The sequence below is a fragment of the Zeugodacus cucurbitae genome, chromosome 4 (genome assembly GCF_028554725.1).
Source record: "Zeugodacus cucurbitae isolate PBARC_wt_2022May chromosome 4, idZeuCucr1.2, whole genome shotgun sequence".
Classification (NCBI taxonomy): Eukaryota; Metazoa; Arthropoda; class Insecta; order Diptera; family Tephritidae; genus Zeugodacus; species Zeugodacus cucurbitae.
The window spans coordinates 65,156,961-65,301,139 of NC_071669.1; the positions used below are offsets into that span (position 1 = coordinate 65,156,961).

General features: G+C 35.9%; 1 protein-coding gene across 1 annotated transcript; it reads right to left on the bottom strand.

The window, feature by feature from the left end:
• Nucleotides 1-53,207: 53,207 nt before the first annotated feature.
• Nucleotides 53,208-92,769, bottom strand: LOC128921555 (dendritic arbor reduction protein 1-like). Its single transcript, XM_054229524.1, has 3 exons — nt 92,109-92,769; nt 54,337-54,811; nt 53,208-53,916 (listed from the first exon to the last, which is right to left on the bottom strand). Exons 2-3 carry the CDS (start codon nt 54,372-54,374, stop codon nt 53,652-53,654), a joined length of 303 nt encoding a protein of 100 aa, XP_054085499.1. The 5' UTR covers nt 54,375-54,811; nt 92,109-92,769; the 3' UTR covers nt 53,208-53,651.
• Nucleotides 92,770-144,179: the final 51,410 nt, after the last annotated feature.

A 144,179-nucleotide genomic window follows, 5' to 3' on the forward strand; every position in this document is an offset into this window, starting at 1 on the left:
AGTTTAATTAAAGTAAAGAATTCGATATTAATCAATGTAATGCATTGTGACAGAAATTATTTCACAGGAAATCACATACGAAATGAAGCCACGCTGTATTCCTGCTTCCTGCCACACAGAACTTAAACTCAAACGCCTTCGCAGAATCCAGAACTACAAAGGAATATCAGTCAATGCTGCCCACACCAGTGGCATGCAGCAGGCAAGTTATCTACCAGCCACAACCACACAGGCAGGGCAGTATGGGTGATGATGGAGCACGCGCACCACGACCAACAGCCTGGCAGGTATTTCGAAGTAAAAAAGCCACAACACTCATATCTTGTATGTACATATGAGTATTGTTACTTGCAACCATGCAGGTGGTAAGTGCCAACAAATCTATGAATCTCAATTAAATCGCTTTCCTAGCAAACATCTTCGATTATTTTGGGTGACAAAAAGTGCTGCAGTACCACCAATCAGCTAAGCTACTCCATGTAACTGTGGCGGCAAGCTGTTTCTGTGCGTACAAGAAGTATCTCACGCACGCATTCTGCTTACTCTATTTGATTTTTTGCGTCTTTCTTCCGTTTTTGTAACGGTTACTGCAGTGCAACACCCGTGCTACTTACTGCTTGCAGAACGCAGTTAATGCACGCTGTCGATATGTATGAAGGCAAATGTTTAAGACTAGAGCTTTTTTAAACCACATAGCAGGCAATTATAGCAAAGTACAGCATTCAGTTATCGCTTTAATAAGACTTGTTAATCCGGATGGTGGGCAGTTCAAGTTGGCATCCGGCTGTAAAGTGTTGGAATTATGTATACGAAGCATGTATTTAACACAAACGAAGTCTTTTAAATATAAGATAATGCTTTAATTTATATAAAAAATTGATTAAAATTGTCAACCGAGCCAAGCGAGCCAAAAAAAAATAAAAATAATAATTTCTAATATGCGAAGTTTAAATACCACAGCTAGGCTTTAACTCCAATAACTCACCCGCATATTTGTAAATAAATACATTATCCACATAACTCTTACTTTATTTTCACCTTAAACTATTAGCAGTAGCTGCAGTTAAACAACAACATAAACAATACACATTCAAAGATAATACTAACAAACGCTTGCTGACCCACATCAGCACACACTCGCTCATATTCCGTCTAACATCTGCCGAGTTCGTCGCTTAGGTCTTTTGTTTGCTTCACATTTAACACTACATCCAAGCGACGGAGCACGTTTTCAACCGCATTTATGTAACATTTACTACTTCATTGCTACGGCAGACGTATGTTTATGACGAACTAAGTAGATTTCCCACGATTTAATAATTTAAAGAACAAAAACTATAATAATCGCTTATTATTATATGCATTACATGCAAACCGAGCGCTTTGTTGTTATTGGTTTTGTTTTCATATTACAATTCGTTTTGGTCTTGCCAAGGTTTTGTTTAGCAACATGTAACTATAAATATGGAGTTATTTTTGTTAGTGGCTTTGCGTGCGGCAATAGAAATAATTCTGCTTATTATATATATTATAGCATGCAAAAAAGTTTGCATTTGCTAGCGGCAGTCAATGTGTTCGCATGTAGCGCAAAGACAATAAGTATGAACGACTGGTCGAAATAGCGACGCACAAGCAATAATAGTAACAATAATAACAATAATCATAATAACTGATTGAAATATGAGCAATAGAAAATCTTGGTTGGTTGGCAACTTTTGAAAACTAATTTGAAATGCAACATTAAAAATCTGTTTTTATTTGCTTTAACTTGCCGGATTTCTGTAATATTTTCAACAATATTAGTGCTTATCCTATAAAAGTTAGGATTCATAACTATTTGATAGTAGAAATTCGGAACAGGAAGGACCTTATGTCAAGACACTGGCGCTATAAAGTGAATTCTGACTCTGAAATAGACTTACAGAAACAACATTGGTTGCTGACATGCGGCCCCAAATCTTCTTATGCATTCCTAAAATATCACATGGTCGGCATAAAATACATTAATTTGGGAATATTTTGTAAAAAAAACTTTAATTTAGAATTTGATATATATATTTTGTTTGTGATCACCATGTTGAAATCAACACTCACACAACATTCTACAAATAACACCTTCATTCATAGCAAGTTCTAAAATCAAAATGATGAAATGCCCTGTGGCTCATTTTAGGTAGCTCAATATTAATATAAAGGGAGACAAACAAAAACAAGAATTGCAACAAATTCACGCTCGTTATAAGCGCCAAAGGCAGCAAGCGCAATTGGCTGACAGTCGTTGCACAGCCATCTCGAGTTATGGTATATTATTGGCTTTCGTTAGTGACCACCAACGAACTCATTGTATGGCGCTTGGTTATTCTAACTCATGTGTTGTTGTTTTTGTTGTTGTTTTTTGCCATGCAGCTGCACAGCACAGCCATGAAAAAGCAGAAATGTTGCAATCGGTTGTTTGTAATTTATATTTGTAGGTGTTGTATTAAAAATGCAACATGCCGTGAATCTAAAAGCACAAGCACAACAAAAAAAAACAAAGCAAGAATTAAATAAATTTTGGAAAAAATAAAATTTGTGCAATTTTGAAAAATCCAACTTGCCTTTTCTGTGTGGAGGCTGAGCAAAACTCGGTTTAGCTGACCATTATAAAGAATAAATTGTTTTTGGTGTTGTTACTGTGTTGCTAGTAGCAGTTTTTTTTTGAAAAATAATGTTAAATTGTACATGCAAACCGGCGGCGCTGAGTTCAAAGTCAAAGCTCGCTTGTTGCTACCAACCAACAGTTGTTGCGGTGGAACTTGCTACGCGTTGAGCGCCCCAAAATCTACACAATTAAAAGCCGAGCTCTGTCCAATTGTACTTTATTGTTGTTGCACACAGCTGATTGCTACTGATAAAAATTTATTAATTCATTGCTGAGTGCGATTGCGCCCACATTGCGGTGGGGTTAGGTGTGCATTTTTGACACCTTAAAAAGTGTGGCGCTGTCATAGTGTTGTTGTCTTAGAATTTTTCGTTGTTGCTTGTGTTGTATGTGGACAACAGTTTGTGCAAGAAAACATGAGTTATTAGTGCGCGCTTTCAACTCATATATATGAAAATTTGCCGCCGTTTTTAAAGTTGCAGGCATATAGATAATAGTGTATGTGTTTGTGTATGTTGGTATAAATATACCGTTACAACGGTGTTGTTAATTAAATTTCTCAGTTATAATGCCACTGGACATATTATTATATACATAAAGTCACAAAAAACTCAAAAATATTAACAACAACAACTCACACTTTGTCTGTTTCTTGTCTCTTTTTTATTATTTCTGTCATGTATGTTAGTTTACAGCCTTTATCTTAGACTTGTTGTTATTTTTTTCTTTTGAGTGCAACTGCAACTGCCACAAGCAAGCAGAAATAATGGCGTGCAAGTGCATGCCGCCGCTTTGATATGATTTATCAATTACTCGCCACTGACATGTAATTTGTTTAAGTTCTGTATTTTATTATTTGCATTAATTTGTGCTCGCTTAGCGGAGTTCGTGAATTTTGCTTGTTTATGTTGTTGTTGTTGAACACGCGCTAAAAAATAGGTTAATTAAAAATGCAAACCTCTTGACCTGCAAATTGTGTTGCTCTCAAATGTGTTTGCTGGTTGCAAGTGAGTGAAGTCAACTAGCTTCGGTGGAAATTTCGGTTTGCATATAAAAAAGAAAAAAAAATAGGTGGTTTCGTCAGCAACGGTTGAAATATTTCTTATCATCTTATTATATATGATAAAAACTCAACTGAAGGGACGAACAATACTTTGGATATATGGGGAAAAATTAAACATAGGAGTATGGGGTCTACAGATAAGTCGGGAGCGATTTCAATAATATCCAGCAAATTTATATAATTAAAAAAAATTAACCTTGTTCATATCAATTTCAAAATCTGAGCTCGATATCATTTCTTCAACAATTTTCGTAACAATTCTGCATACAACGATTATCTTTTCTGCCAATTTTTCGCATCAGTGCGAATCAATTTTCCGCTTTGACCTTCAATTTATTTATTCATATTTATGCGCAAATATTTCTAAATAACTGCCTTGTTTACAACAACAACAAACATAGTGAGTTACCAGTGTTTTCTGAATTAACTACAGCTCTGGTGTACCGATTTTATGGCCTACAAACTCATTAATCATTGCACAATTATAAACTCATGGCATTTTTGCAACAGGAAAAGTTAACTGCAACACGCAACACTCGTGAACCATTTATTTTTATGTTTGCTTGTGGTGGGTCGCGAAACTCACAATTTATATTTGATTTTTGCGACGATGGCGACGATGACGATGACGCTGACATTGACGCCAACACTCCAATGGAAATGAATCAACACTTGCATATTTCGCGATATGAAACCAAATAACAATAACAAAAGCAAAAGCAACAAAAATCAGTTGAACAAATGACGTGAACTTCACTGAACTGAATCGCTTTTAGTACCTTTGCGAATTTGTAACTTTTTTTCATATATATTTATTTTTTTATATTCATTTTGTTGTAATGTTTATGCTCGTATTCTCGAGATATCTTGGTGTGCATGCTGCAATGCCGCAATTGGTTCAAGGCAAGGCCGAAGTGTCATAGCGGCACCAAAACACATTGCACACAAAGCTAAACTGGAGTGCGCTGGGAGCAACAACAACGAATACAAGAACAATAGTAACAACAAACCAATGAAATATGTACTATTACCGCGGCAATGTCGCCGATGCAAAACTTAAGCCAAATCAAATAAATACTTGCCACAAAGCACCGCACACACTAATATATATTCATAGATATAACTACGATCAAACAAAATGATTAAAAAGTGTGAAACGCACCAAAGTGCCGGCGTGTGCCTTAAATTTAATGCTTAGATTTACGTCAATTGTTCAACTTCAACTAGCTAACAGCTGGCAAACACGTCACTAACAAGATTAATCTAGCCAAACAAATGTCAATTAAAACCCTCATAAAAATCTAGCCGTCAGTATGGCTCAGCGCCAATTCCAAGCGGTAGAAACAACGAAAACAAGGTGGAAAATACTGTAATTGGCGATTTCGTATATACACACGAACGTATCTATGTTTTACATTGAAAACTAAATATTCGACTCACTCGTTGTGTTTGGTAGTTAGAATATGAGAAAATGGGCTTCATGAATATATTACTTATCCGAATTTATTTAAAAAGACCGTCAAGATCAAACGACATTTCCGGCGAACTCTCTGGAGAAAAGGTAGAGATTTTACGAAAAACTGTTTACAAAATTTTCTTTGATCTTCAATAAGCTCTAAAATCGAAATTTTGTAATTAACTATTAAAAATGAAAAGGGTGTATCATCATATGAATCACATCAATTGTCTTTGATTTCTTCATGCCTGTTATATGCCACAAAGCCAAACCTTTCCGTTCAACAACTATTTTGGTAGTTTAATTTTTTTCAACTAACCCATTACAACATCAAATAAATAAATAAATTTGAACATCAGAGATAAATTTCATATTTATCAGACTAGCACTTATTTGCAAATGCAATAAAGACTTCCATTACTATTGAAATATACTAACAAGTGCAGATAGCACTAACCTGAGCCCGACAACAGTCGACCGACGACATTTCCATCTAACTAATGGTGTTTAGATTTTTATCTGTCATATGAAAATGTGAATATTTGCATAAGAATTTCGAGATTTTATGCAAAACTTAAAATCCTCGTAGCTCGCAAAGTAGATAAAACAGTAATAACAAACGGTTACCGAGACAATAACAACAACAACAGCATTACGTGTAAGTCTCTCTGCTTCACTCTGAGATTTAGATGCAGTTGCGAGTTGCAACTGATAACTGAACAGTTGACTGTCTATGTTGATAAATCACACCTAATGCAGCTGATATGTAAATTGTATTTAAAATTGTTGTACTAGAGGTGCTATGCGTAGCAGTCTTATATGAAAAAATATTACAGAAATTGTTTGTTGTTCCCGCAGGAAAATATTAATATGTAAGTGAGATATTTATTAAATTATTATTTAAGTAAATGTTAATTTTAATATATAAGATATATAAGAAGAAGAAATGCTGAATATAGGGGAATGAAATAGGGGATATGCAATATAAAATCTTAAAAATTAAATATGGAAAGTGAAATGTGTGAAAAGGCGGAAAAATTAATGTACAAGATGAAATATGAAATTAAATGAAAAATTTAAATTTAAATAATGAAATATAAATTTTTAAATTTTCAAAACAGTGCATATCATACCGGGACAGTTTTTAAATCTAAAATCCTTAAACTCAAAAATTTTCACATTCTGAAATTTTCATACTCTGCTAGTTTAAATCTCTAATATTTATAATTCACAATTGCATTACAAGTTCTGACATTTCAAAAGTTTACTTTATTAGCATAAACAAATAAAATATAAATTAATACACTATAAATGAGGCAATATCTGATTAGATATAATTTAATATCGAATGAAAAATTATTGCGCCATTAAGTAAGTGAATTATGCAATTGCAACACTTAGTAAGTGAAAAAGAAGGAGTAACAACTATAAATCTCAATGGAATATAGAAATGGAACTACATACTCATTTACATTTATGTCTGTTGTACATTACGATTTCATTTAGAATTAAACAGTAGAATTAGACAGTAGAGTATCGATTACTTGCACGTCTAGTTAAATTTTTCATTTAATGTTCATAAGTTTCACATTCAAATCGGCAATAATAATTTAGATAATTTATACAATACCTTACTACCTTAATAACTCCTTCTAATATATGCACAAAAACTTATACGTATATGCATTCTCTACGGCAAAGTGTGTGGGAAACAAAAGACTTAAGCGACGAACTCGTTTCGATTGCACATGCAATTCTGAATATATAGTAAATATTAAAATGTTTGTGTGAAATTAAAGCAAATTTATAAATTCCTGCTTTGGCTATCAATTTGAATTGTCTGTGGTGCTGATTGCTAGAACAATTTGAAGCAAAATAGCAGCAAAAACACTGAAGAGAATGAATGCTATGTGAGTGTTATGCATTGACAGCCACACAACTACATATGTATATTCATGAGTGTTTTACAATTTTTGCAATTCCATAGTCAACACTATCTGCCTGCTGACTGTGGGTCGAAATGAAAAGCGGTTTTGCCTTAGATTACCGCTAAGTGATTGCCTGTCGCGACCACAACGAAACATCGCTACAAACAATGCTTGGCAGCAGCAGCAGAGTAACAGCCGATCAGCGGCATAAAGTACCAGTTTATATACAACGAACTGTAATGGTGACAATGTGTCACATGCTGTCATGTCAAAAGTATACGTTTTTCCACGTTCGCGTCGCCTAACTACTGTCAGCGGGCCGTGGTGCGGGCACAGGTTTTTTCATTATTGCAACTTTAACTGTGGAACGCTAACTGTAATGTGTAACTGTAACACTTTAAGTGCTTTGTCACTGTGTTATCGCATCGGCGCGCGCTTTTGCGGACGATAAAAACCGTTGCCGATTGACGGCTGCTGTAGTCGTTGGTGCCACTGCAATTGTATCCTTGCTCGTTGGTTGTTTTTTGAGATTTTTTTTTATTTCTCAGCGCAGAAATTCTCGCATTGACACTTTAACAGCTTTGTAGGCAGCAGCGCCAATATCTGGCGGACCGTTTTGCTGGTGCTTTGCCACTGCCGCTGCCATTGTTGTACAGCGCGCTGACTAATGCTCGAAAATGATTTGATACCGCAATTGACAAATTGCTGCAATGAGTGCAAATGTGTGTTGGACATTCGTCAATGTTGAACGGAGAAAAATTTGCACAATCTTGTAAGAACAATAAAGAGAACTATGTAAATTTTTCGGATGTCATAGCGTGTGGCATGCAGAAATCGTGCTTGATTAACTTGTAACTAGCAACACCCACATCAATTTGTGTTTGGCAAACATTTTAACCGCCTGCCTGGAAGTTGGAGCAGGAACAGCAATTAACTCGGCCGCACACGCAAGTGTTCTACTTTTCATTTGAGTTCGCAGTTAATATATTTCTTTTATTTCTTATCGTTGAAAAGAAATAGAGACTCAGTAACATTTTTAAATTTCCTCAAATTGTCCACATACATTTATGCATATGTAAATTTATATATATGTAATAGTGCGTGCCTTTTTAAACAAATTTATTTATTTACTTTAACGCACTTCCACCATTTTTGTCTCTCTGAACGTTCACTTTTCTGTTGTATAGTTTATACAATTATGGTCATCTTAATGTTGTTGTTGTTGGTGTTGATGTTTTTAGTGTTGTCGACATTCTCGTTGTTGTGGGTAAAAACGCGCGTGCGTGCTGTCGATAGTGATCAGTTGGTAAAATGATTTATATCCCGGAGCAATTAAGTCGGCTGGATGTAAGCAGAAATGAAATTATAAACATGAGAACAAATACCTGCGAAAGAAATAAAGGGTGATTTGATAGGAGCATATTCAAGAATGTTATTTGAACTAGTTTTGATTCTAAATTTACTATTTATATATTTATTTAATTATTAAATAATGTACAGCTTCAACAGGGCTCTAAATGTGTCATATCACAATTAAGACTAAAATCAACCTAATCAAAATAATTTGCAATTTTAATTAATCTAGCGTTCATTTTTACATCTTCTTGTCCCACTTGCTTCACCCTGTATTTGGGGTAATGTTAATTTCAAAAGCATGCTGCTCTACTATCGCTGTCATCGATACACCTAAATCATCCAATTAAGATGTTAAGAGCTGTCACAAGTACAAACCGTTAGATAAACACGCACAACATGGCATGTGGATATACAAAAACAAGTCATACATAAAAATTCCATACGCACAGTTTGCTTTTATAAAATGTTTGTAAACTGATTTGGTCACAAAAATATTAAAGTGGTAAACGTGAATAAGTTTTGCTGCTGTATAAAAATGGGTTGTAAGCATAATATTGACTCGACGGCTTGTGAAAATTAACTTGGAAAAAAATTCCAAATTTTAGACAAAGATTTTTATTAAAAGCCAACTGCTACTAAAGATAGTCTTAATCAGGAGGAACGTGAGTTATTAATATCATAAGACACAATAAATAAATTTTCCAGAATTCGCTAGCCGAATACCAACATCCTTTGATTGATTTAATGTTGGCTTGTGAATATACAAATGATTTCTGCGCAACCCACGCAGATTCATCAAGATACATTTTTTATCTCATTGAAGACCTTCAATTAACCCACGCAAGCAGCCAGAAAACTGGATGGATTTTAAGCCAACAAAAAATAAACGGATTAAAGAGTGCGATTGTTTACATATACATAGTAAAAAATAAATACAAGAAAAGTAATACTTACAAAAAAACAATAAATAATAGGGTTTAGAAATTCACGGATTTCTGCTTCCAATAAGTTAACTAATTCATATTGAGCTCCTGGATGGTATATACAAGAAGTGAAAAAATAAGAAATTTTCTCACAAAAAGTTAGTTTCTCTCATATGCTCAAACTCTGAGCTCTTGGGAAAATAGTCAACTTCATCGCAGTTCAAACAACTAACAAATATTTTAAAAATCTTAATCAACAATATGTGCAAGACTAAAATCATAACACTCCAGACTCCACATTGTTCGTGCATAAATGATATTTTTTACAAACACTCACACCACCATCACATGCGCCTAGACAATTATAGCGCCTGAGAATGATTCATTCATAAATTTTACGCGGCAATTCACACGTACCTCAATGCTCCAGCACGTTTCTATTCGCCAACTTAGCAAGTCAGCAAGTTTAACTGACACGCTGACTGACTGACTGACTACCTGACTAGTGTGAAGCTTGTTTGTCTAGCGCTCTACGCTCCTCGCTGAGCAGAGCATCGGTAAGCAATTCTCACTTGCAATGTCAAGGAGACAGAAGAATACACCAGCTTTCGTGGAACCAACCAACTTCATAATGAGCAATCAACTAACTCGTTAAAATGCTGTGCAAAAGTAAACGGCATCATTCATTTTTGCATTCTCTGCATCGCTGAATCTTCTGCACCTTTGTCCATCTCACGTGCGGCAATCTGCTGCTTGACAACGTCAAGACACACTAGCCTAGCTGCTCTTGAAATCACAACCCCGTCCACAACTCAGTTGCCACCTCCTTTCACGTTCCAACACAAAAACAACAAAGCAGCAGTCAGCCTGTGTGTGGAAAAGTATTATCAGAGCGCAAGATTCTAACAAATTCTTCCGCTTTCACCTGGCCACTCAGTCGCTCACTCACTCTACTGAGCTTGCCAGTCGGCTGGCCAAGTTGGCAGTCTGTCAGTCTACTTTAAGTGCTGTCAGCAGTCAACTGTAATCGGTTGCGTTTTTTGCTCTCCATGCTCATCGCGCAGATGGCAACACGCTGATGCCGTCTCTATTTATGAGTGTTAGAGATATCGTGGCATGTACAGCTTGTGAGTAAGCTTGTTATAAATTTCCTTTTCTGGTTCAGTTTGGTTTAGCAAGAAATGGGTTTTCATTGAGATTATGAACACGTACGAAACTTACGCAAAATAGCAATTAATATAATGAGAGTTTTTCTCTTCAACAATTCAGTTCAGTCGCATATATTTATGAGCATTTGGTGAGCTTCAAAGACATCTTGACATTAGTGGCACAGGTAAAGTTGAAGTTGGCTTGGTGCGAGTTACTTCTATGGGAATATATTTATATCAATACTGTAATATTTTTTAATTATAAATATTTGGCAGATTTTCTTCAATAACACAAAATGCAGTTCTTTTTTAGATGAAAGAAATTTAAAAATTGCTCAATAATTGGGCCTCTTGGCTGGCGGTCGCTCACCCAAAATCATTATCAACATGAAATTATATGCGCATTATTTCTTCTCGAAAACCAAATGAAAGCCAATAAAAAAAAAATGTATCGATAATATCAATAAAAAAGCGTCTATATGATATCTGTGCTTTGTAAAGTTAGGGTCCGGTTTCAACAATTTTCATGCGTTTGCTTAAGCTTGAAAAATGTAAATCTACAAATTGATCGCTATATTTTCACCAATCTCCACGTTGACGTAAAAATGTGCAACCATTAGGTAATTTTATGCCACAACACCATCTTGATTGAATTATTTCGTTTTTTCCTCCGTCACATACGAACACCCACCGAACATTTTATAGCAATCGAACATATTGTTGCTCTGCATTCGTGTTTTGCTAGTTTTGTTCAGAAAATCTTCTGGAATACAACGAAATTTTCGGGTGTAAACAACGCGACGCCACCAAAAACTTTGGTCAGTTTATGCAGATTGTTTTACAAACCACAGCTCAGGTGCTGCCAGCTTTGCAATAGCAACAACAAACGAGATGTGGCAAGCACTTGCAACACAATCGCCAACGGCTGACGGTGGCGGTGGTCCGCTGCTATCAGCGTAAATCAATACAACCGCAAGTGTGGCGCGTTCGGCCACAACAGCAACTAAAGATAACAATTTCGTTACTATTTCTCAGCGCATGCTCACCAACACATACATACTCACACACATGTGTCCCTTATTTATATTATTTTTGTGGCTTTTGTTATTTGCAACAACTTTCACGAGTCTCCAAGAAAACGTTGTTGTGCATTGTAACTCTTTCGACGGCGGATAAGAAAATGTGTATTTGCTGTCGCCACAATACACCACCAACAACCATATGAACAAAATCAAAATAAGGAGCAACGATGCAGCTGAAATTCACCGAGAGCGCTTTATTTTTGTGTAACGGTATATGCTACAATGTATAGAAAAAGTGGCCAGGAAATGTAAATATGTATCTGCAGTCATGTTGCACAATGGGCTGCAATTGATGCCACAGAAATAAAATTGAAAAAATTGCTTGTGCAACATAATGCATTGGTGGTCTCACCGCACTGCATACACACACACATATATGAACGTCTTTAGTATGGCACTTGCAACAAAACAATGATCAATAGTAGCTCCTGGCTGTCTTTGGCTCAATTGTTTTACTAGATGTCTTTGTTTCTTATTTCAACGAATAATCTTCTATTGCTGTTATTCGTTGCACAAACTTACTTGCATGAGTGTGTTTGGAAGCAAATAGGTGTAGCGCTGACTACTTTTAGTGTGATAGTAATCAGTGAAAATAAAATCCATTCAGTGATTTGCGCAATTTTTGTTATTAATTTGTAACAATTTTTCTAATTTTCATTACTTGAGATTGTAATGTTTGGAACTACTACTCCGACAAGTTTTATAAGACTGTTTCTGCTCTTTTAGTGCTACATAAATTAAGTAATTAGTAAAATTACTGGGTTCTTTAAAATCGGACGCATACAATATCGATAAAAAAGGGTCCTTCTTCAAAAACTCTCCGATTTCAATTCAGATATCCAATTCTAATATGAACACACTTGAATTAAGAAAACCCTTACTCTTCTCATCGATTTCTTATCAGTGACTAACGTTGATGTCATTTGAAAAAATCTAAGGATTAGTCTTACTTTCCTTTCCTAGCCTTACATTACATATTTCTGTTGATTTCTTTTCTTTAATTTGTCCACTTTTTGTTTGGATTTGCTTATCTTATCCTTAAAAACTAAAATTGATCTTTACACGACAATTGCTGTTGACAAACTGACAAGCAAAGAAATCACAGCAAACTCATATGAAACCAGAGAAAAAATTCACAATATATGCAACAACAATGAGGATGTTTTCATTGCACTATTGCCAGCCATTGATTGTCTTCAGGTAGTCTCCATATAGCGCAATACTTTCATCCACATAGCTAAAAATAACTATTTATGTACAGAAACACTTCTACACTTGCACATACATACTTACAAGTAGTGTTAGTTGCAACGACTCAGAATCCATCTACACCAAATCACTTGATGAAGGAAATTAAGTTAAAGTCACGGCTGGCAGCGTGTAAATTGTTGGGCTGCTGCTGTGGTACTTTCGTATTTCGATTTCGGCTCAGCGCCGTCTTTGCACTTGTTTTAACTGGCAACAGGCAACAACAGTAACAATAAACCAATCCGCCAACTATGTTGTGTTGCTAATGAAGCGACGGAGTGCACATTTCGTGGCGATAACGACCGAGTGCCGACGAATAGTCATGATTTCGTGCTTTCATTGCACAATAATATTAACGATGTGTCATTGGCGTTCGGCTGACTGACTTTTCACCTTACCGAGGGAATTAGTTTCGTCTCATTACTTAATAGGAGTTTTCTCATTCATGGGTTATTTTGATGTGGTAATACTGATTGGATATGTGTTTTCGCAGACCTTTATATCATTTCATTGAGTACAAAAATAATTGAACTGATAGAAAAATAAATGAAATATTTGCTTAAATAAAAAAATATTTAGATATCAAAATACTTGTATACTTATGAAATCAGACGAAACCAAATATTTTCATTATTTGGCTCATTTTTATAAACCTAACATCTTTACCGTCTCCCCTTCTCTTACTACCTCAATAAAGTCTTCAACACCTGTTGCTGTGGCCTTTCACTAAATAGCCAAACACTAACGGTATACAAAAAATAGAATGTGCACTATTTCAATTTGATTAAAACACAAATGGAAATTGCTAATTTATCGGCCACCAAAAACCGCAACAAGTATCGGCCCAACAACACAATATATCAATTCACAAAAAGGAGCAACATCAACAGGCAGCTTACAGCTACTTGCCTTACGATAAATTCCAATAATCCACTAAGACGTGAGTCCATCAGTCAGTGAGTGGCCTGTAAACCCTGCCAGCCAAAGGTGGTGAAAAAGCTGGTTAAACCGAAGTTTTTTAAACCCACAAAAGTGGTAAAAAAAGTGGTGAGTTTGCCATAGGCCAGCATAGCTGCTTGTGACTTTTTTAACCACTATTCCCCTCACACGTACGAATACAAAAACAAAACAACCCAAACGTGTGCGTTGGTGTTAGTAATTGAAGAAACATGAGGGGAAAGTGGTTAGGCCTGGCTGGCAGGGAATGAACTTATATATATATACAAATATAGAAATAGTTTTTTTGTACGAAGAAAAATATATAAAGAGCCAACGTCAGCCGTAATTGACTTGACGAAAAACACCCATTTGCAGACTGTCAGAGCGTATTGCTTTCATGCATGTGTTTGTGTGACTTTCTGTGTGGCAAGTAGCATAGTAAACTGAAATTGGCGAAAATTGTTACAGTTTTTCTTTATGGATTATTACAGTTGTTTTTTGGTACAAACAACAACAACAATTCGATTTTTGGTTGACCAAAAGCCACTGCTTGTAAGTAGAGACATAAAAAATGTCACCCGGCTCAGTTGCCGCTTGTTTTTTTGCTGCTTTACTGCCATTTAGCTGCAGCTGTGTGGAGTGTGTTTATGTTTTCTTGCCGGTAATTGTCACTTAACATTAATACACACTACTTAACAGTTCATTACGGGTTAATGCAATGGTAAATTTAAGTCTACTTTAAGTTGCAAATACAATGCGGCGCGATTAACTGCCACCCATAACAAAAAACACTGTCACTTATATGTATGTATATATAGCTATATAGAAATAAAATAATACTTTTTTCTTCACTTTATTCACACTTGGCAGCGTTTTTGCCACAAATTGTTAAGTAAGCCGCTTTTGTTGTACGACAGCCTATCAATTTATTGCTGCTTTTATTGTGTGTGGTATTATGTTGCTTTTACGCTCGTTATGGCAACACAATTAGGCGCTTGTGGCTTGTTTTTCGCGCGACACCACCAACAATGGCTAAAAACACCGCTCAACTCAACCGCAAATACAAATATGTGTGTGGAGGTGTTCGCTTGTGATCTCTGCGTCCGTTCTAAAAATGTGCTTGTAACCATTGTTGTTGTACAACGTGTTAGTGCTGTGATATGGTTGCATGTGTTAATGTGACAAGTTGCCTTTTATGCAATTGCCTGCTATTTGGCATGTGGCATGCGGCAAATGGTGCGCTCCAACAGACCAACATATATTAATGTTTACATTCGTTCGTATGTGTATGTTTGCAGTGTCAATATTCGCCTGATAAGCATGCGACATTTGGTGTTTAAGGAAATGCATGTTAGTATTTAATTGATCAAATGAGGTTCGTTACTGAAGTCTTTTGTTTCGCAAACTTATTAAATACTAAAAGGTATTTCTGGGTGGAATTAGAAAATACGTGGCAAGACAATGAATGCGTGGTTGAGATGGAAGGTGTGGATTTGTTGAGAAAATATTATTTTGAATTAAAAAGAGTTCGGTGTTAAAATTTAGAATAAATAAATGAGAAATAAAATAATTATAGTTAAAATTTTTTTGATTGCGAATAAAAACAAAAAATATATAAAGCAAAGAAGTTTTACATCATTTAAATATTTTACTCACTCAATTTGTTTTAAGAACGAAAGAGAGAGAAAGCAATTATAAAATTTTTGGACCCACTTTACTTCAAAATATTTTTCTTTATGCCCACCCTCAACGTTCGCTGCATCAAGCCCGTGTTTTATGCACCTGTCTCACAATAATTTTCCGTGCATTTTATGAGCACTTGTCGCGCCAATAGCAAACTAAAATCTAGATTGGTTTTAATTTTCAGTAGGCACCACTCGCCGAATGCTACAGCACTCCTCTTTGCCTCCTTAGTATCACATTAAGTCAGAGGCACAACAATACTAGCACTTACTTGTATATAACACCGCCAAACTTCTGCCTATTTGTTGTTATTTTTATTGTTGTTGTATTTATTATGTCAGCACACAAATCGATTACTGTGCGAAGCCAAAAAAATTAATATTTTCTATAAATTCGCCGGCGCGTTGTATGCAGACAATCTGCAACAGCAATAAAAAACAGCAAATAAATGGCGTCCTACATATAATTGCAGGCGTTTATTTTTGCGTTTAAAATTTTCTATTATTTTGATAATTTATGGCATTTCGGCGCTTTTTATAGTATTACTACCACCAAGCACTTGTTGAACCAGCCTACCGGCCAATTGCCAGTACGCCATGTTGTATTAGTAATTATTTGTATGCATACAGTTATTTACCTACGTAGTTATGAACTAAAATGCCTGCTACATGCATGTTGCTGTTGTTGTTATTGTTGTGATTTATTACTAATGAAAGTAATTAGCTTAAATTTGGAAAAAAATATCAGTTGCAGTTGCCATACAACAAAACATACGAACAACAACAACAAGCTACAACAATTATACAAAGCTTATGACGCTGTGGAATTAGCCAGACAGTCAAGCCGATCAGACAACAGCCTATACGCTCCCAAAAAAATGACACGAAAGATGGCATTTCATGGCTTACACATACACACATTCTCACACAAAAGTTTTCGCACATTTGAAGAATGATTGTTATTTCTGTATGTGTAAGCCATTATTATTAGTTCATGATTTAAGTGACAGGAAATATATTAACTCGCTAATGTTTTTTACGTTTCTCACTACCGTCTAGCATGCTAAAGTATGTATTGCCGTGCAGAGTCTACCTGCAAGACAGGTGTCATTCGACCTTTGCTGTGGCTCTTTGTCTGTAAATATTTTTCGTTTCCATTTCAGTAGGATAGATTTTGCTTTTTTGCCTGGTGGGCGTCAAAAATGGCGCACGACGTGTCACGTACTTTGTAATATGATGAATTTAATACTTAGGTGCATGTTACTGTAAATAGCTAGTTTGGTACTTGAAGCTAGCGTCTTAATGTATTTAGTAGTATTGTTTTTCTTTATTCAAATATGGCTGTGGGTCTCAGTGGGAGGAGATGAATATCCATTGCATGCCAGTTTTAAACACATTATCTGTATGTTTAACACCGAAAGGTGGTATTCTGTCAACTAATGATGGCTTACCCACAATAAGTGTTTGCTAAAGGTATGTTGGAGTTCCATGGTATTAACTGCCGAAATATTTTTCTAAGCGGTTCTATAGCTATTTGGTCTTAACCTTGACCTGATGTACTTATCTAATAAATTCTCCGTTTAGACATAAAAATTATGTAATATTTTCTTACTAGATCATATCCCCACCTTTGTACTTAAAATTACTAAAACGACACACAAAACACAATTGTTATGCCCGTCAGCCTATATAATAAGTTTGAAAGAAATTTTGATATAAACATTTTCAAATGAGTTTTCGTTATTCTTTAAACATAAAATTTCATTAAATACTCTTCTACCTAACTTTACCAAATAATAACCAAATAAAGTTTCCTCTACGATCAAAATATATGCCAATATACACCTAAAATATGTAAAAAAATGTTTCTTTTTTACTGATCCATAATATCATTCTTCGAATTTCATAAATATTTAGGACCATAATTTCATTACCCAAATATTCTGGTTTTCACAGACCAATTATAACGCATTAGTTGCAGTATTACCCAGAACCCAAACGTCAATCAACTATATTAATCAAGTCAACCAGTTTGTAAGAGATAATCAGGAGCTTATTATGTATCTCTGCATCAGCACACCTGACTGCCTGCCACATTCGATCTGTCTAGTTTGGCAATTTGAATGCCAATATTTTTACGTATCGATCAATCTAAACCGCGGCAGCACTCAACACGCCATTTTGCCGTATAATTTAATATATTATTATGCAACCATAAAACCGCTAATCATTGCATACATTTGCCACAATACATGCCACATGCCACACATACGCCTGTAGTTACATACAAATGTACTGATATACTTCTGAAGTGCAAATATGGCAGCGATGTGGCGTACATATGCAAATGAGCGATAGAAACGCTTATGGATATGCAAATTTTCGGCACACAGCGCTCAAGAAATGTAAAGCAGGAGACGTTTCAAAGCGCTGCAATGCATGCTAATGGGATTAAAGCTTTATTTTTTATTTCTTTTTTGGCTGAATACCCAATATTAACATGGAATGATATAATTCTGATTTTTGTAAATTTTAATGAATGCTGACTAATTATTAATTTCAGGATTATAAACGAATATTTAAGTGCACCAACTATGAGCAATAGTGTTGAAAAAAATATTTGGTATGCCATGAACCATAAAAGAAGTTAATGAAATACTTATTAGACCCATATCTTTTTTATTTCGTTGTCGATAGGGAGAAATATCTAATTGCATATCTGAGAGTATCATCCTGAAGTATAAACTTTGATGTAGTTTTTTGCACCAATTCTTAATACATATATCATTTAATTAACTATTTTAAATTGCAATTAATAGCTCATAGACATTCTTATTTGAAAACATGCCTAAGGCAAGGTTTCTGATATTATTAAAATATATTGCTTACATTTAGACATTTAGGTGTACTCTAGCGGAGTCACATACCTTATTTTTGTGGTTCAAAAGGAAGGTTCGAAATTTTTAGAAAGAGTAAAGGTTTTAATAAGAAATAAATATATTAAGGACTCAACAAATAAAACAATTTATATTAATTAGCATAAACTTTCATTTTTTAAATAATTTTCAATAAATTTCAGTAAACTTTTTCAACTTATTTTTATAAAATATTTTTTTAAGAGTTATTATTATAAAGATTTATATAAAAACGAAGTATGTTGATTTTTGCTGTACAAATTCATATCAAAATATTAAAATTAATCAAAATTTCAATTAATTTTTTAACAAATTTTTATTGATTTAATTTCGATAAATTTTATAGTTTTAATTCCATAAATTGTTGTAGAATCATTACTTAAATATTTTCCCTCAAAACACATTTTGAGTCATCTAATTTTCAAAAAGCAAGTCACCTCATTGAATTTAAGTTATGTGTAAAAAATATTTTAATTTCCCGACCACCCATTACAAGCAATAATCTGCCTCGAGTGCTCTAATTTCAAGCATCTAATTAAATTCACTCATTTCAGGGCAGATAAAGACACCCAGCTGTGCGCATTGCTTTCATCTCATATTCATTACTCTTTACACGCCGACACACACACAAACACCAGCCACTCTGTGCTGATAAATTTATCATAAATTTATAGCTTAAGCTAGCCTCAACGTTTGTGTGCGTGCAAGCTAATCAACAACTGGCTCCACCAATCAGCAGCAGCTAAACAATAACTGACACCCAATACACCCCACCGCATCTATGAACAAATGCACATTTGCTTATTCACTTGCTTACACAACCAAATGCAAAGAGAGACATACAAACAAATAGACGTATGTACGAGCGAAGTCATTCATTGTTGGCGTAATTAGTGTTTTGCGGTTATTGGTGCATGTTCAACGCTTTCAGTGCTTTCATTATGTTGGTTAATTATATTGTATTATGAACGCAATACGATAACGAAACAGCAATAAAAAGCAACAACAAAAACAAATGACAACAACAACGGCAATAATACTTGCAGCTACAATAGTTGCAGCAATAAAAATTTAACAATAACATGTACAATAAAATCAGCATAACCAACAACAACGCGCATAATGCGCACATTGGTTACACATGCGCACCACTGTAAATGGTGGCTGTTTAACGTATCGATTTCACGTTTCTCGCTTTGAACGTAACTACATCCACATATTGCTTTGGTTTCTCAAGTGTGTTCTTTTTATTGTTGTAGTTTGTAATTGAAAATACCGCCGCGTTTTGCCATTTTGCAATACACAATGCAAGCTAATTTAATGCTTTCAATTAACGGGTGATTTTTTTGAGGTTAGGATTTTCATGCATTAGTATTTGACAGATCACGTGGGATTTCAGACATGGTGTCAAAGAGAAAGATGCTCAGTATGCTTTGACATTTCATCATGAATAGACTTACTAACGAGCAACGCTTGCAAATCATTGAATTTTATTACCAAAATCAGTGTTCGGTTCGAACTGTGAAATCCGCTTTTTTATCGACAAATTTTGTTCAGCGATGAGGCTCATTTCTGGTTGAATGGCTACGTAAATAAGCAAAATTGCCGCATTTGGGGTGAAGAGCAACCAGAAGCCGTTCAAGAACTGCCCATGCATCCCGAAAAATGCACTGTTTGGTGTGGTTTGTACGCTGGTGGAATCATTGGACCGTATTTTTTCAAAGATGCTGTTGGACGCAACGTTACGGTGAATGGCGATCGCTATCGTTCGATGCTAACAAACTTTTTGTTGCCAAAAATGGAAGAACTGAACTTGGTTGACATGTGGTTTCAACAAGATGGCGCTACATGCCACACAGCTCGCGATTCTATGGCCATTTTGAGGGAAAACTTCGGAGAACAATTCATCTCAAGAAATGGACCCGTAAGTTGGCCACCAAGATCATGCGATTTAACGCCTTTAGACTATTTTTTGTGGGGCTACGTCAAGTCTAAAGTCTACAGAAATAAGCCAGCAACTATTCCAGCTTTGGAAGACAACATTTCCGAAGAAATTCGGGCTATTCCGGCCGAAATGCTCGAAAAAGTTGCCCAAAATTGGACTTTCCGAATGGACCACCTAAGACGCAGCCGCGGTCAACATTTAAATGAAATTATCTTCAAAAAGTAAATGTCATGAACCAATCTAACGTTTCAAATAAAGAACCGATGAGATTTTGCAAATTTTATGCGTTTTTTTTTTTTTAAAAGTTATCAAGCTCTTAAAAAATCACCCTTTATAAATTGCAAATTGCAAATTGCTTTTGCAAATGGTGTTCGCATTTTGCATTATTTCACTCGGTGCTAACTCAAGTACCGTTAGATGTGTATATACACATATGCTTCAAGATATGACGATCGTCTGCGGGTACCTATAATCACCTAGTTATTTATGAATATAAACACAGGTATGTGATTTTTGTTTTTTTATTTAATGGTTATTTAACAATGTTCTTGTTGTTGTTTGAGATACATTTATTAATTAATATAACCGACCAAGAGTTGCTATGTAGCCAAGAGCAGTACTTGTTATATGTTAGTTGGAGGTACTTAACATAACATCCGTTACTGGTCCAAAAAAATAATATTAATCTAAAATCTGAATTGGAATATTGCTGAAAATAATTTGAAATAAACCATACATTTTTAATCCTGATATTTGAAATATATTATTATATATTATTATTATTATTGTTCTTAGCATTATTTTATGTAACATTTATCTAATTATTTCATGATAACAAACCACACGAGTCATTTTATTCACATCCACACCATATTCTATTACTGCATACAAATTATTCGAATTGGTTGACTTTTAATGGATTTTATTCAAACTAATGTTATTGTTTGTGAGCTTTGGTGATTTTATGGCGGTCACATAGCTGTGGGCATACGAATAAATGTGATTTTTGCAACTTTTAAATTCATTTTATCAATATTGCAGCAGCCAGCGGCATTGGCCGTAGCCGGACGCTTACCATTCTGGCAAGAGGTAAGCGAATCATTGAACGGATGACGCGATAAGACAAAATCCGTGAGAAAAGTCAACCAAGCGCTGAAGGCAGCCAGTCAACGAGCCAGCAAGTCAACAATCTCAATTGAAAACTCATATGCATTCGAATGAAAACAGCAGGATACAACCGATAAAAACAACAATAACAAATACATACACTGGCAAGGCTTAAATGCATGTGTTAAAGTTTAGAAAAGCTCAAATAGGAAATCTAGTGACTTGCAAATGCAGGTATTTTGCATAAGAGAAAAGGAAATAATATTTTATTGGATTGTTTCGCTGAGGCTATACAAAATTTTATTTGTATAATATTGGTGTTCCAGGTTGTTTATGCATTATGATAAATAATAAGAAAAATTATAATAAATAGTGATATTTTTTATGAGGAATTTAAAGGTGTAAATGGATTTGTAATTGATCACTTTTAGACCTTAAATACCATAAGAGCTTCTAATTTAGTTTCTAAAGACGAAAGACAAAACTCGAAATATGGCTCAACCCCATTAAATTCTAGTAATAAATAGTTTCAACCGACATAAAAAATAAAAAGGTATTTATATTCAAGCCCAACACACTAAACGCCATATATTGTTACACGTAACACAGCAGCCATACACAACAACAATTGCTAACCCGCATATTCCGCATACTCATTCATTGATTTTTCATTGCCGACAGCATCTGAATACGGTGTTGCTACTGTTGCCTTTGCTGCTTGATTGCACATTACAGTTATGGCTGCTACTTATGTTACGTGCAACTCGGGTGCTGGTGTTGGCAGACTGGCGCTGAAGATGATGCTAATCGTCGACAGGAACATTTTGTGTTGTTGACCTTCTGAAGATAAAGGTGAGCACACTGCCGCATTATGTCATGTGGCAGGCGGCTACTGTGGAGTTTCAAACTCCGAATCGGAAATATCAGTCTTTGGTCCAATTCTAATCTCGGTGCTACTGATAAAGTAAGTTTCTTCACAGAACTTTTGAGTACCAAGTTTATGGGATCTTTCATAAAACGTGATCCCGAGAGAGTTAACAGTACATCTGGCACATTTAAACGAAGATTTGACTCGGCAATGTATTAATTATCAGAGCATGATAATATGTATTCCCAGGTATTCTATAATATTACTTGAATGGCTACTCTGAAAATCCCAAACAAATGTCTAACTAACGATGGGTTTCTTTACTTTGAATCTATATTAAGATATTTTAAAGCTTTAGACTAATCCTTCGATATCACCAAACTGCTTCTAAAATAATTTAAAATAGTATTTTAAATCTTTTTTTTTGTGTTCGAAAAATTCGAATTTGAAAGTTTGAGGTTAGTTTCCAAATTCTTGGTATTGTGTTTATCATTCTAAGCTTTAAATGTTTTAGGTGCACAGTACTATCGTAAATGTTGCTTAAAAGCGCGCCACAATCATACCCGCGCACCACCTCAGCACTGGCCTACATGCTGTCAAGCGCATACCAACATGAATGCAACCTTCACTGCAATTGCTTGCTGGTACCAATTTCAACATCAATAGTATTAATGTTGTTGTTGCCATTGCTAGCATTAACAATACACTCATGCAACTGCAGCTAAATGTCTCATGCAAAGGTGTAAACCTTAGAGGTTGCATTCAACTTCGTACGTAATACGAGCATTTTTGTGCAACAGTACTTGTATATGCGTAATTTGCCTCAACTCAGTTGCACCAACGACTTTCATTTGGACAGCATTTTGAGCTGGCAGCCACGAAACGCGTTGCCACAGAGCGTAGTTGTTTACTAACATTGTAACATTATTAATATGGCATGTAATGCAACGTTTTTTGTTGTTGTTGTTGCTTTTGTTGGTATTGGTGATGTTGCACGCTTGTGTTGCATGGTGTAACTGGATGCTTTAAAATACTAATTAGACGTCATGATGCCGTCGTGGTTCGAACGTTCGAGGTTTTGGACGGCGCCTCTTGGGTTACGCTGGCACTACGATGGCAACTGAAGAACGAGTACACTAACACAGTGATGTATATACATACCATCATGTACCGTTGTGCCTGCCACTTCATCACCATTGTGCCGCAGTACGAAGGCACGCGTGCGCTCATGTACTAACCAACTTGATAGCACACGTACCTATAGTTTGTTACAGCATTCGTTTGATTTAACGGCGCATACCTCAATCTCAACTCATTCGCTGCTAAAAGGGGGCATGTCAAGGATTTTGTTACTTTTGGTAAATTTTTCAAACAAACACAGACACACTTTACATATGTTAATAGAGATTTGAGATAAATTATGTTAATAGGGATTCAATAACCATTTAAATAATCACATACGCGTAGATGTTTACATATACAACAACAGCAAACCATAATTACGGTTACACACGAGCGCTAATGAACTCGAAACATACAATTAGTTGCCTCGAACAATGCTACTCAATTTGGCACTCACGTTGTGCTATTTTGTTTAAAGTTCAGTTTTAAATTGAATTTTACGGTCAGTTAATGAGTTCAGAGAATCGATAAAAGCCAGTCCCACTTTGCTGTGCGCAATATATTTGAAGTAAATTATGGTTAATGAATTGGTGGACGATTAAGTGTGTCAAGTTTTGAAAACATTATTCATACTGAATTGGCAATGGAGAGGGGTGTGCTTCTTAGTTGCTCTGCTGACTTTGAGAAAAAAAAACTTCCGTAACGTATTGAGCGTCATTTTGATACACTTGCTCCCAAGTTCTACTGGTTTATATATTTGTGGCTCGTTGTGGCCTGAGTGCTGACCCACATAAATATACCAAATATCACAACTTCTCTTAGGTAACTTTAGAGTTGAAATTTTTTTTCGGAGTTGCCACTTTAAAAAATTTAAAAATAAAAATACATAAGTAACTCACATACAGAGCCTTAGACAGTATACAAAGAGTAAATAAATTCTTCTTTACGCATCAAACGTAATAGAAAGCCCTTAGTTGTTTGTCTTACCGCTTGCTCTTCTCACATAGTACGTCGATCCAGTGAAGATCCTTCGTTTAATTACTACCAATTATAGTAAAATCTAAGTTTATCTAAGTCAGTCTAATCTAAAGCGTCTCTCCAATCTGAAATTATTTTTAAAATTCAATAAAACAAAGTTCAAATATAAAATGTATCTACGCTCTCAGCTATAGTAAAGAAATTATTCCATAGGCGTTTCATACAACTGCACAATTGTCTGGATCTGGTGTAGATAATCTGTGATCTAAAAACTCCCACAGGTCAGGCGAACAGATCAATTATGTTGGCGCTACAGAAGAGCTGCGGACACACCAGACCAGGCAAACGCGCCAGCAAAGAACAACCATCAACAAAAACAACAACAGGTAAACGTTGCTGTATGGAGATGCCGAAGTTCCCGATCTTTCATCGGGCTAATGGACAGACGCACAGCAACAGTACTAACAACTAAACGACACTTACATAGCGTACTGTAGAGATGAGTCTGTCTTGCCATGCGGGCATATGGCACTTGACGTTTCGCTTCAGCCAAGAATAACATACAAACACATTAACATACATTGATGTATGTATGCACATAAGGATCGGGACTCCTACAAGTGAGCTTTCAATTTATCGTACACCCTTTAAAGCGCCGAACGGCAATCATAAGCAATTGTGGCAACAGTGTAGACCGTATGCACAATGCAAATAAATGCGATACGAAAAATTCATTGGTTACATGAACAACTACAACAGCAGCAACAACAACAATTACTGCATCAAAAACGCTTTAGTAACCATCTCTACGCTAGCTTATTGTCGACGAGGCCAGTCGCTATGTATGCTTACACACGAAACTTACAAATGTTCGCTGGCCGACTCCCAAATGCGCATGCGCCTGCGCACATTCATACGTTGATTGTTTTATTATGATGATGTTAAATTATTATAATCCAGCTGGTGCACACATGCATCCACAAATATGTATGCACGTGCAAATGATGGCAATTGCAGTTGTCCTCGACGATCTGCAAAAATGTCGCGCATGTGGCTCAGGCGAAGTGCGGCTTTCGCATGCAACTTGAACGATGCCACAATTGTTGCCACCATTGCTGCCAAAGATTGCTTGCGATGCTCAATGGACGTTGATAATATTAACAAAAACAAACAAACGTAAAATAATAATTTAATGATTACGATCGACAATGGCGCACACACACGCATGAATAGAAGTGAGGCATATGATTTTTTTCCTTTGACCGCCTAGTCGGATCGCTGGCATCGCGCGCCAAAATGTTGATGGCCTATTGTGATAATTTTGGGTTGTACTTACTTAATATGCGAAATTTTACAGATGAGTGGTGAGAAATAATTTTCATTCGCCATTCATGCCGGCCGCAAAGCCCGTCGAAGGAGAGTTTACGGCAGACAACGCCAGAGCCGGTGCGCCATCCAACGCCTTCGCATTTGCATCGTTTCGTAGTATTGTCTTCTCGTCCCTTTGGCGAGGCGGTATCTCGTGGATTCATGGTTGGTATTTCGTTGAATGTCCAGGTGTTGTGGCAAGCAAGTACTTCTTTATGTGCAACGCTTTGGCAAATAAAATTATTATTGTTGATTTTCGGTTGATATTTCTTCGCACAGCTAAAACGATGTGGAAAATGATGCAAAATTTGAGATAGTATCAGAAGATGGCACAAGGTTAAAGGGGTCTAATAGATGAAATGTGGAATGGGGCAGCATGGAAAAGAACTCAGGAAGTACTATAGTAAGGGGTGTTGTACATAACATATGTTAAGGTTAGTTATTTTTTTTTTGGACTGAATTTTTGATGGAGTTTCACTTCTTTTTCACCTTAATGCGTCAACATTTATAGTTATAATACGGAAAAAATTCAACAGCTTTATAGTTGTCATGAATTTTGCCAAATCGATAGATAATAAATTATAACGAAAAAAATCGCAATAAAATTAAATGCAAAAAAAAAAATTAACTAAAAGAATATGAACATTTTATATTTTAAACTCCTGTGAACAAATAAAAAATTATGCGACATAAGCAATAAATTACTCTGACATTAATATTTTAAAGCTACAAATAAGAAATTCAGAAAATCACAACAAAGAAAGCATAAAAACTTCAGCTCTGCTCTCCACATGACAAAAGAATATATTTATTATTAATTATCATAAGCATAATCATACATATGGCTATAATCGCTTAAAGCGGTTCCTACGCCAAATATATATAATCATACATATTTATATATATATTTATATAATTACATATATATTTTATGATACAACTATGATGAACTATGGAGAAATTGAGCTACAAGCAGTTGCCTGCAACCAAAATTGTGTGGGCGTCACTGGCATTTATTATCCAGCACACATACATATAAGCAGTTAAACAGGAATTCCAAAACTTCAAAAAAAAACCAGCGAGATCACATGAAGAGTTTACTGAAGCTTTGCCTTTTTCGTCAATAAAAAATGTATTTATAATTGCTTGTATGTTGTGGGGTGTCGACATTCATTAATGCGCTCAGGTTAATGCGTTCGAATAATTTTGTTGTTTTATAATAATAAATGAGTGCATTTAGTATATCAGTGGAGTAATATTTCATAACAGGAAAATATAATTTAAGTGAATTTTAGCTATTTTGGAAATATTTTTGGGTAGACTAATTTTTCTTCTAGGACAAAAGTGGTTTCTCACGATTTCAATTAAATTTTCTTATCGTGGGAGACGATACATTTCTGAAAAATGATATTGAATATATTTTTTACATATGTATAAATAAAACTAAAAAATTAGCTCGAAGCTGTCAGCACATTTTTCAATTCAATATTTATTGAAGAAAGCGTCATCATAACTTCGAAGAATCTTATGCAAATGAGATATACTATATATTTTCGTGAATAGCCAATCGGTCATTAAGGCGATCCGCAATTCAGCACGAAATCACATTAGGGAAAGTTACCATTTGGGTACCCGGCCAATTCGTTATTCGTTACTACAAAGACTTGAGAACTCTCACAAATACACACTTAGTAATAACTATACATTGCCATTGATAGACTATGATTATGGTCGTGCTTCCGACAGCCAAACCTAAACATAAATGCGCCCAGCGAATTGTCAACGAAAACTAAGTATTTGTCATTATCGCAAATTACAAATCTTTAATTAAACATTATTTCACCCAACGGACCGGCTTAGGGAAATAAAACCATTGAGCGACCGTTGCAACAGATGCAATTACAATTGCCCATATTAAATTTTGTTAAAACGATGCACATCAACACACACCAAGCCAAACTCAGCCACGTAGTGAGCAACTAAAAATAAATGCAACAACATTGTTAGCTGACAGCAACAGAATGGCACTCGCTTGTGAAAAAACAGAGAAAAAACATATTTCAATCGTGATATGAATAAAATTTTTCCGATTCATATCATGTCAGTTCACGTTAGGCAGCAAGGACCTGTTGTCAGTTGCCAGCGCTGCCACCACAGGTGCTGCTATTGTAAGTAAGCCTGCCACAAATATTGTTGTCGCCCATGCGATTATGGTTATTCGTTGTTTTCGTTTTTGTTGCAATTATCGTTGCCATAATGAAGCACGGCGCTGCTGCCTAATACCGTTGCGTCCATTGCAAATAATCGCTTAATGGCGGCGCTTCAACTGTGGCCCACTATCATTTGTTGCTGTTGCTGATTGCTGCTGCTACTGCCCAGTATTTGCGGCCCATTCGCGGGTGATTGGCGTCGGTTATGGCAGCGCCACAAAGAGTGCAGTAGCCACCTTTTCATGTTGCCGTAAATCGATAACGTTTTTTCAGCCTTTGTTCGCTTATTGTCTGCATTTCATTTTTGTTATACGGCAAGTGACGCCGATTGCCTTATTCCAGCGACACACATGTACACATTCATACAGACAGACATATTTGTAAGGTGCATAGTTTTTGAGCGGGTGGCTTCCACATGTCGCAATTTAGCCATTTGTACGGACATTTGTGGCCACTATTGGTTTATATATGGAAGTCATATGATTTATAGAGATAGCCCTAAATGTAGTTGGTATATGCATGTGGTTATATGTATTTATGTTTAACAGGTGTGCTAATAAGCTGCAAGTTCGTGTATTTTCCCATACATAACGCAAAATTAATATTTTTTAATAAAATGTCTTTTGAAAAGGTTTGATATAGGTTCACTCTTGAAATCTACTGCTTTCACCAATTAATTCTCCTATATTGGTTTCTTAAAGACCCACAACTTCAACCGTCTTGACCTTAGCAACAAACTATTTCCCCCTTTAATTATTATCATAATAAATCATAGCAAATCATAGTTGAACGTATACTGAGTCTATGGCTTATTCGATTGAAGTACTATACTTTGAAACTTACACCACAATACACCGATTATAGCGACATTCAGCTCTCCTTAAACTTTGTGATACAATGCGGTACCATTGGTCTTTTCCTAATAATCCAACATTTCTCTTGAGGACTGAGAACTCGAATTAAAACAGATGCTAGATCCAGAGAATAATATGTATGTGCAATCAATTCCATCGGTTCCCTCTTATAAATCCTAACCATTCAACTTGCCTCGCATATCTTATACCTGAAATACCGAGTAGCGTGAGAAAATTATTGCATTTTTCTCACACAAACCCCATTTTACCATTAAAAGCCTTAAATAAGTTAATCAAACATGCGACAAATATATTTGGTCGTCAAAGCACTCGACTGTTGGAATATACAACAACGAACAATTACTTTGATAATTACAATTGTAGGAGGTGTATGTAAGCCTACCATAACGGCACGCACAACAATAAGCGCTTAATAATATTAAATGTTTTAATTACCACCAAAGCACAAATTTGGCTGTCGATGGTAATCGCTGTCAATCGCGCCAAAACGAGCCGTTGATTGGACGACTTTTGGCCAGCTGCGGAAGGTGCCAGCGCCGAATGTTGGAAAAGCAAACGACAAGCGCGTGCCGCAGCGGACGACAACAGACAGCTGCGCTGTTATAGTAATTGTATTTGTTATTTGTAATTAAACTCTACTTAAAATACACAGGCAGAGTACCGGAGAGTATATGGACACACGAGTCTCGTTACGAGTGCCAACAGCCACGCACAGGTGTCTCCATTTTGTCTGTCATTAGCAAACGTTAATTAGTTTATAAAGCCGACTGCGATAGTGTTGTTGACACTTTAGACTATTTTAGGGCTTACACACACACAATGGACAAATATGGCAACGCTGCCGGTGTGTTGTTGATCATCAAATTAATATGGCATGAAATTATTGTAAGCTACTTAGAAATAACACACATATTCGTATATAAAAGGTAATATGAATAATTTAGCTAATTAATTGATCGTCTAAATTGTTGTTGTGAATGTCTGTATATATTTCTCTTTACCTCCGCTTCGTTTAATTTTATACTCGCATCTTGCAATTCGTTACGGCAATGCTAATGCTTGCTTCATTATTTTACCATTTGTTGCTGTTGTACTACATAAGGTGTTACTATAATCGCTGATTATCAAAAGTTCAAGCCGAAATCGAAACAAATTTCCAGGCAACATAAAAATGCCGTGTATTTGTGTGTGGGAAGAAATTAGAAATTCAACAATGTGTCAAAAAGTCAGCAAGTGTTTATCATTACGATCACGCCAACGGTTTTTTGTCAGCGATTAACTAACAGTCGGTGTTTATGATACTGACCGAAGCTGTTGAGTTTTTCAACGGGAAGTGTGTCCAATTAATTAATTAAATTTCGTAAAATGTAGTTAAACTTGTTTCTTTCCGTAGTCATTAATAATTTCGTTTGATTATCTGTAACGCTACTGGTATTTAAATTTGGCTGTTGGGATTTTTGAAAGAAAAAACCAAAAAAACGCAATAATTGATGCTTTACGTGAGGTCAGTAGTAGTGAAAATATAAAATACTCCGAAATTAAGTCTTGTTAGACATACAGCTTAAAAAAAAATAAAGAAGAAGTTATAAAAAGTGCATACAAGTGAATAGAAGTTTATCGAGGGATCTTAAAGATCCTAACTTATCTCTTGATAAACAATTACTTCTCTTTCTTGATAACCTGTCTCTTCTCCAATATTACTTTACATAAATAAATCAAATCACCGAAAAATATTAGTTCATTAAAATCACCAAAATATTCGATTCCAAAACAATTTCAAACAATCAAATGTATTAATTAAACAAAAAGTGAAATTCGCAGAGCGCTTCACATTTATATTTCATTAAATTCCATTAACTCACCAAAGCACAACTGTCACTTGAATTACAAATTTATGTCATCAACGCCACCGACAGCAATGACGTGTGCGCAACGAGTACATCATTTATCAGCCGATTTATGCCAATTAAGGTAATGATTACACTTCAAGTGTCTAATTTTGCGCAAAGAGGCGCAAATGACTCAAAAACGTAGGCCGCTATTAACAGCATAATAAATGCGACAAAACGGCAACCGAACTGCTTCACTTAAATAAAATACATTTATTGACGCCCAAACAAAGTCAACAAACCGGCGACCAGAGACGAACCAACTAACGGCAACAGAAACAGAAATAAAAAAATGTTAAATACTCACATTGGCAGCAGCAGGAGAACTGATTAGCTGACAGCTCAAGTGATTGCAAAGGCGACGTCGCATCAGTTGAGGATATGGATTTTGATTTCAACTTCGGCTTCAGCTTGGCTGTCAATGTGCCTGGCTGTGACGAGCAAGCATTTCAGCATTTTTGCCGACATTTTCAGACGATGAATAAATAAATGATCTCAGTACACACACAAACATACAGACGAATCGTGCTGCAGGCAACCCACTGCTGTTCGCTTTAATTTAGATTTTCCAAGCGAGTTTTCCGCTCATGGCACATAGCTGTGTTAGCTGAGATAGAGTCAGTCAGATAGGCAGAAAGATGGATGAACAGACACAGGCAGGCCTGCCATGCTATGTGCATGCGCATGGACATGCGGGCGTTCAAGGAGACACGCATACAACCGCACTCACTGCGCTCGTAATGCTGACGAAAGAACGAGCTCACTGCTGACAGTCAGTCATTTGAACCGACCATAATCAATGACAGCTACTTGATTATCATTACAAATGCAGCAACAACGCCAAATGGCCGCGGGTAAAGATCAGACGAACAATATCTGAGCTTATTGATTTTCAACATCTAACTGCACTTCAATTTATTGAAAGCGTTGAAATCAGAGTCAACTTAACAGCACCGCGCGGAACTGCACTGATTTGTGTTGCATTGCGGCGGGCTACTGTTAACAGGTGGCAGCTTGTCCGTTAAAGTCAGGCCGAGAGCGACAGTATCTAGCAATATTTCTAAAATATTGATTGCCTAAGCTAAGCTCAACGAGAGCTAGTTAAGAATGGAGAAGTTTTAATAATGATTGACTTGGTATTTGGTACTGTCTGTATGTACTCTTATTTAGAGACAATTTATAATTAGAAATTTGAAGACCTGTCTTACTATTAGTCTTATCACAGTATTCGCCAATGTTTTCAGATCAGAGCTAGAGCTAGAGTATATTAAGATCATCAAAATATTATTGGAAATTTCAAATTCGTGTATGTATTTCAATCATATGTAGTTTGGAATAACATTCATAAAATATTTCCTAATAATTTCCAATAACATTCCTGATTAGCAAATAATCTCTCACATTACTCTCTGAGAGACTTCTGTTATACTTCGAACTTCAAAGCCTTCTCTAAAAACTCAATAGAAAAAATTTACTCTCCTTGCGTTGAGACCTTCTTATTATAATCTTAATAGAGTATAAACTTTCAAGAGTTCTTATAAAACTAAGGATTCAAATTGTTCTTAAAATAACGCTACTTGAAACCAAATCTGTTTAATAAGGAAAGAATATATTGACTTTAATGAGACGGTTGCCGTAAAAAAACGAATTTATAAACCAAGAAGAACCTCTTTCTGTCATTATTATACTCTCAGTTTCCAGAGATTTGAAAATAGTTTATTTATTTGTATACATATAAGAAAGAATATTAAGCATTCTACAACAAAATCAAAGAACCGCACAAGACAAATCATTAAATATTTTTCAACACAATTACAATTCAATTGCCATCAATTTTGTTGTACCTTAGGTATGTACTCTGTAAAAGACACCACAAATTTTTGCCACTTGTGTGTGTAAACATATTTATCTTATTGTCCGTCCATTACAACTCAACTCATGACGACTTCACTCTTTCATTCTGCAAACATTGTCTTTGTAATTGCATTTCCTTGAACATAAAGTAATCGGCAGTGAGTTATCTAATTAGTCAGAAAAAATACCAAAATTTTCTGGACTGATTGTGAACTAGTCCGAAAATGGCTATAAATAAATAATCTGATATATTCCCATTGTAGTAAACTCTCAAAACTCTCAAAACTATTATTATATTATTATTTTTTTTTTTTCAATCCAAGTTTAGATTGTGGTTCAAAATTGAACTAAATTACTTTTCACTGAGAATTAATATGATTTGTCGCAAAAATCTGACTCATATACTGTGTTGGCTAACTAGTTCGATTTTAGTTCGATTGTAGTTCCTTTACAACTAGTTTCTTTCACTACTGAAGAAGCAATTTCATCTATGTGCCAAAATATCTGTATGTGCATTCATAATTGTGCGCGTGACTACTCTTCATGTTTGAATATTTTGATAAGCATCAAACGTAAATCGTTGAATGAAAAAATTACAAATTAATTGGAGATGTCATATCTCGATGCAAGTCTCGTGCTGTGGATTTGTATTTTATAGTGCATATTACCACCAAGGAAAACAATTTTGGTGACAAATGTAAAGAATACTTCTACATTTATTCCTTAAAAAGGACATGCGATTGTAATCAATTTGTTTTATGATTTCTCACAAGAAGTTGAATTTTTAAAAATTGCTTAACTTTGATATCGGCTAGATAACTAATCCAAAATCTACTCATAAAGATATTGTATATATATGTTTTGTTGACTTTTTTATGCATTTGACGAACAAGGTCTCATTAATTTTCCCCACAAAAACAATTCAAACGGATATCATTGAGTTGACACAGTTTTATTTATTACAATAAAAATATAAAACAGCAAACGACGACATAAATAAAGTAATTTAACAATAACAATAAATTCACATTTTAACTGTACTGAATTCACAACAATGCAATGTTCAATTTAATATATTCATATTGTAGGAAATTATAGTTTCAGTCAGAACAATTAGTGAAAACGTCGCGATTGTCAAGTGTAATAGATACACACACAAACGTACATTTGTTTGAAAATAACTTCATACAAATATATGAATGCTTAACTTACAAAAACAATATACTCAGCTGTCACGTACACTTCCTTGTTGCACGCCATCACCCACATAAGCAACTGCAAGCATACAAACATGCATATGCAGATATTTGTATGTACGTATATGTGTAAATATATACTTGGTTATAAATGCATTGCCATTAGAGACAGAAGTGTTATGTGATTTCCTAGAATGAAATGCAGAAGCCGTCGAACGTGTCAGTGACAAATGTCAATTGTTTAACGCCACCATCAACAACAACAACAGTGATAATTTTTCAACACGATCGCCTGACTGACTGACTCCGTGTCTGATTGAATGTGATTTTAACTACGAATGCGTTATACGCGTTGAAGCAACATGCCGGTGGCAACAGGTGAGTTAATGTGGCAGACTTGATAATGCAGAGGATTTTTTTTCATCCAGTGAAAATTTTTATGAACGAATGCTTTTGTGCTCACCTTACTTTTGTTTTCGTAGATAGGTATGTACATACAACAAAAGCAATATAAATATAAAAATTGAAAATATATAAAATAATGAACATTTAACGTATGCGACGTGAAAATTAATATATGAATGTACAATAAAGAACCCGAAAAAATTAGCACTTGTCAACTTTGAATGAAGTCTACTGAAAGTTGTAGGAAGACGTCAAGTACGTATTAACTAAATATCCGAATAGTCGCTCAAATGCTTATACAAACAGTACATATACAATACGTATTTATAACCGCGTTCATTTGAGAGGATCTCGCGGTGTCAGGTTTGTTTAAATTTTGGTTAGTCACATGGGGTTAGGTTGGTTTTCATTTTGAGGTCAGGCACAATTAAATTTTGAGTTTGAAATGATGATTCCCCCAAATATTTGCTTTTTTGTAATCGTTTCACAATTTAATATGATGTATCCGACCTTCTTTATTTGGGTTTAACTCGCTTGAGGCTTCACTGTAGAGAATTGTTTAATACTTTTCCATTAGAATGTTGGCATACATATGTACATACACAGATATATATATACAGCGTATATACTGCCACATGTCTGCCGTTTGACAAACGGTCTATTTGACTAGCAGCTGCCGGTACCTGCTTTGCATACAAAATTCCACATAATGCCACACTATTGCCATTCCACCTCCCCCATTAACTAGACATTATCTGTTTTGCCCATCTATTGAATAATGAACTCATAAGTATCCGGTGCTATTTTTTAAACTTTTGTTTTTGTAATATACATATTGTGTGCTTGTGTTCTTTAGTTTCGTTTTGATTCATTTGCGGATTCTTCATATAGTTGCCTGTTTGTTTGTGTATGTATAGCCATTTACTTATATGGTTATGATTTCTTTACACTTCACTTAACTTTTTTTTTTAATTTTTTTAGGTATTTATTTGCTGTTTTGTATACTTAATTATTCAAAGTTCTTATCGAAAAACGCACGTTCATATTATTTATTTTATTGTCATTAATATGTACACATGCACAAACTTCTTTATTTAACTCGGTGAAGATATTTGACACACGTACAATTCAGCGAATTTAAATTCACAACAACAAGAATAGTGCGTGGCAGCACTATGCTGGCTAATTAAAAATTCAAACCTCTTCACCTTTATGAATGGAGGTTTAAGTGACTCGAAAAATTAAAAAAAACCTTCGATGTCAATGGAGTCGAGTAGAACAAATTATTGGAAAAAATAATAAAATATTAAAATAGCAAACACCTGTTAATAATTGTTGCTAGTGTTGCCAACAAGCATTATACGTCTATTAAGCCAATTTATCGCAGTAAATTATACATACAAATATATACCGTTATTACTCATCGGTTTGCTTGCAACATGTGCCAAATTAATACTGCCGCCGGCTGATTGGTTCTAGCACCCACTTGTCTATATCTCTCGAATATCATTTGGTGGCTTTGAGTCCATGGTGTGTGAATAAACCAAAGAGTGGTGAACATTTAATATGCCATTTTTCACCTGTGTGTAATTGTCAGTGTCATTGTAGTCACAATTGTTATTAATAGCTGCCGGTGTTGCAAGTGACGAAAATATTAGAGAATTTTTATGCACTATCCACGTTTGCGCAGGCGTTCGCACTTTATACTCGAGTATAAATATTCATTGGACTATTAAAGCTTTTGCTGTGTTGTTACAAGCTTATATTTTGTAGGTTGTTGTACGCATGTTGCACTGAAACTTCTGCTACAGTTGCCACATAGGAAATTGTCAGTCGACAGAGTTGCATTTCCAAATACGGCTAAAACATTTGGAAAACATACAAATTAAATTAAATTTATTATTATTGAAGTTATTTGTCCAAAGCCACAATATAAGTCAACAAGAGCTATTCTGCAATCAGTCGCCTTATTGTATCTTTTTTTATTGCTAAAGCTTGGGAAATTTCGAATCACAGCAAACCAACGATATAAATTTTATGAAACGATAAATATTGAATAAACAGCCACCTTATCGAAAGACAAGTTCTTGATTATTACTCAAGTATATGCAAATTATTTGCACAAAACTGTCGCTTACCGAAATATTCGCTAATATGTTGAGTGGATGAGTTATTTATATTTATTTAAGAGACAAAAAAAGGTACAAGTAAGAAAGATCCAAGTTCAAATGCAGTCGAAAGCTATATATTCTTCAAATTTATAAGAAAAGTTTAAATTTCTAATAAGTTTTTGTAACATATCTTGCTATAAAGATAATAACAGTAAAAAGTATATGAACCATATCCACCAAATTGTAAATATTAGCGCTGGGTGGCTGAGATTCTCTCTTACGAAGCTTCCACTGGATGGATTCGGAATTCTTATTCTGAACAGAAGTAATGTTATGTTCTATCTAAAGGTAAGGCTGCCTGTAGAATGAAATTAGCTCATCCAAGTTAGTAGACTCTAGCGCTAATATTGGATTTCTCTCCCGATGAAAGATAAATTCGTACACAGGTGCCTTGCTGACCTATTTTATATGCTTCTCTTACTTGTTTCCATTTTGTTGTAGTTGTAAACGAATCAGAAAACAGATCAAAATATGTTTGCCTTTCATTTTGTTGTCTTTGACTGCCGGGGTTGTTTGTATCCCAATTTATATGAATCACTATAGTTGCCGTGTATGTATGTATATGTTATTATTGTTGCAAGCCAAATTTTATTTGATCAAAAGTCCTGTGACAACATGCAAAACAACATGAACACATTTGTGTATGCAACAACGACAATAACAATAACGACATCAGCAACATCAATAGTAGCAGCAGCAACCACCAGCAACAGCGACATTGAAGGAGACAAACAATCAGCGAGACCACAAATAAATAATTGTTAAGGCAAACAAATGACAATAGCAACAACAAAAACAACAAACGGAATGTACTTGCAAACAATTGTTACAATTGCAATAAAAATCTCATCTGAAATGTGTTTATGAGCGCGAATGCAAGCATGTGGGCAACAACAGCAATAAGCAACAGTAGTGATGAGCGATATTCCACTACCGGTGTTTTTTTAACTGTGACTGAAAAATCACATATAGCAACTGTGATCAATTTTTGTAAATATCAGGGATTTACAATCGTAATTGCAGTTCAGTGTTTTTGTTCGATCACAGTACATATACGAGTTCAGTAATTCTAATTCGATCACTGTAACAGTAGCAGTTCAGTGATTCTAATTCGATCACTGTAGCAATAGCAGTTCGAAAAGTAACAATCACTGTTCAGTAGCAATATCAGTTCGAAAGTAGCAATCACTGTTCGGTGATCACAGTAGAAATTTTAGTTGTGATTTTGATAATTTTGGGTACGGTGATTACAAAAGCAGTTAGATGTACCTAAAATTTATTAATTAATTATTGTGATTACAAAAGCAGGTAAATTTTGGATATTGTTAAAATTAATAAAAATGTATATGTAAAAAATTAAAAAAAAAAAATTGGAGTATAAATTCTCATAAATTCGTTTTATTTTTGTTGTGATCGCAATAGCAATATAAAATCACAGTGATTTAAAAATAGCAATCACTGAAATCACAGTGATTCAAAAATAGCAATATAGCTCATCACTAAGCAACACACATATACAACAATTGCATGTAGACTGGAGTGACATTATCAATAAACCATGGCCAGAATGACAATTGTTGCACCTGCCCTAACAACAAAAACAAGTAATTTCAAAGTTGGAGTATCACATAAAAGTGGAAAATAAATGCAATGTAATAAAATAAACAGCAATGATTATGGTGTGGGGCAATAGCAGAAGTTAGACAGTGGTGAGGGGTGTTGCAGAAAAAAGATAGCATTTTGTCACCCGAAATGATCGAAGAGATATAACTGAAAAAGTGAAGCAATTGAGATTGATTGCTACAATAAAACGGAGCAAAAACAGCGCTGTCGACTGTGTTTGCCACAGCAGCATGTGTTGCACATTGAATAAGCGTGACACAATCAACGCTGTCTTGTTGCCAGCAATTCAACGGCGACCATTTTTACATGAAATTTAACAATTACTGGCAGTGGCACACACAACTACGAGTAACAGCAACAACAACAACAAATAATATAATAGCAGCGACAGCAATAAAGCATGCAACAACAATGATGGAAACGATAATTTGTCACAGCTGCGTAGGCTTGACAAAATTACTTTTTTCTTGCCTGAGATGGACCAACAAAAAAGACAACTAGATTATGGAGCTGACATGCTGCATAGCGCTGTCCGCCTGCCGCTCAGCAGCCTTACAGTGCAAAGCCGTGTGTTTACCACCAAGCTATAATCTGGAAGATTTTATATAGTCCAATTTGGTTCGATCAAGTTAAGGCGCAGCTGAGGTCTAATGAAATGCGTTAAACTTGTGAATTGTTGGTTTTGCATTTGTTTTGACTTCACCTTTCTTGTGGTTTCTGAAATGCTCTTGTTACTGCTGTTGTTGGTGAGTACAATGTACATTTAACTCAAAGTCATATATCAAAGCTACAAAGTCTTCCAAAAATAATTTTTGAACTGTATTTTAAGAATTTTGTGACCATTAGTGAGAAAGTAAGAGCGATATCAGCAATAATGTTTCGCAGTGTCCAAATACAAATATAGATATACTTGCATACATATGCGCACTTAAAAATCCCTCTATATACCTGCGGTTAATACTGCATATTCATATGTACATTACACAACGTTATCCATAAATTTGTAGCAGTCTGTGTGACACACCGTTGTTCCTGTTGCGAATTCTCGCTTTGAAAATAAAAGTGAATTTATCACGCATTCGTGACTAATTTCAATTCATGACAAAAAGCGCACAATTCACACACAGAAGTGGGGCTCGCGAGTGTGATACAATGGAAGTAAATACGCTTGTATTTGAGTATGTAGATAACCGCTTGCCCAGCTGACACGCAAACAATAACTGGCATTTTTTGTTTTTGGTGTGAATGAACAAATGCAATTATTTATACGCTCGGAATTATGAAGTGTGCAGTCACATTTGTTTCGGTGTTAAGTTGCTAATTTCATGCAACATTTCGGTTGCTCCAACACTGCTCAGTGACATAAGAGAGAGAGACATAAGTTGTATATTAACATTTTATGAGGGTCGTGAGAGCAATCGAAATACCTTTGTACAAGTAATTAACATATTTTATGTCTGTATTTGCTATTTAACACAGATATTTTGTAATTTAACTTAATTTATTAAATTGATTGCAGCAAGTGTGAGTGATTGGGTGCGGATTTAAGATTTGAATTGAATCATTAAAATACTCTATAATTTGAGTTTAATTAAGTATTTCTGATTAAATTAAAAGTTTTTCGGAAACAAAATATTTAGCAATACAGGATGATGCCAGGTTTGGTACATCTCGAAAACAGAAGTCCCAATGAAAATATCTCGACAATAATTAAAGATGTGAGGTCTTCTCCGAGTATTTACCACAACTTTTAAAGGGTTTTTTCTTCATCATAAACGTGTTGGTCCATAACCTCGTAAATTGTATTTTTTATTGACGATTGCTACCTGGTAACAGTATTTTTTTTTAAATATTACAATATATCTAAACGGGCTTTGAATAATCTGTAGACAGAAAATCGTGAAAAATGGCCAATTAATATAGTAAAAGGAACGGTTTTTCAGAAATATTTTATTAATCTGAAAATATTCTTAATCACTTTAAATTTATGAAAATATATATTTTCTACTTTGATTAAAAAAAAATCAATTAACATTCTTTTTATTCCATTTGCCGTCTCGCTTCAAGGCAAAAGCCATTTATTTAATTCCATGTTATCCCTTAAGCATTAACTACTAAGTTCATCCAAATTGCTAGTTACTGATACTAATTCGCAACTGTCACCTTAATCACAAAACACTGCGAGTGGGACGATAAGCAAGTAAGAAACGCGCATGCACAGAAACTTACTTGAACGCATACAAAGGCGCAGAAATTTTTGTATCTCTTGTAGTTATAGAGCACAAGTCGCTTTGATTAAGTGCAACACAAATTGGATTAATATGCAAATTGCAAGCAGAAAAAAGCATAAACTAATACACTGCCTTGGCAACTAAGCACTTTTATTGCCAGCATAAATACACCAAATAGTAAATATGAATAGTAATTAAATGTTCAGTTATGTCAGTTTGGATATTTTATTTTATTACAGCGTGCTTTAAGTGAATACGCACACGAACATCATAAGGTACCAAGTCAAATTGAATTCATTGAAATTTTTAATATTTTTTTTTTATATTTAAATGGTTAAATGGCCAAGCAGCATGCAACAACAAGCCGTTGCACCAAGGCGTATGAGTACACAGCGTGACACCTGCTGCATACCCACATATAATAGGTACATACAGCGATTTTATTTGTAATGTTAAATGAATTCTCGTTAGATAGACAACGGCTGGGCGCAGTTGAGCGCTCAAATAGCTGGCTGGCTAAAAAGGCGCCAATTGTTGAAAGACCTGACTATGTGCCGTTAGTTCAGCGATATTCTAAGTCGTTACGATGGACAGTGCCGTAATCTTGCCTTAATTTTTTGCCGGTTGGCTTGGCTTATTTTATTTCGTCGTTGATTGGGTGGAATTGATTTAAATGGCCTCATTGTGGTTACATTTTATGACGGCACACAAGCACACATACACACACCAGCACATGCTTTCAAGCGATTGCATAGCTAGTGCATTTATGCTGGTCGAAATGCTTTTAAAGCTGAAAAGTTCAGCGCTTTAGCGGTATATCATATCAAAGTGGCATCATTGTATCAAATGCGCACAGTTAAACGCGCGTTCGCTTCGGCTAGCAAACCCAGCGCTGAGCGCAATGCCAGCTAGTGTTTTGAATTACGCCTCTCAAACACATACCTTTAGATTTGCATATGAATTTCACAAATTTTGCTTAGCTTTTTGGACGCTGTGACACACATATCACGCTTGACATGTAACTAAGCCTTTTGGTATGTCAAAATATGTTGAAAAACGTACCGCTGCGTTGTGGCGGCATAGAGTTTAGCGTTGGTGCAAAAACAAAAAATTAACTAAAACGGTCAATTGACGCAGAGCGAATAGTTGCCTTGATTGAGTTATGCGCAAGCGCATGCACAGCTGCATTTGCCTACCGACCAAGTAACCAAGCGAGCAGCCAATTGGCGACGGAAATGCGCAATCGTTTCCTCTAGCATGTTCGTTTGCACTATTCTATTTCCAATTCCAGCGCATTTTCAGCTAATACAAATACCAAAAAAATGTGAAAATGTTGAAAAGTGTACAATTTAACCTTTTGTCCCATTTTGGATACGAATTAATCGCTATTTTAATGGCAATGGCTTGAGGTTATCGTGGCAATCGCAGCAAATGCAAATATAATTTTTTTTCTATTTTTTTTTTAATACTTTTGAATAACACTTGGTATGACTAGCTGGCTATTTCGCACTCTAACTTTGTTTATTATAAAAAACTCAATAATTTTTTATTCGTTTTTAAGTTATTTGTTTTTCATATTTCATCTCCGTTGATTGGTCGACAGACACGCACGTTGATTTCTGCACAGTTGAAATGTTGATTTACGACGATTGCTTGAGGGTAGAGGTGAGTTAAACGCCCCATGCAATGCTGTGTCACTGTTGCATTTTATTTACGATTAAGATTAAATTACAACTGCCGCAATTACTGCTGCTGTTGCAACTGGTGAAGCGGGTATGGTGTATGAGGCGTAAGCGTGTTAGCGTTCCATTGCTCAAATGACATAACACATTTAATATATTTTGGAAATTATTATTTTTTTGTTGTTGTAAACTGCTTTTTTCGTCGCAGTCAGTTGATGTGTACATTTACCCCCTGTTGTAGTTTTATTTGTCAAAACTTTTTAGATTTGTCTATAGGTGAGAAATCGATAGTGGCATTTGTCAATGTTTTGCAAGTGATCGCGGTGCATATAACGTGTTTGAGCGCGCTGCAGTTGTTGCTAAACCACTTGTTGCTTAAGTATAATCGCAATGAAACACAAGCAGAGAACTTGCTGAGATAAGATCAACAAATTTAAATAAATTCGCTAATTTTTGCCGTTAAATTATTTCAATAAACTTGTAGGCAATTTATTTGTTTGAATTGCTAGAAATGTTATTTGATGCCACAATGAGACGGTTATTAAGTGAAGTACATGAAAATAATTAATTTTTTGGGCAAATGTACAGTTTCCTTTATACAAACTTTTGAGCAAAAATAATTTATTGTAAAAACTTTCAGAATGATTGAGATTATGAAATGCTTTTTTTTATTTTAATATTTTTTTTATGCTATCTTATGTTCTTTGTTCATATAATATTCTAACCAAGTACATACAACAATATTTTTAATGAAATACCTTGCGTTGTGTAACTGTACATCGCCCGTACGAAATATTTCAACACAATCAGAACTCATAAATAAAATTAAGTAATCTGATACTTTTCAACACAAAAATTTTATATATCATATCAAGAGAAAAATGCTGTTTTATTCCTGTTATCGCAAAAGCAATGCTCCAGCACCTCAATCGGGATGCTGCTCTTGCACTGTTGCCACTTAGCTTAATTTAAAGGCAACGCAGTAAGTTGCCACTTCTCGCGTGCGCAACAGCAAACCAACTTAACACAGTGACCCACAACAGCTCTGCAGCACCAGCAACTGTAATCCTTAAGAGCAACCGATACAAGACTTTTAAAAAGCTCACCACAGTTGATTAACGAACCACAAAATAGACTAACCAACACGCTGACCACAAGATTACTATGGAGTATGGCAGATTACCGCCCATTTGGATTGGGTTGCCATGATTATTTCCATCATCATCCTCATCTTCAGCGCAAGTTGTTGTTGTGTTCTTGTTGCTTTGTTTTCAATGCTTTTTTTGTGCATTTGTGGCTGTCGCTCACGTTCCACCAGCCGCAGCGTCATATCTGCGCTCCAACTTGACCAATTCATACGATCAAATTCATTTTCAATTTCGATTCTGAGTCTTGCGGTCGTACAATGGTGTTGCCGGTTGTTGTGGTAATGGTTGTTGGCGCTGGTGGTGGTGTTAGTGTCGAAGCGGGCGTTGAAGTCGTGAGTTGGGGTTTTGCGCGCATACGCGTACACTTGCGTCAACCGCAACCGCAATTACAGCTGTGACCAAAGGCGGATAATCCAATCACACATACATATAGTATTTAGAAGTAGCTGTAATGCAGTCACTTTGTTGCAGATGCGCACACTCATTCGCTGATTTATTTCATTTTATTGGCTGGTGAGTTGATCAAAAGTGTATGCTGTCCACTAACTTTAATTTAACAATCGTGCTTTCGTATAAGTAAGGCAGGCGCAATAACAACAATAAAGTAGTGGAAAATTAAACAAATAAAATAAAATGGCAACACTTTAGTCAGCAACCGCAGAAGTTGCATCATCAGCTGCGCATGCGCAGCGCGGAATGAGCACAAATCTTTTATATCCGAATGGTGCAGCATTCCAGCTATATAGAGTGGTTCAACAACAGCAACAAAAGCAAAATATTGAAATATTGCAGGCGTTGATGGTTGATGGTTTAGTTATTTCCTCGTTGGCAGTTGCACTGTGATCATGATTACTGACACGCTGCTATTTTGTGCCGCTTACTTGTGCTAAAGGCGTAAATATTGTAGGAAATATGCTAGCGACCTGAGTATTCGTATTTTAGTTTTATTTATATTCAAAATCACCTGACGTAAAAGTTTACTCTTCATTCCGCATAAATTTAAAAATTAAAAGTGCTCTAGCCTTAGCTTAGTTTCAGCACGCCACATTTTGTAGCAAAATTATATATATAATAATTAATTTCAATGATTTATGAACGATGCTATTACAACTGTGGAACTTGTAAAATCACCATTTGCTCAACGCGATATTCGTGTGTGAGTCTGACAGCTCCAATAGTAGCAACGACAATAAATTCGACGAACAACATTATTATGAAAATACCGCCACATACTCACCATCAGCTATAGAGACATGCATTGCCACTCGTTATTTGGCTATAATATAATTTTCCATATTCGCATTAATGCCAATAAATCAAAAATCTACAGCAAACTGCAAACGTTTATGCGCTGGAACGACACCTTTTGTTTTGCAACGTTTGCATATTAATGTTTGGGGTACTTAACTAGAGCGCTAAAATGTTTTAAGTTCACAATAAACGTTGCCTTGATGGCTGCATTTGAGCACCACTGCTCACTCCCGTCGCTTGGCTTTATTGACGGAGGCTGCCGCGTTTATTGTGTTTATGCTGCTGGCTGCTGTGTATAACCTTGGTGGCTGACATCGATATTGCCTTGTGCCTCTTGCAACAATTTGCTGGCATTCTTCGCAGTTATGTGTATGTATCAACAGATTGCTAGATCACATATGTTTTCTTATGAAACTACCTATGTACTTGTGTGTGTTTGAAGGATCATGCACTTGTGTTGCACGTTCATGTTTGTGTGCCACCAAAGACATGTGGCGTTAACTATAATAAATCAATTGTCTCGGTTGCAGCAGATAGTTGAAGTTATTACTCAATTGATCGTCCATAGGCTATATAAGCGACCGACATGAGAGTGCACAGTTTTTAAAAGGACATATTTGGGTCTTAGATTTGCATGTCATGTCAAAGTTAACAATAATTTATTTAACTTTAAGTGAAATGTATCTGAAATCCTTTTTCGGTGAAATATTTCTATTTTATTAAATATCGTTTAATTGAAGCTTCATTTTATAAATAAATCTAGCCTCAAATATATCTAATCCTGGTATTTGGGCATTCGAATTAAAAAGAATCTTATTGCTTTCCAGACAGATTTTATTGCTAAACAGAAGATCATTGATTAAATATAAACAATTGTCCATAAAAATTTTATAAAGAATTGGCATCAAAATGGTAATACGAAAATAATTAATCATTGGTTGACCTACTAAATTTGTTATTTTTAATTTTTTATGCAAACAATTTTTTTTTTTTCAAAATAAGCCTAACATTATCAATAATTATATCTGTACAAGAAAAGCGATTAAGCTTAACTTTCGACACTGCTTACCAAATTATAAATACACATACACACCTCAACTCATTTTAGCACAATTTGGCACAGTTAATTGAGCCTCTTCGATCAGCTATTCGCTATGAGTCAGTGGACGCACTGAACCAGTGCCTTTGGCGATTTCTTTTTTCTTCTGCTTTTTCATTTTTATAATTCCACATAGTATAGCGGCAATGCTAATGAGTCTAAAATATGTGTTTGATTTAAATTAATTGTTTAAACTGATCAAAACTTATGCGTCCGCCAAGGCCTAACAAGCAACAACTTTAACAACACGCTTTTAGAGTTGTGTGATAAATATGTATATTTAGTTTTATGTGTGTATATAAACTATTAGACGGACTTTCGGGCGACTTTTCTCTCTCACAAACAAAAAAATAACTTTTAATTAAATAAACTTGGTGTTACAAATTCAAATTATCGGCGGTTTCACCCTTGGGCTCGACTCTTGCAATTTATAAGAAATAATGTTGCTCCCGGTTGAGATCAATATGCCATGTTGTTGTTGCTTACCTCCAGGCAACACATTGCTTGACAAATATTTAATCTTCGTTGCTGCCACTTGTTAAACTTAAGTTTTATTTGCAACATTGTTTCTTCAATTTTTTTCAGCTACGATTGTGCTGCCACAGCGTTTATTCTACTCGACAATTTCACTTAAAGCCAGTGCTATCGTGATATTCTTTGCGCTGTGACAGGCGAGCGAGAGCGAGCAATCGCACTAATAGGCGCTATTGTTGTTGTTATTGTTGTAGCTCGTAATGCAATTATATCTGCTGCAGCAGACAAATTCACAGCGATGGTTGCAAAATACTGTAAAGTATCGTATAAGTATAAGTGACATGAAATATATAGAAAAAAATTTCAGAAAATGTGTGCTGTCTTCAACAAATTCCAATCGTTTTGTGAAATGTGTTCTATATTTTCATATTTTTTTTTAATATTTAGTATAAAGTACGCTTAATTATAAATAACTTAAGCAACTTATTTCTGTACATCTTTTCCTCACTGCATAACACTACACATGTACAAGTGGCATTGCTGTCGCTTATATGCCTGCCAGTCGTTGCAACGAGCAACCTGTTGCCGCCGCCACCGATGTCGTGCTTTGTACCATTTCTATGGATTTATTTAAGATTCATTGATTTCCTAGTCATTGGGCCTTCTTAGTTTCTTTTTCACTCCATATTTCTTTTTTTCTATTGAACACGGTCGGGCAACAAGCTCGGTGTGCTGCTCATTTTTTGCTCATTTGTGTAGAAAAAAATTAAATTGTACAAAAATACGGCAGGCATCTTGATACACGTTCACTTTGCTCATTGTTGGTGTTGCTGTTGCCATTGTTTTGTAATTCTATTTGCAATATGAGGTACTGTTGTTGTTGTTGTGGTTAAAGCATTAACAAAATGCTAGAAAATTATACAGATTAAAGCTGTTATTAGGTCAATTGGGCGGCTGTTAGCCAGCTTAGCCGCATGGTGCTCAACGCTCGGTGAACGGCAGCTTGTACGAATGCCCAAGAACCGCTTGCCCACTCGCCTGCTGACTGCACATACTGTCCTTTAGATTAAACAAACTTTTTTCTCTCCACTTTGCTGGTGTAATTTTTCACAAGCTTGATTGTTAGGAAGCATTCGCTGGCGCTATTGCTGGTGGCGGTATTGTTGGTTGTGGTGCAAACCTGTGCCAGCAGCTAATTTGTAGCTTAACATTTGTTTTGGTTGAGGGCATAAAATGCTGTTGCAACTATATTGAGATGAGCAAACAGTTTGTCATGATGAGACCACAACAAACGCGGAAAAGTTGGCTTACTGAGTAACGTTGCACAGCAGCTAGTTGATGGCACGTTGCAGCAGCAAATAGGAGAAAGAAGAGCTTAGTGAAAATTAAATACAAAGATTGCAGCCAACATATTAACGAACGTGACGTTTAAGAAAAAAATATATATGTATATACATATATGCAACAAAAAACACATATTGCAAGGGTTTTTCTCACAGTGTGGCGCCACATGTGGCAGTGTCAGCAGTACAAGTAGCCCAAAACTGTTAGCTGCCATTTATGTCCGACATATTCAAGGCATAATAATATCAAAGTCATGTTTGACTCTTTTTGTCCAGCTGTCACCCTCCACCCCGCCTCACAGTCTTTTATTGCTCTCAATGAATAATTATAATTTTACGTTGTACCTTCGGTAGATACTAGCGCGGATGAGGTGGATGAGCATGACCACTTATGTGAGCTGGCAAGCAGGAACTGTCTGAGACAATGTCTAGTGCTAGGCGCCACTAAATAGAAAAAAAAGAACAATATCAAATATGAAAAAAGGGACATAAAAATAATATTGAATCGCAGCACAAGACAAGGTAGTGGCTATGCTGTTCGCAGAGGCAATTCTGCATATCTAAACACACAATTAATAAATCGCAACGTGTAAGCTATTGTGTAGGATATAGCCTGCGACCGCAATGTTGCAACAGACACACATGTCGAATATTTCAGTCGCGCATCAAAGTCAATGCGTCGTTGTGGTCACGCATTCAAAAGCATTCTACTCGAACATTTGACTTGCAATGAAGCAAACCTGTTCATCGTGGTTGCAATTCACTCATCCATCCAGACATGATGCCGAATGAGCAGAAGTTTTTGCATACAATCACTTACATATATATGTGTTATACATATGTATATCTCCTATGTGATACTGTACAAATTCTTGAAGTTTTTTCAGACGGAATATTTTAATGGTTTACTTAAGACAGTGCAAAGCAGTAAGGTCAAAAATTGATACTCTAAAGTAATGGCTTTAGAGTAGTTTTTTGAGACTGTGAGTAAGAACATAGACCTCCTAATTGGAATCATGTCATTTAAAAATCTAAAAGGAAAAAAGCTCTTTTCATAAGGGTGTATTTATGAGGTTCCGAGTCCATTATCCATAAAAAACCCCAATATTAAGACTTTCATAGCAAAAACTGAAGTTATAGCCTGAACAAAGGATATGAATTTTTAGTTCAGATATATCAAATTGTTCGGGTTCGTTATCTACTACTAAGTTCACCTCTTCGTCTGAATGTTAACAATTTTTTAAATTTATTTCTACAAACTAGTCAAGAATACTATTACAAATAAATTCCGGTTTTTTAGTTGCTTTGTTAACTAGTTTTTTGCTTAACTGACGCATTTATATCATAATATATTAAATGTGTGCGCGCATCACGAGACAGAATCTGAGTGACGAGCGGAAAAAGCGTGCTGATAAAGCACTTTGAACACTTCTAATACATACACCACTATGCAAAAGATCACATTCACACATTCACGTATACAATCATATAAGTAATCAAGTGAGGAAGCAAAACGTTGTGAAGATCACGCTCTCATGGAGGGTAGCCACTTCACCCGCAGCTAAGCGTTGAGCCATCAATTAGTTAAATTAAATGGCGATTTCTTGCCACATCATCTGTAATTTGCTCACTCATTCTTCTTACCATTTTCCTACCAACAAGTTGCCCATAATCTCAAAGCGACGCTGAGTAGCTTCTGAAAAGGAAGCGACACTGATTTGTAGTCGTGCACTTTCGTAGAAGCAGACTCCTTTATGTAACAATTTTAGCTAATTAACACTGTTTGATGGCTTGCCAAGGCGACTGGTTATGGCTACATATTTTGCAGTTCATTTATTAGCACCTGTTATTGGCGGATGTTGATTGGTGGTTGGGTTTGTCGGTACAGTTCTATTCCCTGACTTTTATTACAGATTAAGTAAGTATGTGAAGCATTAGCAGTTAGTTAAATTAATGGTATATTAAATATGTTATTTCAGAGGTGAGTATTTATGTAGAATGTAGATTAGCAGGTACCATAGGCCATAAAACCAACTGATATAGCTGTATTGAACTATACGTGTTGGAACTTCATAAGTCGCCAACTTATTTCAATGTCGAAAATAATAATCATGAGATAAATAATAAAAATACTCGACAGTATCTATGTTAGATTGAAGAATAAATTACTCTAGCAAATCGGTTGATCATAATTGTTACACAAATTGTAATGAGAAATAATAATTTTCAATTATCTGTTATCACAATATAATAACAAAACACCATCCATGACCATTCTTAATACAACATCATATACATACATACATATGGGAAAACAATGTCTTTCCGTTTCTTGTTTTCTCCATAAACCTCGTCCGCTTCGCATATTTAATGCATTTAGTGGAAATGTTACAGTAGTCATAAATGTTAGTTCTGTTAAATTGTAAGCAATTATTGCGATGCCTTAAGTGGAAAATCGAATATTTAAACATTTTTGTTAAACATAAAACGCGGTGCAAAACCAACGAACATTGTACCACTGCAACTGGGAGGTCAACCATTGTCAACAGGCATGCAAATTTGCTCAGAGTACACGCGATGAAATAACAAGAAGCACATGAATGAATAAATACAAAAAGAAAAGATGAAACCCAAAAACCAATAGAGTATAACCAGCAAATTTACTACTGCAAAAACAGCAAATGAGAAATAAATTGCGCAAAACAACAATTTGTACTTGCTTTGTTTGGCTAGGGACTATTACAAATGTATGTTCACATGTGAGTGTATACATAGAGGAAGTAGCGTGCAGCATCAGCCATTAAACATTTGCTCAACTCAAGCATAAATGCGCAATTTCATGTTGGTGAGAGAAATCCGAGAAATGTTTTCACTTCTAATTTGGGTTAATTTCCTTGCAACACCCAGTGGTATTGGCAATGGCAACGGCAGTAAGCAACAATGAGGCATGTCCAGCAACATTGTGCCTAGTGAGTGTACTCTCAACAAACACAGACACACAACCACACTTTATTACGCTTATAAAGCATACAAGACTTAGAGTAAGCTTAAACACTAAAGCCTATGTTTGTGTGAGAAGCTGTGTTAAATACTTTTAGCCAAACCAGGCACAAAAATCTCGACAAGCGACCGCAAACAGTTCATACTTCAGCTACAATGCCAATAAAACAAGCCAGAAAAATACTGAAACACAAATACAAACACAATTCCGCCAGTGTTTACACCGGCGCACAGGTTGTTAATAGACATAAGAAGCTATTGCGACACGTTTGAGAGAAAAAAACAGAGGTACTCTCAAAATACGCTTAACGACTAATACCAATACGGTCAACAAACAAAAGCAGCAACAACGACATAGGAATGAACTTGGAGCAGTTAACGCACGCATTGTTGCTGCTTTATTTGAGATTGTTGTTGTTTAAAAAAACTAGAAATAGTAGAAACAGTCTACAAAACTTGCCCAGTATATATGGGCAACAACAACAACAGCAATTGTGTTTAGCAGATTGTCAAGTGCAGCTGACTCCTTTACGGTCGCTGCTACCAAATGAAGTAATTATGTGGTAAAGGCACGCAACCAACACACATTGTTGAAACGCTCTTCGAAGCGCACTCTCAGCGTCGCACAAGTATTGAAGCTTGAGAAAATCTCAACTTATACATATGCATGTATTTTCTCATAAACGCTTTGGCATGAATGTGGATTCGGATACTTGATTGACATGGCCGGGCGCAAAAAGGTAGGCAATTACTGCATCACGAGTATGGACAAAAATTCGACGAATGCGCAGGCACAATGAGCATCTGATAAAATTAGTAAGCGAAAAGGAAATTGACCACAGAGTCAGGAAGAAGTGTGTGAATTAGATGAAGGGTTAAGTTTAGATAGAGTAATGTTCGGAAACACTTATTCAGAGTCATACAGCGTTGAGTTTAAGAATTTTGTAATGAAAATCGATTTCAAAAAGTAAAGTACGGGTTTCAGGGGAGCCGTGAAACTATTTGCAGCGGAAAATGAAAAATGAAGTGAAATTACGAAATTTTAACTATAACTGATTTAAACAGTACCATTACGGTTATTAAGGTTTTTCATTATTTCGAGCTACTCTCATTGCTCTGATTATTTCGGTCACAATTTCTTCTAGTAGTAATGTGCTGCTTGACTTTGTCTGTCATGTATATCGCTTTCCAACAGGCAGTCGACAGCAAAAATAACAACCGAGGAAAATGTAGCAAAAAATTGAACCTTAAAGCAAGGTAAGTGAAGTTGTACATCAAGATATTTAGTAGCAAGCCCGTAAAGCAGGCAGCAGTGTGGTAATAAGGCAGTGGTGCTGTCTGACAAGACAGTAATGCTCTGCGCTAATGTGACAGTTACAGCAAATAAGGTACAAAGACGCAAAACCACAACAACAATAAAGCAGAAATATTTTGAGAGGGCAGCCAGCAGGCGAACCAAACCAAAATGTCGGCAAACTGTGTGGGAAAGTGAAAATTCAACACTAGCAGAGGCTAGTTTGAGGGTGTACAGCCCGGTTATTGTTTTAGGTTTATGGAATTTTATCAGTTGCATAAGTGTGTGAGGACTTTTTTACGTTCAGACATATTTATCTATATACAATATTTTTATGAACTTTTAGCGTAGAGACGGAAACAGTAAAGTTAGCATTCTGTTAATATTAACTCTTCGCTGAAAAATGGAATTTTTCTAACTGCATATGTGCATAGAATTAAGTAAATTCTTCTAAAAAGTAGCAGTTTTGTCAGTGTTTGACGCTTTGGCTAAGCGCCAATTGTGCAGTTAACCGGCGATAATGTTGGCATGTAGATTTAATGCCAATATGCTAGTTGCATAATAATGCTGAGATAAAAGTGTTTAGTACACTATTAAATGTTAACAAGTTCGGGTGTATAATAAAAATGTTGAAATATTTTCTTGAAAATTATTGTTTTGAATTAAGAAATTATAAATAAAAAATTACAACATTTTTATTAAAAATCTCAGAATTTATTTTTATTTTTATAAGAACATTCAGAAAATCACGAAAAATGTATTATTTATTAAAAAAATATTTTTATATTTCATTTTATAAGAAATATTTTTTTGTTTACAGAAGTAATGGAGTACTTGAATATAAATATATTTCTCATGCACTCAAATACCCAAAATTATAAAAAATATTGTAATAAATTTTATATAACCAAAATAAATATAATGTATTAATTGAAACAATTTTTATGTAAAATATACTTTAATTGCCTTTATATAAGTCAATTGCCTGGTTCACAACTTGTTCTCACAAAATATTTTATTCCGAAAAGTATTCTTAACTACAATTAAATCACAAAATTATTATTGAAATTACTTCATTTAAACAACACTAACACTTTTTTAAGGAAAATTATCGCTTTCCTCGGTATTTGAGCGCAATCGGTATCGCTTGTCTGCGCATTTGTCATTAATCCAGTGCTGCAAGCTGAAGAAATTGTTTAGATACAGTTATACATATACATACGTACGAGTATATGTAAAGCAAAAGAGAAAAGGTCCAATACTTGAAAAATTTGGTGACTCGCTGGCAGGTGAATGCATCCGCTCGAGAACTTAGCAGCATACAGTCAACAAATACTTTTTTTAGCAGCTACAGTTTAGCAGCAACGCGACTACTTTGACAAAAAGACGCACTTCAAACGTAAATGACTAAAATTTTTATTTCGCTGCAGTATGGAGGCTACTGAACCGGTGCTGAGACGACGAGAATTTGGCAATACCGTTTAGAAAAGAATATAAAAAAAATCAAAAACATTGATGTTCAAATAATTGCTGCTGCAGGTATAACCATTTAAGTGACAATTTTCTGAAATTATAGGTTTGACCAAAACGACCGCCATCCATCCGGTTATGTGTATTAACTCAAAATTAAAAAAAAAAGTTGGACATTTAAAGTAAAACGCAAGTTATGTAATGTGTTAAAATCGTCGTTTACTTTTTTTCTTGGTTGCACATACAAAATATGAATTCAACAAGTGGTCACTTTTGGGCAGCTTAATTGGGTAGCTTAGCTTATAGCTTAAATCTTATATTAATTTGAAAAAAAACTGTAAATATCAAATAAATGTTGCACTAATGTTGACAGCTGGCGCCAACTGAAATGCTAATTTTGCATTTTAAACGAAATTACGGCTCCGATTGCCAAACTAATCATAATTATTGTAAACTAAAAAAAAAATGCTAAATTCTGCAAATAAAATAAATAATTATTAAAATAAAATTTAAATATCAAAATTACATGTTATTTCCGTATACTCGTGTGAGCCGATATGATCAATAAGTAAAATTTATTGTTTATTTTTTAATTTAGATAAAAGAGAAACGACCTAACTATCGAATTTCGACACTTTATTTCTTCAAAAAATATTTCATACCATTTTTAAAAAAAAGATGAAAAGATTGCATTTATGTATTTATAAATAATAGCTGCCGCTACCATTGAACTATCCGGACTTCCGGGATCTGAGCTGGGCGGTGTTAATGGCTTCAAAAATATAAGTTGCGCTGCCATTGAATTATAACCGGTCGATGCAGCAGATGGACAAAGTTGCAGATTTAATTGTGTTGGTTGGTCATGTTGCTGCTGCGATTGCTGATGCGGCGGTGAGTTCTTCCGTGGTGGTGGCCTGTTTGGGGTGTTACGACTGCAGATGAGAAAAAGCAAAAAAACGTGGAGGCGATAAAGATAATTGTATTGTAGTTGAACTACATTCATCCATTTTAATAATGGTTTCAATATCATTGATTATTTTAATTGTATATAATTATTAGACTGTACTACAAATTATATATAAGTCTATAAAAATTACTGATATTTTAAAGAATTTGTTCAAATGTAAATTTTTATAAATTGTGTAATATAAATTTTTCCAGCAATTTTTTTTTTTACTTTTTTAGTTTAGTTTTTAATTTTATTCCAAATAATTGTTTCTAGATACTTTTTTTTCTTAGATTATGTTTTGTTGGACTTTTTTTTAAACACTATTGAGTAATAAAATGTTTTCCACCATCTTCATTCTTCATGCATTAAAATATGAAATCTCCCGCCAACAGCGTACACTTACCTGATTGTTGATTTGCCAACTATAACCGTAGCTCGCATTCAAGTTGCCACCATTGACGTCATCTTTGAACACGAGCGCATTCGGAAAACTCACCGAATTATTCCTTATCGGCTGCCCCCACTCATCGACTCTGCCGTACCAGTCGAGCCATATGACGCGGCTATTTAATACGCCACCGTTGCACCATTGTCATACGCCTCATAAACGTGCTGTGAGGTGGTAGTGTCAGCGGGTACATAAACCGCACATGAATGTTGCACATAGCCGGAGTGCTCATGATTGCTACTACTACTACTGGTATTGTGTTGTTGTAATTGCTATTGCTGACAATGATCCAGAGAATTTATACTACTTTGATTGCTTTGCGGTGTTGCTGATGATGATGCGGTGCAGCGGATATTGCTCATGGTCAACATCTGGTTCGATGTACTGAAAATTACCCATCCTATCTCATGTCGATAGTCATATTCGGAGACTGAAAGAGAGGAGAAAATAAAATAGTTTATATTAAGTAAATTATTCATAAATAACGGTACTACTTGCAACAAAAATATGTAAATATATTTTACTACTAAGCCAATTTTTATTATATAGTATAGGTATGCGCGCTTCAGCTCATTAACCGTGGAAGAGAATAATTTCCGCCAAAGCCAAATGTTGTACCAGCCAACATCAGCATAAAACGGACATTCTTGCCACATTAATGAAGGTAATGCTCACAGCAATTAATGTTGTCGCCGCTTTGGCCGTCGCAACTAATGACCGCATGGCATCGGTGGCAGCTGTCATCTGGTCCGCTGAGGTGTTAAATTTCTTGTTGCTGCAACACCACTGTCGATAACATCCGCAGTGTGGCAACACATGCGTCGCATCGCCTCGCGTGTTTATCCATGCCAATATCGGTATTGTAGCTTACATCTTGTGGTACAACACAGATTGCCAAGCAACCATTGGTCAGCTTGCGTCGAGTTCATTCATTTTGCGTTTTTATTGCCGTTCGTTTTATTGACAGCGCGCGTAATTTGTTGTCGCCACTACCACCTTAAATTACACCCAAACGGCATCACGTAGCAATACTCGCTTGGCTTCACCTGCTAAAGCATGCAACATGCGGCTCAGCTGCTCCTTGGCGCTGAAGTCACATCAGAAGGCAGGCGTTAACTTTTGTGTTGATTTTATTTGTTTATTCAGAAAGCGTCACGTACTCGCTGCGCCGTTGACGTTAACGATGCTCATGTTGCAGACAACTATAATCAGAATACAAGAGTTTTGCTATCGCAAGAGTTTTTCTTACATATGGAGCTTTGGTCTGGTGGCCTGCATTAAAGAAACAATATAATATCAGGAAATTAAATGTACTACAAAGAGCAGCCTGCGTAGGAGTTACAGGTGCTTTAAGGTCCTGCCCGACCGAGGCACTTAATGTGCTTCTATACCAACCACCCATAGACATCCATATCCATAAAATAGCTGCATGCTCTGCCATAAGAATTAAGGAGCTAGGTGGATGGAAACAGAAAAACTTGGACATAGCGACATTCTGAACAGAGTTAAAGTAAATGCCAATAAATCAGATTTCATTATCCCGGAGTTAGACTTCAATAGGGGATTCCAGGTGAGGATACCCTCTAGACGAGAGTGGAGAAGAGGTATAATAAGGGAGGAAAATACTATATCAGTCTATACGACGGGTCCAAAATTGATGGCGGAGTAGGCACAGGTGTATACTCCGATGATCTTAAAATTTCTCGCTCCTTCCGTCTACCGAACTTGGCTAGCATCTTCCAAGCGGAAGTACTGGGCATAGAGAAGGCCTGTGAAGCTCTATTGGCTAACTACCAGAGGATACAAAAAGCAATAATCTATACAGATAGTCAGGCGGCGCTCCTAACTTTGTCGACGCCATTGACTAACTCCAGCGTAGTCCATAACTGCAAGAAGGCATTGAGCACTCTGAAAGACAAAGTACAATTAGACTTGGTCTGGGTTCCCGGCCATAGGAACATCTTCGGTAACGAAAAGGCAGACGAGTTGGCAAAAGCAGGAGCCGTTTTAGACGAATCCGAAGCTATGCCAATACCATGCCCGCTAGGAACAATCAAAAGAGAGCTCAACATACAATTTGAACAATTAGCAGAGAACAGATGGAAGAATACAACAAAATACAAAATAACTAAACAGATATGGCCAAAATATGATAAGACTAGATCTGGGGTATTATTAAATATGTCCAGGAAAAGTATTTTCAGACTTACAGCTACTCTAACGGGTCATTGGCCATTTGGAGAACATGCAATGAAAATGGGCATACCCTATAATAACATTTGTCGAGGCTGTGAACTAGAGGGGAATAAGGAAACAATATTCCACTTTCTCTGTGAATGTCCAGCCCTATCACAGATCAGACACAGGACACTTGGAGAACATCAGGCAACAAGCCTTGAATGGATATCCACTAAAAGCATATCGGACCTAAGTAGCTTCATCGAAAACACAAAGTAGTTTGAACGGAAAGATGAAACGGGAGAACAGTAAATGATAAGGTCTACGAATAGTGCATCAAAATGGCACATCTAGTGCTAATTGGGCCATATAATTATATGGCAGCACTCCTACCTACCTACCTACCTATCGCAGTAACAATAAAAACAACTTGCCCATTATAACAGTAGATATGTGTATGCATACATATGGAAAATGTGCCACGCGCTCATTCTTATAGTTCTTTATCGGCGCTTAAGCGCGTGTTCCGGCGAGAGCTAGAACTAGAGAAAAAAGAGGCAAGCGCGGCTTGGCGCACTAATTGAAATGCTGAGCTCATGTAATCAACTATCATCCATGTTTCGCCATATTATGTCAGCAATCTAACTAGTAGCGCTATGATAGCCCCTACTCTGTTGCACGCGCACTTCCGTTAACAGTCAAGTCAGTTGCTAGAGTTTTCTGGCTGCACAATATTAATTAAAATGTTTATGTCTTTAATGCATTTCTTGACATTTGTGGCATAGATTCAAGCAGTTAACCCGAATTAAATCGAGTCCGAGATGACGCAAAGCTCAATTGAGGCAATGATCTGAGAAATATAGCTTTGCAAATGTTGTTTGGGATAAATTATTGAATTTTATGAATTTCTTGTTGACCCAGATGTCATTAAAGTGTAACTTATATATAATAAATAAACGCAATTAGAAGCGTGTGTGTCTACTAAGACAAATTTCGTATGCGCACCGGAGTTCAGGGAAATAAATCAGTGGCAATACACATTACTGGGTTATTATTGGAAAGTGTTATTTACGGTAAGTTTAAATAAAAAGTATTTTGTAACGAGTCTGGCTGAGTAAGGCTTCATTAACAAAATGAGCTGCGTCTGTAATTTCATCTGGTGACAACTTCTGATGGTCGTCTGATTTTACAAAACTTTTTTTCGATATTATTTTAAATTTTTTCATATATTACATGAATTTTGAATATTATTTTTGATTTTCGTATTTTTAATATATTTAAAAAATCATCATTGATTTTTCTGTCCCCTTACTAACTTATAAATTTAGTTTTGTAGATTTAAAATTTTCCTAGTCAATACTAAATTTATAATACTGGATTAAAATGTATATTATATTTAGATTCTATCTAATAGTTTCTGAGTTACTGAAAAATTTATAAAATTTTCAATTTCAATTCTTATTTAAATTCTTGTAACTTTCAGACCTCAAACAAACCAAACATACCGAAATTACTAATTGTTCATTTAAGTTCTCTTAATTAAGTTTCGAGCTAAAGTCTTTTGTGCCGCCAAACTAAGCCTCATTTTATTACAAATGTTAAAATTCGCTTTTATTCAGTATTGAAAGCCATCTCGCTAGAAACTATATGTGATTCAAATAAAAACGTTCAATATGCAAATACATTTTATTATTTAACCAGCGATTTGGCTACCGTTTTGTCTACGACTCCATACAAAATAATACTGAATATAAAAGAAAGCCTTCTAGAATCATTCAGCAAACCAAAAACAACTTCAATTTGTTTAGGTGACAAATTGCAGGATATTTTGGTGCCCTCTGCAAGCTCCAAAAAATCAATAAAAATTAGTTGATTGACACAACAACAAATTGTTTATTATATCTAAATGGTACACATAGAATACTAAAAGCGGCAGCAGTTGTTCGGTTGCCAGGCTATATCTACATGTGTATGTATTAATTTACATGCGCATATTTCTGGTTATTAGGTTTGGTTGCATAAATTTATGCAGCTGCGTCAACGATGGCGATTACAACAGCACTGCGCAAGTCGTGCAGCAGCCGAGCCAGCTGACCAGCGCGTCAAATGAAAATGAATTGAATTAAGTTGCATGTTTATTCTAATATTTTTAGCCTTCATTGCAATAATAGTTTTCGTTTTCCGTTGCATATTATTGTGCATTTTGGTGCAAAATTGCTTTTAGGGCATTATGGCAACGGTGCAGGCAGCGCTGATGTTGTTGTTGTCAATATTGGTGATGATGTTGTTGTTGGTGTTGGTGGTGGACGTCCGCGTAATAAATTCTTACACGCCATTGTGTCCTAATAATCAAGCATTGTTGCATGTCTGTGCTATGCGGTGCTACCAATTGTCCCAGACACCATGCAACACAACACATTTGTTAGCTGAACTTCCATGCCAACGCTACTGTTATTTTGTCGCAGCTACTGCTCAGACACAACAACAAATATCAAATATTTATTTCTGCAGCAAATCAATGAAGACAATAGACAAGACATTGTGAAGCCGAAACATGGTCTCACAACAACAACAACAACCGTGCACATTAAGTCGATCATTTGCATGCAAATAGTAGAGAAAAAAAAACAGCAACAACATGGCATGCTCAATCGCATCGCAGTAATACATAGACCCGAATACAGAACGGTAGCAAATCGAAAGAAGCAACAAATCTTGCGCAGATTTGCGCTTGTCAGAAGATTTGGCAAAAAACAGTCAGAAGCAGCATGGCAATAAACAAACTAAAGAGTCTGGATTTCAAAAAAAAAGTAAGAAAGAAAAATGTATTACAATACACATACACACGTGTGGGACGACAGCAGAACTTGACAGTTGACTCGTGTTACAAGATATATTGATCGTTTGTTGTTGATGTTTGAGCATAATGAGCGCAGAATTATGGTTGGTTGCAGAGAAAACAAATTAGAATTTTTCAAATGGGGTAGTAGGCGAAGTAGGTGTTAGTGGACCGAATACTTCAAATTAGTTCGAAATTAAAAGTATATTTTTTATAAACTTTTCTATCCCGTCATACCTATACATTTCAAAATCTATGAAAAAATTACCTTGAGTACATTTTTCGCAAGCTTCACTCTCTATTCTTCGAGCCCTATCAGTATTTAACACTTCAATCTTTGACTCATCATGTTGTATGCAACTCTTTTCTATCAAAACAACAGCTATTTCCCTTCATTGATTTCACTTCCGTGTTCGTACTTTTGATTTCGTGCTAAAATTCAATCGATTTTTATTGCATAAACAACAACAACGAAGATAAAGGTGCTCTCCATCAACATCTTCTTTAAAGGAAGCGGCACTCAGAAGTCACCGTGCGCGCAAAAGACGCGTGGGGATGCGGGTCGGCATAACAGCTCAGTTGATAGAGACCAAAGTGAAAAAGACACATTGTTGTGATGCGGTTCAAAAGGTCAGCTATGTCACGATTCTCCTTTTTTCGATTTAGTTTCTATGGAAACAACAACAACCGCTTTGTCTGCATTGCGCTGTTAGTGCCAAGAATAAAAATAACAAGTAAGGAAAGGCTAAGTTCGGGTGCAACCAAACATTTTATACTCTCGCAATTTATTTAGAGATTTACCTATATTTTCAGTGCAAAATTAACCTTAGGCACTGAGTTCTTCATGTTTGATATCAGGGGCCTTGAAAAGTCATGGTTCGATTTTGACAATTTTTCCACAATTGATGTCACATCGAAAATACAGTATTTGTGTAAAGTTTTATTTCGCTATCTTTATCGGTTCCTTATGTATATATTATAAAGTGAACGAATCAGAAGGATTTAAAATTGAGTTATATGGGAAGTAGGCGTAGTTGTGAACCGATTTCGCCCATATTCCACCCGTGTCATCAGGGTGTCAAGAAAATATTATATACCGAATTTCATTGAAATCTGTCGAGTAGTTCTTGAGATATGGTTTTTGTCCTATATGTGGGCGACGCCACGCCCATTTTCCATTTTGTAAAAAATCTCAGTGCAGCTTCCTTCTGCCATTTCTTACGTAAAATTTGGTGTTTCTGACGTTTTTCGTTAGTGAGTTAACGCACTTTTGATCATTTTCAACCTAACCTTTGTATGGTAGGTGGGCGTGGTTATTTTACGATTTCTTTGGACTGTATAAGGAAACGGCTAAAAGAAACGACTGCAGAAAGTTTGGTTTATATAGGTTTATTGGTTCGCAAGATATATACAAAAAACCTATTTGGGGGCGGGGTCACGCCCACTTTTACAAAAAAATTACATTCAAATGTACCCCTACCTAATGCGATCCTATGTTCCAAATTTTATTTTCATAACTTTATTAATGGTTTTTGCCATTTTGTGGGCGTGGCAGTGGTCCGATTCCGCCCATCTTCGAACTTAACCTTCTAATGGTGCCAAGGAACACGTGTTCCAAGTTTCATTAAGATATCTCAATTTTTACTCAAGTTAGAGCTTGCACGGACGGACAGACGGACAGACGGACGGACAGACAGACATCCGGATTTGATCTTTACTCGTCACCCTGATCACTTTGGTATATATAACCCTATATCTAACTCGTTTAGTCTTACAAACAACCGTTATGTGGACAAAACTATAATACTCTCTTAGCAACTTTTGTTGCGAGAGTATAAAAAATAAAAACAATATTCAATAGCGCACTTTAGTGTAATTGTGTATGGAGGGGACGCTATTGATATGTGAACTATGTTGCAACAAAATCTTTTTCTAAAAGATAAACAATACTTTGTTTGAGAAAAGTGTATTGAAAAAACTGGAAGTGTAACAATATAGTAAGAAAATGATTTTGTTCACTAATTTCTATATACACATGGGCCATAGCTTGTTGTGTCGCTTCTTTCTATCTTCCACCTTCTATGCGCTTTCTATGTCACGTTATTTAATTTTGACTTTCAATTCAATTGACTAACAACAACAATGAATAAATAGCAGAAAAAGCAAGTAAGAAAACATGTCTACCACTTCACTTCACAGGGCATTGTTATTTTTGTTCGGGTCATTTGGCATTACACCATATTTTCTTTTACGGGGTGATGATGATGATAATGTCATTAAGTTTGGAGTACAAAAAGTTACATAAATTGTATGGCGTGCACGATTTTCCAAGACGCTGACGTTCAAGCTGCCAAATTTAACAAAACGGTCGTCCATCCACAGCCTTGCTCTGGCGCTCACCCACTTTCCTCGCTGATGGTATAACAGCAAAGTTTTTCATTTTCGATTGACGGCGCGAATATCCCGTCACTCACTTCACTATTATTTAATGATTTAGTACAACAGGTTGTTGATTTGTCTTTGCCTTTTGGGCACTGTGAAAAGCGAGTTTATTTGGGCAAATGTTTTCCGTTAATTTAATGCCGAATTCGTTCGTGAGACGTGTAAATGGTCTGCATGTTTGCGGCTGCTGACTTTTGTTTTAAGAGCAATCGCCGCGCAACCGCGCAATTTATGAGTAAGTAGAGTATATTTTAATATTGCAATTTTAAAATTGGAAAAAATATTTTTTTTTTTTAGATTGAAATATTTTTTAATTTAGCAAATTGTGGGTAAAATAGTATTTTTACTATTTTTAAGTGCAATATTAATTTGGCGATTTGAAAAATGTATAAAAATAAATTGTTCAGCTGTCCACGTATAAAACTTTTTCATATAATAGTCGAATTCGATTTCTAAGGTAAAAGTAAAAGATACAAATATTTTCAAAAAAATAGTTGAGTACCTGTTATCGACCTCCAATATCTTAATAATCCCAGAAAATTGTTTAATCTCCTGGAAAACTCGACTTTACTCGACTCACTTAAAGTATCTAGCTACACTAAACAAAAAACACATTTTAATTCTAACAAAACAACTTTAATGAAAATCTGTAAATAACTTGGACCATTAAGCTGAAGGAGCACATATTGCATTTATATTATTGAGAACAGAGCACAACAAGCCAAAGCAAATTACAGGAAGAATACGGCCGCGACCAATAAACTGAGATAGTATGCCAAAGTAGAACAACAACAACTACGTGCCGCCTATAAGCATGTCCAATAACTACGCAAGTGCAGTGAAAATAATAACCGAAATAAAAACCTGCAAAATTCTAATGAACACTCTGCACAGATGCCGCGTCGTAAAAATTCACTCTAGCCGAATTCCATGGATAGACGTGCAACTTAAGTGCGTACGTACGTACGGATACTTAATAAGTTACAACAAGCAAAATACAAAAACAATATCGCAATAAGAAAACTAGAAAATAATGAACAACAACACCAACAGTGACCGACTGTCTGCCGCGCCAGCTATTTAAATAGTTGTGCGCATGCTCAGTTGGTCGGGTGAGTGTCCCAGTAGTGTGCGCGTCTTGCTCATTGCTTAATCAGTGCAACTATGCATTGTCTACTACTTAGTTGGTTCTGCACTAAGCTGCTGACTACTAGTTAGCTGAATGTGGTGGTGACGCGCTGGCATCTTATTGCAGATCAAGTTATTCGAAAGATGGCAGACTTGCCCAGAAATTGCATTGCGGCCGAACGTGCATGCGCACCAGCTACTCGGCGGCAGAGGCGTTGCAGTGGAGGTGAGAGCTGCCAATGTATATGCAGTCGTATTAGAGTAGCAACAATGCTGGCGCAGACGTGCTTGGGAAAAACGTTTCACCTGTGCGCGCAGGCGCGTTAAGTAGCTTTTTGCTATTGCTGTTGCTTATATACAATAGTAAGCTTGGCATGTTTATTATTTTTGGTGTTGTTGCTGATGACATCAACCCCCATCAACAACACTGAGAGCAGCGCTTGGTTAACGGGCTACGCGATCGAAGCGCAGTAAAGCGCTGGTGCATGCGGAAAGTGGTGCGCGCAAGTGTCTACAACCCAACAAATAAATGCGAAATAATGCAATTTTTCTTACAACAGCAAACAGATTTCATTTGTTTAATTTTTTGTTTTATTTTTAAATTTTCTATTTTTTCTTAAAATTGTTATTTTATTTTATCTGATATGAATGCGCGCATTAAAGATATCGTTATCACCATTTTTGTAACTAATAAATTTAATACACTCACTCAGTCAGTCACTCAGTCTGCACTTGTCTGACACGCCACTGGACTTGTTGGCCTGCGCGCGCGCACTCGTGCGCCAAATCGCTATATCACGCACTTGCAACACAGACTGATGCTGCGCGATCAAATGATGCATGACAGAATCGCCAATGCTTAGAAGATATTGCTGTCATGTGTGTGCGTTCGCGCATGCGTAAACTCCGTTGAATGTCACAGTGCGTCGCACTGTCAAACAGGCGTCTGTCAACGATGCTACAACTTCACTTACTGACCATTTGCGTTGTTGTTGCAATAACCTTTAGTTACAAACCATTTAAAAGCTCAAAAATTGTTTGGAAGTTCATTTGTGTGATGTACCACAGCAGCGGTGGCCCCAGCTGGCCATCAGCTAATGTCATTAATGGCAACGCGAACGCACGAAATCAAAAGCCGACTCTGCTGCTATATAACGGGTGATTTTTTTGAGGTTAGGATTTTCATGCATTAGTATTTGACAGATCACGTGGGATTTCAGACATGGTGTCAAAGAGAAAGATGCTCAGTATGCTTTGACATTTCATCATGAATAGACTTACTAACGAGCAACGCAACGAATTTTCAGTGAATGGGCCCTAGAAAAGTTGGCAGAAAATCCGCTTTTTTATCGACAAATTTTGTTCAGCGATGAGGCTCATTTCTGGTTGAATGGCTACGTAAATAAGCAAAATTGCCGCATTTGGGGTGAAGAGCAACCAGAAGCCGTTCAAGAACTGCCCATGCATCCCGAAAAATGCACTGTTTGGTGTGGTTTGTACGCTGGTGGAATCATTGGACCGTATTTTTTCAAAGATGCTGTTGGACGCAACGTTACGGTGAATGGCGATCGCTATCGTTCGATGCTAACAAACTTTTTGTTGCCAAAAATGGAAGAACTGAACTTGGTTGACATGTGGTTTCAACAAGATGGCGCTACATGCCACACAGCTCGCGATTCTATGGCCATTTTGAGGGAAAACTTCGGAGAACAATTCATCTCAAGAAATGGACCCGTAAGTTGGCCACCAAGATCATGCGATTTAACGCCTTTAGACTATTTTTTGTGGGGCTACGTCAAGTCTAAAGTCTACAGAAATAAGCCAGCAACTATTCCAGCTTTGGAAGACAACATTTCCGAAGAAATTCGGGCTATTCCGGCCGAAATGCTCGAAAAAGTTGCCCAAAATTGGACTTTCCGAATGGACCACCTAAGACGCAGCCGCGGTCAACATTTAAATGAAATTATCTTCAAAAAGTAAATGTCATGAACCAATCTAACGTTTCAAATAAAGAACCGATGAGATTTTGCAAATTTTATGCGTTTTTTTTTTTAAAAAGTTATCAAGCTCTTAAAAAATCACCCTTTATGTATGTGCATACGCTGGTATGTTTGTATGTATATTACAAATGCAGCTTTGGGCCTAATCAGTGCCATAACCAGGCAATGATGATAATCGACAGCAAATGTCACATGAGAGTAAAAATTCTTTCTGCTATTTGGGGTGACGTTTCAATGGTTGTGATATTTGAGACATTAGCTGCGCTAAATTTGTATATATTTTTGGTAAGCTGACGACCATATGAACACACATACATACAAAAGAGCACGTGAATACAAGCTAAATACGATTTAGCTTAACGCAGCTCGTAAATTGAATATGAAATGCAAGCTATTACCGCTAACAGCATAAGTGTATAGGTATTAAAGGCACAACATTAGACACAGTAGGAAATGAGTGTAAAACTTATTGAAGTAGGAAGACAGTTTGAAGTAAAAGTCAAAGGTTTGAGTAAAAATATACGATTTTTATTACAATTCATTATTGTTAATATATTATTTAAAAAAACATAACAATGTTTTTTGAAAAAAAATAAAAATAAATTTTAATCAAAAGATACTTTAGTGTAGAAATAACACCAAGATTTTGGCATATATTGTATTAAATTTCCAGATTTGTATGCCAATCATTACGTAGAATATTCATACAACTTTTATAAAAAAATTTTATTTTTTTATTTTTGAACCAAACATGCAATATTTATATTTTATTTAAATATCATATTTTTGATGATATAATACTTAATTGTATCCGCTATTCTTAAATAAAAATTCATACCAGATTATTATGTTTGAAATTCTGCCTACTCCTTTCCTACTGGGTCATTTATCATTTTCAAGCATGTACCATATGTGTGTATAGGACTTAAGCTTACATATGCATGCATGTGCTTCGGGTCGCTTGACATTGCATTTTATGGCATACAAAGTTTTTTATATTTATTGTTGTTTCCTACCATGCGCTTAATTTGTTGCCTATTTGGCTGTTCTCTCTGCTATGGTTTTGAAGTCTTAGCTTTTAGCCTTTTTCTTGCTTTTGGGCCTTGGATATCGATTTACCAAATCATTAAGTCACATAAATTTACATTGTTTTCTTGGAGGGCGACACAATTTTGGCATATATTGTATTGCAGTTGGTTATTTATAATTGGTGGTATACCGATATTTATGTAAATTTAATTTTTACTAATTTGCTTGACAAAATTTATGTATTTGGTGTAGTTAGTTAAAGGAAATTTGTATTTATTTTCCAAAAAACCCATTTTCCAACTTCGATTTTAAATTTCGATTTCGAAAATGTAGGTAAACTGTGCTTAAAAAATATAGTTTTGGTGGTCTGGATAGTCGAATTTACAGAATTTTGTATTTTTATTTGTAATTCGAAAACAAGTTCGTTCGTCTTTTGTACCAAGCGTATATTAATGGGTCACTATTAAAATATATTATAATGTTCGAAAGACTGGAAAGACTGATATGTGCAAATATTTCAATTACAAGAGCAGAAAAAACATTTAACAATAAATTGTTTATTAATTAAACTCGACAATTAATTGTTCATTTCTAACATTATGAAGTCGTCATTATTTACTTCTAATTAAAAGATAAATAACCCGCATATTGCATATTCAAATGCAGTTTTCTGAATAAAAAGCACTGAAGAGCACCGCCAGCAACAAATTTACTACACAGAAAAACAACAACAACATAGCACATGCAATAAAAGTGGTGAATTGCAAATAACTCGCATCTCTGCAGCACACAAAGCATAACGCAAATCCAGCTCAAATAATAATTCATAAATGGTTTGCTTTGCCAGTTCGACGTTTACATAATTTCCATTTTCAACTCAATTCGCTTGACAAAAAACATGCAGACTGGCGTCTTAAAAAGTTGCCACCATTTTTCATTTCTATTTTTTTTCACAGTTATTTACAAGGCAAACAAATTACAAAATTTGTTTTAATAAAAAAAATGTTCTACTGCTACATTCGATTACTATTAAAACATGTGAATTTATCTATAAATATCTCCAAGAATTTAGCAAAGTGTCGAGCGTCGATAACAGTCTATGAAGTAAGTGTGACATGTGCGCTAACGGCACTGCAGCGTAGAAATATTTTTCATAATATTCATATAAAAACATAATGTGGCTTAATTTTATGCCAATGAGGGTCTTTCTGGCATGATTACCAACATAGACACTTCAATCACACATATACACATACATACTTATTAACATATGAATGAATGATGTGCACATGACAGTTGCTAGTTGTACACTGTAGTTGATATATTTAGCTGCGTTCTTTTATTTTTACTTCTGTCCATTGTGTCGTGTCTGCACTTGTTTCGCGCACCCAAATGATCTCATACGCATGCGCAGCACGTGAGTAGGGAAATGATGCATGCGGCATATGGAATGAGCGGCGAGCGCACTGTATATGTATATGTATGTACGAACATTTAGAATTTTATGCTGAGATTTGAGCCATATATTTATGTTATAGAGAGGGCTTGTTGGACATTTTTCAATGGAAAAGTCTTTGTGTAGGATATTTTAGGATAAAATATATTAATTTATATATTTTCCAATAATATAATTTAATAAATATCCAATAATTAAGCAAATTGTTGATAGAAATATTTAATGAGTTCAAATTACGATTCATATTTACACCAACAGATGGCTAAAGCATTGGGTGAGAGTGAAATTAGCGTCTAATTTATTTTTGTGACTTCTAAAAATCTTCTTCAAAGTTTTAACTTATATATATTACATTAATTTTTCATAAAAGAAAAGAATTCTCATGAACTGGTATTTACTGCGATGAAGAGTATTATATACATTTTTATTCTTTTTTATTTTTAAATGAGTTTTTTTAATGTAAATATTCTCTTTTCACAAAATTGCAAAAAATATTAACAAAATTAAAGAAATGTCAAGTTTGGCTCATCAAACCTGCAGCTGTAAATTTCTCAACGGGTCAACTATAAAGATATTTTTTCTTGTGCAGAATTACAATGCATTCTAAACGCAGATGACAATGACTATCAAACAGCAATCGATGTCAACAGGCAAAGCGAAAGACTCGAAGCATAAAAACAGAAACGAAAGAATTTATAAAGCAACATAAAACAACTAGAAATAACATGCAACAAAATTCAAAAACTCGCGTGGCATGCCACATACCGATTTATTGACTTTCCGCATGAGTTTCCAACAAATCATTGGCACTACACCGCACATTATAACAACTCAGCTTCGACATCATACTGACACTAGGGCTTATTAATGCATAAATTTTCATCATTTCTCAAATTAACACGGAAATTTATAAACTCTGAAGTTGTGTAGTGCAAAAATTCGTGTTCAAAGTGTCAATTGCAGAATGCTAAAAGGTCAAATGCTTTTACGGTAACAATGAAAGGAGGTGCAAACGTCACAATCATAAGCATAATTTGGCATTCCTTTCGCTTGAAATTTGGCATACCAGAAAGAAAGCCACCACCGCAAATATTTAGCACCAAAATGTAATGTCTTCTTATGAAAATTTTTGTAGCAAACATAAATGCCAAATTATTACTAAAACCTCTAAAAATATAGACAAACACCAAGAAGTGTTCACGTGTGCGTGTGTGTCTGCGTAACGTAAGCGCAGTCAACGGCAAAGGCGCGAGACTTTTTCCTACGCCTCTTTGGCTTTTAACACACTCTACGCATGCGCACGAGCTGAACACTTTTATTGCCCATTTGCTGTCTCCAGCACCACAGCACATTGTAGATACTTACGTAGAAGTACTTATCAGGCGCATATTTTTGTTTACACACATAACTGAAAATCTTTGACTATCTGGGTTGTTATTGTTGTTGTGATAGTGTTGCTTTTATAGCGTTTTGTAAAAAATGTGCGTTTGACCACAAATTGAATAGCTGTTTTATGTTACTTTTGTTGTTGTGGTTGTATTCTTTATAGCTCGTTTTTTTTGTAAAGTAAAGTTAAGTTGTCATCTGGCAAGGCGGTGATTGCCTCAACATAGAAATTAAATGTCGATTTTATGCTTTTGTTTTCACATTCGTCTGCTAGTTGCTTCGTGGTTATTTTTCTCGAATAAGATCTCTCCCGTTGGAAATATGTGGTTAAATTGGTATTTTAGCTTTTTTGAATTTATTCTTTCAAAATATCTTTTATCTTTTTATGTCACTCACAGTCGATTTCTGTTTAGCTTTTGTTTTTTTTCTTATTTCATATTGTTATTGTTGCTTCGATTATGCTTGATTGATATGCAAAGCGTCGATATTTATTGTCTGTAATAAAAATGAATTGCGGGTGGGATGGGGTCATATGTAGAAGTTCACGCAAGTGAGGAAAGTTTCTGATTGCCATTCACTTGGGAGTGGCCAGGAACGATTCTTTTGCATATGACTCAAGCAGCTCACGACTTCCGGTTTTAGACCAAGTATCCCCTGGGTAGCTAACAGACATCCGTTTGGAGGCGAGCTAAAGTGAGAAGGCGAAGCCCGCTTGTGCGGTTGTGCGTAGGGCTTGGGACCCACCACATAAAAAAAAAATCTCCCCAATGAAAACAAACACCGAGCCTCGGATGAGAAACCCCCCTTTTGATGACGACCCCTGCAAACGTACTAAGGATCATGATTTGAGGGCATGCACCTGGAACGTCCGGACTCTTAATTGGGAAGGTGCCTCTGCCCAGCTGGTTGATGTCCTCATACAACTAAAGGCTGACCTCACCGCCGTCCAAGAAGTGCGATGGACGGGACAAGGACGAAAGAAGGTGGGTCCTTGTGACATCTACTACAGCGGCCATATAAAGGAGCGCAAATTCGGTGTTGGATTTGTGGTGGGAGAGAGACTACGTCGCCGAGTCCTGGCATTCACCCCGGTGGATCAACGTCTTGCCACAATCCGCATCAAAGCGAGGTTCTTCAACATATCGCTGATTTGCGCCCACGCCCCAACGGAAGAGAAGGACGATGTGACCAAAGATGCTTTCTATGAGCGCCTAGAACGCACCTATGAGCGCTGCCCCCGCCACGATGTCAAAATCGTGCTTGGCGATTTTAACGCCAGGGTGGGTAAAGAAGGTGTCTTTGGCACAACAGTCGGAAAATTCAGCCTCCATGACGAAACATCGCCAAACGGCCTGAGGCTGATCGACTTCGCGGGGGCCCGAAATATGGTTGTCTGTAGTACCAGATTCCAGCATAAAAAAATTCATCAAGCAACGTGGCTGTCCCCTGATCGAAACACGCGCAATCAAATCGATCACGTTGTGGTAGACGAAAGATATGTCTCCAGTGTTTTAGACGTGCGTACGCTCCGAGGACCAAACATTGACTCGGACCATTATCTAGTAGCAGCAAAGAACGCCCGTCAACAAACACAAGGAAGGTTCGACGTCGAAAAGCTGCAATCACAACCGACAGCCGAACGATTTTCTCCTCGACTTGCACTCCTGCTCTCTGAGAGCACTCATCAGCATCTCGATATAAGGGAGCTGTGGAATGGCATCTCAAACTCATTGCATACCGCTGCAGCCGAAACAATTGGTCTCCGGCAACGCCAAAAAACCAGTTGGTGCGATGAGAATTGTCGTTCCGCAGTGGGGAGAAAACAGACTGCCTACCTCGCAACGTTGCGATCGACCACAACACGTTCGGGGTGGGATAGATATCGAGAACTGAAGAGCTCGAAAATTTTATGAAAAGATGAGGCGATTTACAGAAGGTTTCAAGTCCGGAGCATTATCATGTAGGGACCGAGGAGGTAATCTGGTAACGGTTGTCCAGAGCACACTGGGATTATGGAGGGAACACTTTTCTCCGACCTGCTCAATGGCAGTGAAAGTACAACACCAGGAGATGGCGAACCCGATTCCCCAATCGATGACGATGGAATAGATGTTCCATTACCCGACCATGAAGAAATTCGAATAGCAATTACCCGCTTGAAGAACAACAAAGCGGCGGGGGCCGATGGATTACCGGCCGAGCTATTCAAATACGGCGGCGAAGAACTGATAAGGTGCATGCATCAGCTTCTTTGTAGAATATGGTCGGAAGAAAGCATGCCTGACGATTGGAATCTTAGTGTGCTCTGCCCAATCCATAAGAAGGGAGACCCCACAATCTGCGCCAACTACCGTGATATAAGTCTCCTCAATATCGCATATAAGGTTTTGTCGAGTGTATTGTGTGAAAGACTAAAGCCCACCGTCAACGAACTGATTGGACCTTATCAGTGTGGCTTTAGACCTGGAAAATCTACAATGGACCAGATATTCACAATGCGCCAAATCTTGGAAAAGACCCGAGAGAGAAGAATCGATACTCACCATCTTTTTATCGATTTTAAAGCTGCCTTCGATAGCACGAAAAGGAGCTGCCTTTATGCCGCGATGTCTGAATTTGGTATCCCTGCAAAACTAATACGGCTATGTAAGCTGACGTTGAGCAACACCAAAAGCTCCGTCAGGATCGGGAAGGACCTCTCCGAGCCGTTCGATACCAAACGAGGCTTCAGACAGGGTGACTCACTATCGTGCGACTTCTTCAATCTATTACTGGAAAAAATAATACGAGCTGCAGAGCTAAATAGAGAAGATACAATCTTCTAAAAGAGTGTACAGCTGCTGGCGTATGCCGATGATATTGATATCATCGGAAGCAACAACCGCGCCGTTTGTTCTGCGTTTTCCAGACTAGATAAAGAAGCGAAGCGTATGGGTCTGGTGGTGAATGAGGACAAGACGAAATATCTCCTGTCATCAAACGAACAGTCAGCGCACTCGCGTCTTGGCTCCCACGTCACTGTTGACAGTCATAACTTTGAAGTTGTAGATAATTTCGTTTATCTGGGAACCAGCATTAACAACACCAACGATGTCAGCCTTGAAATCCAACGCAGAATCACTCTTGCCAACAGGTGCTACTTTGGACTGAGTAGGCAATTGAAAAGTAAAGTCCTTTCTCGACGAACCAAAATCAAACTCTATAAGTCGCTCATTATTCCCGTCCTGATGTATGGCGCTGAAGCGTGGACGATGACAACATCCGATGAGACGACTCTTGGGGTTTTCGAGAGAAAGGTTTTGCGCAAGATTTATGGTCCTCTAAACATTGGCAACGGCGAATACCGCAGACGATGGAACGATGAGCTGTACGATTTATACGACGACATTGACATAGTTCAGCGAATAAAAAGACAGCGGCTACGCTGGCTAGGTCATGTTGTACGGATGGAAGAAAACACTCCAGCTCTGAAAGTATTCGATGCAGTACCCGCTGGAGGAAGCCGCGGAAGAGGACGACCTCCACTCCGGTGGAAAGACCAAGTGCAAAGTGACCTGGCTTCACTTGGTGTTTCCAGTTGGCGCCAAAAAGCAAAAAGGAGCAATGAGTGGCGCGCTCTGGTGGATTCGGCTATAATCGCTTAAAGCGGTTCCTACGCCAAATATATATATATATATATAATAAAAATGAATTAAATTCGAAGAGAAGAAGCAAAAAAAATGTTTATAAGAAGGTGGTTAAGAAATGCTTATTAACGCATTGTTGTTATTGGCATCGTTTTTTTTTATTATTTCATTTACTCATTGCATTGTAGAGATATCTAAATACATTTTGAACTGCTTTCATGGTATATTTTCTAATTTCTTCTACCAGAATTGATCCTTCTAATAGTCGGGAGTCGGACCGAAACTTTTTCCTGCGTGCATATCTATTTTGGAAATTGTATCTATTCCACCAAGTTAATTTTATGCCTCCTTACAATCCTCCTCATATTCGAGCTGCAATAAATTCATTCGCCATGCTTAAGTACACAAATGTTGCAAATTGTAAATTGCGCGCATCACTAATATGCAACGGCCGCAAAGTGAGCGCGTAATAAATGTTTTATTTTCGTTGTTTGACATAACAAACATCGCACACATGAATACAAATACAAATCTATGTACATATTTGCTTTTATTTTTAGCTCACACTTGTCATGTGCGCTGTAAATAGTAATGCAAATATTCTTGTTGGCAATTGCGTTGGCGAAACGGCCACAGCAGTTGGCGAATTGTTTCTCTTCAAGTTTGTTGGCATTGCTGCTGCGTGCTGATGGCGATTTGTACATTGACCGCGATTTTGTCGTTGGTTGCACCTTGCACGCGCGACTGCCAAGCGTCTTGGCGCTGCAGCAGCACAGAGACGCACACGCAATTATGGCGGGAGTTGCAATGAGTTTGAATCATGCAAATATGCGGTCAGCAGACTCGACCCACTAACCATCGAAGCGTTTAGCGGTCGCAATAACGTGTGTGCGAGACCACCGAAAAGTAATCACGCGTCAAGTGTAAAATCTCACACTTGTGTCACAGTCGGCAATCACATTCAAAAATTTTCCTAGAAATACGCATTTCAATCAGCAAGAGCATGCGCACACACATGTATGCAGAGTTTTAATAATTTTCACGCCTTTTCTCACCTTCAACCGACAATTGTTCTCAATTACAATAGCACGGCAAGTATGTCGATATTTATTTGCATCGCACCATACAAAATCGGCAGAAACACTCGCGCTTATCGCTGATAAATTGCGCACAATTCCGTTTACATTGTAATGGAAACGCGCGCTGCTAACCCCTGCTAGGAAATGTGGCGCACGAGATAAACATCTGTATAGTAATGGTGTTGGCGATGGCGTAGATGCACAGCCATTCATTCACTTATTTATTGTTGTTGTTGTGCATAGGAATGTGTGTTGAGTGTACTCTTCGTTACGTGCAACTAACAACAACTTTATCGTGACATCGTTTGAGTTTAAACGATTTTCGTTTTAGCTGAGCGTAGATTTGACAAATATGTTGTTTATTATATACATATTTGCGAATTTCTGTGTACATATGTGTAGTTGTAATGGTGATCTAGGTCTTTGCTTTTCTCACATTTATTTTCTTGACACCTCGATTTTTACTGTAATTTCCTTCATAATTCTATGTGATTTCTCACATTGTATGCGATTTTAAACGTTTATTGATTGTTTTTGTTGTTTTAATACAAAATGTGCCTTAATGAGGCCGGTATGGATTTCTTTCGGTATAAACTTTCAATCAGTCATACAGATTTTGAAATTAAAGAAATGAATATTATAAAAGACCACAATAAAAAGATTAAATATTCCAAATAATAGTAAATACAAATTTCTTAAAAGAAATTCATCAAAATTGGCCATCTATACAACTCATAAAACAGTATTGAAGTTCCAAAGACACTTCGAACTGCAGACATCCATCATTATTTCAAAGAGTGAATTATATGTACTGATTATATACACCTTGAGTATTCAAAAAGAATCCAACTTTTGACACATATGATTATTTTCATTTCGTTATTAATGAAATATAACCGCAATTGTTGTGTAAATTAAGCTAAGCAGATTTTAATGGCGCGCTTTTGCTCAACCAAAGCCAAAAGTGCCCAAAAGAAAAATGCAAATCAGCTATGGTAGCGGAGATTATTTTGGATTTGTAGATATGATGAAAACATGCACGAAATAAACGACTTTATTGACTGCCAAAAGAAAGTGAAAGGCGATGCAAAAGTGATTGAATTCTATAAAAATAGGAATTTGGCAGAAGATGAATTATTGTGATTATATTTTTCCAAAAAAAAAATAATTTAATGAAAGAATTGGTGGTGATGTTGTTGTTATAATTGATTTTCAGTATTTTTTTATTCAGTGCACGAACTGTTGTATACTTAATAGTTATTTGATTACCTTTTGTAATTCAGGTTCGTTGCTTAAGTCATTTGTTCCTTGCTTATTAGTTTAAGACAATACCAAAAAATTCGTTATTTTGTATTAAAGAGCAATAATATCAAAATATTTACATACAACAATAATTAAAATGTTAATATTTTTTTCAACTCAATACCAAATCTCATTTTCTTATTAAAATTCATACAACAACTCTTTCCTGGAAAATACTCAGGTCACACACTCCAACGTTTATTCAGCCCACTCCAAAATCTTAAGAATTTTGAAAACAAACCAACGGTAAAAGACACACACTCAACTATTTGGAATTCGCATTTAAATTACTTTGAAGACTTTTTACTAGTCCGCCAAATGTAATCAGCGAACGTCATCTTGCGTGCGGCTGCCCCTCAACACGGAGAATTATCATAAAAAATTATATAAAACCTTAAAAGTTAAGCATCAAAAAATTTTGTACAAACGACACCAATAATAAAAACCGAAAATCACATTAATAACAAAATCGCAAAAAAAATCACAAAACAAAAACGACGACTATAACAGTAGCATGAGCAATCACACCAAACAACAACAAGAACAATATACAATTGGGTCAATTCTTGAAGTCTTTCGTTTAAGCCACTTAAACCGATTCAACCATCCGTACGATCATCCATCCATCTAACTGGTCATATACAGACGGCTGACAAAGCACGCTGCTTAACTATGCGGTCGCAAAAATGTGTGCCCTGAAAAAAGTGGATAGATGAAATCGTATGAGTCATAAATAAGAACATAAAACTTTGCATTAAAAATCGTTCGCAATGATTTTATTGGCTAGAGGCGAACGTAAATCGTTTGTTGTTACAGTGCGCCACTCGAACTAGCGGTTGTGCGCGGGTAAATAAAGAAGTGTAGTCAGTAATTTGTAAGCAGTTGCGCATGTACGTGTAACGGCTTTTTAACACGGTAAGAAAATATTTGGGAAAATTGTGAAATTTCCTACATATATTGTAAAATTATATCATATATAACTGAAATATAAAAAAATAATATATAAAAAGTTATTTGTAATATTTGTAAATTTAATACTAAAAAATTTTTGTAGTAAATCTTTCCTTCACCAAATATTTTTTTTGTTCAAAAATATATTTTCCCCCAACTGAAAAGTAATTTTTCCAAGTGTATCATTAGCATTTTTACTTACTATCATTATTCATTTGCAAAGTAAGTGCTCAATCTTGAGTCTATTTTGCAATAGACAGATATGCGCACAACAACAGCAGAGTTGTTTCTATTGTTGTTATTGTCGAAATGCCGTTGTTGCACTCGAACAGGCACCGTTTTAGCAGTTTATGTAGATTTAAAAAGAGCATGCTAATATTTTGAATATAAAATGATAGCCATTGCAGTAGAGAATTGTTAACGGTTAGATGAGAAAATTGTTGAAAGAAAAACAAAACAACAAAAAAGGCTGAGGCTGTATTGAAATATATTGGAAAAATTGTAATTTTTGGCACACAATGTGTGTGCAACGGTGTATTCCAGTGCGCATATTTATAGATGAGCATAAATTATAGCGTAACTATTTAAGTAGACCTGAAAAATGTTTGCCAAAAATTTTTGCTGCGACAGAAGCAACCATAATTGGAATGCTTAAGTGTGTATTATATTAGTATTTGCATGCAACATTTTTGGGGTTTTGCTTTGACATATTTTCAGTAATGTGGCATAATTATTATTTTATATTCAACTTTGAACCACTTCAATGCCGCCAAATTTCGCTTAGGCATTAAAAAGTCGAAAGTTTCTCATCATACCCAATGAAGCACGCGTCGCACTCACAACATCTAATGGCTAAGAGACGCCTTGTTATAAGTTAATGAAGTCATTAACCGTATGTCATATGCGCCACAAATCAGGGAGATCGGAAATGTTGCACAGAAAGCGTAAAGAGTAGCAGAATAGCATACACATATGTGTGTGTGTGTACATTCAATTTACCCTAATTGACCTCTAGTCTGCACGACTATCAACGTAATAACCACGAAACTGACGAAAAGACTAAACTTACACATTATCCTTTGCGCATGTGTCCTTGTTGGATTGTTGTTGCCGCATACTCGTACCATAACTTACAATAGTTCCTATTTGTATGCTGCTTCCTATATGGCTCTCTCGAGCTATTCGTTCGCCGCGCTTATGGCACGCGATGCACTGTCTTATTGATGCACGTTTGCGTCGCGTGCGCATACATTTGAGGGTAATAAATTGGTAAATAGTAAAAACCGAAATCAACTTAGAAACACGCACACTTAAACACCGAATAGCCATAAAAAGGTGAAATGTCAGAAAAGTGTGGCATATGGTGCTTCTACTCAACATAGTCTCAGCTGGAATTCCATTTGTGTTGAAAGGAAAAATAACAAAAATCAATCCAGTTTTCCAGTTTTTTAGTTCTTCTTATTTAAGTGCGCTGACTTTGTGGCTTTATCACTTTTCTCTGCATTTCTCCACACAGACACTTATATGTACATGCTCATACAAGTACTTTTGCTGCCGTCTACTGCATTTCTATAAGATTCTCAAGTCAATTTTTCACATTTACGAGTATGTGTATGAAAGCATACATATGTATATGCTTTAATAATAGCTGTGTTCCCCCGCTTGTTTTGAGGTGTTGCTGTTTTGGGTAGTTATTGAAGGGCAGCTGATTTATGAGACTTCCTTGGAGGGTGTTGAAAATATTGTTCTAATAAATTGTTCTCAAAGTTTAAGAATAAAGTATGTGATTCTTGAAATGAAGTGACTGTTATTTAGAAATGGTTATCATGTTTAGAAATTACTTAGGTGTACTATTACTTAGGTCTCTGTCTAACCTTAAAAGCATTCAAAGTAACGCAATAAATTTTTTAATTAAAAATTTTTGAATGTTTTTAACGAATTAAGATCAATTCTCTACTAAAAGAACAAAAACACGATCCACTGTGACCAGAGATGATAGCCGGATGTGATGCATATATATTTATCTGAGTTTATATTATTAAATATATATATGTACATATGTATATTTACCAATCGACAATATGGTCTTATAAAAATCTGGAATAATGAAATTCCAAACCAAATATATTTTTGGCTTAAACTAAAAATGCAATTCAAATAAATACTACTGCAGTGCAAACATGACACGCCCACCTGCCCACAAATTCGCATACAATACATAAATGAATATAAAGCGAAAAGAAACAAGCATGTTTTGTTGCGCATAAATTTACATTACAATTTGCGCAAATTTGGTCAAAAAGCAGCAAGCAAAAAGAACAAAAAAAAAGTAATAAAAAGCAAAAAGTAAAGAAAAAACATCCAAACGTCAAGTGCAATTAAGCATTTTGACAGTGGCAACACCAAAAACCGGCAAAAAAACAACAAAACAATGTTGCAGAGTATGTGTTCATTCGCCGAACGAAATCGGCCGAAATGATAGACAGCTAGGCAGTTAAGCAGTTGGTATGAAAAAAGCGATGTAGCCAAAGTCCACTTTGAGTAATGGAAATTGGCGCAATTTCGAAGGCGCTACCATACAATTTTTATTAAAATACAGTTTCAATTAAAATGGATAATAAACATAAATCACGGCTTTTTAGACATGAAATTAGCGCACTAAAAGTGGTAAACAGCTGTTTCGCAAATGACAATGTTTGCAGACATTTTAGCCAGGTTAATAGGCGTAAAGTTGGCACTCAAGTGTTGGGTAATGTGTCAAGCTGACGAATAATTTAAATAGCGCTTTGAAAATGTGGCAAAGTTCGGCTGATTTTATCGCTGAGAGATGGCGAAATTTAGGACTTTCATAGAAGTTGAGTACTTTGAGTAATTAAATAATTCGTTCATAAATTAAAGTACTTTTTACTTTAAATCTTAAAAGTAATTTTTTATAAAAAAATTAAATATTCCGAAATGCACCGCAATATGTTCATAAATGCATCTGCGCGCACACCTGTTCACCTCAACACTAAACTAAAACGACACGGCAGAAGGCAAGTAATCATTTATTGTTGATATCTTTGCATTTGTGCAATTGTATTGCGCAATATGAACTACACACAACACACATATACATATGTACCAATCATACAGCTGCACAACTGCAGTAAAATCAATAGATTTAAGCAACGAACTTGCTGATATTTGGGGCTCTTTAAATGCGACCAGTGCGCAGGCAACGCAGCAATCGCGTGTACTGTCGCATGAGACGACCGCATTTGAAGCCCACAACATAACGATGAATGCTACAACAATAGCAACAACAACTCCAAGCTGTTTATATGACTGTGGATGTGGCCATTTAAAATGCCACAAAATATGCGAAAAACCGTGCAGCTCAACAGCCTGATGACTCATATTCCCCCGCAACAACAACGGACACTTGGCGCGACAACTTGTGTTGCTGAAAAGCGTTTTGCAATGCAGGCTGCGTTGACGCGCCACCAACTACCCACGATTTGGTGCGTTTAGAACAAATTACAAGAGCGCTCAGTTGCGCCAACGTCTAGCGCTGCGACAATCCAAGAAAAAATGAAAAAATAAATTAACTTAAAAAAAATGTTAAAAGCTCGCACGTATGGCACGTATATTGCTTGCCTCGCGGTCATTTTTTTGTATTAAAATGAGAAACTTTGTGTTGTTTCGTTCGCACTTTTTTCACTTGCATTGGCTGTGCTCGCACAAATCATTGCTGCCATGGTTGCTGTTGCATTCGCAACATATAATACAATAATACAGCGGCCAAGAAATTGAAATGCTTGCTTAGTGAAAAACTACAATGATTTTCAATCGAACTTGTTTGCTCAACATCTTTTTTGTCGCACGTGCGCATAACATTTTTCATTGCATTTGTGCATTTGCGTAGAATGTGTGGGATTTTTGCGCAATTTTGATTAAAACATCATTATTACTCGTTGTGCACTTGCAACATATGTGCTGCTAACGTCTGTTGCATACTTTTTTGCTAGCGCGCTACTTTTGACCATTTTTGTCGTTCTATTCACGCGGTGTGTGCACTCGTGTGTAGGCTTTGCCAAGTGTTGAGAAACATTATTTCGAATGTGTGTACTTCGGTGTAAGTTTTTGTGTAAATAAGGGTTGTGGCTGGGAAAGCCATTCAAATGAATCATGTGAAGTAGGGGAAATCAATATTGCTCTATACTTCAGTTGCTAATTTATTTATAAAATTATCTAAATATGACAATTTCAACATATTATTTAAAATAATATATACATATACATTTTGTATAGATGGCTACCCTACTGGTATTTTTATCACAGAAGTTTCCAAAACTTATATTTATTTGCTTATTTAATTCAAAACACTTCCTAAACCCACATATCGTACTAAATTTTTAATCCGTAATAAATAAATAAAATAAAATGAAATAAAAAAATATATATTCACTTCGTTCAATCTTTTACGCTTGTAACCCAATAACAATTTTTACAACCCAAATCACTCACATAAAAATATGAATATTTTATTGACTAAAATATTGCAAGTTTTATAGTATTTAAATGTGTCGCTGTTGACGCTGCCACACAACAACACTTTGCTGCCGTTTTCTAAACCCGCCGACACAGCTTGCATACAACAATAACAAAACAAGTGATTGTAAAGCCGCTGAAGTGGGCGTTTAAAAAGCGGTTAAGCGACGTCTTAACCTGATATGGTTCCCCATATGCGGTTCGAAAGCAACTATTAGTGGAAGCAGACAACAACAAAAACTGTGTGAGTATGCTCTGAGCGGCAATTTTGCACACAAATTTATAAGAATTATAAAATATTAAAATATGGCAATCAAATTAAGTGCGCGCTGCGCTAGTTGCAGAGACAAATTGGTAGTTGAAGCGATGGGCGAGCAGAACTATCATTTGTAGATGCGAAATATCTACTTGTATAGACTGTCTGCCAAGCGCTGTTGCCAGCACGCAAATGCTCGGACGAAAGCAAAAAAAAAAAAAAGAAAAACAAAAAACGCACGCAAAGCCAGTGCCAGGAGAATCGAGTTGGTCGTCTTCGTTGTTGGCGTGGTTGCGGTAGAGGTTGTCGTTTACCATTTGTTGCTTCCGCGTGACAGTTTGATGCTATTTCATTAATTAACATTTTGCCAACAAAAAACAACAAAAGTGCAAACATTCAAGCGCTGAAGTTGATGGTGCGACTGATGGACTTTTAGGTTAGCTGCCGGAGGCTGGTAACTACCGTTGAGATAGTGCTACTAAGCACAACAACGACAACAACAACAGTGGATTTGCTTGTATGTCGTCGAAAACGCACGACAATTAATCAAGCGACTGCTGAGCGACAAGCGTTCGATTCGCTGCGTTGCTTCGTTATTTTTGTTTGTTTCATGCAACATGGTTGGTGCAACACGGTTAAGAAAAAACACCTCAGTTGTTATAAGTTGTTGTCAACAATTTCTATGCAAATGTAAGTCCTCTTGGCGTGCGTGCGTTTATAAAAAAATAAAAAAAACTGTAATAGCCAAATAAAAAATGAAAAAATATTAGTAAACAGTTTTAGTAAGCTGAATAAGTAGTTGCATGAATGCAACCACAACAGCAACACTCGAAACGGTTATATTAACACGGTTTTGGATAGACTTGACTTGAGTTTAGTTTGGTTTTTATCTTGTTGTTGTATTATATATCCCCCGCTGTGAGGCTACACAAGTGCTCTAATTGCAACAACAAAACTGCACAAATTCGAAAAGGTAATTACGACAACATCCTAGGGTTCTTTATAGATGAGTATATTGACTTTTTTTGTTAGAAAAATGTTTTTTATTTACAACTTGGCATAGTACAGACAAATATATATTTCTGACAGTGGAAATGTCTGTCTTTAAATAAACATTATTGACAAGCAATGTTTTTTCCGTTTCTACGCAACAACAATCCTTAATGACTTAAACACTCTTTCTGTTGCATAACCGGATAAAGGTTTTCCTTTGCAGAGTGTGGACAAGCTTGAAGTTTGGCAGAACAGAAAGACACCCACGCTAAGAAGTTTACAACGGATAGCAAAAAAAAGTATTTAGTATCAAGTAAATGGTGAATGGGGATGGATGGATGGCAGTATACGAAGTTGTATATTTACTATTAGGTCTACAACTTTGTTTCCGCAGTTTTCCAATAGATGCCTCTAGGGTCAACCACTGGTCGATTAAATCGATATTTTTTATATCGATCTTGGGCATTTACACACATTAACCCAACAAAATATTTGTAGAGATCTGTTTGCATCCCCAACTTATTCTCAACTGAAAATGTCACGTTTTGAGCCGAATTCTCGACATTTGCGGGAAATTTTGCTTTTATTTTTTAATTCCAAGAAAAGTGAGGCTGTCCTAAATGAAAATATTTTGAGTTACAGCAGTTGATGGTTCTAATTATATGTACGATAATATGCAAAAATTAAATGAAGAGAAAAATTATTATTAACATTGTTAGAATCAGAACAATTTCATGCAAAATCATTTAATTACTTTAATACTATAATATTTATATTCAATCTATCAATATTTATGAGCAATCAACATATATTCGTTTCATATTTAAAACAAGTCTGATAAAAATTATAAGTAACTTTACATAAAAATATTTCAAAGAGGCAATTTACCTCTTATAATATATTTAATTTATTCATATTTTGAAGCTGCACTGCTTTTACTGCATACTTCTCTGATAAATTTCTGAATATGCATTAAAAAATTTCTTTCTATAAATGCAAAAATGTAGATAATTAAGAATTTAGTAAGCAATAATAATAAACAAGCGCATGTTTTACTTCATCTATATTTTATTTATTATAATTTTTTCCATTAGTTTGCTGCAATATAAAACAATATTATGTGCAACCACTTTTTAACTAGTTCATCCAATTACTTAAGTTATTTATGCAAATACCGCTTGCTGTCCACTATTTTCCTACTACAATTTGCATATATAATTAACAACTGCGTATGTATAGAGCTGCTTTTCAAACACCCCCAACACCCTCATTGTTATTAGCTGCACAACTAATTAAACGCATATATTAAGTTTGACATTCTACGGCAGCAGCGCCGTGCGCTCACATTGCAAAATTTCAATTGCTTCAACTGAATTACTATTTTCACCGTCCGATCAATATACACCTAAACACTTTTATGCATGTGCATACTGAGATGCAATGCAAAAGCCAATGCGAATGCACAAGAGTTTAGATGAATTGATGTTTGACTATCGCCGCTACCATGAAGTGCCTGCCGTTGCCAGTTTCTGTCACTTTAAGTTGTCAAAAGCAATGAAGCCTCAATTAAAGCTCCACCAAGAGCAAGGGAAGTGCACACTAGAAGACATTTGCAATATAAATGCATATGCTTGGAGATAAAATACAACACGAACGCACATTCACGGTTAGTTCGTAGCTTGTGTTGTCAGCAACTTTCGTGCAAATGCCAGCTGTTCACTGGAACACAGTTGTCTTACCAATTAAGTTCGGGCACTTGAAACCGTTAATTAAACGATAAATTTGTCATTTGACTGCCGGGACAAAATGTCAACGACGAGTCTACTAACAACATTTGCATCAAGTCTAATGGCAAATAAACTAAATATATATAAAGTGAATTAGTTGAGAGGGCATTATCATGTGTTTCACTTTGAATAGTGAATACTAAAGCGAAATACACCTATATATTGGATAATTCGGTGCATTATATTCGCTTAGTCAATATTTTATTCAAATAAAATTTTGCTCATTCATATGTATGGACTCCAGTGACGTATTAAATCTAACAAATGCACAACTGGAATGCTTAGCCAAGTCAAAGTTCTCAACTTTAAGATAAACTAAATAAAATTAAATTAAGTTAATATGACAGCCATACGTCGTGACTATAAGTCTAATAACTGCATTATGTACTTAGAATATTTTTAAAATTATTTATTTTGTTGTGTTTTATTTCATACATATCCTCGTCGCTAATTAAATTAGCTGAATGCGCAGTCAAAATATGCAGTCTCGTAATTAGCACAAGACAAGGTGTGCTCTGGTACTTTGACGAGATAATGTGACAGGCAGTCAAGTGGTGGCTGTGATATTGTATAAATGTTTGTATGTATATGGCACAAATATAAATTATCGTCTATATTGTTTTATTTTATAAAAAAAAAATCAATTCAAGATAGAGTGTCAACCGAATATAATGAGTCTGTCCCTGTTTTCTGTGCGCATACTTATTTTATATACACCCATAGAGCTTTTTATATACATATACATACCTATACATTTATATACACACCCATATGAAATAATTGTTGCTTTCAGTATTCTTCTAACATTTCTCCATACAAAGTAGCGGCGTTTGAAGAAAAATTTCATTATACAGCATAGCTGTCATATTTAGTTTTTTCACTCTCTGCATTGGCGAGTAAATAAAAATGCGTTATTTATAGCCAATTTTCTATGAGGCAACCTGTTGACCACAAAATATTGTGACAGTGGAAATTGTCACAAATATGAAATGAAAAGTTGAAAAAGTTGAAGATTGTGTATATCTTAAAGATAACAACAAACTTTACAACAACTTTAACCAATTTCACTTATGTCAAATGAACTATACTGAACTGTTTATATTCCGTTATATTCGATTGCCCAGTTTTTATATCGCTAATTTTAAATTCAAATTCATTTACTTCAATAAGAATTTTTGTTTCACTTGATTTTAGTTGGCGGAACAACAATTTGCTGAATTTCGCTGTTGGCCATCACGACGGTGTGTATTCGTCGTCTGCCTGACCGCTGCCACGACTGGCGTTGATGATGGGGTCACCTAGTACTCGAAAACTCGGCTTTTAGTTGCAAGCATATGGATAATTGTATATTTACCAATTTATTACAATTATTTTTCTTGTTATTAGTTGTTATTGCTTGCACAATTTTTGTGTATGCAAATGCTTTATTGCGAGTATTATTGGTTTTGAAGATCGTGCGCTTATGTTAATTGCTCTGAGGGGGTGTTTATAGTTGCCAATTTGGTGTCTAAATATTAGTTGGGGAAAACACCTGTTTGTGGCAAGTATGCATTCAAATTATTTTAGCAATTTGTTTTTGCTTTCTAAATTTAGTTGCTGCATACAAGAAGTATGACTGTTGTATAAATTCTCTGCTGGGTGCAAAATTTAATTTTATAATTTATTTTTACATACTTGGTGGTCTTCAGGGTTGCATCAGAGAGTCAATTAAAATGTACATACCTGAAAAATCAGAAAAAATGTATTATTAGAATCTTTGTATATTTTTAAAATAAAAATATTTTTTCCCTTATTACAGAACAACAGCATTTAATCACTATGAATCCCTTTTGCTTCTTATTTACTCATACACACATCTCTGCCTGTATAGAGTTGCATATGTGTTTCAGTGAATACGATTAATTTTGGCGCAGGTCATGCGTTGGGTCACCATGCAATCATATTGGCAGCGGGGTAGCCAACTATAGCCATAGTTAGTCATAATAGTTTGACTACTAGAAGTTCAGTTACTTGGCCGATACCGACTGACAGTCCATCATTTATTCAAACGCGTATTCATCAGCGCAAGAAATATGCCGTAACCAGAGATCTGCATTGAGTAATAATGAAATTAGTGCACAAACTCGTGAGCCAAACAAATTGGTGTAAATGAGTACTAATACAAATATCAAAAATGACAAAGACTCATTTCCACCAAACCAAAAAAAACTCATAGTAATTCTACACTTATATGTGCCGTCAATTTATGACTCAAACGAGCGTATATTAAAAATTTCATTTTACTCACTTGTTCATTGGTCACGATGAAAATAAACTTGAATGATCTCGCTACACTGATCGGCATGAGTGGAATTGTGACTTCGTAGCTGAGCACGAAAGTCAAGATACCCAGTGAGAACTTCGTCACATTACATGTTTCATTATTTCATTGAACATGCATTTTCGTGCGTCTTTATTTATTTTCAATACATTACTATTAAAAAAAATATATTAGAACCTAAAAGTAACTTTACTGTCATTAATTAACTTAAAACATCAAATGTAATACACGACATCAAAGAACAAAACACATCGTTAGTCATTTCCCGCAGGGCACTTTTGCCTAGCGGCGGCACAGCCTTCGTCAGTTTTACTTTGATCCTATTCGTATCACTTTATTTATTTAGCTATACTATTGGTGTTATTTTGGTGGTATGGCTCATTTTTGTTTAACTTGACTAAATTATTGGCTCATGAGACAATTGAGCACTTCAACGATACGTATGAAGAGAAACTTACTCATTTTTCATTCTCTCGCTTTGTGTGCTGTGCGTAAATGTGTTTTATTGGATCTTTGTGTTTGATGATTTTTGACTTATATGTACTAATACTATTTTTTGTGTTACTCAACCAATGACTCAAAAAAGGGAATAATTGCAGTTCTCTGGCCGTAACACACACATGTACTAAAAGAGATAAACACTTGATGTGCGCGTTGAGTGATTGCCGCCGAGCAGGAGGTCCATAGTAACAACAGCAACAAGCAACAGTTTCCAACGCGCAAATTTATCACCCTCAACAACAAAGCTGTGGATTAAAGTCGGTCTTTTATTTATAATGCGACCGCATTTTTACGTTTGCTTAGAAAAGTTCTCTTATTTCTTTTTTTTTTTGTTTTCTGATTAAATGAATTGTTGCGCTTTGGCGTTTGGCAGCTTTGATTTTCGCTTAAGCTGCATTACTATATGTGCACCTGTTGTTTTCGTTTTTTCTAGTTTGAGCCGTGTCAAATGTGACACATAGCTGATGGACTATGCAACAACTAGTTACTAGTGTGTATAGCTAGCCGTTAAGCGTGCTAGTTGCCAGTAAGTAGCAGCAATTGCTGCTCATAACTGTTTGCTGGCAACTTTTGCATCTCGATTGGCCGCTACCAGTTTAGGCGGTCATGGTATTGTTGCTGCTGCTGCTGTTCGGACGCTGAGATTTATGTGCGATAGCGGTAGCCTTTTTGAACTGCGTTAATTACCATTTAATAAATCACATCAACTACTCACGAATTTGATCATTTCAATTAATTCCATAAATTTCATGCATGTAATTGCGAGTGCTGCCGATTTAAATGCCGTAACGCTCACACATATACATACACATATTCGCTCACCTGTTAGTATTTTAATATTTTAATGCTGTCGAAATTCGCTAAAAAGAGGTGGAATGAAATAATCGAATTTGTTTTGAACGCCCTATTTTGCCACCTGTGTGTTGAGGGTGTTGCAAAAATTAAATAAAAATCAAAAAACAGGAATCAACAGCAATTAAGGTTTCATAATATATGTTCCGCATCAGTGGTTGTCAAATAATAGATGAGGGTGGCTTTCTTACTCGATACGATACGGGTACACGAGCGATTATTGCAGATATTGAATTACAAATACCTTTTCCCACCAGCTAACTGCTTGGTAATACCATAAAAATAGTGACTGCTTGTTGATTCAGCGGAACTTATATATTTACATAAATATTTACATAAGACTAATAAATGCAAATTTAAATGTGAATTATAATTTTCCGGTGCGAACGGAAGTGCTATGCGGGAGTCAATGGTGCTCAGTTCAATTAACCTTCCTCGGTTCCTCAAATACTACGCAAACTTAAGGTCTTGGGGTCATATTGACCCGATTTAAACAAAAAAAAACTCGGTGTTATTTTTATAAATTAAATACAGATGGAATTATTTAACACCTGTAGTAACACCTGTCTTCACTCGTTGTACTAATTCCAGCGATGCATTTGTACGAGGAAGAGTTTTCCTACGCTCAATGTGATCATTGACCAATTCCATGCCCAGTTTTTCTAAAACAAGACGTCTTTGTACTGTCCTCTTCTGTTTTCAATCAGGATTGGTATCACAATATAATACGTAAACATTGAAACATGAGATATCAATCATATTATGAAATATGGCTACAGGCCACCTTCTTGTCATACGTTTGCAACTATAGGCCGAAACCATTTTGACAATAATAAACCCTCTGATCATGCATTTCAATCTTATTGTGGTTTGTACTGAGTAAAATTACGTTTTTGTTTTTTTCGGAATATATGAGACAAGAACCATTTTTGAATTGAATGCAAATGTGGGTGAAAACACTGGTTTCTTCGTATCCAAAAGATCTAATGGTATCTGTCGTTTATTTTTCCGTAAAGTTCCAAGAACGGTAAGCTTACGGTCTAAAAGTGTTTCGGCTAATTCATATGATGTAAAAAAATTATCACATGTCAGATTGTAGCCCTGCAAGCCTTCTGTCAGATCTAAAACAACACGCATTCCTTAATTTTTTCCGGAGCATTTCCTTGAAGATTTCCGGTATAGCATTGAATTAAACGAACATATCCTGTTTCACTGTCACACAAAATCCAAAATTTTATGCCGTATTTACTTGGCATATATTGGCGAAACGGACACCGACCTCTGAATGAAAGTAACTGTTCGTCAATTGTGATATTTGTATTCTGATTATAGTACATAGGCAATAGTGTCGCCCATTCATCCCATATATCTCTCATAGCTGCTAATTTATCCGAACGTTTATTAAAACGCAAAATGTCGGTAATTTTTTTGAACCGTTTTAGGGACATTGTTGTTCGAAATATAGGTCGTCCATAAACTTCAGACCACAAGCTGTCGAGGCTTTCATCGTTAGACTTGAAGACGCCAGCAAATAAAAGAAGACCTAGATATGCATCTAACTCTATTTCATCCATCGCATCCCATTCATTTCCAAACCGTGAAGATCCTTCCATGTTTGTTTGTTTCCAAACTATAGATTTTATGAGTTTGTTTATAATTAAATCAAAAGCGCTTCTAAATGTATTGATGCGATTAGAAGCATATCTGGTAATTCCTGGTGTAAGTTTTATTAGATTTGCGCTGCCCAAACGACCTCTTCCTTCTAATGGGATTTTCGACCACACAAATTCACCATTTTTTGATAGCATTTCATTTTCACTAACGCTATTATTGGTCATATATCTTGAAAGAGGTACTTCATCGCTACAAGATTCGTCACTACTACTTCCAATGTTCCAATTAGGTTGATTTCCATCGGAATTATTCTCAAAAAATTGTCGGGTCAAAATGACCCGACTATCCTAAGAGCAAAAAATGCATATTTCCTTAATTTAGCAGACATCACCATAAATTCACAATACTAATTTACAATAAATGCATAATTAATAATAGTCACGAAGCCGTTATGAAATCTATTAGATATTACTACTTTTATTATAAATTAAACTTTAGATTCGGGTCAATATGACCCGAAGAACCGAGGATGGTTAAAATCGATTTGCGTTCAAGCGCGTTATTTTCACTAAAAGTGGAAAAAAATACAAAAATATAAACTTATCGATCTCTGCCGCTGTTGACCAACTGTGCTGCTCATTGAAGCTTGACGTGGTGTGCAGTGGACAAAGTATCGTCTAGATTTGTTCACAAATATAGTATTTTTTATAAGTTTTTCTATTGACTCCCTCATACCGTGTTGCTGTACAAATTATTCGGTTTTTATTTTTCTTTGTAAAAAGTTTATGTTAATTTCTGAACAATGCAGTTGCAATCAGTTTTGAGCATATCTGGGCTGGACGACAAGATTTGCGGGCAATTAATTCACCTGAGTGCTGATATTTGCTGAGAGGGTCACTGCAAAACTTGTTGAACTCAGCAGTATAGAACACACCGACTTAATTGAAGATTGAAGTCATAGTCAAAAAGCGTTAATATCTTTTTTTTCTGTCCCACCCTTGACCACACTCACCACTACATTGACCTCAATTGACCTCCTAAAATATTAACAATAACCCATGCCTCATATGTCCCATACTTCCTCCCACGTAAACCCTACCATGATCTCACAATCTCTTAAACAATGCAAAAACCAAACTTGACCGCACCAGAAAATTCGAAACCAAGATTCACCGACACCTTCCATACAAATTATAACAAAATTATAATTTTTTTGTAAAATTTTATGAAACTTTCAGTGTTGGAAAGCTTATCGCTTGCAGTTTTTTAAATGTTAAATTTAAGCAGCTGTCCTTGGTCAAGAAAGTGGCCAAAAATGGAGTAATATGGAAATTAAAGAATTTAAATTCCAACGTTTTATTGTCCGTAACTATGCAAAAAATAAGACTACGAGATTTGTAATTTGTGGAAATGATAGCTGAAAGAATCCACTATCGATATAAACTAAGTTTTAATTTTAATAAATTTTTGAGAAAATTTTCATAGATTTAAGAAGTTTTAGGAAGTTCCAAAAATGTTCATTTCTTCATGGCACTTGGCCTCACCAGACCTCTTGTAAAATAAACCCGACCTCATGTTACCCTTCGATATGTAAACAAACCACTGCCAAAGGTCAATGACCTCACCCCAAATGGGCATGCCAAAGGTCAATGACCTCACCCCAATTGTAAACAAACCCCTGCCAAAGATCAATGACCTCACCCCAAAAGGTAAACAAACCACTGCCAAAGGTTTATGACATCACCCCAAAAATGTAAACAAACCCCGCCAAAGGTCTATGACCTCGACCAAAATGTAAACAAACCCATACCAAAGGTCAATGACCTCACCCCAAAAGGTAAACAAACCCATGCCAAAGGTCAATGACCTCACCCCAAAAGGTCAATGACCTCAACCTAAAAGGTAAACAAACCCCGCGAAAGGTCAATGACCTCACCCCAAAAGGTAAACAAACCGGTCACGTGATGTCTGGTTTGTTTACATTTTGGATATCACGTGATGTCTGGTTTGTTTACATTTTGGATATCACGTGATGTCTGATTTGTTTACATTTTGGATATCACGTGATGTCTGGTTTGTTTACATTTTGGATATCACGTGATGTCAGGTTTGTTAACATTTTGGAGATCACGTGATGTGAGGTTTGTTTACATTTTGGATATCACGTGATGTCTGGTTTGTTTACATTTTGGATATCACGTGATGTCTGATTTGTTTACATTTTGGATATCACGTGATGTCAGGTTTGTTAACATTTTGGAGATCACGTGATGTCAGGTTTGTTAACATTTTGGAGATCACGTGATGTCTGGTTTGTTTACATTTTGGATATCACGTGATGTCTGGTTTGTTTTCATTTTGGATATCACGTGATATCTGGTTTGTTTACATTTTCGATATCACGTGATGTCTGGTTTGTTTACATTTTGGATATCACGTGATGTCTGATTTGTTTACTTTTTGGATATCACGTGATGTCAGGATTGTTTACATTTTGGATATCACGTGATGTCAGGTTTGTTAACATTTTGGAGATCACGTGATGTGAGGTTTGTTTACATTTTGGGGTGAGGTCATTGACCTTTGGCATGGGTTTGTTTACCTTTTGGGGTGAGGTCATTGACCTTTGGCAGTGGTTTGTTTACCTTTTTATAAATATTTTGAGAAGTCGAGTGAAATCAAAGTTGTTTACATTTTGAAGGAAGCTTTAAGTCAAGCTGTGTTATATTTTAACATTCACATGAGATCAGGTTTGTTTACACTTTTAGGAATCTAGTGAGCCTCAGTTTCTTTACATTTTTGAATGCCATGTTAGGAGTGATGTAAGTGGGGGCAAGATAATGCAAGCTTGGTTTCAATTATCAGGTGAAATGTAAGGTAATATATTTTTCTTCAAGACAAGAGAGATCATATTTGGCGCCACGAGAGTGCGGATTTGTTAAGTTTTAAGGTGTCACTTGCGTTCAGTTATATTGGGATTTGATTGTCCAAAAATTCATTAGAATTAAAAAATAGTCTATATCTATAGTAAATTCTCTCAGCTATTATTAAAGTCCCAAAGCTTTTATTTTATAAATACTTTTGGGCCCTAAAGCGCTGAGATTGAATTTCTTTAATGTCCATATTCTTGCATTTTTGACACATTTCTTGAACAGAGACAGTTGCTCAAATTTAAAGTTTAAAAAACTATAAGCGATAAGCTTTCCCACACTAAAAGTTTCATAAAAATTCTCTCAAAATCGAGTATATTGTTGCAATTTATATTGAAGGTGTTGGTCAGGTTTAGTTTCGAATTTTTTGCGTTTTCTCCAAATTTTGATTTCAAGTGAGCTCAGTTGTTATTGTTAATATTTTTCAGAAGATCACGGCGATTAGGTTAAGACTCACATGAGCGGAATGCAAGAATATATATATATATAGATATTTATAATAATATTTTATATTTATTTACTCACCTGCATTGCCCAATAATTTGTTGAAGGCACACACTGATCACCCTATTATAATGGGTATGCATGTATGCATTTAAAACATGTTTCTATAAACTCAGCATACATTTGATTAATAGTTATTTACTTTTTATAGAATATTTCAAGTATATGGACACAGACGTTTTCACAATGATTTGTTTTACTTTTATCGAACTAGTTTTTTTTTTATTAAAAGTCACATGCCAAAGGTAAAAAAAAAATATAAATACCCAACCTTCGTTTACTTTGTCACTTTTCACAATTCATTGCATTTGCTTTGGGTAAATATCTCCTTAAAACTTTTTTTTGCACATTCAACAAACAAATTACTAAATTTCTTATCTTTTGCAGGTATACATGCAAATTAAGCAAATTGTTGTTGTTGAAATCAATTATTTTTTTACGCGACGACGACTCCAACTAATTTCGGATAGTAAGCCACTCAAGCGCTGCCGTTTGTTTCATCGTTGTTGGTAACCGAGTTCAGACTGATTGGACAGCGCTGCTTTGCTGCAGACGGACCTCGCTTGGCTGTGTTGTATTGCAGTTGCCTTTTGCCGCCAACATAGACACATTCATCTATACATACTTTCGTACATATGTACTTGTTTATTATTTCCTCTTCAGTCGCTTCTGCTGTTCGCAGTTTTTGTTGCTACTTGTTGCCTGGTCTACTTTTAGCATGTTTTATACAGGTGAAGCATAAACATACGAGTATTTTAATTTTAACCACAGTAGAGAGCGAGAGTAATCCAATAACAGCAATATAATTTTTCAGAGAGCCACTACAACCAGAGTGATATTTTTAAGCCAGTCTTGGCAACCACCCTAGTGGCTATTTAAAGCGCGTATGGTTAGCGTTACTCACCAGGTGAGTTTGTTTTGATGTACTGTGGGACAAAGGCGCAAATATCAGCATGAGAGGCTTAAAAAGAGAGTGAGCGAACGCTGTGGTACTTGAAGAGAATGGAACTGGTTTCGTTCAGGTATAGGAGTATTCTGTGTATTAATGATATAGACATATTTATGTGAATATATAAAGAGCAAAAGTTTAAATATTATTGACTACATATTTGGAGAACAGCTGAGGTTTGTTTATCAAGAGAACTAAATTATTGGTAGTTGAAGCAGTTGGAATACATAATTTAAAATTGTACATGAGTATGTATATATGAATATGCCAATGTATTTACTAATTTGTTATTTAAAATTATACATATTTAAAGCAAATTATACTTCTGTATATTCGGACGAACATTCCCAACTGAAATATAATAAAATATGGCAAATTGCAAGTAAGTCATTTTGTTTGATTGATTTTCTGGATCACTTTATAATTTTATATAATAAAGCGAATGATAGATCAGCTTGTCACTTGAACAATGTCTGTAAGCTTGAAGTACAATGGCTACCCATGTGGAGTATCTTTTAAGTGAGTGAACTTTTCAATCCCAATATAATTAAAATACTTCATAACAAGTTCTCTGATTATGTTAATAAGATTATAAATAGGGTTATGTGAATTAAAACACATATGTACATATTAAGCCGAAATTACCCGTAAACTTGCAGGACAAATGAATGGAAATGAATACCTAGTCGTATGTGCAAACAAAAACACCACGTACAGCAGCACACATTGCCGAAACTAAAGAAAAATGGTAGCGTTTAAAGCCAAAAACAAAGCGATTGAAATGAATGGAGAATAATAATTATACTGAGCAGACGCAAACAACGGAAAATTCAATAGGGGAGTGGCCAAGCGCCAGCGCTCAACCAACCGCAACGACCGGTATCGCAAACATGCAACACGGGTGGAGATGGCAAAGAGAGGGGCTACAAAAGCAGACCGAAAATAATGAAGTAGAGAAACAAAGTAGTTGTGGATTATGAAATTAATATCGATGGTGGAAATGAAAGAAAATTCCAAAAATTAAATGTATTGTATATAGTAGATAGTGGAGAGCGGGATATAAGTGTGATATTAGTTGAGGCTTACATACATATGTATGTACATAAGCATATATATATTTTTTTTGAATAACAAGAAGAAGAATGAAAGTTGTGGATGGGTGGTAAAGGTGAGACCTAAGGATCTAATGTGATATTACTGTAACCGGAAATGGGGCAACCGGAACCATAACCGATAGTGATGTTACCAGAACCGGATATGGGGCACCCGGAAATTGTGTTGCCGGAACCGGGTATGGGAAAATTAAAACAATGTTTTGGTGAATTATTGGTATTATAATAGTAAAATGTAGCTGTCTGTTAAACAATGATGAGCTACTAAATGTTTGTGTTATTTTTGATGCAATAATACTGCTTACTACGCCCACATCAGATATGTTATAGCTACCACAACTCAATGCCATGTAAATTTCAGCCATGTGAACAAGTAGTCACATTAACGTAATATGAAGTAGTCGGCAAATAAGTGCTTACCAGTGTTGACATAAATCATATTGGACTACTGGAAACACTAAAAATACCCCACATATTCTTACAAACATAAATAATTAGAGATATTTATGTAAATATTGTCTAAGCATGCGCGCACATTCTAAGAGCTACTATCGCCGGCGTACTTCGCGATGTTTACGCCCGCATTACAGCCAACCGCAGCACAGCATCATTTTGCGGTCAGAAACCGCAAACTGCCAACGTCAAGATAATTAAAGCAGTCAATGAGTTTGTCGCGCTAATGTAAACATTGATCATAAAAAAATCTAAATGTTTGCAAAATAAACCAAAGACAAGCAGCAAAAGCGAGTGATAAATTTTAAATGCGCAAGCTTGCCTGCGTGTATGTCAGAAATCCATGTCAGCTGTGTTTTAATGAAATTGAACATATTTTGTGTAATTAATTTAGTGCATGTAACTAAACGCCCACACGCCTGCGCCAAAACCGAAAAGCGCGAATTTATTTTATTATTTTATTTATTTTAGAGTACGCCCAAACTATTTCTGTGTGATCCTCAATCACACACTTTTATAATACAATTTGGCGTTAGGGTCAATTACGTGCCCATTAGGGCAGAAAATGTAACTATCATGTTAAATTTTGGGAAGGGATTGGTTTTCTTGTTTCTTTCATGTTTAGTATAATTTTTTTTTTGATATTTTCTGTTACTGCTTATAAAAGTTGAAAAGATATTAGATATTTAAAAGGCCCTAATCTGAGTCTAAATCAAAGGAAACATTAAGTAAATTTACTACGGAGCTAGTGAACACCGCCAATTCATATTGCCCCAATTTAAATCAAATTATAATTCAACTCTCCACTTAATTTGTAGCCGCGCGAACATATTAGCAATCGTTGCAATAATAAATAATTCAATACAACAACAAAAACAAACATTTGTTGCACAATTAATGTTGGTCAAGCAACGCCAATTGAAGAGCGCCGCACAAGTGCTGCAGACAAATCTAAACAAAGAAATAAATAAATGAATAAATAAGCCCAAAATTATATGCACCATTTATAGAAATTTCCGCACAATCGCATTAGAGGGAAAATGCACAAATTGTTTGCCAGTTGAGCGAAAAGTGGCGCACTCGTTCAAAAGCAATGCACATGAACCTGCCACAAATTGCGGCACAATCGGCGCAGCCGCACAAACTGCCAGCTACCCAGCGAATGATACAGCCCATTCGGTCGATGGTAGTTGCTCCAACTCGTTTCTGTCGTTGATTCGTGTGCATTTCCGCACTCATTTTTCTGACAAATTCGTTTTGTGTTTTCCGCTGTGTTGCTGGGTACCACCACTTAGCGCACTTGTTGTGCGCGCGCATATCTCTCGACGCTATATCGCGCTTATTAACAACAAATAGCGCCAATATTTGTAGATTACGTTATTGCTTATTCCAGCTTATTAATGCCAACATTTCAGCGCGGCAATAACTAACAGAAACTGTAGAAGGCTCGTGCACACAGTGGAGTGGTAGTGTTGGCGAATAATCAAACAATAATCACTTGCTATAATAAAATGTATTCCAATACGTATAAAGTTTAGAAAAGTAGAGAAAATAGAAATTGGTGTGTTGTTGTTATCGAACATATAAATATCTGTGTATATCCAGTATGTTATTCCCATGTGTAAGCGTCTGTTAGCCCGCTGTGTTGCGCGAAAAGTGCACTTCGCTTAATTTATGTCTTTGTATGCACATAAAGATAAGTCGGCGATTACTCTAATCTAGAGTGAGAAAGTTCCGTTTGCTTCATTGGTGAAGCTAGGAGTCGGCTTATACTGAAAGAAACTGTTCTTGTGCTGCCTCAAATTTTCTTTCTTGTGCAATGATTTTTTTTTTTTTTTTGGAAAGTAATACTTTTTCTGATAGTGATAGTGATATACCAAGTTCTCAGTGGCAACTCTATCGAATATAAGATCGAATCATTTCATTGAACAATATTTCTACTTAAATTAAGATATTATCCCACTCCCATTTATTTATAAAAGCTGCCTGAATAAAATATATTCTAAATTTTAGTCTATTTTCTAGGACAATATAACGAACTTATTTCCATGTCATTTTAAAATGAAGTTCAAAATGAACATACAAATTATGAAAAATAGCCGTAAATTAAAATTTTCGAAATTATTTTTCATTTTTACTTCAAGTTTTCGCCGCTTATTAGTTGAATTTAAAATCTTCGCGGCCATTTCTGATAATATAGTTTTTTTTGTTGATAATCAAATAGTTTTTAAAATCATATTTAATTTCTTAAATAAAACTCTTGTTTTGCACATGTACCATTTATAACTTCAGATATAAACACATGAACAATTTGTATGAGGGTACTTGGTATGAAGTTCGTGTCTTAAGTCTTTTGTACTTAAACTAATGAAATTCGTTTGTTTAGGATGCATTAAGGTACTAAAATACAATTATTATATAGATAATAATCATAAAATAAAATAAAGAAAAAAAAGTTGAATAATAATAATATAGAAAAACATTTTAATTTCAGCAAATATTTTTATTTAAGTAAAAATTTTGATCGGAAAATCCAGCTCTAACCAACCAATTGGTGGCCATTTTAAACACTTTGAATCTTTCGAACAATTTGAACAAGACAAATTATTTGCTTTTCGGCATGTTGTGCATGTGAACGCCAAAAGGCAAACGAGCACATGTCAATTAATGCGAACAAAATTGTGCGACGATATGCGCCGTTTTAGGAGTATATAAATTGATTTCTATAACCATTTACATATGGAAAATAGTATACAGTTAAAAAATAAATAAAAGCAAGTAACATATGAACGAAAAGTGCTTAATTGTGTTGAGATACCAGTTGGACAGCTGCTGCCGAGGCTGCGCAAACGCCAAATTGCATGCTAAACGGTGAGTGCCACCACCAGCGCCCCCGACAATATCGCAGCGATATCGGCTTGAACAGCGACATATGCAACATATATAGCAGCAACATATGACAGCGAATGACCAATGGCGAACAGCAAATTTCTAAAGAATAAACAAAATCAACAACATTTTCAGGCGAAAAATATTTTCCGACTGCCAACATTTGTCGTACATTTTCGCCATTTGTTGTCATTTTGTTATTGCTTTTTTTGCAATTGCACGCGACTCATTTGACACAAATTTTTGAGACACGTTAACCTAATTGAATCGCTTATGCATGTCAATTGCCTGTAAAAATGTACGTGCGTGCCGAAATACACTAGTGTTTGGCTGGCTGGCTGTTGCTTTCAAATGTTTGACAGCAATTTGACTTTGCGCTGATTACGCGCGCTGCCGAGCCGTTGATGATGGCTGGCTCTAATGGTGTTCCTGTGCTCCTAAGTTTTGCCACAAAATGTTGTTACATTTCAATAGTGCAATTGCAGCAAGTGATCACAAGTGATCAAGTGATTTGAAGCTGATTTAGCTGTTGAAGGTTGGCGGCGGTCGTCGACAATTTTTAGCTGTGATTGAACGTCATTAGCGCATGCAGACATGACAGCTTGATCGTTGCTTTAGCGATAATTATTATTCTTAATTATTTTTTTTTCATCAAAATTTTTATTTTCTCAGTTTCGGAATTCGGAAAATTCGTAGAAGCAATAAATTAATTTTTTATATTTAAAGGATCAGTTAATAGCCTTCAAAAAGTAATGTTATCGGCGTATCTCATATTTTGCATAATTTAATGCAGCTAAGTACTGAATACCGGCAAACGCACTGTTAAAGCACACACACATATGTATACAATAAATAAGCACCAACAATGACGCGCGTTTACAACAAATACAGCACAGCCACTAGTCCAACACAATACCGCTTTAGGTCTTATCAACATCTACTATGACATCTGCATATTTTTTTCAACTAAAGCTGGTCAAACACATATACATATCCATACATGTCGGAACTAGGTGTTGGAACGTTTTTGCTTAGCTCGCTTAGTTTTGCTATATTGCAATATGCGTGCTTTGTTCGCTTTTTTGGTTTGCTAACCATTTTATTTTTATTATTTTCTTCTCTATTTCCATTTAATTTTTCAAAAGCGTTGTCTTCTAATTATTTAAAAAACTGTTCCCACGATCAAGCAAGCGTTGAAAAATATCAACGAAATAGGTAAATAAAATTTTTTGGTTGAGTATATTCATTTTTGAACCGTAATCAATTTTTGAATCCCGATAATGGTACGAGGCGTTAGAGTACTATAACTTACTTTAGGTGTCTTCCAGCGATAGAAGGACTTATAGTGCTTTCAAAATCAATTAGTCTCACTAACCTAATATACAAATTAAAAAACCTTGAATCATTCACCATTAGATTTTACTACATATTATTAAGTTCGAACAACATGTTGCGAGCAACATTTTTTTCTTCATTTCGAAAAATTTTTAAATTTTATAATTAACTAATTTCTAGTCTAAAATCTAGTTAAAATCTTTGTTTTTAATCGAACACAATATTTTCGTGTTCTGAAAATTAGTGCTTTTCATATAGCATACACAAATTTTTCGGCATGCCACTTCAACCGTGTGTATGTTGAGGCAATTGCATGCTGCACGACAATAAATTAGTCATTATTTTTATTATTTTTCTTTATTTTTGTTGCAAACCCATTGCACTTGTTTCATTAAGCTGTTGTTGTCAATTCAGCGTTACAACCTACAATCGATTTTATGCTTCATATCTGAGCAACATGAGATCTGCTTTAGATATGAAAATGAAATGTATTGAAAGTTTGCCACAAAGGTAGTAATTTTCCTACGAAATTAATTTATGATAAATTAACACCAGCGGCAAATGCGCATGCGCATATTAAGATACCGTTGTAAACTATATATACCAAAGACTAAGCGCGCAACTTACTTGCTGCAGAGCCAATAAATAATGAAAACCCACATTGTGGACAAGCGGCAACTCAGTCCGTTACTGCAGCGTAGCGCTGTGATAAATGCACGCTTATGAATTTGTAAGATTTGTGACGCAGATACACTTAAATTGCTAATCGATTTCCGATAATTACAGCAACACAATACAATTCGCACACGCCGCCTACTTACTTGCAGTCACTCGAGCGCTACTTTTTTCCTTTACTACTTAATTGTTTGTGCTCTTTAATTGATGTTTTGCATTGGCTGCTGCTGCCCGCACTTGCGCCGTGATATTTATATTCTTTTGTCATAATTGAGGTCTAAATAAATGCAGCGCTTATGCCAGCAGCCACAGTTGATGCCGCAGCATTGTGTCTGCGCGCTTTGTGGCACATTGTGAGTGTTGCTTGAGCGATGTGCGCATGAAATTGAATTGAATTTAATTAGGAGTTTTGTGATTTGTTGCCGCTATTACAGCACTTGTAAGCTGTATGCAGGCGAGCGTTTTTACGCTTTGAGTAATTCGTGCTAGCATTGCATACATTCAAAGTGTATTTTAAGTGCAAGAGAACACTAAGTAAAGCAGTTCGGATCTTAAAAAATAGACCCAAATATTATTATATGAAAATTTCATAACTTTTCTATTAAACTTTATATAAAATCTGTAATTATTTTAAATTTCTCATAATTAACAAAAAAATTTAGAATAATTATATTTTTAATATTTAAAAAAAAATTACAGATATTATATATTTTTTTAATTTAATTTCTTTAATATTACATAATATTTTTGGTTAGTTTGTTTTCAATGTTTTTATATATTTTCGAAATTCTAAATAATATTGTAAAATATATTTGTCTGCACTGTAAATCAAGAAAATCACTAAAACAACAACAATTAGACTTTAGTAGAACACTACTAACAGCGTGTAATGCAATGAGTGATGCTTCAATGTGCAACACACCGTCACCAACACATTGCCACAAGCTTCAATGTCGGCAATGAAGACTTCCCCAAAAGCGAGGATAGTCTATAGCAATGTGCGTTGTATTTAATACAATTTATTTATGGTATGAACACGGTTGATAGATTACAATTTGAGAAGTTATAATTTTCCAATTATCATTCACCGTTGCGTTTTATGATTTGTGTGGAGTCTCTGACTGACATACTTTTGCAGGAACAAGTGCAGACAATCGCGCTTACAAGTGTACATATACGTTTTTGTATATACATATGGCTGCCTGTCAGCTGATGACTGCGGCAACTGAGATAAACGTGCGCAGGCGCAGCGCATTTGGTAGCGCCAACTCCGTTTAACGGCTCTATAATAACAATAATTGCATGTGCGTGTTCGATTGTGGCAATATAAACTATGCACACAGGCAATCAGCCTGTGAGTCAAAGCTACTGTTTAACAGTGAAAAATTACAAACATTGTTCATACGAGAATGTGAACGCCAAGGTGCTGTACTCTTATGAGATGTGTTGGAAAAAAGGCCACACGTTACAATGTCATTGATGAAATAAAACAAAAATCTTATAAAAATATAATACAAGTGTAAGCTTTTATGAGTGAAGCACCATTACCTGGGAGTTGACACATAGGAGATATAAGCTACTAAAATTTACAGCGAAACAGCAACAACAATGAAATTTTTCAATTATTTTGTCCCCTTTGATTTCACTTTAATGATTAAAAATAAAGAATAAAAATTATTGTGATAAAGCGAAACATGAAAATAATAATAATAAACATAAAGTTATAAAAAAATATAAAAAGTTGTGGAAAAAAGTCATCAATGCGCTCATAAAAACGACATAAAGGATTTTCAAAAATTGTGTCAATGCTCAAATAAAGCGTACAACAGAAATCACTCTGCTACGTGATAAACTCGAGCGAGCGTAGTGACACATGTGGCATGCCTTCACATTGAATTTCTAGGAAGTGGCAAGCACAAAAGCTCTAAACGCTATGTGGTTGTTGTAGATGTGACAACAAGGTGAACGACTTTATTTCCAGCTGGGGTGACATTGAAAAAAAATTCGTCATAATGTCGAAAATAATCGAAAAATCGGCGAAAATACAAACAACAAAGGCAAAGCAACAACAATAACAAAATCATTTACCGAAAATCTCTGGTGAGCATAGAGAAAACATAAGTCATACAATTTAAACTTAAAACGGTAACACACAACAATAACAACAAAAGCAAATACAGTCAATGAGAATGTCGCTGGCACCTAACTACAACCATGTGTACCTTCTCTTCGCGCTCCATTAGGCCGCTGGCGATTGAGATGATCAAAATATTGTTGTGCTGTCGCTGTCACAACGTTGTTGTTGCTGCAACGATGTCAGCTGAAAGTCGTGTTGGAATTTTGATTGAATCGTAAACTGTCATTGTGTGCTTTAAGCTTTTAATCAACTGGATCATTAAGTTTATAGCGCGCTGAGGCAGAGGGTGGATAATCAAGCCGAAGTCGAATGATGATGAGGTTGCTGGCTGTTGTGCTTTGACAGTCCAGTGTTAAAGAAAACCGCATCAAAAGTTTGTTGGAGTATTCCAAGCTTTGCATTGTTGTTTGTTTGAAATGATTGCAACTGATTCGTAATCGATTGGGGACCCCGTCTATACAAAACTTAAATTTCTATGCACATTTTGTTCCAACTTTGTACTTTTTATCGACTGAACTCAAACTAAGTAAACGATTTTAAAATTACATGCAACATAACATTATTATAAAACCGCATATAATTCGCGTTGCCCACTTAAAAAATTTAAGCTGTTTAGTTTATATCAAATACAATGACGTCACTTTGCGTCATATTTGCCGCTAAGGCATTATAAATTACCAGGCCATGTATTCAACAACCAACAACAACAAAGAAAACTACCGCACACCTGTTTACCGCAATCAGCTGAATGTTTCGTTGAATATGAGGTAAATGGAGCAAATCAACATAGATCAAAATAAGCAGCGTCGCAGTCGTCACAGCTGTCACATACATACTTTTATAAAAGTAAATAAGCAAGGAATCAAACGAACAAGCATGCAAACAGGCCTACAAACAATGCTGACAGCTAGCCAAAAACAACAACAAAAATAGTAATTGTACAGCATGTTCGTGAGACGGTTGCGGCAACCACCCCAAATTGAGCTTAGGAACAGATATATATATATCTACATACATATTTTGTGGCACCCACATAAGCTGCAATGTGGCAAGGAGCACTTTGTTGCTTTCAATTTCGTTTTGTTTAGTGGCGCACACTTTGTATGTTTACTTAGATTTGCAAATTAGTCCCGAAATGGTTTAAGTGACGCAGTCACTGCCACCGTAAGATGTGGCAACATGCAGCACAGTTGCAAGCCAGTGTAGTGATTATTGGCATATTTGAATTTGATTTTCACTTTGCCTTTTTTGGTTTTCCAATTTTCAGCGCGATTTTTTCTTTTTTCTCTCTTTCGAAATGATTGAAGCTATTGCGCCGCCCACAAGTGGCAGTTGCCAGCATGTGCGCGTTGCAAGCATAATTGTATTTATGTCTGAGTAAACAAGTCAGCGCGCATTTGCAACAAATCTGACGGTCTGTGTAGCCAACTAGTCAGCGCGTTAGTGTTGCCACAGCCGCTGAGGCCCGCTTAATGCAATTGATGCTGTCATCTTTGTTGTTGTTGCATGCGAATATGTGTGCAAGTATTTGTTTGATTCTATGCGCGCCACATTTAGTGCATTGTTAGGCGCATAATTGCAAGCGCACAGCAATATTGACAGAAATAATAACAACAATAACAAACAATGCAGTTAACCGAAATATATGAATACGCTGATAGACAGTCGGCAGTTAAGACAGATGGTCAAACGAGTATTATTTTGCTTGGCAGGCAATCGCCTAACGAGCTGCTAATAATAATAACAATAACAATAAAATTAGCAAACTTCATAAGCAAGGAGATACTCGTTAAATCTATAATAAGCACAGCAACTGCATGTTTTCTGCACAGAACTCTAGATATGCCACACAAAAAGCCAAATTGCGACAACAACAACGACAACTTTACCACAATTATTAGTATTGCCAGCTGGCTGCATCGTTCTGTGTGTGTGTCTGTTCAATCTTGATGATCGGTGCTTGAATAGACGAATATGCGTTGCGCGCCATTACTTGCTTGGCTACGCGGCTGAACAGATGCCTTGTTGATAAATATTCGTAGCGCCGCTATTGCTCGCCTTTTGTTGTCGACTCTGCTTGCAACAATAATGTTAGTCGGTCTTCGTTGCTAATATTGTATGAAATGCTTGGCAGCTGTGTTGTATGCTACATATTGTTGCTTTGCGTCGAGTTGTGTGTGTGTTATAACGTGATTAGCAACAGTGATTCGCTGTCTGATTAGATCACTTTCGGCTTTAATAAAAAAAATCACAATGTGACAAGGGAGTTGTGTGGCAAGAGATGTTGTATTTTGTCTAATGGAATATTGATTGAGATTATAAAGACGTTTAAATAAGAATTTAATTCAATAAATTAATTCAATCTAATTTAATTGATTTTATGTTGGTTTATTTAATTATTTAAGTTGCTTAGTTATTAATATAATTTAATTTTATTTTATTTTAATTTTACATTTAAAATATTGTTTACATCAATTATTTAGAGATTATTAGATATTTCTAACTCTGTTTCACATTCTGTACGTACCACTCAGCAACTGAAAGGTGTTCGATTAATGTTGTCAACCGACCGTAAAATTGCTGTAAAAATAACAACAACAACCAAACGAAAAAAAAATAATTACATGTTTTGCTCTGCTGGAAATGTTAATCCACATCAGAGAGCTGCAACGGGTATATCATTTTCGTGCACACTCGAATGTCCACTCTGATTTTCTTTGATCAAACTTTTCGGTATGAATACACGTATTGATCGCTTGGAGACATGTTCAAAACGAACGAGCCTTTCGCGACACTCGAAACACAAGCATATATGCTTGTTTTAACAGAGTGCCGAGTTGACACTCGTTTGTGAACGAGCTGGCACTCTAACCCGATCGTATTGAATGTGATCGAGTCACACACGAGTGTGCACAAAATTTCAGAATATGTATGTATGTAATTGGCAGTCATGCTATTATTGCGTAGTGATTGTCAACGATTATTGGTTTTGTTTGTTTTGTTTACTTTTTATAATTCATAATGACAACGATAGAAAATTCGGGTTGTGAGAACATTTCCAATGGCACAAACACCTTATCTGGTCTACACCTGAAATTTGTGATTTAAAGAAAATTAAAATATTTAGGTGCAATGAAATGTTTTTTATTTATGATTTATGAATTAATAAATAAAATAAGTTTTGAGTGAATTCTATTCTTAAATTGAATTATTCTTTTATAATATGTACTATGTACGTCTAATATTCAAATTATTCAACCAAAAAAGCTAAGACAGAACGCGTTATCCCGACGCCAACATACATACATATGTGTGTACGTATGTTTACCTATTATTTTTTGGTCTTCGAGTGCCACTCGAGTGTGTCGATCACAATCAACACGTGCACGACACACCCGAAAATATAATATACATAAAATCCGAGTTTGCTGCTTGCACTCGAAGATAGGACCGTCGTGATTGTTCGTTTGCGTTATTTTCGCTTCGGGTTACAAACTCGATCGAACACGTGTTTAAAGAGTGTTACGACACACTCGTACCGAATTTAAGCTAGTGTGATTGAACACACTCGAACATACCCGAAGCTGCTCTCTGATCCACATTCAGCAGCACGAAGTTTGCTGCTTAAGTCTTTAGTTTTCAGTGTACACACCGAATAAAAAAATGTACAATTTGCAAATGCATGCAGACATGTAAAAACTACAGAAAACAGTTAACTCAAATCAATCAAAGTTGTGTAAAATGTCGTTATTGGCATGACAACTTCTAAATCTAATGCCAACATTACTCATATTAGTCATATTCCACGTGGCATGGCGAAACAATCACAAAATATATGAAACACACACATACACATACATACTTTAACATGTATTCAGATTCGCGGGCTGTCGAACAGAAATGATACAAAAATGTCAACAGAAATGTCGTGTGCCACAAACAAACGGACAGACAGACGAATAGCCGCATAAAATTATTGCCGTTAGAATGCTTAGAACACAAAAAAAGTGTCCAACAACAGTCCCCTTGTATGCGAAGAGTGGTCAGTGCTTCGATGGCGGCGTGTGGAAAATGTTTGGTGTCGCTGCACAAATGTTAAATGGTTGCTGCAACATAACTGTCAATTGCCTGGTGGTAGTTGGTGTATGCTTTGTTGCATGCAAAATGCAAGCGCTCTAATGCTGACGCCAAATAAATTAGAATCAATGATAATTTCGTACATTTATACTTGTATTCGGTACATGTCTCTCCAGCCTTTATTGTGCCCTGGGTTGCATACATGTCAGCGCGTTCACGAGTTATATGCATTTATGTGTGCGACTGTTTGAATGGTGGTGATGACAGATTTATCGTTATTTTTAGTAATTCAAACGGCGATTTTGCAAATTTAATTAAAGCGCTTCAATAGTCGATAATACGCAAATAAATTAAATAATAAGTGGCTTTGGTTACACCGGAGCGAGCACAAAGCGGGTGTTGAAAGAGTGACTCTATGGATGTATTTTTTTTTGGTAATTTACATTCTGCTTGGTGCGTTGGTCTTGGCAGTCGGCGGCGACGTGCATCGCTTACAGCGTTGTTAGTCAATACGTCCTGCTTAAATTAGCTTCAGCAATTATATTAAATATTAGACTGTGGCACAACATCCATATATTGGATGTACGACACAAATAAATAAAAATATTTACCTAATCTCTAAAGCATCACCAAGAATCACTTTTTTACCTAGTGTAATTGGTGCTTGATGCTCGATTTGCCAGCAATTTCAAGAATTTGAAATAATTAAGCGATGCGTCGTGTTGTGGCACGCCGACATGCTGGCATGCGGCAAGTTCAAGTAGAATTAACTGTAAACTGTTTCATTGTGTGTCCGCATTGAGATGGTACTTTTCGACAAGACATCGCTACATTTCTAATAATTGGCTTTACTTTGCTTGATACCGACACTTAATTTTCATTTCCCTAAAAGCCCCCTAAAAGCGATTGTTTAGCCTTGTCTTTTGCCTGCTCATAAATGCTCGCCGGTATTGCTGTCACATGTCTACCTTTCACGCATTTCGCATGCAACCAGCAATTTGAGGCAGTTCTTCATCCAAAGGCGCGAAGAATAAAAAATATGCCGAACGTTCCAAAGTGCAAATCTACGAATATGTAATGTATGCTGTTGTTGTTTTTGTTGCATACGTTGCATGAAATTATGACAATTACACGCAGGTAAATAACAAAAAATAAATTTCTGCTAAGAATTGTCGGCGGTCGTTGTGATTGCTGCCAAAGCCGCCATCGGCATATCGCCAAAGACTCGCGGCAAACCGAAAGCAATCAAAAATTGTATTTATTCAAGTTCATACCAACAGACATACCGCGCGGTTATATTTAATGCGTACGTGCGACAATTCTTTGTAAGCGGGCGTTTGGGGCACGCGCAGTGCCCTCTTATGTACATATGTATGTATGTATTTGCGAAAAGCCTCACGCGTGCTAAGTGTCACTGCGAGTTTTTGATGGAGGCGGCAGCTGTGGTCTGACAATTTGTTGCGGCTAATTTATTTTGCTGTGTTTCTTGCCATTATGGCAACCAAAAGTTTATGAAAATGCTGCATTGCAAATAATGGCGGTAGCCTTAGAACTATTTTTCGGTGAGTGATATTTAGTGTGCCGCGTGATTCATGGTATTGCGGTATTTTTATGGCTGTGTGTGCTGAGTTTTGGATATCAATATTTGAAAAATTTAAATTTAAGTTAGAAAGAAAAATTGCAATTATAATATTTACCAAAAATTTTTTTTCTTTCGAAAAATGAATCGTTCAAATTTGTGCGAAATGATTTGGAATAGTTAAAATATAATATTTTTAGTAAAATTCATTGTCTAATGGGTGATTATCACTATCGATTGAGACATATGTTTTTTAATTATACTCTCAAGACAGAAATAGTGATTAAATATAATCAGCGCTTAAATGTAGGCAATAGATTTTGTATTTAATAAATTCTTGTCTTTTAAACTCAGAACTCTTCGAAATTTGTACTAATTTCAAGCACTTGTTGTGCTAAGGTCTGTTGATTAAAAATTGTGTGCAACTTGGCTATGATTAGATAGTTGATAAAGGAAAATATATTCTAATTGTAGCAACATCTATTAATTTAGTCCATGATTTTGATATAAAAAATACTCGCTGCTATCAGTTAGAGTTAACAGTGACACAAATATTTTAATTAATCATAGAAAAAGTTTCAGATATCTGAGAAGTTTATATAAATTGTCTATAAATATATATATATAGTGTTCAAAATAATAGTATTTATATTCTTCAATTTCTAAATTATTTATTTTTTTCCTCTCTTCCAGGCGAGAAGCCCTATACCTGCCAATGGCCTGAGTGTGAATGGCGTTTTGCGCGCTCCGATGAACTGACGCGTCACTATCGCAAACACACCGGCGCCAAACCATTCAAATGCGTTGTCTGCGAGCGAAGTTTTGCGCGTTCCGATCATCTGGCCCTGCATATGAAGCGACATTTGCCCAAAAATAAGTAGAGGAAGCGGAAGCTAAGAAAACTAAGCAACACCAGTGGAAGCTGACAGACAAAATAATAATAAAATTAAACAATATAAAAAACACAACAGCAAGCAACTATTAGCATTTAAGTAATAAGAAAAAAATATTCAATATAACTCATACAGAGTTGGGCGAATTCAAAACAAATCCAAAGGACTTTAGTTAATACGATTATTGCAAAAAATTAAGTTGTTAATACATAGAGAATTCTGTAATTATGTTAGACATAGGTATGTAAGCAGTTTATTTGCATATACAAATATGTAGATCTGTATGTAATTAAAAATTAAAAATTTATTTTTTAAATTTAAATTTATTTAGAAAATTCGACGAGTTAGGCATGTAAGTATATCTGTGTACCTACGAAACCAGTGAATAATTGTTATTTGTTTTTGTATGAGTTTTTAAGTTCTCCTGAAATGTGTATTACTTTTGCCATAATATAAAGCGTAATTTCATTAAAATAAAAAAAACTTAATTTGTATTTCCTTAAACTAGTACTTAAACACTACTTTTGCGATAGTTACTAAATAAATGGAAGATCTGTGAACCGACTCCGAGATGTTAGCGAGCACAACAGTCCTTACAGTATACTTAATTAATATTATACTACGCTTTAATTAACAGAAAAAATTACTTTAATTAAGCAAAAGTACTTGATTGATCAAATAATTTTAGCAACTATAAGATAACTTTAAAGTTGGTTACTAACCTTTATGAGAATACTTTAAATGTAGCCAACTGCTCCGATATCCTATCAACTAAGCTGAAATACTTGTGTATACGTTCCATTCTTTAGTTTATAACGGTGAATATGTAATGTAATCTGTAAGTCTATACTACTTATGTCTGTACTTAAAAGCATACAATTAAACTCTAATGAATATATGTATAATTTGTAAACAGAGTGCATTGTAATCTATGATTATAGCTGTAAATTACAACAATTAATGCTAATGTAAAGCATTCACTTATGTAAATCATTGTTCATAAAATCTAATGTACAAGTTGGTATGCATATGTATTAAAGAAAATCTTAAGGACCGGAAAGTATTCTAAGCGCTTGACAGCTCTAAATTAATATGTAAATGCATGATATGCAGATATGCAGTACTTATGTATGCTAAAATGCCATCTATTGACGTTGTCAACAGCTGCAGCGCCATCTATAGCATCTGTATAGCATTATATGTCGGTGGTTTGAGTCAGTTACTAAGCGAAGTTGGTGTTCGATATATATGCATGCATTAGTGTACTTAATTGTAGTTGCGCAAACAATACTTTAAGCTGGTTAGTGCGCATTTTAAGCGCCACAAATTATTAGTATGAATAAACCACCAAAGTGCTGGCACAAACATTTTTCGAAAATAATAAAACTAAATTGTTGTTTTTCTTTCTGTATAAATATAGCTTATTGACAAGTGTGGAATCTAACATGAAATTGACTAGGTATCTTACATTGACATACTATCAGAATAATCTTTGAATTTTCTTCTTTTAATGTCTCGAAATGTTACCTGGTGTCTGGTTTATCGTTAATGTGAGCCCCTTTGTTCCAACATGTCATTATGTAAGGTATATGAAGATTATCATATTTATCAGTATACGATAGCTGTAAGCCGACTGATATGCTGGTGTATCGCTTCTGCGATAGCAGGAATAAAGCATTTTCCTCTTGATATGATATATTAATCTTTGCTGTGGGAAAGTATCAGATTACTTAATTAAATTTAAGAGTTCTGATTATGTAGAAATATTTCGTACCAGTGCCGTACAGTTACTCAATAATAATAATATAATATATATATATATATATATTTGGCGTAGGAACCGCTTTAAGCGATTATAGCCGAATCCACCAGAGCGCGCCACTCATTCCTCCTTTTTGCTTTTTGGCGCCAACTGGAAACACCAAGTGAAGCCAGGTCACTTTGCACTTGGTCTTTCCACCGGAGTGGAGGTCGTCCTCTTCCGCGGCTTCCTCCAGCGGGTACTGCATCGAATACTTTCAGAGCTGGAGTGTTTTCTTCCATCCGTACAACATGACCTAGCCAGCGTAGCCGCTGTCTTTTTATTCGCTGAACTATGTCAGTGTCGTCGTATAAATCGTACAGCTCATCGTTCCATTGTCTGCGGTATTCGCCGTTGCCAATGTTTAGAGGACCATAAATCTTGCGCAAAACCTTTCTCTCGAAAACCCCAAGAGTCGTCTCATCGGATGTTGTCATCGTCCACGCTTCAGCGCCATACATCAGGACGGGAATAATGAGCGACTTATAGAGTTTGATTTTGGTTCGTCGAGAGAGGACTTTACTTTTCAATTGCCTACTCAGTCCAAAGTAGCACCTGTTGGCAATAGTGATTCTGCGTTGGATTTCAAGGCTGACATTGTTGGTGTTGTTAATGCTGGTTCCCAGATAAACGAAATTATCTACAACTTCAAAGTTATGACTGTCAACAGTGACGTGGGAGCCAAGACGCGAGTGCGCTGACTGTTTGTTTGATGACAGGAGATATTTCGTCTTGTCCTCATTCACCACCAGACCCATACGCTTCGCTTCTTTATCTAGTCTGGAAAACGCAGAACAAACGGCGCGGTTGTTGCTTCCGATGATATCAATATCATCGGCATACGCCAGGAGCTGTACACTCTTGTAGAAGATTGTACCCTCTCTATTTAGTTCCGCAGCTCGTATTATTTTTTCCAGCAATAGATTGAAGAAGTCGCACGATAGTGAGTCACCCTGTCTGAAGCCTCGTTTAGTATCGAACGGCTCGGAGAGGTCCTTCCCGATCCTGACGGAGCTTTTGGTGTTGCTCAACGTCAGCTTACATAGCCGTATTAGTTTTGCAGGGATACCAAATTCAGACATCGCGGCATAAAGACAGCTCCTTTTCGTGCTATCGAAGGCAGCTTTAAAATCGATAAAAAGATGGTGAGTATCGATTCTTCTCTCTCGGGTCTTTTCCAAGATTTGGCGCATGGTGAATATCTGGTCCATTGTGGATTTTCCAGGTCTAAAGCCACACTGATAAGGTCCAATCAGTTCGTTGACGGTGGGCTTTAGTCTTTCACACAATACGCTCGACAAAACCTTATATGCGATATTGAGGAGACTTATACCACGGTAGTTGGCGCAGATTGTGGGGTCTCCCTTCTTATGGATTGGGCAGAGCACACTAAGATTCCAATCGTCAGGCATGCTTTCTTCCGACCATATTCTACAAAGAAGCTGATGCATGCACCTTATCAGTTCTTCGCCGCCGTATTTGAATAGCTCGGCCGGTAATCCATCGGCCCCCGCCGCTTTGTTGTTCTTCAAGCGGGTAATTGCTATTCGAATTTCTTCATGGTCGGGTAATGGAACATCTATTCCATCGTCATCGATTGGGGAATCGGGTTCGCCATCTCCTGGTGTTGTACTTTCACTGCCATTGAGCAGGTCGGAGAAGTGTTCCCTCCATAATCCCAGTGTGCTCTGGACATCCGTTACCAGATTACCTTCTCGGTCCCTACATGATAATGCTCCGGTCTTGAAACCTTCCGTTAATCGCCTCATCTTTTCATAAAATTTTCGAGCGTTACCCATGTCGGCCAGCTTTTCAAGCTTTTCATACTCACGCATTTCGGCCTCTTTCTTTTTACGTCTGCAAATGCGTCTCGCTTCCCTCTTCAGTTCTCGATATCTATCCCACCCCGAACGTGTTGTGGTCGATCGCAACGTTGCGAGGTAGGCAGTCTGTTTTCTCTCCACTGCGGAACGACAATTCTCATCGTACCAACTGGTTTTTTGGCGTTGCCGGAGACCAATTGTTTCGGCTGCAGCGGTATGCAATGAGTTTGAGATGCCGTTCCACAGCTCCCTTATATCGAGATGCTGATGAGTGCTCTCAGAGAGCAGGAGTGCAAGTCGAGTAGAAAATCGTTCGGCTGTCGGTTGTGATTGCAGCTTTTCGACGTTGAACCTTCCTTGTGTTTGTTGACGGGCGTTCTTTGCTGCACAGAGGCGAGTGCGTATCTTTGCTGCTACTAGATAATGGTCCGAGTCAATGTTTGGTCCTCGGAGCGTACGCACGTCTAAAACACTGGAGACATGTCTTCCGTCTATCACAACGTGATCGATTTGATTGCGCGTGTTTCGATCAGGGGACAGCCACGTTGCTTGATGAATTTTTTTATGCTGGAATCTGGTACTACAGACAACCATATTTCGGGCCCCAGCGAAGTCGATCAGCCTCAGGCCGTTTGGCGATGTTTCGTCATGGAGGCTGAATTTTCCGACTGCTGTGCCAAAGACACCTTCTTTACCCACCCTGGCGTTAAAATCGCCAAGCACGATTTTGACATCGTGGCGGGGGCAGCGCTCATAGGTGCGTTCTAGGCGCTCATAGAAAGCATCTTTGGTCACATCGTCCTTCTCTTCCGTTGGGGCGTGGGCGCAAATCAGCGATATGTTGAAGAACCTCGCTTTGATGCGGATTGTGGCAAGACGTTCATCCACCGGGGTGAATGCCAGGACTCGGCGACGTAGTCTCTCTCCCACCACAAATCCAACACCGAATTTGCGCTCCTTTATATGGCCGCTGTAGTAGATGTCACAAGGACCCACCTTCTTCCGTCCTTGTCCCGTCCATCGCACTTCTTGGACGGCGGTGATGTCAGCCTTTAGTTGTATGAGGACATCAACCAGCTGGGCAGAGGCACCTTCCCAATTAAGAGTCCGGACATTCCAGGTGCATGCCCTCAAATCATGATCCTTAGTACGTTTGCAGGGGTCGTCATCAAAAGGGAGGTTTCTCATCCGAGGCTCGGTGTTTGTTTTCATTGGGGAGATTTTTTTTATGTGGTGGGTCCCAAGCCCTACGCACAACCGCACAAGCGGGCTTCGCCTTCTCACTTTAGCTCGCCTCCAAACGGATGTCTGTTAGCTACCCAGGGGATACTTGGTCTAAAACCGGAAGTCGTGAGCTGCTTGAGTCATATGCAAAAGAATCGTTCCTGGCCACTCCCAAGTGAATGGCAATCAGAAACTTTCCTCACTTGCGTGAGCTTCTACATATGACCCCATCCCCCATATAATATAACATAACATAAAATTAAATTAAAATATCGACTGAAAACAAATTCAAAATGTTCCACAAATTTAATTATATATTAGTTGAACCAAGTGTCGCCTGGTACCAACTAACTTAGCATAACCTAACAAAACACATAATAAAATTAAATTATTTAATGAAATCAAATTTAATATGTTCTCTAAATTCCATATGTTTTTCGAGGAATGAAATACCGCTTACCGATTGTTTTAAATATCAGTAGCTGGAAACATATATATGAGCTACGTATAGCAAATAATGTATCTTCTGCTAATCGGTTGGTATAGAAAAACCTTTAAATATCCGCAAAATTTTAATTACTCTTTTTTCAGTTTTAACCATTTCATTGTGGCATCAAATAGCATTTCGGGCAAATCAAACAAATAAATTGCCTACAAGTCGAATGAAATCATTTAACGGTTAAAAATTAGTGCTTTTACAATAATATTGTTGATGTTATCTCAGCAAGTTATCTGCTTGTGTTTCATTGCGATTTTACTCAAGCAACCAGTGGTTTAGCAACAACAGCAGCGCGCTCAAACACGCTCAAGCACGCTATCTACGCCGCGATCACTTGCAAAACATTGACAAATATCACTATCGATTTCGCACCAATGGACAAGTCTATGAAATTTTGACTAATAAAACTAGGCCTGGGGGGCTAAATATACACATCAACCGAAGGCGCCGAAAATAGAAGTTTACAACAAAAAAAAAAACATAATAATTTCCACAACATTTTATATGTGTTATATCATTTGAGTAACGGAAAGTTGACATCCTTACTTCTCATACACCATACCCGCTTCACCACTTGCAGCAGCATTTGCGGCAGTTGTAATTTAATCTTAATCGTTAATAAAATGCAACAGTGCCACAGTGACAGTTGCATGGCGCGTTTAACTCACCTCTACCCTCGAGCCGGCGCCGTAAATCAACATTTCAGCTGTACAGAAATCAACGTGCGTGTCTGTCGACTAATCAACTGAGATGAAATATGAAAAAGAAATAACTTAAAAACGAATCAAAAATTATGCACAAAATATTAGAGATTTGATTAATAAATAAAGTTACAGCGAATTGGCCGATTGCGATTGCCACGATTACTTTAAGCCAGTGCCATTAAAATAGCGATTAACAATTCACATAAAATGCGGCAAAAGGTTAAATTGTGCACTTTTCAACATTTTCACTCTTTTTCGCTTTTGCATGAGCGGAAAATGCTGCGGAATTAGAAATAGAAGAGATAAATGAGCATGCTAGAGGAAACGACAGTGCATTTCCGTCGAAATTTGGTTGCTATCATGGCCGATAGGTGGTAAGCAGCGGGGCATTCGCGTGCGCATAACTCAATCAAGGCGACTGGTCGCTTTGCGTCAATTGACAGTTTGTAATAACGCTTTTCCAGATAATTTTAACTATTTTTTTTGCACTTGCGCTGATCTTTATGGTGCCACAACGCAGCGGTATGTTTTTCAACACATTTTGACACAGCGTAAGGCTTGGTTACATGGCAAGCGTGGTTTGTGTGTCACAGCGGCCAAAAAGCTAAGCAAATTTTGTGAAATTCATATGCATATATAACGGTATATGTTTGAGAGGCGTAATTCAAAACGCTAGCTGACATTGCACGAGGCACTGGGTTGCTAGCCGAAGCGAGCGAGTGTTTAACTGTGCGCATGTGGCACAATGATGCCGTGTTGATATGATATACCACTAAATCACTGAACTTTTGAGCTTTAAAGGCATTTCGACCAGCATAAATGCACTAGCAAGCGCTTGAGAGCGTGTGTACTTGTGTGTGTGCCGTCACTAAATGTAACCACAATGGGGCTATTTAAATCAATTCTATCCAATCAGCGGCGAAAATATGTGCGCCAGCAAAGTCAAGCAGCAAAAAGTGAGGCAAAGGAACTAACGGTAATCATATAGCTGCTTTATGGCACTGTCCAAACCATTTAGCATATCGCTGAACTAACGGTGCATAGTCAGGTCAGTCAACAATCGGCGCATTGTTAACCAGCCAATAATTTGAGCGCTCAACTGAGCCCAGACCGTTGTCTATCTATCGAGAATTCATTTAGCGTTACAAACTAAGTAAGCAAGTATCAAGCCTCAATATGCACCTATCTATTATATGTTGGTATGCAGCAGGTGTCATGCTGGGTACTCATACGCCTCGGTGGTCCGAATAGTTGTTGCTTGCTGCTTGGCCGTTTAACCATTTATATATAAAAAAATTTATAAAATTTCAATGAATTCAATTTGGCTTGGTACTTTACGATGTTCGTGTGCGTATGCATTTAAAGCACGCTCTAATAAAATAAAATATCCAAACTGACATAACTGAAAATTTAATTACTATTCATATTTACTCTTTTATGAATTTATGCTGGCAATAAAACTGTTTAGCTGCCAAGGCAGTGTATACTTTTATTTTTCGTTTTTTCTGCTTTCGTTCCTTTTACTATATTAATTGGACATTTGGAACTATTTCCGAAAATGTCTGTCTACAGATTTAAATAATAGAGCGTTTAGGTATATTGTAATATTTTAAATAAAATACTGTTAGCAATTAGTAATCGTCTATTAAAAATTCCATATACGAGGCCATGGACCAAAACGTTTATGATGAAGAAAAAACTCTGTAAAAATTGTGGTAAATACCCGGAGAAGACCTCATATCTTGAATTAATGTCGAGATATTTTTGTTGGTACTTCTGTTTTCGGGATGTACCAACCCTGGAAGCAATCTGTATTGCTAAATATTTAATTTCCGATTAAATTTTAATATTATTGAGTACTTTAATGAGTTTTCAATTCAATTTAATCCATTCAATCAATTAAATTAACTTGGAAAGTATCCATGTTCAATAGTAAATACAGACATAAAATATGTTAATATACTCTTACAAAGGTATTTCGAATACTCTCACAAACCTTGGGAATACCCAATTTATGTCTCCACTGAACGGTGTTGGAGCAACCGAAATGTTGCATGAAATCAGCAAATTAACACCGAAACAAATGTGACTGCACACTTCATAATTTCGACTGCATAAACACATAGTAATTCACACCAAAAATAAAAAATACAAATTATTGTTTGCTGGTCAGCTGGGCAATCGGTTATCTACATACTCAAACACAAGCGTATTTACTTCCATTGTATCACACTCGCGAGCCCCTCTTCTGTGTGTGAGTGGTGCGCTTTTTTCATAAATTGAAATTAGTCACGAATGCATGATAAATTCACTTTTATTTTCAAAGAGGGAATTCGCAAATGGAACAACGGTGTGTGTAATGTATATATGTATATGCAGTATGGGTAAAGCGAATTATTAACCACAGGTATATGGAGGGGTTTTTATATATATATATTTGTATTTGGACACTGCGGAACATTGTTGCTGATATCGCTTTTACTTTATCACTAATGGTCACAAAATTCTTAGAATACAGTACAAAAATTATTTTTGGAAGACTTTGTAGCTTTGATATATGGCTTTGAGTTAAATGCATTGTTGATTCGATTCGTTTGATTTTATTGCACATGTAGAGTTCACTGACTTTTACTAAAGAAACAACAAAATCAATTGCCAATTCAAAAATGTGAATATACAAATAAGTACATATTTAATAGTAAGTATATGTGGATAGCACGAAAAGATGATTCAAATATTTTTTTTTTTTTTATATTAGATTATTATATATATTACTAGCAGACCCGGCCACACGTTGTTGTGGCTAAGGTATACATTAAATTAAGTTGGTCCAATTTTGGCTTCGGCGACGATATTGATTACTCTAGGTTGATTTATGTTACGCAGCATGATGACAACTCACACTAGTTTTAATTGCAAAGTGAGTGGTGATAGTACAAGGAATTTCAAATAGTTTGGGATAATTGACTACGTCATCCTGGTTTGTAGCTGTGTCAACTCTCCTGGACCGAAATTCTAAATTGTCGCATTAATATCATCTATATCTTTGTTTTTTTTTTACCACCAATATAGGTCATTCAATCAGTCATTTATGGTTATCATATTGAGGTTTCATGTCAGGAAAACGTCTCTTTCAAGTCAATGAAGTGACAGAAATCCGTTGGAAATGCTATTAATCCATCGAGGTGTCAACTGCGACCCTACCATTTCCAACTTCTACAATCGCAATTTGATATTGTTGCAAAAACACTCATTTGTTAGTTGTTAATTGGCGATACTTTATGTGTCGCCACAAATTACATGACTTTAGACATGCGATTAGCCCGTCAGTAACAGTTGATCCAGGAATAATTGGAAGAGTCTGGCGTAAATCACCTGTTAACAGAATCCTGGCTCCACCAAAAACGTTTATCGACAATCAAGATCTTTTAAAGTCCTGTGCAGTACCTCCAGCGACTTCTTGAATATTTGGAAAATCTTCGTTATAGCGCTATTTTTGGCGATTTCGGCGACTGGTGTTTCGTTCATTTGCAATTTAGGAGTAATTTCAAGGCCGAATGTGCCGTTTGTTTGCCTACTAACAGGGGCCAAGATGCCCCTATTCCCGAAAATGAGTAAAATTGATTCTGAATTACATCAGCCCTCATATACTATATATGATGATTTTCTATTGGACTTTATACCGAATATATAGGTCACATTGTGTGTTATCTTAATAAAATTACATCAATAAATTGCGAGAGTGTAAAATGTTGGGACGGATGGACGTGAACTTAGCCTTTCCTTATTTTTTACAAATTGTTTTGGGCTATCGACACAACCTTATACAATTGAACAATAACAAAAATATTTTAACAAAGCAACAATGACAACCTTCAAAATATTATTTTTTTGTTTTCTCTTTTTATATTTTTCTTGTCAACTCGAATAAAATTCTCTATTGATATCTTCCTCGCAATTTTTTCATATTTACTCACTTTCTAATCTTTTTTTGGCCTTCCACGAATATTTCAAGACTAAAATTAGCCAGATCGGTTTGAACTGCAACAACCAATAACTTCCCGATTTTAGAAAATTTTTAATTTTCTTCGCGGAAAGTTAAAAAAATTTTGGGGTGGGCCACCCTTAACATTTAGGAGGATGAAAAATAGATGTTGTCCGATTCTCCACCCTAGCCGATATGCACGCTAAGATTCACGGAAAACGGTCGAGCGGTTTCAGAGGAGTTCAATAACGTACACCGTGACACGAGAATTTTATATATTAGATTTTAAAGCTAAATTTATAACCCTGCTTTTATAACACAGAATTCCTTTATATACACTTGGATATATCTGTGCTAGCTCACTGACTGTATATGGGACAGTTCGGCCTATTTACCTGCTTGTCGCAATTGATATGGCATGACAATCCATTGCCAAGTACTGACCAACAACTGCAGTAACGAGATATTTGCCACAACCACAAGAAAGGTGAAGTCAAAACAACCGCAAAATCGACAATTCACAAATTAAAGTTCAGATCACAGGTTGGTGGCAAGCACAGAGTTATTCCCTGAAAGGCTGCTGAGTGGCAGGTGGACAGCGCTAGGCAGCATGTCAGCTGCATCATCTGAAAACGTAAATGTCGGACGCCGTTATTGTTATTGTATTTGTTTTCTGGTTCGTCATAAGTAAGAAAAAGTAAATTTCGGCAAGCAAACTGCCTACGCAGCTGTGACAAATTATCGTTTCCATCATTGCTGTTGCATGCTTTATTGCTGTCGCCGCTATTATTTGTTGTTGTTGTTGCCGTAACTCGTAGCTGTGTGTGCCACTGCCAGTAGTTGGTAAATTTCATGTAAAAATGGTCGCTGTCGAATTGCTAGCAACCAGCTGGTGTTTATTGTGTCGCGCTTGTTCAATGTGCAACACAAGCTGCCGTGGCAAAGAGACTCGCACATGCGCTCAATTGTTGCGCAGTTTTGTTGCAGCAATCAATCTCAATTGCTTCACTTTGTCAGTCATATCTCTTCGATCATTTCGGGTGACAAAATGCTAACAATTTTTCTTTATTCTCCCCATCTTCTCTCCCTAACCAACGCCATATTCAACTCTTATTGCCTCACACCATATTCATTGCAGTTTATTTTATTACATTGCATTTATTTTCCATTTTATGTGATACTCCAACTTTGAAATTACTTGTTGTTGTTGTTATTGCGGCTGTAACAATTGTAATTCTGGTCATAGTTTATTGCTGGTGTCACTTCAGTCTATATGCAATTGGTGTTTGTGTGTGTTGCTTATTGCTGGGCAGCACCCACATGCTTGCTTTCGCGCTCATAAACACATTTCGAATGAGATTTTTATTGCAATTGTACATTGCAAGTACATTCCGTTTGTTGTTGCTATTGTCATTTGTTTGCCTTAACAATTATTTATTTGTGGTCTCGCTGATTGTTTGTCTCCTTCAATGTCGCTGTCGCTGGTGGTTGCTGCTATTGATGTCGCTGTTGTCGTTATTGTTATTGTCGTTGTTGCATACACAAATGCGTTCATGTTGTTTTGCATGTTGTCACAGGACTTTTGATCAAATAAAGTTTGGCTTGCAACAACAATAACATATACATACATACACGGCAACTATAGTGATTCACATAAATTGGGATACAAACAACCCGGGGGCAGTCAAAGGCAACAAAATGAAAGGCAAACATATTTTGATCTGTTTTCTGATTTGTTTACAACTACAACAAAATGGAAACAAGTATGAGAAGCATATAAAATGGGTCAACAAGACACCTGTGTACGAATTTATGTTTCATCGGGAGAGCAAATTTATCATTAGCGCTTGAGTCTACTAACATGGATGAGGTAATGTCAATCTTATTTATAGCAAGATATGTTAAAAAAACTTATTAGAAATTTAAACTTTTCTTATAAATTTCAAGAATATATAGCTTTCGACTGCATTTGAACTTGGATCTTCCTTACTTGTACCTTTTTTTGTCTCTTAAATAAATATAACTAATTCATTGAACCTTGAAAGCCCTCCACTCAACATATTAGCGAATATTTCGGTAAGCGACAGCTTTGTGCAAATAATTTGCATATACTTGAGTAATAATCAAGTATTTGTCTTTCGATAAGGTATCTGTTTATTCAATATTTATCGTTTCATATCATTTATATAGTATGTCAGCTGTGAATCGAAATTTCCCACGCTTTAGCAATACAAAAAGATACAATAAGGCGACTGATTGCAGAATAGCTCTTGTTGACTTACATTGTGCTTTGGACAAATAACTTCAATAATAATAAATTTAATTTAATTTGTATGTTTTCCAGATGTTTTAGCCATATTTGGAAATGCAACTCTGTCGACTGACAATTTCCTATGTGGCAACTGTAGCAGAAGTTTCAGTGCAACATGCGTACAACAACCTACAAAATATAAGCTTGTAACAACACAGCAAAAGCTTTAATAGTCCAATGAATATTTATACTCGAGTATAAAGTGCGAACGCCTGCGCAAACGTGGGTAGTGCATGAAAATTCTCTAATATTTTCGTCACTTGCAACACCGGCAGCTATTAATTACAATTATGATTACAATGACACTGACAATTACACACAGGTGAAAAATGGCATATTAAATGTTCATCACTCTTTGGTTTATTCACACACCGCTCACTGGTGCTGAATGCACTCAAAGCCACAATATGAAATAAGAGAGAAACAAGTGGGTGCTAGAACGAATCAGCCGGCGGCAGTTTTAATTTGGCAAATGTTGCAAGCCAACCCATGAGTAATAACGGTATGTATTTGTATGTATAATATAGATGCATAATGGTAGTGGGACAACACCACCAACGAATACTGACGCTGGTTGAAGGAAATTATGTATATATTTGTATGATAAATGTTGCAGGCATTAGTCTTTCAGTTGCTTAGTATTGCCACAGGTGCTTGCTGTTTTGAATTTTTTTTTTTTTTTTTTTCAATTTTTCGAATCACTCAAACTTACATTCATAAAGGTGAGGAGGTTCGAATTTTTAATTAGCCAACACCGGGCTGCCACGCACTATTCTTGTTGCTGTGCATTTAAATTCGCTGAATTGTACGTGTGAAAAATATCTTGACACACAAAATTTCACCGAGGTAAATATAGAAGTTTAAACATATGTATGTGTGAATTATTGGCAATAAAACACATTTTTCGATATGAACATTGAAAAATAAATTATACAAAACAGCAAACAAATACTTAAAAAAAATTTAAAAAAGTTAAGTGAAGTGTAAAGAAATCAAAACCATATAGGCTATACATATGCAAACAAACTGGCAACTATATGAAAAAAAGCAAAAAGTTAAAATGAAACTAAAGAACACAAGCACACAATTTTTATAATGCAAAAACAAAAAGGAAAATAATAAAAAATAACACCGGATACTTATGAGTTCATTAGGTAATAGATGGGCAAAACAGATAATGTCTAGTTAATGGGGGAGGTGGAATGGCAATAGTGTGGCATTATGTGGAATTTTGTATGCAAAGCAGGTACCGACAGCTGCTAGTCAAATAGACCGTTTGTCAAACGACAGACATGTGGCAGTATATACGCTAAATATATAAGTTTGTATATACATATTTATGCCAATATTTAATGGAAAAGTGTTAAGGAATTCTTTACAGTGAAGCCTCAAGCCAGTCAAAACCAAATAAAGAATGTCGGATACAGCATATGAGCATATGAAATTGTGAATCGATTACAAACAAGCAAATATTTGGGGAAATCATCATTTCAAACTCAAAATTTAACTAAATCTTACCTCAAGAGACGCTTCAAAATGAAGATAAATCTAATCCCACTCACTAACCATAATTTAAACAAACCTGAACACGCGAGATCCTCTCAAATGCACTCGTATATAAATACATATTGAATATGTATGTAGTGTTTGCATAAGCAATTGACATAAGAATTGACGGATATTCAATTAATACGTACTTGACGTCTTCCTACCACTTTCAATATACTTCATTCAAAGCTGACAAGTGCTCTTTTTTCGGGTTCTTTATTGTACATTCATTTATTTATTTTCACGTCGCATACGTTAAATGTTCATTATTTTATATATTTTAAATTTTTATATTTATATTGCTTTTGTTGTATGTACATACCTATCTACGAAAACAAAAGTAAGGTGAGCACAAAAGCATTCGTTCATAAAAATTTTCACTGGATGAAAAAAAAACCCTCTGCATTATCAAGTCTGCCACATTAACTCACCTGTTGCCACCGGCATGTTGCTTCAACGCGTATAACGCATTGTAGTTAAAATCACATTCAATCAGACACGGAGTCAGTCAGTCAGTCAGGCGATCGTGTTGAAAAATTATCACTGTTGTTGTTGTTGATGGTGGCGTTAAACAATTGACATTTGTCACTGACACATTCAACGGCTTCTGCATTTCATTCTAGGAAATCACAGTAACACTTCTGTCTCTAATGACAATGCATTTATAACCAAGTATATATTTACACATATCCGTACATACAAATATCTGCATATGCATGTTTGTATGCTTGCAGTTGCTTATGTGGGTGATGGCGTGCAACAAGGAAGTGAACGTGACAGCTGAGTATATTGTTTTTGTAAGTTATGCATTCATTATTCAATTATTTATAACCACACAAGTATCTATTTTTTAAGTTCCAGTATCATAACAACTTGACAATCGCGACGTTTTCACTAATTGTTCTGACTGAAATTATAATTTTCTACAATATGAATTTATGTCGTCAATTGCTGTTTTGTACTTTTATTGTAATTAATAAAATTGTGTCAACTCAATGAGATCCGTTTGAGTGTAGCTGCCTAGATTTACATTAAATTTTTATCTTATAAGTTACCGTTTTTCGTTGTTATTTTTCTTGCTCATATTTAGCATTAACAAGATTTGTAAAGTGGGGTACAAAATGCGAATCCACAGCACGAGACATGCATCGAGATATGACATCTCCAATTGATTTGTGATTTTTCACATCAATTCAATCGTTTGAAGCTTAACACAAAAATCTGAAGAGTAGTTACGCGCACAATTATGAACACACATAGAGATAGATAGATGGAGATGCTTCTTCAGAATTGAAAAAAAAAACTAGTTGTAAAGGAACTACAGTCGAACTAGTTAGCCAACACAGTATATGAGTCAGATTTTGGGGACAAATCATATTAATTCTCAGTGAAAAGTAATTTAGTTCAATTTTGAACCACAATCTAAACTTGGATTGAAAAAATAAATAATAATAGTTTTGAGAGTTTACAATGGGAATATATCAGATTATTACCAGCCATTTTCGGACTAGTTCACAATCAGTCGAGATTCTAGTATTTCGCCTGACTAATTAGATAACTCACTGCCGATTACTTCATATTTAAGGAAATGAAATTACATTAACATAATGTTTGCAGAATGAAAGAGTGAAGTCATGATGAGTTCAGCTGTAATGAACGGACAATAAAATAAGTATGTTTACATACATAAGTGGCAAACATTTGTGGTGTCATTTACAGAGTACACACTTGAGATACAATATAATTGATGCCAATTGAATTGCAATCGTGTTGAAAAATATTTAATGAAATATGTAAACAAATGCTTTGAAAGTGATAAACAAAAGTGATTTGTCACTGTGAGGTTCTTAGACTTTGTTGAAGAATGCTTGATATTCTTTCTTATATACAATTTTAGAAACCCTTTTCAAAATTTCATAGTACTGAGAGTATAATATATTATAGTGAATTGAGATTGTTTTTGCATTATAAATTCTGTCTTTTGACAACACCGAGGTAATTACTATTATATTTTCTATTGGGTTTAATTTTGGGTTTAATTCAGTTAACTTTATTTTAAGGTACTTTCCGCCGCTTGGGGTTATAACACTTTTGGATGTTTTTAGTCTATTGAATATAAGAATAAAAAGTCTGTGAAGTGATATACACATACATATATCTCTGAGAGTGATGAGAGAGATTGTTTGCTAATCTAGTGTATTAGGAAGAGAATATTTTGTGAATACTATTCCAACTAATGATACTTTGTAATATGTTTTCACAGAATATACAAGCTGTAGGTTATGGTTTTGGGACTATGTGATTATAATAAGAAAATCTGTGCTTGTTCTGAAAAATTTGAAAGGCTTGTGATTTAAAACTACTAATAAGGGATCGATTTTTATAGATGGGTGTTACTGAATATCTTGTTTAATTAAATTTTATTAATTTATCGAATAATTTATCTCTGCCTTCCTCTGGATATATAAGTTATACTACTGCGATAACTCTTGCTTTCTTATCAAAATGATATTGTCCCTAAATAACAGTAAAGAAACACCAAGATACTCAATCATTACTTATAGTATTCCATTATCAATTAGCGCTCGCAGTGTTTTGCTTTCAGTAGACAATCAATATTTTAAAAATATCGCTAGACACTGTCGCTCACGGTCTGACTTTATCGGACAAGCTGCCATCAGTTAACAGTAGCCCGCCGCAATGCAACACAATTCAGTGCAGTTCTGCTCGGTGCTGTTAAGTTGACTCCGATTTCAACGCTTTCAATTGATTGGATTGCAGTTTGATGTTAAAAATCAATAAGCTCCGGTATTGTACGCCTGATCTTTACCCGAAACCATTTGTAAATAATAGCTCTGTCTTTCGTGTTGTTGCTACATTTGTAATGATAATTGATCATTGATTATGGTCGGTTCAAATGACTGACTGCCAGCAGTGAGCTCGATCTTTCGTGAGCGTTACGAGCGCAGTAAGTGCGGTTGCATGCGTGTCTCCTTGAACGCCTGGTTGTCCATGCGCGTGGCAGGCCTGCCTGCGTCTGTCCATCCATCTTTCTGTCTATCTGACTGACTCTATCTCAGCTAACTTTTAACGCAGCTATGTGCCAAGAGCGGAAAACTCGCTTGGAAAATCTAAATTAAAGCGAGCAGCAGTGGTTTGCCTGCAGCACGATTCGTCAATCACAGCTGTAACTGTATGTTTGTATGTGTGTCTTGAGCACATTTATTTATTCGTCGTCGGAAAATGTTGGCAAAAATGGTGAAATGCTTGTCACTTGCTCGTCATAGCCAGGCACATTGACAGCCAAGCTGAAGCCGAAGTTGAAATCAAAATCCGCATCCTCAACTGATGCGACGTCGCCTTTGCAATCACTTGAGCTGTCAGCTGATCAGTTCTTCTGCTGCTGCCAATATGATTTTTTAACATTTTATTTAATTCTGTTTCTGTTGGTTGGTTCGTTTCTGGTTGCCAGTTTGTTGACTTTGTTTGGGTGTTGCTGTTTTGTAGCGTTTATTATGCTGTTAATGGCCTACGTTTGTTCGTGCCAATGGCAGTTTGTTGAGTCATTTGCGCCTCTTTGCGCAAAATTAGACACTTGGAGTGTAATCATTAGCTTAATTGGCATAAATCGCCTGGTAAATGGTGTACTCGTTGCGCACACGTCATTGCTGTCGGTGGCGTTGATGACATACATTTGTAATTCAAGTGACACTTGTGCTTTGGTGAATTAATGAAAATTTATGAAATGGAATTGTGAAGCGCTCTGCGAATTTCACTTTTTGGCTAATTAATACATTTGATTGTTTGAAAATGTTTTGGAATCGAATATTTTTGTGATATTAATAAATTAATATTATTTGGTGATTGTATTGATTTATGTAAAATAATATTGGAGAAGAGGCTGGTAATCAAGAAAATACATATTGGAGAACCCCCAAGTTTGGTTAAGGGTTAAATGGTAACATTAGATGTGTAAGGATCTTTAAGATCCCTTAGTAAACTTCTATTCGCTTTTCATGCTCTCTTTAACAACTTCTTCTTTATTTTTTTATTAAAAACTGTTTGTCTAACAAAACATAATTTCAAAGTATTTTGAGTCTTCATAATCATAAATTTCATTGCGCTTTTTGTTTTTTTTTTTTCATTCAAAAATTCCAACAACTAAATTTAAATACCAGTAGCGCTACAGATAATATTACGAATATATTAATAACTTCGGAAGAAAACACGTTTAACTACATTTTACGAAATCTAATTAATTAATTGGACATACTTCCAGTTGAAAAACTCAACAGCTTCGGTCAGTATCATAAACACCGACTGTTAGTTAATCGCTGACAAAATACCGTTGGCGTGATCGTAATGACCAACACTTGCTGACTTTTTGACACATTGTTGAATTTCTAATTTCTTTCCACACAGAAATGCACAGCACTTCTTGTTGCCTGGGAATTTGTTTCGATTTCGGTTTGAACTTTTGATAACCAGAGATTATAGTAACACCTTAAATAGTACAACAACAACAAATGGTAAAATAATTAAGCAGATTATACAAGCATTAGCATTGCCGTAACGAATTGCAAGACGCGAGCATAAAATTTAACGAAGTGGAGGTAAAGAAAAATATATACAGACATTAACAACAATTTAGACGATCAATTAATTAGCTAAATTATTTATATTACCTTATATATACTTATATGTGTGTTATTTGTAGCTGACTATAATTTCATGCCATATTAATTTGGTGATCAATAGCACAGCGATAGCGTTGCCATATTTGTCCATTGTGTAAAGGTAAGCCATAAAATAGTCTAAAGCCTTGATGGGAAACAAATCACAACAACACGATCACAGTTAGCTTTATAAGCTAATTAACGTTGGCTAATGACAGACAAAATGGAGACACCTGTGCGTGGCGAGACTCGTGTGTCTGTAGTCATACACGCTCAGGTACTCTGCCTGTGTATTTTATGTAGAATTTAATTACAAATAACAATAACAAATACAATTACTATAAACGCTGTCTGTTGTCGTTCGCCGAGGCACGCGCTTGTTTTGTGGTTTTCCAATTTTCGGCGCTGGCACCTTCCGCAACTGGCCAAAAGTCGTCCAAACAACGGCTCGTTTTGTTGCGATTGACAGCGATTACCATCGACGGCCACATTTGGTGCCGCCACAGCTTTGGTGGTAATTAAAACATTTAATATTATTAAGCGCTTGTTGTTGTGCGTGCCGTTATGGTAGGCTTCCATACACCTGGTGTTATTCATTAAATTAATTGTTCTTTGTTGTACATACAAGCAATTGAATGCTTTGACGGCCAAATATGGCTTGCTGCGATTTGATTAATTTCTTTAAAGCTTTTAATGGTAAAATGGGTTTTGTGTGAGAAAAAAAGGAGTAATTTTCTCACGCTACTTGCTATTTGAGGTATTAGATGTGCGAGGCAAGTTGAATGGTTAGGATTTTTAAGAGGGAACCGATGGAATTGATTGTACATACATATTATTCTTTGGATCTCTCTCTCTGTTTTAATTCGTGTTCTCAGCCCTCAAGAGAAATGTTGGAAACAAATCATCAAAGTTAATGTGTATTATTAGGAAAAGACCAATGGTACCACATGAATTGTATCGCAAAGTTTAAGGAAAGCTGAAGATCGCTATAATCTTTGTATTGCGGTGTAAGTTTCAAAGTATAATGCGTCAATCGAATAAGCCATAAACTCAGGATACGTTCAACTATGATTTGCTATGATTTGTAATCATACTAATTAAAAGGGAGAATAGTTAGTTGCTAAAGTAACGACGGATTTAGTTGTGGGTCTCTAAGCATTAAGAAACCAATATTGGAGAAATTATTGGTGCAAACAGTAGATTTCAATAGTAAACCTATATCAAACCTTTTCTAAAGACACTTTATTAAAAAATATTAATTTTACGTTATGTATGAAACAAAATAAGAATAAACTCACAAATATTAATATCATGCACTCATTGTCTCGAGTTACGATAAAGTAGTACTAGTTCTGAATATTTAACCCATAATAGTCGAAAAAAGCTGCTTAATTGAAATAATTTTAGTAAATTATATGCGCATGTCATTCCTACAATGTAATATTTGCTGAAAATGGGAAAATACACGAACTTGCAACATATTAGTACACCTGTCCAACATAAAGGTATCATAAACCATAAACAAACACTTAATTCATAACAAAGCGGTTTGTATAAATATATTTGCATTTAATATAAAAGCCACTCTCCCGGCAACAATAAATCATGTGATTTCCATATATAAAGGAATGGCGAACATAAATGTATTTACAAATGGGTATGTCGCGACAAGTGGAAGCCACCCGCTCAAAAACAATGCGAAATGAAATACAGACAATGAGCGCACAAATAATGCAGAAAAAACGTTATCGATTTATGGCAACATGAAAAGGTTGCTACTGCACTCTTTGTGGCGCTGCCATAACCGCTGCCAATCAGCCGCGAATGGGTTAAAAAAGTGGGCCACAGGTGAAGCGCCACCGTCAAGCGACCATTTGCGCCGTCGCAGAAGTGCTTCATTATGGCAACGATAATTACAACAAAAACGACAATAATAACAACGGCATTGCATTGCACTAACTGTAGAGCCATAATCGCACGGGCGACAACAATATTTGTGGCAGGCTTACTTACAACAGCAGCACCAGTGGTGGCGACCTGTTGTCAGTCCTTGCTGTCTAACTCGAACTGACAAGATATGTATCGGTAAAATTTTATTCATATCACTATTGAAATTTGTTTTTTTTTTTTTTTCTTTTTCGCAAATGAATGTGTGCCGCACTCTTGCTGTCAGCTAACAATGTTGTTGCATTTATTTTTAGTTGCTCACTAAGTGGCTCTGTGAGTGTATTGTTGTGCAGTGTTTTAACAAAATTTGGTATGGGCAAAAGTAATTGCATCTGTTGCAACGGTCGCTCAATGGTTGTATTTCCCTTAGCCGGTCCGTTGGGAGAAATAATGCTTAATTAAAGATTTGTAATTTGCGATAATGCCAAATATTTAGTTTTCATTGACAGTTCAGTGGGCGCAATTATGTTTTTGTTTGGCTGTCGGAAGTACCAGCATAATCGGCTGTATCAATTGCAAGGTATAGATGTTACTAAGTGTGTATTTGTGGGAGTTCTCTAGTCTTTGTAGTATAGTATATCCATATGGCTGGGTATCCAAATGGTAACTTAATGCCTTAATGGCCTATTGGCTATTCACGAAATATACAGTAAATCTCATTTGCATGAGAAAACGAGAAAAAATTCTTCGAAGTTGTGAATACGCTTTCTTCAATAAATTTTGAATTGACAAATGTGCTGACAGCTTCGATCCAACTTTTTATTTTTATTTATACATATGTAGAAAATTTATTCAACATCATCTAAAAAAAATGTATCGTCTCCCACGATTAGAAAATTTAATTGAAATCGTGAGAAGTTTCTAAAACCACTTCTGTCCTTAAAGAAAAATTAGTCTACCCGAAAATATTTCCAAAATAGCTATAAATTTACTTAAATTATATTTTCCTGTTGTGAAATATTACTCTACTGATATACAAGATGCACTCGTTTATTACTATAAAACAACATGTTTCAAATAAAAATTAATTGAACGCGTTAACCTGAGCGCATTAATGAATGTCGACACCCCAGAACATACAAGCAATTATAAATACATTTTTTATAGACGAAAAAGGCAAAGCTTCAGTAAACTCTTCATGTGGTCTCGCCAGTTTTTTGGAAGTTTTGGAATTCCTGTTTAACTGCTTATATGTGTGCTTGATAATAAATGCCAGTGACGCCCACACATTTTTGGCTACAGCCAACATCTTGTAGTTCAATGTTCACCATAGTTGTATCATAAAATACAAAAATATCTAAATCTGTATGATTATGCTTATGATAATTAGTAATAAATATATTCTTTTGTCATGTGGAGAGCAGAGCTGAAGTTTTGATGTTTTCTTTGATGAGATTTCCTGGATTTGTTTTTTGTAGCTTGAAAATTCCAATATAAGAGTAATTTATTCATATAATTCATTTTATTTGTTCACAGAAATTAAAAACATAAAATTTTAATATTTTTTACTTAGTTTTGTAATTTTTGTGTGTTAATTTTATTGCGATTTTTTCGTTATAATTAGCTTTAGCGATTAGAAAAAATTCATGACAACTATTTAGTATTGACTTTTTTTTCATTTTATATGCGTATATGTTTGCGCCTGAAGATGAAGAAGAAGTGAAACGCTTCCTTCTAAAATTCAGCCTACAAATAACTCGTCTTAACTTATGCGACACGTAACACCCCTAACGGAGCTAATTCCCAAGTTGCCTCATTCCACGTTTCATCTATTAGACCCTTTAACCTTGTGCCATCTTCTGATACTATCTCAAATTTTGAATCGATTTAGCTGCGCAACGAAATATCAAACAAAAATCAATAAAAAACATTTTATTTACCAAAGCGCTGCACTAGTGTGTGTGTGCCACAGCGCCTGGACACTCCAGGTATACAAAGCACGAGTCCATGAGATACCGCCTTAGAACGAACGAGAATACAAAATCGCAAAACGATGCAAATGCGGAGGCGGTTGGAGACGCGCGGCTGCGCTGTGGCAAGCATTGCGGCCGACACGAATGGCGAATGAAAATTATTTCTCACCATTCATCTGTAAAATTTCGCATATTAAGTAAGTACAACCCAAAATTATCACAATAGGGCATCAAGACTTGTATCCTGTGTAAATGTTTGTGCGCCATTGTCGATTGTAATCATTACATTAAATTCTACGTTTGTTTGTTTTATCTTATTATCAACGTTCATTGAGCATCGCAAGCAATCTTTAGCAACAATTGTGGCATCCTTTGCTCATATATCTGCTGCTAGCGAGGAGCCGCACTACGCCTGCACTGCACGCGAGAAATTCTTGCTGATCGTCGAGGACAACTGCAATTGCCATCATTTGTACGTGCATACATGTATATTTGTACAGTCGCGTGTGTGCGACTGGTGGATTATAATAATTTAACATCATCATAATAAAACAATCAACGCATGAATGTGCGCAGGCGCATGCTCATTTAGGGGACGTACCACATATATGAGTGTATGTCTGTGTATGCGACTGTCCTCGTCGGTTCGGCTATACGCCATCGCATTGATGGTACTATTTTATTTAAATTGTGCATACGACCTACACTATTGCCACAATTGCTTATGATTGCCGTTCAGCGCCTTAAAGGGTGTACGATAAATTGAGAGGTCATTTCCAACACTCGGAGGTTGTGTATGTTATTCATGGCTTAATCGAAGCATCAAGTGCCATATGGGAGCATGGCAAGTCAGACTCATCTCTTCACTCTACGCTATGTAACTGTCGTTTAGTTGTTAGTATTGTTAGTACTGCGTGTCTGTCCGTTATCCCATTGAAAGATTGCGAACTTCGGCATCTCCATCGAGCAGCGTCCGCCTGTAGTTGTTGTTGGTGATGACTCTTCTTGGCTGGCGCATTGGCCAAGTCTGTTGACTCTGCAGCTCTTCTGTAGCGCCAACATAATTGATGTGCTCGCCTGACCTGTGGGAGTTTTCAAATCACAGATTATCTATACCAGACTCAGGCAATTGTACAGTTGGAGGAAACTCGTCACAGAGTTACGCCTATGGAATGATTTTTCTTCTATAGCTGAGAGTACGTGCGTGCGGACATTTTATCTTTGAACTTTGTTTTATTGAATATTAAAAATCGTTGGAGAGACACTTTAGATTGGACTGGTAGAGGTGGATATTGGATATTTTTGGAACAATTACACTCATTTCTGTCTTAAATAAACTTAGATTTTATTATATTTTGAGGTAGTTAAAGATGAGAATCTTCATTGAATTTTTGTACAACAGGGAAGTCGATAACTTTTTACAGAAGTCGGAAGACATAAAACTAAGGGGTCACTATAACGTTTGAAGTTATTGAATGAATGAAGAATTTAAATGGTTATTGAATTCCAATTAACATCATTTATCATAAATCTCTATTAACAAATACAACCTAATTTTTCAATGCGTGTGTGTGAATGTTTGAAAAACTTACCAAACTAGCAAAATCCTTGACATAATGCCCCCTTTTAGCAGCGAATGAGCCAACGCCAGCATCCAAGTATGCTTGTATGTGTGTGTATGGGTGACGCCGTTAGGTCATACGAACGGTGGCTATGTATATGTGCACGGACTTAATAGTCATGAGCGCACGCGTGCCTTCGTACTGCGGCACAATGATGATGAAGTGGCAGGCACAAACGTACATGTTGCTATGTATATACATCACTGTGTTAGTGTACTTGTTCTTCAGTTTTCTTGGTTGTGCCAGCGTAACCCAAGAGACGCCGTCCAAAACCTCGAACGTTCGAACGACGACGGCATCATGACGTCAAATTAGTATTTTAAAGCTTCCAGTTACACCAAGCAACACAGGCGTGCAACATCACCAACAACTACAATAAAAATTGCATTAGGTGCCATATTAACAATGTTACAAGTTAACATCGTGGCTCTTCAGCAACGCGTTTCGATTTCGTGGCTGCCAGCTCAAAATGCTGTCCAAATGAAAGTCGTTGGTGCAACTGAGTTGAGGCAAATTACGCATATACAAGTACTGTTGCACAAACATGCTCGTATTACGTACGAAGTTGAATGCAACCTCTAAGGTTTACACCTTTGCATGAGACATTTAGCTGTAGTTGCATGAGGGTATTGTGTATGGTAGCAATAGCAACAGCAACTACAACAACATTAATACTATTGATGTTGAAATTGGTAGCAACAATTTCAGTGAAAGTTGCCTTCATGTTGGTATGCGCTTAGCATCATGTAGGCCAGTGCTGAGGTGGTGCGCAGGTAAGATTGTGGCACACTTTTAAGCAACATTTACGAGTGTGCTGTGCACCCAAATTATTTAAAGCTTAGAATGATTAACACAATACGAAAAATTTGAAAAATAAAACTTTCATATTCTAATTTTTCGAATATAAAAATTAATGATTTAAAATACTATTTTTAAAATATTTTAGAAACAGTTTGGTGATATCGAAGGATTGGGCTAAAGCTTTTAAATATTTTAATAAGAATCAAAGTAAAGCAGACCATCGAGTTGGTTAGATTTTTGTGTTGGATTTTCAGAGTAGTCATTCAAGTAATATTAGAGAATACCAAGGAATATTTACTGTCATGTTCTGATAATTAATACATTGCAGAGTCAAATCTGCCAGATGTACTGTGTACTCTCTCGGGATCGCGTCTTATGTTAGATCCCATAAACTTGGCACTCAAAAGTTCTGTGAAGAAACTTACTTTATGAGTAGCCCCGAGATTAGAATTGGACCAAAGACTGATATTTCCAATTCAGAGTTCGAAACTCCACAATGGAAAATCTTTGGATGAGTGTGTGCGGAATATGCGGGTTACCAATTGTTGTCGTGTATAGCTGCGGTGTTACGTGCAACAATATGTGGCGCTTAGTGTGTTGGGCTTGATTTTTATGTCGGTTGCAATTATTTATTACTAGAATTTTATGGGGTTGAGCCATATTGCGAGTTATGTCTTTCGTCTTTAGAAACCAAATTAGAAGCTCTTATGGTATTTAAGGTCTAAAAGTGATCAATAACAAATCCATCTACACCTTCAAGTTCATCATAAAAATAATCAATAGTTATTATTATTTTTCTTATTATTTATTATAATGCATAAACAACCTGGAATACCCATACAATCTCACACTATAAAAATAAAATTTTCTACAGCCTCAGCATACAATTCAATAAAATGGTATTTCCTTATCTCTTATGCAAAACACCTGCATTTGAAAGTCACTTGGTTTTACATTTGAGCTTTTCTAAACTTTAACACATGCATTTAAGCCTTATATTGTATTTGTTATTGTTGTTTTTATCGGTTGTATCCTGCTGTTTTCATTCGAATGCATATGAGTTTTCATTTGATACTGTTGACTTGCTGACTGAATACCTTTAGCGCTTGGCTGACTTTTCTCACGGATTTTGTCCTATCGCGTCACCCGTTCAATAATTCGCTTACCTCTTGCCACAATGGCGTTCGACTGCGGTCAATTGCGCTGGCGGCTGCAAGCACTGTTGATAAAAATGAATTCACATTCGCAGAAATCACATATATTAGTATGCCCACAGCTATGCAACCACCATAAAATCACCAAAGCTCACAAAGAATAACATTAATTTGAATAAAATCCCAGAACCAACCAATTCCAAATAATTTTTATGCAATAATAGAATATATGTGTCGTAATGAGAAAAATAACTCGTGTGGTTTGTTAACATGAAATAATTAGATAAATGTTACAAGAAATAATGGTTAGAACAATAATAATAATAATGTATAATAAAAGATTTCAAATTTCAGGATTAAAAATCTGTGGATTATTTGAAATTATTTTCAGCAATATTCCTAATCAGATTTTAGATTAAATTATTTTTTGGACCAGTAACGGATGCTATTTGAGATACCCCCAACCAACATATAACAAGTACTGCTCTCGGCTATGTGGCAACTCTTGCGAAACACACACGGTCAGCTACATATAGTAATTAATAAATTTATCTCAAACAACAACAACAACATTATTTAATAACTATGAAATACAATAACAATAATCACATACCTATGTTTATATACAAAAATAAATAGGTGATTATAGGTACCCGTAGTAAGTATTGACTTGAGTAAGTATTGAGTGAAATAATGCAAATTGCAAACACCATTTGCAAAAGCAATTTACAATTTGCAATTCATAATTGAAAGCATTAAATTAGTTTGCATTGTGTATTGCAAAATGGCAAAACGCGGCGAATAAATAGCAAAAACAAACAACAAAAAGAACAACAACATGGTTGAGAAACCAAAGCAATGTATGTTTGTACAAAGCGAGAAACGTGAAATCGATACGTTAAACAGCCACCATTTGCAGTGGTGCGCATGTGCAACCAATGTGCGCATTATGCGATTTGTTGTTGTTGCTGTTTATGCTGATTTTATTGTACACGTTATTGTTAAGCTTTTAGCTATTTAGCTTTGCAGCTATTGTAGCTGCATGTATTATTACTGTTGTTGTTGTCATCTGTTTTTGTTGTTGCTTTTTATTGTTGCTTTTTATTGCTGTTTCATTATCGTCTTTCGTCCATAATACAATATAATTAACCAACTTAATGGAAGCAATGAAAGCGTTGAACATGCACCAATAACCGCAAACACTAATTACGCCAACAATGAATGACTCCGTTCGCACACACGGCTATTTGTTTGTATGTATGGTTTTTATTCGTATGTGTAAGCAAGTGAGTAAGCAACTGTGCATCTGTTGGATGAGATGGGGTGTGTTGGTTGTAAGTTATTGTTTAGCTGCTGCTGATTGGTGGAGCTAGTTGTTGATTAGTTTGCACGCACACAAGCACTGAGATTTGCTTTTATCAACACACGATGGCAGGTGTTTGTGTGTGTATGTCGGCATGTAAACAGTAATGAATATCAAACATAAATACATGAGATGAAAGAAATGCGCACAGCTGGATGTCTTTATCTGCGCTGAAATGAATGAATTTAATTTAGAGCTTGGAAATAGAGCACTGGCGGCGAATTATTGCTTGTAATGAGTGGGCCGAGAAATTAAATATTTTTTACACGCAAATTAAATTCCATAAAGAGATATTTTGTTTGAAAGTAACACTATGTATTAGAAATGTGATTTTAATGGGAAATTAGATAATGCAGTGTGTACAACAATATTTATTTTGAAATCAGTTTTTGGAATTTAAAAAATGATGTTTGTGGTAATTAAATTTTATGAAAATTAATAATAATAATTTTAATTGGAATTATGTATTTTAATTTTAAAATGATGACTCTAAAGAGGTTCGTTTATTTAAATAAAATGAAAATGTTTATTGAAATTAAAACAAAAATGATTTATATGAACTATCAATTGCAACTCAAAATATTTAATCTAATAATAAATATTCGTATATTTAAGAATTGGTGTAAACAAACTACACAAAAGTTTATACTTGAGGTTGATTTTCTCAGACAATCAAATAAATATTTGTGTCTAAAATATTACTTTTTAAATTGTTTATGGTTCATGATATCCCAAACCATCCTGTAAAGTGAAAGTACAACACCAGGAGATGGCGAATCCGATTCCCCAATCGCCGGCGATGAAACAGATATTCCATTGCCCGACCGTGAAGAAATTAGATTAGCAATTACCCGCCTGAAGAACAACAAAGCGGCGGGGACCGTTAGATTGCGGAATATGGACGGAGGAAAGCATGCCCGACGATTGGAATATCAGTGTACTCAGCCCAATTCACGAAAAAGGAGACCCCACAATCTGCGCCAATTACCGTGGCCAGATATTCACCTTACGCCAAATCTTTGGAAAAGACCCGTGAAAAGAGGATCGGCACACACCACCTTTTTGTCGATTTTAAAACTGCTTTCGACAGCACGAAAAGGAGCTGCCTTTACGCCGCGATGTCTGAATTTGGTATCCCCGCAAAACTAATACGGCTGTGTAAGTTGACTTTGAGCAGCACCAAAAGCTCCGCCATGGTCGGTAAGGACCTCCCCGAGCCGTTCGATACCAAACGAGACTTCAGACAGGGTGACTCACTATCGTGAGAGCTAAATAGAGAAGGTACAATCTTCTACAAGAGTGTACAGCTGCTGGCGTACGCCGATGATATTGATATCATCGGAAGCAACATCCGCGCCGTTTATTCTGCTTTTTCCAGACTGAATAAGGAAGTGAAGCGTATGGGTCTGGTGGTGAACGAGGACAAGACGAAATATCTCCTGTCGTCAAAAAACACTCAGCGCATTCGCGTCTTGACTCCCACGTCACTGTTGACAGTCATAACTTTTAACTCAGGTAATACTATGGACTGAGTAGGCAACTTAAAAATAGAGTCCTCTCTCGACGAACAAAAACTAAACTCTACAAGTCCTTCATTATTCCCGTCCTACTTTATGGTGCAGAAGGGTGGACGATGTTAACATCCGATGAGACGGTAGTAGGAGTTTTCGAGAGAAAGGTTTTGCGAAAGATGCATGATTCTCTGAACATTGGCAACGGCGAATACCGCAGAAGATGGAATGATGAGCTGTATGACGAAATAGGAATAGTCCAGCGAATAAAAAGACAGCGGCTACTCCACTCCGATGGAAGGTCTTCACTGGCCTGTCTTCACTAGGAATTACCAATTGGCGTCAAACTGTCAAAAGGAGAAATGCGTGTCGCGCTGTTGTGGTCTCGGCTATAACCGCGTAAGCGGTGTATACGCCAGTCAAGAAGAAGAAGAAGAGTTGGTCTAGCTCTTAAACATTCCGTTAGTTAATTGCAAATTAGTCAGCTTTCATTAGTGTTTAGAAAAATCAGAAATACTTCATTTAATGTTCAAATTGGGTTATGCGCAAAAAAGGAAACAAAAACAACGGTTCAACGCCATTAACATGCGCTCGCATTTCAGCGCTCCTGCTTTACATTTAAGAGTATGTATTGTGCGTTGTTTATCAAAAATTTGCATATCCACAAGCATTACAATGCCTCATTTGCATATGTGCGCCACATCACTGCCATATTTGCATTTCAGAACCATATCAGAGTAACTGTATATAACTACAGGCGTATGTGTGGCATGTTGCATGTTTAGCGGTAAATGTATGCAATGATTAACAGTTTTATGGTTGTATAATAATATATTAAATTATATTGCAAAATGGCGCGTTGAGTGCTGCCACGGTTTAGATTGATCGATAAGTAAAAATATTGGCATTCAAATTACTAAACTAGACAGATCGAATGTGGCAGGCGGGCGGGTGTGCTGATGTAGAGATACATAATAAACACTTAATTATTTCTTTCGCAAATTAATGCTTTACTATAGGTTTGGGAATACTTGTATACTCTGAGAAAAGGAAGATTCGAAAGTCGTTTTTGATGACTTTATGCAAAGATTTGTTCAGAAAAAAATTAAATATTTCGCAGTTAGGGAATTTCTAGAACAATTGGTACTTTTTTTCTTGAACAAATCACCAATAGCTTTTCTGAATGCCATCATAAATATTTTGTAATTTATTTCATGCTGAATAACATATCACGTGCTTGCTCTCAGCAAGTAAAAAAATTTGTGGGCAAGCCACCATTAGTTGACAGAGCACCTCCTCCTCCCACAGAGACCCACAGTCATATTTGTGTTTGAAAAAGGAAAACAAATATGATAAAAACATTAAGACGCGAGCTTCAAGTACCAAACTAGCTATTTATACTAACATGCACGTAAGTGTTAAATTCATCATATTACAAAGATCGTGACACGTCGTGCGACACTTTTGGCGCCCACCAGGCAAAAAAGCAAAATCTATCCGACTGAAATGGAAACGAAAAATATTTACAGACAAAGAGCCACAGCAAAGGTCGAATGACACCTGTCTTGCAGGTAGACTCTGCATGGCAATACATACTTTAGCATGCTAGACGGTAGTGAGAAACGTAAAAAACATTAGCGAGTTAATATATTTGCTGTCACCTAAATCATGAACTAATAATAATGGCTTACACATGCAGAAATAACAATCATTCTTCAAATGTGCGAAAACTTTTGTGTGAGAATGTGTATATGTGTAAGCCATGAAACGCCACCTTTCGTGTCATTCCTTAGTAGCGTGTGGGCCAAGTGGCGGATTATGTGGTGGCTGGTTGACTTCTTGTCTGGTTAATTTCATGGCAGCATATGTTTGGTACTGTTGTTGTAGCTTTTTGTTGTATGTATGGCCAAAACGTGCAACTGATATTTTTTCCAAATTTAAGCTAATTACTTTCATTAGTAATAAATCACAACAAAAACAACAACAGCAATATGCTTAAGGCTTACATTTTAGTACACAACTACGTAGGTAAATACCTGTATTCATACAAATAATTACTAATACAACATGGCGTACTGGCAATTGGCCGGTAGGCTGGTTCAACAAGTGGTTGCTAGTAGTAATGTTGCAAAGTGCGCCGAAATGTCATAAATTATCAAAATAATAGAAAATTTTAAACGGAAAAATAAATGCCTGCATTTATATGTAGGACACCATATATTTGTTGTTTCGTTGTTGTTGCAATTATGTTGCGGCTTGCCACAGTTTATTGCTGTTGCAGATTGTGTGCATGCAACGCGTCGGCGAATTCATAGAAAATTTTAATTTTTTGGCATCGCATGGTAATCGATTTATGTGCTGACATAATAAATACAACAACAATAAATATTACAGAAGAAACTAGCAGAAATTTGGTGGTGTTGCCAGCACTGGTGTTGCTGTGACTCCGGCTTTTGCTAGCACTAAGTTGATAAAGTGGAGTGCTTTTGCATGCGGAGAATTGTGTCTACTGAAAATTAAAACTAATCTAGATTTTACATTTCTGTTGGCACGTTTAAAAAAAATGTTAAATTATATAAATACACGACAAGTGCAACAATTGCTCATAAAAAGCACGGAAAATTATTGTAAAACAGGTAGTAATAATTGCGGGCGCAATATGGTAAACTTGGGGGAAGGGCATAAAGACAAATATTTTGAAATAATTTATGTCTAAAAATTGTATAATGCTTACTTTATCGTTCTTCAAATAAATTGTGTAAAGAAAATATTTAATTTTTTTGTTTTTATCCATAACCCAACAATTTTTACCATTTATTTATTCTAATGTTTAACACCATTTTCTTTTTAATAAAAAAAATGTTTTTTCTGCAAATCTACACCTTTCCTCTCAACCATGCAAGCATGTAGAATTTACTGCTTTGCCATCTATTTTTTTATTCCAACGAGAAATACCTTTTAGTATTTTATAAGTTAGTTGTCATTGCGAAACAAAAGACTTCAGTAACGAACCTCATTTGCTCAATTAAATACTAACATGCATTTCCTCAAACACCAAATGTCGAATGCTTATCAGGCGAATATTTACACCGGCAAAAACACACATGCGAACAAATATGAACAGTAACATATGTAAGTATGTAGGAGCGCACTGGCCACATGGCACTTGCATAAAAGGCAACCGAAAACTTGTCTCATTAACACATGCAACCAAGTTATAACACACACACACATTGTACAACAACAATTGTTACAAGCAAATTTTTAGAATTGACGCCCGCAGCAGAGATCACAAGCGAATGTACGTTTGTATGAATTTGAGGTAGCGGTTGATCAGTGTTTTTAGCCATTTTTGGTGGTGTCGCGCGAAAAACAAGACACAAGCGCCTAATTGTGTTGCCGTAACGCGCATAAAAGCAACATAATACCAAAATAAAAGGAGCTATAAATTGAGAGGCTGGCGTACAAGAAAAGCGGCTTACCAGCTACAGGCACAAATGTTGCTAACGGGAAAAATGAAAATGCCGCAAATTGGAGAACGCGTAAAATGAAAAAGTTAGTGCAACATTTTGTGACAAAAACGCTGCCAAAGTGTGAAAAAAGTGAAGAAAAAAGAATTATATACACATATTAATATACATACATACAAGCGACAGTGTTTGTTGTCATGGGTGGCAGTTGATCGCGCCGCATTGTATTTGCAACTTAAAGTAGGCTTAAATATAGCATAGCATTAACCCGTAATGAACTGCTAAATAGTGTGAATTAATGTTAAGTGACAATTACCGGCAAGAAAACATAAACACACTCCACACAGCTGCAGCTAAATGGCAGTAAAGCAGCAAAAAAATAAGCGGCAACTGAGCCGGGTGACATTTTTTTATGTATCTACTTACAATTGGTGGCTCTTTGGTCTGCCCAGTGGCAAAAAACAACTGCAAATAATCATTATAGAAAAACTGTAACAATTTTCGCCAATTTCGAACAGTTTACTATACTTCTTGCCACACAGAAAGTCACACAAACACATGCATGAAAGCATTCGCTTCACTCTGGCACTCTTGAAATGGGTGTGTTTTCGTCAAGTCAATTACGACTGCCGATGGCATTTTACATAATTTTCTTCGTACAAAAAAACAAACTATTTCTATATTTGTATGTATTTATATGTAAGTTCATTCACATGCCTCTCTCTGACTGATGGACTCACATCTTAGTGGATTTGTACGGTAAAGCAAGTAGCTGTGCGCTGTCAGTTGATGTTGCTCCTTTATGTTTGTTGCGCTGTTTTATTGTGTTGTTGCCGACACTTGTTGCGGTTTTTGGTAGCCGATAAATTATCAATTTCCATTTGTGTTTTAATCAAATTGAAATCAAGCAGATTCTTTTTCTTTTTTGCATAACGCTCGGGTTTGGCTATTTAGTGAAAGGCTACAGCAGGAGATGTTGAAGGCCGTATTGAAGAGAAGGGAAGAAGGTAAAGATGTTATGCTTTTCAAAATTAGTTATTTAATGAAAAAAAATTGGTTTCGTTTGATTTTATAAGTATAATTGTATTTTAATATTTTTTTTTTTTGTGTTATTTAAAAAAATATTTAATTAATTTTTTTTTAAGTTTTTAAAGGTTATGTGTTCAATTATTTTTGTACTTAATGAAATAATATAAAGGTCTGTGAAATCAACACATTCAGTATTTCCATCGCCATTACTATTACAGAACGTATCACTATTGCCACATCTAAATAATGCATTAAGGGGTTATATACAGTTAGAATTTTCAAAAAATCGATTTTTTTTATTTCATTTTCATAATGTACACATATTTAAGAATACACACAGAAAATTTCATATCGTTCCGGTGAATATTTTCAAAGTTACAAGCAAATTTGAAAAGGCGTTTCAGAGTGCTTGAAAGTACAAGTACAAACTTTAAACGCGTTTTTCTCAAAATGGTGTTTTCAAAGTCGGTGACCAACATTACTCGAAAACGGCTAGACCGATTAGTCTCAAATTTTACACCACCATCTTAAATATATTTTTTAGTAATTAATCGTAGATTTTTTCTCTCCGATAAATATTTTTTTTTTTATAAACAATTTAAGGCCGAAATTTCGGTGAAGAATCGATTTTTTTTTTTTTTTTGAGAAACCGCCATTTTGTCAAAAAATTTAATTTTGCTTATTCCTTCGATTAATTACTAGATTTAACATTATTTTAACGAAATCTGTTTGGTTTTTTAATTTCGGATGATCCAGTTCCGAGATATAGTGGTCACCGCAAAACGTCTTTTTTGAGAGGAGCTCCTGGAGATCAGCTGCAGCTCTTTTTCAAATAAATATTTTTCTAGTACTAAGTCTTAAAATACAGTTAAAAGATACCATAATATGTGTATAAATTTTTGGATCAATAAATTAAAAAGTTTTCTCAGAAAAAATTCTGGAAAATTCACTTTTTTTCGGCCGTCTAACTGTATATAACCCCTTAATAAGAAAACTCCTATTAAGTAATGAAACGAAACTAATGCCCTTGGTAAGGTGAAAATGTCAGGCATTCAAACGCCAATGACACACCGTTTCGTTATCGCAACGAAATGTGCACTCAGTCGGTTCATTAGCAATGGCGGATGGGTTTATTGTTACTGTTGTTGCCTGTTGCCAGTTACAACAAGTGCAAAGACGGCGCTGAGTCGAAATCGAAATACGAAAGTGCCATCAACAGCAGCATTCCAACAATTTACACGCTGCCAGCCGTGACTTCAACTTAATTTCCTTCATCAAGTGATTTGGTGTAGATGGATTGCGAGTCGTTACAACTAACACTACTTGTAAGTATGTATGTGCAAGTGTAAAAGTGTTTCTGTACATAAACAGTTATTTTTAGCTATGTAGATGAAAGTATTGCGCTATATGGAGACAACCTGAAGACAATCAATGGTTGTAATATTGCAATTAAAATATCCTCATTGTTGTTGTATATATTGCGAATTTTTTCTCTGGTTTCATATGTGTTTGTTGTGATATCTTTACTTGTCATTTCGTCAACAGCAATTGCCGTGTGAAGATCAATTATAATTCTTAAGGACAAGACAAGCCAATCCAAACTAAAAGTGGACAAATGAAGGAAAAGAAATCAACAGAAATATGTAATGTAAGGATATGAAAGGAAAGTAAGACTAATCCTTAGATTTTTTAAATGACATCAACGTTAGTCACTGATAAGAAAGCTATGAGAAGAGTAAGGGCTTTCTCAATTCATACATCTTCTTAATAAATATATTATTATTATTATTAACCCAAACGATTACCCTCCTCCCGCCCAACCGACGCGTGGGGCGCAGTTCGCATACGAGCGGAATTTGCCGAGTCTAGAAAGGCAAGAGATTTTTAAGCGTCCGGTTCTCAAACTGCTCAGCTACAGAAACAAACATTTCAACAGCTGAGAATTAAAAATTTATAAAAACAAAAAGTTAAAAATTTCTGAATATTACTTATTAAGAGAAGACAAAATAGTTTTTTTGATGCTAAATATTGAGTCAGATGGATCAAATGTGCTGGAATGCGAATTAAAATCATGACATATTCGGCAGAATGGTTCATTTAACTCAAAATTTGTTCTAGAAGATTTTAGAAATAATGGTCTAAACTGCCTGGATGAACGCAATGGGACATTAAACTTAATATCAGACAAAAGGAATGAACTACAAACTAAACCATTCAAAAGTTTTACTAGGAAAATTATACCTAGCATTTCTCTGCGACTAGTGAGTGTGGGAAGATTTATAAGTTTTAAACGACTAGTATATATATATACTATATATCATCTCATCGGAGAGTTTTTGATGAAGGACCCTTTCTTATCGATATTGTATGCGTCCGATTTTAAAGGACCCAGTAATTTTACTAGTTACTTAATTTATGTAGCACTAAAAAAGCAGAAACAGTATTATAAAACATTTCGGAGTAGTAGTTTTAGTTACAAACATTACAATCTCAAGTAATGAAAATTAGAAAAATTGTTACAAATTATTAACAAAAATTGCGCAAATCGTTGCAAGCCATTCATTTTTACTGATTATTATCACACTCTGGTAGTCACCGGTGCACCTATTTGT

Excerpts from the sequence above, each read along its gene's own strand:
- LOC128921555 (XM_054229524.1), bottom strand. The coding sequence starts at position 54,374 with ATGCGAGCTACGGTTATAGTTGGCAAATCAACAATCAG. Across the intron at positions 53,917-54,336 it reads GTTGGCAAATCAACAATCAG|TCGTAACACCCCAAACAGGC; the intron begins GTAAGTGTACGC and ends TCTCATCTGCAG.